The sequence below is a fragment of the Haliotis cracherodii genome, unplaced genomic scaffold (genome assembly GCF_022045235.1).
Source record: "Haliotis cracherodii isolate W230 unplaced genomic scaffold, xgHalCrac1.p SCAF_11, whole genome shotgun sequence".
Classification (NCBI taxonomy): Eukaryota; Metazoa; Mollusca; class Gastropoda; order Lepetellida; family Haliotidae; genus Haliotis; species Haliotis cracherodii.
Genome location: NW_027266266.1, coordinates 44370677 through 44514855, shown reverse-complemented (window position 1 = coordinate 44514855; position 144179 = coordinate 44370677). Strand labels below are relative to the sequence as shown.

General features: G+C 40.6%; 7 protein-coding genes and 2 pseudogenes across 7 annotated transcripts in view; 3 read left to right on the top strand and 6 right to left on the bottom strand.

Annotated features, from left to right (window-relative positions):
* The window catches only part of LOC139456536 (proprotein convertase subtilisin/kexin type 5-like), a 5635-nt gene extending 817 nt beyond the window's left edge, over nucleotides 1-4818 (top strand). The window contains exons 2-3 of the mRNA XM_071238305.1: nucleotides 368-2424; nucleotides 4149-4818. Coding sequence (XP_071094406.1) covers nucleotides 382-2424; nucleotides 4149-4487 — 2382 coding nt within the window. The 5' untranslated portion in view covers nucleotides 368-381 and the 3' untranslated portion in view covers nucleotides 4488-4818. The remainder of the gene's footprint in view (nucleotides 1-367; nucleotides 2425-4148) is intronic.
* Nucleotides 4819-12287: 7469 nt separating this feature from the next.
* On the bottom strand, nucleotides 12288-21175 carry LOC139455844 (sulfotransferase 1B1-like). Its single transcript, XM_071237390.1, has 6 exons — nucleotides 21129-21175; nucleotides 17018-17178; nucleotides 15551-15880; nucleotides 13979-14085; nucleotides 13696-13858; nucleotides 12288-12409 (listed from the first exon to the last, which is right to left on the bottom strand). The coding sequence occupies exons 2-6, from the start codon at nucleotides 17175-17177 to the stop codon at nucleotides 12288-12290; spliced, it is 882 nt and encodes a 293-aa protein (XP_071093491.1). The 5' UTR covers nucleotide 17178; nucleotides 21129-21175.
* Nucleotides 21176-47752: 26577 nt separating this feature from the next.
* On the bottom strand, nucleotides 47753-75622 carry LOC139455842 (uncharacterized). Its single transcript, XM_071237389.1, has 8 exons — nucleotides 75006-75622; nucleotides 73777-73825; nucleotides 53931-54063; nucleotides 53061-53315; nucleotides 49134-49232; nucleotides 48786-48821; nucleotides 48484-48549; nucleotides 47753-48196 (listed from the first exon to the last, which is right to left on the bottom strand). The coding sequence occupies exons 1-8, from the start codon at nucleotides 75544-75546 to the stop codon at nucleotides 48020-48022; spliced, it is 1356 nt and encodes a 451-aa protein (XP_071093490.1). The 5' UTR covers nucleotides 75547-75622; the 3' UTR covers nucleotides 47753-48019.
* A 905-nt stretch (nucleotides 75623-76527) lies between these two features.
* On the top strand, nucleotides 76528-85559 carry LOC139455841 (proprotein convertase subtilisin/kexin type 5-like). The gene is made up of 3 exons (XM_071237388.1): nucleotides 76528-78807; nucleotides 79794-80074; nucleotides 85305-85559. The coding sequence occupies exons 1-2, from the start codon at nucleotides 76528-76530 to the stop codon at nucleotides 80037-80039; spliced, it is 2526 nt and encodes an 841-aa protein (XP_071093489.1). The 3' UTR covers nucleotides 80040-80074; nucleotides 85305-85559.
* A 3698-nt stretch (nucleotides 85560-89257) lies between these two features.
* Nucleotides 89258-97397, bottom strand: LOC139455840 (uncharacterized). Its single transcript, XM_071237387.1, has 8 exons — nucleotides 96827-97397; nucleotides 94271-94324; nucleotides 93655-93785; nucleotides 92795-93055; nucleotides 92073-92174; nucleotides 91406-91441; nucleotides 90591-90659; nucleotides 89258-89453 (listed from the first exon to the last, which is right to left on the bottom strand). Exons 1-8 carry the CDS (start codon nucleotides 97395-97397, stop codon nucleotides 89265-89267), a joined length of 1413 nt encoding a protein of 470 aa, XP_071093488.1. The 3' UTR covers nucleotides 89258-89264.
* Nucleotides 97398-105127: 7730 nt separating this feature from the next.
* Nucleotides 105128-107941, top strand: LOC139455124 (proprotein convertase subtilisin/kexin type 5-like; annotated as a pseudogene).
* Nucleotides 107942-117792: 9851 nt separating this feature from the next.
* Nucleotides 117793-121236, bottom strand: LOC139455839 (toll-like receptor 3). Its single transcript, XM_071237386.1, has one exon. It carries the CDS (start codon nucleotides 120999-121001, stop codon nucleotides 118944-118946), a length of 2058 nt encoding a protein of 685 aa, XP_071093487.1. The 5' UTR covers nucleotides 121002-121236; the 3' UTR covers nucleotides 117793-118943.
* A 6801-nt stretch (nucleotides 121237-128037) lies between these two features.
* LOC139455838 (toll-like receptor 3) lies at nucleotides 128038-130191 on the bottom strand. Its single transcript, XM_071237385.1, has one exon. The coding sequence runs from the start codon at nucleotides 130123-130125 to the stop codon at nucleotides 128068-128070; it is 2058 nt and encodes a 685-aa protein (XP_071093486.1). The 5' UTR covers nucleotides 130126-130191; the 3' UTR covers nucleotides 128038-128067.
* A 10559-nt stretch (nucleotides 130192-140750) lies between these two features.
* LOC139455123 (toll-like receptor 3) lies at nucleotides 140751-142748 on the bottom strand (annotated as a pseudogene).
* Between the last annotated feature and the right edge of the window lie 1431 nt (nucleotides 142749-144179).

The window sequence follows — 144179 nt, the reverse complement described above, 5'->3', positions numbered from 1 at the left end:
GCTCGCTGATTTGGTTGATGCATGTCATCGATAAAAAAAAGGATCGATGCTCGTGATATTAACCACTGGATTGTCTGGTCCAGACTCGATTATTTAAAGACCGCAGTCATATAGCTGGAATATTGCTGAGTGCGGCGTTAAACAACAAACCAACCAACCACATCCACTTCCATCTATTCATTTTTATAATATAAGATAATGAAATAAAGGAAAATAAGTGATTGCATACACGATTTGCAATCGTAATGAGTTCAACAAGTTTAACAGATATGTAACATGTGATTTTAAATGATACAACTGTCATACGAAGAGACACAGGGTGTATGCTTGATCTGTCAAATTCAAAATCAATTATCGTTTTTTTCAGACAGCAGCACCTGGATGCAGCCTTGCCACTCCATTGAACCATTTGTAAAGATGATCTTTATTTTGAAATTGTGTATCCTGTTGTACGGTTGCGTTGTAGTGGGTGCATACTATTGTCCCCCAAACGCTCCTCTGGTCATTGGAACCGGTCCTTGGGAAAGGTGTATTAGTACACAGGATTGTCTACGTAGATCGTTTGTGATGTATGGGAAGACATGCGTGCATTCCTGTCCCCCCGGGACGCTTTACCAACAGGACACTTCCACATGCTACAACACGTGTCCGGCACATACGATCATGGTAGGATCGCGTTGCTTGAATGGGACATACTGTGTGTCCCATAACAACCAGGTCCTGTTTAATGGCACCTGTGTGCCGTCCTGTCCTTCCTCCATGCCTTCCAAGACAAATGGGACTTGTTGTAAGGCATGCCCAGTTGATACTGTTGTGAACGGGTCCGATTGTGTGTCTCAGTCAGACTGTATCGAGAGGGGATATTTCATAGACAACACGACATGCGTTAAAGTTTGTCCTCCTGACAAGCAGTCTATCCTACAAGGTGTCTGTCATTCTTCATGTCCACCTGACAAATCTGTCACGGTAAATGGAAACCAGTGTCTTTCAAAACAGGAGTGTACTGGCAAGCTGGGTCAATTCATATACAACAATACTTGTGTTCCTGTTTGTCCAGCTGCAGCTATGTTGAGTGACCAGGGTTGGTGCAAAACACTGTGTCCGACTGGGAAATGTGTTCTTGGGACTGAATGCATCTGGGTCAAGGAATGTGTCCGCCGAAATATGGTTAGTTTCCGAAATGAATGTATTGCCACCTGCCCTGCTGAAGCTCCGTATGCAGTAGATAGCATCTGTTACTCGACATGTCCTCCTAACACTGTGTTGAATGATGAAACATGCATAGGTTTGCAAAAATGCACAAATGTGTATCACCTTTATAAAGTCATCTTCAACAATACCTGTGTTGATGCCTGTCCACAAGCTGCACCTTTAAACCATCACGGAATGTGTGTAACAATTTGTCCAGATGAAACTGTAATCGCTGACATGCAGTGTGTTGACGCCTCTATGTGTTTAGACAACAGTAGGTTTATTTTCAACAGAACATGTGTATCTGATTGTCCTAATGCAGTGCCCTACATAGCCAATGGCCTCTGCCAGCCTTCCTGTCCAGAAGATTTTGTTGTAACTGCCCCAGAGAAATTCCAATGCATTGGCGAATCCGAATGTATAAAGATGAAGAAAATGGTGTCTGACGGAACGTGTGCAACAGCATGTCCAAAAGAATCCTCATACATCAGGTCCTTCCACTGCTACCAAACGTGCCCACAGGAAACTGTTGGTTTGCCTGATATGAACTGTGTAAGTTATCAAGAGTGCAAGGGGCAAGGGATGTTTGTTCATGAATCCAAATGTCTTCATGACTGTCCATCAACGTTTAAGTATAAATTACACAACACATGCATCTTGGAATGTCCTTCAAACACAAGCGTATTCCCAGACAACAAATGTGTTTCTATATCCGACTGCTCGACGATAACAGACGCAGTCAAATACAATGGATCATGTTTGCCACATTGTCCTCCTCATGTCCCATATAAACATTCCGGAAACTGTCAGTCGCAATGTCCGTCAGGGTTTTTCGCGAAAGGTTTTGACTGCCTAGACAATTACCAGTGCGAAAATGTCTTATACAACGGATCGTGCTTATCATCTTGCCCCCAAGAGGCACCAAACAGAAAGGACAGAAACTGTTACGCTATTTGTCCATCAGACACCTACATTTATCAGGAAAAATGCATTTATCAATATGATTGTCGGGAGAAGATGTTCTACATCGCCGGTGGTAGTTGTGTGTCAACGTGCCCACCTGGTAGTGCAGGTTTCATAGATTACGTATGTCACCCCTTGATATATGTGTATGGCGCAATTAAGGTTACGATATTTCTGATGTTGACGGTGCTGATGTGTCTGTTCTTCATGGTTTATAATCCTAAGAAATCAAGGGAAATGAATGCACCACAAAAGCCTCAAAGAGAACATGTAAGTACAAATAGCGTTTTCAAGTTCCTCTCAGATAGATTGACGTGTATATTGTATGTAAAGTAAGTGTGCTGTTTGTATAAGATATGAGATGTTGACTCCATATACGAACCAAGAGACCTAGAACTGACTAAATATAATATCCAGGTGCAAAGAGGTGAGGTGAAATGGGGTTTAACGTCGCGTCCAAGATTATTGCACTTATATAGCGACGTGCATGTACGTGTGTGTGTTTGTGTGGCTGCTTGTACTAGTCCGGACTGATGCCGATTTATAGTGCTAGCTCACTGAGATACCATGCCGCAGTTTAACATGAATACCCCACTCAGACACAGTATACTGACTCCCAGCCGACCAGTCCTTGTTTTAGCCCCTAATGCTGAGCGCCAGACAGGGTAACAACAAGTACCATCTTTTATCGTCTTTTGGTATGACGCGGCTGGGAGGTGCAAAGAAAAAGATCCAAGTGATACCTCGAACATCCAACCTCCGTTAGCAAGCGACCTGTGAAGATTCCGGGGTAGAATAGGTCTTCAGCAACCCATGCTTGCCGTAAAAGGTGACTATGCTTGTCGTAAAAGGCGACTAACGGGATCAGGTGGTCAGGCTCCCTGACTTGGTTGATGCATGTCATCGATCCCAATTGCGTGGATCGATGCTCATGATATTAATCACTGGATTGTCTGGTCCAGACTCGATTATTTACAGACCGCCGTCATAGAGCTGGAATATTGCTGAGTGCGGCGTTAGACAACAAACCAACCAACCAACCGTTAGCCAGCTCTTATTAACATGGGATTGTGGAGATTCCTCTGACAGATGTACATTTGTGAAACTCATTATAGTTTTCATACGATATATATATTGTCTTGCTGCTTGCACTTGTGCAAAATGAACGCATGTGTCTTATATGATATATGAGTTATACATCATGTGAATATATGTGTCAAACTTGGGTTTCATATGTGTGTACACACCACACATGTACGTTCATTGTACACTGGCCGTCACTCAATGTTGGTTCAGGGCGCCCTGGGGTAACCGTGTGGTTAAAGCGTTCGCTCGTCAGGCCGAAGACTCGGGTTTAAATTCCCCACATATGTACAATATATAAAGCCCATTTCTGGTGTCCTTCGCCGTGCTATTGCTGGAACACTGCTGAAAGTGGCGTAAAATCATACTCACTCAATCAGTCACTGTGAAGCTTCATATGAACTCATACAAAGTGAATCCCAATTGTGAAATATGCGTCATGCATGTTATGTACATACGAGGGGCGTTCAATAAGTTTTGCAACTTCAATATAAGACCAAGTCGCAGAATATCTTTTGCACTTTTATTTTTCAATATAATCTCCATTCACCTCAATACACTTATTCCATTTGTCCTTCAAGCTTTCAGTACCACTTTTATAGAAATCCGCAGATTGGCCCTCTAACCACGCATCTGTGGCAGCCTTTATGTCCTCGTCATCCTGGAATTGTCTTCCACGTGGGGCAGATTTCATTTGCCGGAACAGGAAATAGTCACTGGGGGGCTAAGTCTGGGTTCGAACAGTTAAATCACCCACCCTACAGCCCAGACTATAAAAGTGCAAAAGATATTCTACGACTTGGGCTCATATTGAAGTTGCAAAACTTATTGAACGCCCCTCGTATATGTTGTACATCTGATGTATAATTGTAAAATTTTGAAGTTGTGTCAATCTACATTTATCATTACAGCTTACTTGTGGAGAGTGTGAAATGCTGGAGTACGTGACATTTGACAATATCACTAGACAACAGCAGGACAACGCTGAACTACTGGAGGAAGAAAACATGGAGGTTAGTTCAGATGAAGAGCTGCTCCCATTGCAAGAACAGCGAAATGCTGCTACCCAGAATGCAACAGCCTTGAGTCACAATGGAGACATCCTTGGCTTTGCGAACTGTTTCAATAAAGTGATAATCCATCCACGAAGAGACCACGACGATGTGCCGTTGTTACAAGTAACATCAGAAGACGAACCTTTGATCCAGCACAATGATGATGATTTCTTATTTGGTGATGGATTAAATTGAATTGATGAGAAGGTTAAAAGTCGAACTAACCAGACGGGACATGACATCTATATGCCTTGAAAAACTTAATTACTGTTATTTATAAGATGCTTATCCTCATTGTTAATCCCCATTTTAGTGTTCATCGACCGTCTGCCATCCTGAACGAGATGTGCAAGTATGTCACTGATGAATTACTGTTTATATTTATATTTATTACTCAGTAAATGTCAGGTGACCTTGGCTATATAAGCCTTGGTCCAGAGAGATTGAAAAAAGAAGAAAGAAAGATCTTACCCTTAGCCTAGCTAGGGTTAGGCTGGGTGCTCCGGGGCACCTAGACAACAACCACTACCACTATGTGCTGACCTGGCAAATAGTGTTTTTTGTATGTATATATCTACATGTATAAAGTAAAACTGTATATACCGCAAGCCATCGTCTCAAAGTTGTCACTTCCTACTGAGAACCATACTCCCGCCCCTTGCATGTACGATTATGCAAATTATTCATTAATGAACGTCAGACCACACGCGTTGTTATTACTAAACATTTCCATGAACAGGTCATTTTCCAACTTTGGGTGCCGTCCCAATATTACAGTTTCGGGGTAATCTCCCTTGGAACTGATTCCCATTACAGGATAAACTTCTAATTTGCTCGACAGCATGGATCTTAACATTCTGAATATAACATATTTCTTATCAACCAAATGAAAATATGTTGTGACAGATCTGAATAATCCCAATATGGATTTTATTATTGAAGAAATGACTTCAGTAATGTTTGCATTTATGCATTTACGAAAAGAATGCACACCGGTTTTTACGTGTATTACTCCCAAAACATTTTGAATTAAAAACTTATAAACTAATATGTCAACAGTAGAAACTTCATAGTCTGCATATATAATTATTGACACAAAAATAACTGTAGACGGTCAACAAATAATAAATCAACAGTAATAACCACACTCCTTTTTAGTCATTTTCACAAAACGCTGTAGACATCCGTATGAAAAGAGTAACATGTCACTAGACAAATAAACTGACGTCCAAAAGAAACTTTAGTAGAGTTTGAAATCACTCTTGCTCAAAAACAACAAAACATGCATGCATGAAGTCACGTGTATTGAGAAGATCAATATATCAACATAATCAACACTGAAAATGACAATCATACCGCGACCGAGAATGACGTCAGAGCCCCCCAAAGTTGGGTGTGGTACAAAACTCGAGCTTTCAGAATCATGGACAATAAACAATCGCTCACATAAACAATCGCTCACGTTCAATAACAAGTCATTAGTAGCGTGTGTGACCACCAAATGCCTCAATACACGCAAAAACTCTTCGACACACAGAAAAAGTCAGTCGTCTGATGAGGTCACAGGGGATTTGACGCCATTCTTCTTGGGAGGGCCAAGATCAGTTCTTGCCGGTTGGCTGGAGAGTGTGGTCGTTGCCGAACACAACGATCCATCAAGTCCCAGAGGTGTTCTATGGGGGACATGTCGGGTGAGCGTGCAGGCCACGGCAGGACGTTGACGTTATTGGCTGCGAGGAAGTTAGTGACAATTCTGGCTGTATGGGCTCTAGCGTTGTCATGCTGATAAATGACACCACGTGGCTGCTGTTCGAGAAATGGTAGGACAACTGGACGAAGAATGTTATCCATGTAACGCTGAGCTGTCAAGTTTCCGTCAACGATGACCAGCGGTGTCCTCTCCTGCCTACAGATCCCTCTCCACACCATGACACTCCCTCCACCATATGGTACGACCTCCTGCACGCAACACGCCGCCGTTCGTTCACCCCTTCGGCGGTAAACACGTTGTCTTCCATCAGCCCTAAACATACAGAATCGACTTTCGGCAGTGAAGACAACCCTCTGCCAGTCACGTCGTTGCCAACGTCATACAGTCCGGGCCTATCTCAATCGCAGACGACGATGTTGCGCTGTCAATAGCTGTCCTCTGTATGGTCTAAAAGCCCTGATTTGTCGACTAACCCTGTGACCTAAGGCATTTGTCGCCGATGACGTCACTGTCAGGAAGCGATTTCGGAGGTGCAAGGTACGCAAGTACCGGTCATCATGGGGCGTGGTCACCCTGGGTCTGCCTGTTCTTGGCCTGTCAGCGGTCCGCCCTGTCTGTCTGTAACGTTGCATCAAGTTGGTAACGGCAACACGAGAGCAACCGAAGGTTCGTGCAATATGGGCATGGGTGGCTCCCATCTGTACCATACCCAAGGCTCGTTCACGTTGTTCGACTGTGAGTCGTGGCATTTCTTTTGTGTTTTTTTATCACTGTGGATGTCTGACTTGCCGTTGCAATCGTTTTATACCTTTACCCGCACGTGCATTTGCAGTTGTTCGTGGTGCACGTGTTTTTCCCTTTTTCGCGTGTTATCTCGCAAACATGTAACAGACGATTAACATTTTCTGCATACACTATTGTTGTATTTAGGTTATGTGTTTTAGATAGACTTCATCGAAAACAAAATTATACTTTGTCTGAAATTTATATTTTTAGTTGGTAAAGTTTCTTTTGGACGTCAGTTTATCAATCAGTTCAATGTCATGTTCAACCGCCCTATTATCAGCCAGTCAGGAAACAATACATTAGAGCGAGGTCAAGACTATGGCGTTTGAATTTCACTGATTTCACCAGATCCGAAGTTTAATGCACAGTTGTGAAACCTGAAATTTAAGAGAGATCCTGTGTTTTCTCGACAAGGATTATTCCAAAAACGCGAAATAAGGCCTTGTTAACAGATTGTTCAGCTTGAGACGGAGGCTGAACCGAGGTGGCAGAAACCACGCAGGACAGAGCAAAAAGAGTGTATGTGTTGTCGATCAATAGCGATTGTAACTTCTTTACGAACTTTTATTTTGGTGTCCACTCACGAGCATCGTGTGCCTCAGCTCAATATTATCGATATACCTGAGGTTTAAGTTAATTGTCTTTTGCCCAAAGTATCTGCCTTTACTTACACAAGGAGAAGTATGCACTAACACAAGGATAGGCCTGCACTAACACAAGGAATTGCCCTGTACTTACACAAGGAGATGTCTGTACTAACACATGGTGATGCATATCCTAACACAAGGCGATGCCTGTACTAACACAAGGGGATGATTGTACTAACACAAGGAGACGTCTGTACTAACACATGGTGATGCATATCCTAACACAAAAGGATGCCTGTACTAACACAAGGGGATGCCTGTACTAACACAAGGAGATGCCTGTACTAACACAAGGAGATGCATATCCTAACACAAGGTGGTGCCTGTACTAACACAAGGGGATGCCTGTACTAACACAAGGAGACGCCTGTACTAACACAAGGAGAGGCCTGTACAAACACATGGAGATGCTTGTACTAGCACAAGGGGATGACTGTACTAACACAAGGGGATGCCTGTACTAACACAAGGAGATGCCTGTACTAACACAAGGAGAGGCCTGTAAAAACACAAGGAGAGGCCTGTACTAACACAAAGGGATGACTGTACTAACACAAGGAGATGCCTGTACTAACATAAGGAGATGCCTGTACTAACACAAGGGGATGTATGTACTAACACAAGGGGATGCCTGTGCTAACACAAGGAGACGCCTGTACTAACATCAGGGGATGCTTGTACTAACACAAGGAGATGCCTGTACTAACACAAGGGAATGCCTGTACTAACACAAGGAGACGCCTGTACTAACATCAGGGGATGCTTGTACTAACACAAGGAGAGGCCTGTACAAACACATGGAGATGCTTGTACTAATACAAGGAGATGACTGTACTAACACAAGGGGATGCCTGTACTAGCACAAGGGGATGACTGTACTAACACAAGGAGATACCTGTACTAACACAAGGAGATGCCTGTACTAACACAAGGAGATGTGTGTACTAACACAAGGAGATGCCTGTACAAACACAAGGAGATACCTGTACTAGCACAAGGGGATGACTGTACTAACACAAGGGGATGCCTGTACTAACACAAGGAGATGCCTGTACTAACACAAGGAGATGTGTGTACTAACACAAGGAGATGCCTGTACAAACACAAGGAGATGCCTGTACTAACACAAGGGGATGCCTGTACTAACACAAGGGGATACCTGTACTAACACAAGGGATCGCCTGTACTAACACAAGGAGAGGCCTGTACAAACACATGGAGATGCTTGTACAAACACAAGGAGATGCCTGTACTAACACAAGGGGATGCCTGTACTTACACAAGGAGATACCTGTACTAACACAAGGAGATGCCTGTACTAACACAAGGAGATGCCTGTACTAACACAAGGAGAGGCCTGTAAAAACACAAGGATAGGCCTGTACTAACACAAAGGGATGACTGTACTAACACAAGGAGATGCCTGTACTAACACAAGGAGAGGCCTGTAAAAACACAAGGAGAGGCCTGTACTAACACAAAGGGATGCCTGTACTAACACAAGGGGATGCCTGTACTAACACAAGGAGATGTCTGTACTAACAGAAGGGGATGTATGTACTAACAGAAGGAGATGCATATCCTAACACAAGGTGGTGCCTGTACTAACACAAGGAGAGGCCTGTAAAAACACAAGGAGAGGCCTGTACTAACACAAAGGGATGCCTGTACTAGCACAAAGAGATGTGTGTACTAACACAAGGAGATGCCTGTACTAACACAAGGAGATGCATATCCTAACACAAGGTGGTGCCTGTACTAACACAAGGAGATGCCTGTACTAACACAAGGATATGTCTTTACTAACACAAGGGGATGCCTGTACTAACACAAGGGGATGCCTGTACTAACACAAGGGGATACCTGTACTAACACAAGATGTCTGTACTTACACAAGGGGATGCCTGTACTAACACAAGGAGATGTGTGTACTAACACAAGGGGATGCCTGTACTAACACAAGGAGATGTGTGTACTAACACAAGGAGATGTGTGTACTAACACAAGGAGATGCCTGTACAAACACAAGGAGATGTCTGTACTAACACAAGGAGATGCCTGTACTAACACAAGGATATGCCTTTACTAGCACAAGGGGATGACTGTACTAACACAAGGGGATGCCTGTACTAACACAAGGAGATGCCTGTACTAACACAAGGAGAGGCCTGTAAAAACACAAGGAGAGGCCTGTACTAACACAAAGGGATGACTGTACTAACACAAGGAGATGCCTGTACTAACATAAGGAGATGCCTGTACTAACACAAGGGGATGTATGTACTAACACAAGGGGATGCCTGTGCTAACACAAGGAGACGCCTGTACTAACACAAGGGGATGCCTGTACTAACACAAGGGGATACCTGTACTAACACAAGATGTCTGTACTTACACAAGGGGATGCCTGTACTAACACAAGGAGATGCCTGTACTAACACAAGGAGATACCTGTACTAACACAAGGGGATGCCTGTACTAACACAAGGGGATGCCTGTACTAACACAAGGGGATGCCTGTACTAACACAAGGGGATACCTGTACTAACACAAGATGTCTGTACTTACACAAGGGGATGCCTGTACTAACACAAGGAGATCCCCGTATTATTACAAGAGTGGGGTTGGGATGGGGTGGGGAGTCAATATATATATTACATAGATACAATTCACCAAAGATCCCTCTGACATTTACACCACCTATTCTTGAAGACTCTCCTGAGGTATGGGACAACTGTTCTGGCTATATTTATACAGCTTAACTCTGCTAGAATTGTTACAGGCCTGACCACATTTTGCATCAAGGGAAGGCTTTTATTTCGAAATGGGATTTCTACCTTTAAAAGAGAGAAGAAGCATTATAAAAAACACAAAATACAACTAAAAACACAAAATAATAAAGATCAGCTGTTTCAAATTATAATCTGCGAAAAAAGTGTTCCTTTTGCCAGAACAATTACGTTTCAAAAGTGATTTAGTATAGTATCTTAAAGTTAGGTTGCAAATGGCCCCCGCATTTGAAGAGACTATCTGTGACCATCATGTCACTCATTCGTATTTCGTGGTCTACTGAACAAGCCATGGAATTGGAATACAAGAAACATCCAATCTCATGTTATCTATTCTCAGAACTGGACATGATTAAATAACTATATATGTTTAGGTTTCATACTCGTTATATTTTCCTTGAAAACACTCCCCTTTTTGGATTGGAAACCGAAGTGTTATCGCATACAGAGTGCTGTAGCCACGGTTGAAATGGAGATGTACCACAGACGGGTGTCTAAATGCTTCGGTGTTCCACATATGACTATATGTGACGATATAAAAGGGGAGTTGCCTTCATGTACCATCTTCCCGGGTGTTAACTGACTATAAAAGTCCAGTTTCCACAATTGCCGAGGCTGACATTTCTGGGCTCGATCGTAGTGCCACCAGTGTTTTTTACGGTTTATGTCCCTTCTATATCCCTCTTATTATCCAATCAGATTCCGCCTCGCATATCACTTGGATTTGCTTCAAGCAAAAACCGCCGCGCCCAGTCAAGACGATATGATCGATAATCGAAATCTATAGTGTATTAAAACGGGTAGAAATGCAATGCAAATCCTGCAATCGACCGAAACCTGTACGGCAGTTTACGAACCGTTTCGCAATTTTTATTTGACTATGCATAGATCCGTTGGTCCAGCCAAACTATTACTCTATATAATTAAAGTCTAGTTCGGCAAGGGTGGAAACTGCACTTTTAAAGTCAGTTAACTCCCTTGCCTCGGGAAGATGTCAGTTAACACTTTAGGTCTTCCGGAAAACTACATGTTGATTTGGAGTATCGAGAAAAACAAGCGTCCCATAACAAACAAACCATCCATCGGATCGCGTTGGTAACAAACAATTATGGCCAGTTTGTATGTTTGGCCAGTATAAATGATCTCAGGTTTGCCACCCACCCATAATCATTGTGGTTGTTGAGGACATGACACCCAAAGTTTGTTTGTTGTTTGACGCCATACTTAGCAATATTCGAGCTTTATGTCTGTAACCAGACCGGGCCAAACAATCAAGTGATTGACATCATGAGCTTTGATCTCCCATTTGGGACAAGATGGCATGCATCAACCAAGTTAGAGAGCAAGTCACCACCCAAAGACATCGATTTAGTCAGTATTCCTTATAATATGCAAAACAGGGTGGCCAGTGCAGTTTACGCATGTAAAAAATGACAAATGATTATCACAATGCACAATCAGCTTTTTTTAAAAAGGTTTATTTTAAGATTGTGTAGAAACATCCTTTACTTACACAGTTATAACAAAAAGTATGCGGCGTATTTAATTTGTAAATTTGATAGGACTTAAGATCTTGATACTGAATCAAGTCAAGATGCATAACCATATCAACCAGTCGCACTCCCCAACATCAAGTCAAATAAAAGAAGGACAACCCAGCAGTAAATACCTCAGATAACCGGTTTTGTTTAACATTATCCTCTAAACCTCCAAGCATTAAATAATATTAATGCGGGTGACGATTACAATGCACTCTCAACAATCTGATCCTATAGCTGACAAGTCTACATTGACTTAAACAATGCATGATGCGACGTCCAGTTTCTCCAAGTTCCAGCCATATGACAAGGTGAGACTGGATTTTCCAATCTCAGTTTGTTTTACATAAAGTTACAAAGCGCCATACAGTCAACTATACTCGAATCGAAGCAACGTCTTGAATACATTCACGTGTTTTTACATTGGATATGGACACGTAGTTCAATGCCATCGTAGTTCTGATTTCTGAGGATTGGAGTCCGTGGTTGTATTCTGATATTACGCGCATTTGTGTCCCTTCTGTTCAGGGCAGTGTGAACCTGATGTTGTCCTTGAACTTGCTGTCCTTCATCTTCTCCTGGTACAGCTTGTCAAACATCTCGTTCTGATCTGGTGTCAACCAGTTCTGCCAGTCGCCAACCTGACCTGGAATGAGGAACATAATGATGGTAGAGTGAGTGAGTTGGGTTTAACAGTGTTCCAGTTGTCCAGCCATGTGACTTAATGTGGGATGAAAGCCCTAGGTTATATAGATCTCAGAGCACGAGCAGAGGTACGGTGCTGACAAACCTAGAAACACAATCGGAGCGAACTTGGATTCGAACCCATAACCATAGGTTTCAAGCGTGCCCAAACCTGCACAGGCCTTCAGTGGCCTTCAGTGACTGTCGAGTTTACTCTGGCAACAATGTAGTTAATGATTAAGCATCCCCCTGTGCTGCTTCATGTGTTGGCGTGACGTTTAGCAGCGCCGCCGACGCAGTGGTTTTCTTAACGTGCTCATGACAATGTTTAAGACTCCATACCTGATATACCTCCTTTACTGGGGAAATCTTCTGAAATATGACTGGATAAAATTGAAGGTCAAGAATGAACTTGGCAACATTAATGGTTGTGTACACTTGAGTATATAATAATGGAATTTGATGAAGCTTTGGGTGAACAGCTTTGAATGTTTTGTGTATGAAACATGATTCAAATTTCACGAGATTTCAGACTAAGTTACGTTTGTGTCAAATGTCAGAAATTGCACTGCAAATTCTGCTTCAAAGTCGTACTGTCCTGGGTGTGTGTTCACAAACCAGAGTTTATGCTGTTGAGCCGAAAGTGTTTGTAACTTTGTAGCATGTTGCTGGAGGCAAAGTTTTTTTCTGTTTCAAAGTCATCCAAAATCCCAAGAAGATAGAAAAGGTAGAGAGTTTTGGCAAGCGGGTACTAGTGGAAAGACGTGTCCTTCCACCTGACGTTACTGACGTTACTGATTTAAATACTACGATGACACAGACCTTAAACACGGACGACGGGACAGTTGATGTAATGTCCTGACTTGCAGCTACTCGGGAGATGTATTATTTAACATTTCGAGCATAATATTAAGTTTTCATAAATAGGTATTTAAAGTCATATTTAATTTCAAAACCAATTTTAATTTATTTAAATGCTTTTGAGACATTCCCTCATCAGCGGGCTAGATGTTAAGGTGACCTTTGGCACAGTCGGTCATAAAACACAACTAGAAATATAAATTTTGAAGAGAAACGTAAAGACATTTTGACAAAACCTGTAACAGGAGGTAGAGGTTTGGACACGACTGCACGCAGTCTCCTGAAATTAATGCTTCACTTTTTTTTAGACGAGAGCATCATTAAACAACAAGTGAAACAACAAAAACAATTATGTCGTTATTATAACCCATAACTCGTTTAGCTTACCTTTCCTGTAAACAAAAAGTTTGCCCTTAAACTTAGGATCATATGGTTCCTTGTCCTCCTTCATATTCTCAAAAGAACATTTGTCCGCCACGGCGTTGTACAGTGAGTCATCTCCAGATACTCCCAGGAACCCTGCCAACTTCCGTATCTCTTCCACGGGGTTCTGGAGACAATAGCAAGTCCATGCATAAGTTATTCATCAAAGTGTTCATATTCCCAATATAATACATATCTTCTGTGCTGTGACGCTATTTCAGTGAACATAAGCCATAGAAGCACTGACCTGCTTCATGTCTTCATAGTAAATAATGTGTATTGGATGTCTGTCCCGCTGAGCCTCGATGTCCTTCTCCCACTGGAGGACAGAATCGAACCAGGATCCGTAGTCCGCTACAAGAGAATGATTTGCTTCTACATATATGACATGAAAACATTTATGCATCAAAAAAGAGTTACTGGCTTAAACATATTTGGTCATCAGAATTTGTTATCGAAAGTTTCAAATGGTCGAGCCTTTAGCTGGGATCCGAAGTCCGCTACAACAACTACAATATAATATTACAATCGTTACTGACTTTATTTCAATGCCCCACCCCAATTTGAATCACATTATAAGCTGATCTTTTCCTCTGATGCGATGGCTCTCTCCATCAAGATATACATAGGAGGTCACGTCATGTGAACGTTCTAATATGCCAATCAATGTGGCAAAGTATTCGGATCGACATGGCACATTCTTACAAAATTTTTGTACACCACCCAAAGGGATTCCAGGTGAGAAAATATACTGCCCATACCCCCTTTAAAAATGAACTTGACCAAAAAATGACACTTTTTAAATTTATCAAAACCTTACTAGGCTGAAATCAATCACCGCAACACTGCAAGCGCGAGGTTCAAAACACAACTTTGATACCCGTATCAAATAGATCACCATCAAATAACTTTTCTTCTTGTTTTATTTATAGCTACCATCAAACATGGCTGTATAATTAATTCCCTTTGCCAGGTAGTTTAGGTCCCTAGCAGCCTATACTTGTTTTAATATTATGCAACCAGATTCGGTTGGTTGATCGCATGCCACCGATTGTGTGACATACTAGTATTGCCTGACATATTGCGTGGAAAGATGCTAATGATATAAATCACTGAGTTGTTGGGCCAGATTAGATTATTTACAGGCTGTTGTCATAAAGCTGGGATATTCCTGAGAGCGGCGTCAAACAGTAAACTATTATTTTATTGAGTTTAATTTGTTGAGATGGATGGATGGTTTGTTGTTTAACGCCGCACTCTCCAATATTCCAGCTATATGACGGCGGTCTGTAAATAATCGACTCTGGACCAGACAATCCGGTGATTAATATCATGAGCATCGATCCACGCAATTTGGATCGATAACATGCATTAACCAAGTCAGCGAGCCTGACCTGCCGATCCCGTTAGTCGCCTTTTACGAAAAGCATAGTCGCCTTTTACGGCAAGCATGGGTTGCTGAATACCGAGATTTCCAAATCTAAAGGTTCAATCTCGTTTTAGAAAACTGACATCAGATTATCTCGCCAGCCCACGCATAATCTATTTACATGTGGTGGTGAGAGTTTTTTCAAGGTTCACCTGACGTGACAGCTCTCTGGAAGGTTTGCCCCCAAAAATAGGTAGATGTCGAAACAGAGTAATTGGTCTGATTTCAAGAAGATTGCAATGGCAAATGTAGATGAGGTGGTCAGGCTCGGTGACATGGTTGATGGCGATAGTTGGATGGTTGCTCACAATATTAATCACTGGAGTGTATAATCCAAATTTGATTGCGGCGTTAAATAACAAAGAAACAAACAAATGACAAATGTCTTACTTTTCCCAGCCAGAAAGAAAGGGAGATAATCGTTTAACGATCCATTGTAATTCTTGTACAGATTCTCGAAAGATTTATGGTGGTTATAGAAGGACACGGCAACGTCCTTAGGATTTCTAAGGACATAGATCATCCGACACTTCTTCTCTCTGGCTTGTAACGGAAGTTGGTTGTACCGGACATGCGTGTTGAGGACACGGGGGGATGCTGGGAAGGCGTCTATGACTTCCTGTGGCTGCAGCTCCACCATGACTTTGCTCTTCCAATGAGGGATGGTCTCCGCCTTACCCTGGAGCAGCATGGACGTGATCTCCCAGGTCCAATGTGTACCTGGGGACATCAGGCAGCTAATTCTAGTAGTGTACTGGCATTTGGTAGTACGTCATAAATAATAATTTGCTGAGTGGGACAACATTCATATGACGTTTGATGTAAAGGTTAAATCGTCAGCATAATTTATGTCACCCCCCTAATCAAGTGTCATGTAACAAACGACTAGCCAAAGACTAGCACATGAACAATTGTTTCTTTAATTGGTTGGCAGATGACCAGTAGTTGCTCAGCGTGTAGTTTCGTCAAGAATTTGTCGAGAATCAATCATAAGTCTTCCATGACTATGATATTGTTTTCTTAATTTCAAGTGGTGACGGAGCGATAGTTAATATCCAACAAAACTAGTCATTATTAACGCTGAAGTGGGAAGATGGAGTTGCGAGCTTATAACAGAAGACAAAACAGACAAATAAAAGGTAGCTTTCGAGCCTGTGTTTCAAGCATTATTATGAGACCATTGGGTGGCTCTGAAAAGGGTCGTTGGCAAGGTAGTAGTTGTCTGCTCACATAGGCGGGTAGCCTTTGGTCTGACACCCTGAAGTTGATTGGATACCTTGGTTATCTTGTCATTCAACAGTACCATGGGGAGATCATCTGCACCCTGTGGTTTAGATACTTTCATGGGAGGCTAGTCTTTGTGGTTGACTACAGTTGTAGCTACAGGGGCTGGACGTCTCAGGGTCTTGTTTGAATCTACACACCAATATCTTCCTTAGTCACTTACCTATGTGTATTTTAGTTTTATTTATTTCATCGAAAGTGGACTTTGAATTGGGGTTCCAGATCGAAAGAGAAAACTCTTACAGGTTTTGGAAAAGTTGATGGCGGCCACCTCGAAACGACCTCCGTTTTTTTGTTTGCGATCTGGAATTCCTACATGTGTGCAGTGTTTACTTTCGATTAAAACAGTTACACGGACTTGAAGGTGAGCGACTAAGTTTAGATAAGTATATAGAATTTTAAAATATTTGAGCGATTTGTAGCCGGTCGGGGTCTAGATGTTGGATTTACAGCGCACATTGGTAGGCGTTTCTAACGGGACGAATTGTAGCCCCCAGTAGCGTCATATAGATAAACTTCTGTCAGACGATGAACGGATGAGGGGATACCGTACGCAGATACCGATGAAACTACCTGATTTTGGATACGCCAGTAGTAAGATATCGTCATCCTCGACCTTCAGCTGCGACATGTCCTTGACTATTTCTGGGTCAACGATAGGATACCGAAAGCCATCGACCTCCAGGAAGCTGATGGGGCTACCTCCCATGTCATAGTCCTCGACAATAGACATGCTGCTTAAAGGGAAGAAATGTACATTGATTACATAAGAAAAGAAAATGAAATGATCAAATGTTGTTATTTGCTTCATATTTCTGTTCACGTCACAGTGGGGGTACGGTGGCCCAGTCGTCTAAGGCGGTGCGATTCGCTGTGCAGAGTTGTGTCCCTTAGGCACGCCAGAAACCTATGATTGTGGGTTCGAATCCCGGTTCGCCCCGATTATGTTTCTAGGTTTGTCAGCACACTATCCGTGCTCGTGGGTTTCGCCGAATTGGTAAACGTCTGAGACCTGCATCACTTCGGGCTTTCCTCCCACATTAAGCTGACACGCTGTGATATAACTGTAATACTATTAAAAGCGGCGTTGAACCAAACTCACTCACTCACTCATGTCACAGTGTTGAAATTCAACAGTCGTTTTCAAAATAGACAATGTATAGAAGATCTACGGAAACCTTTTAGGGCCATTCGTTTTTTATATTTTTTGCGATACTACCTTGAATTTTCAAGATACTAAGTTGAAATTTCAAGATACTTAGTTGAAATTTCAAGATACTAAGTTGAAATTTCAAGATACAAAGTTGAATTTTCAAGATACTAAGTTGAATTTTCAAGATACTAAGTTAAAAAAAATTCGAAATAAGTTGAAATTTCAAAATACTTTATTGAAATTTCAAGATACTTAGTTGAATTTTCAAGATACTAAGTTGAAATTTCAAGATACTAAGTTGAAATTTCAAGATACTAAGTTGAAATTTCAAGATACTAAGTTGAAATTTCAAAATACTTTCTTGAAATTTTAAGATTCTAAGTTGAAATTTCAAGACAATAAGATTTTAACATCCTAAGATGCAAAAATATGTTTGAAGTGAATAATCTTGAAATATCAACTTAGTATCTTAGAAATTTCAACTTCTCTATCTTGAAATTTCAACTTCTCTATCTTGAAATTTCAACTTCTCTATCTTGAAATTTCAAGATAGTATCGAAAAAATTTAAAAAACCAAATGGCCCTAAAAGGCTTCCGAAAAGATCGGCATATATATAATATATATTATACAATGTAAATCAAAAGCGAAAGTTTTGATTGTTTCCATGTATACATAGTGTGCTAATGTGCGACGTTGCCCAATATCAGTGATGTCATAATCAATGTCCAATGACATCACAATCAGTGTTACACCAATCTCCCTAATAATAGCGGTTGGGTAGCCAAGTGGTTAAAGCGTTCGCTTAAAGTGCAGGGTTTTTCATTGCCGGGCATCGAATAGTAACAGTTCAACAACATGCCAAGATTAACAGAAGTGCAAAGAAACACAGTCATAGGCCGCTTGCAAGGCAGGGGAATCCCGATCAGCTGTAGCAAGGGTATTCATTGTAGCGCCCAGCACCATCACAAGGCTATGGGATCGGTTTCAACAGCATGGGTCAACAAGTGATCGGCCAAGGTCGGGACGACCAAGAGTAATCACCCACGCCCAAGATCGCTACATTCGACTGCGCCCCATATGTGAAAGGACGACCACAGTCACCTCCGTCACATCCCAAATACCCGGAGTGAACAGAATCTCCGACCAGACCTACGAAAACATTCAAGAGCAGCAGGTCTACGAGCAGGACGTCCTGTTCGACGCGTCATATTGAGTCGACAACATCGTCAACAACGACTGCGTTGGAGTCGTCAACACAGGGTATGGCCTTAACTGCGATGGAGAGATGTCTGGTTCAGCGACGAATCAAGATTTCTCCTCCATCGAGGGGATGGAAGAGCACGAGTCTACAGAATGATGTCGGGGAGAACGTTACGCCGGAAATTGCGTTCAGGAAGTGGACAGGTTTGGTAGGGGTAGCGTTATGATGTGGGCGGTTATCTCTCACATGTCTCATGTCAGCCAGCGGCATAGGTGTATTCCAACAGGGCCGCATACAGCACGGATCACACGATCTGTGTACACAACAACAACGTTGATGTTCTCCCCTGGCCCACCAGATCCCCGGATTTGAACCCGATGGAGCACCTGTGGGATGAATTGGATAGACGGCTACGCCGACGTCCACTACAACCCAAGACGTTGCAGCAGTTGGATTTTGCGTTACAGGCGGAGTAGGCTTCAATTCGCCAGAATGCATACTCGTCTCTTCCATGGGCGGACGTCAGGCCGCTATCGATTCCAACTGGGGACATACGCGTTATTGATGGTAGCTGACCTTCACCTTGGACCTTTCCTAGGTACCGATAACTGAGATGACTACAATTACCAAATGTTCTCTCCTCAACATTTTGGCTCAATATCTTGTACGATTCCTCGTATAAGTGTATTTTCCTACCTCACACAAATCTGGCTTTTCGCTTCTTTTTTAAGGAGTATATATCCGTGTACAAATCGTGTCCCATTATACCAAGTGACCTGTGTACAACATGCATAGACAAACATGGACCCAGTGTACAACTGGACCTCAATGAATTGGCAACCGTAGTTAGGTTTCCGTGCAACATTATGTGCAATAACTGTGACCACCACATGTAACAATTCGTTGAACGTGTCATACAACACGTTCTTCAAAATCTCTTATAGTAATATTCACATCCATAGTATTTGTTACATATATCATACCCTCACTACTATCTCAAGGGTTACTTAGGGACCGTCCATATGATATTCTGGGGTAACACTGCATTGTGATCCCCTTTTGGATTTCGGGGATAGATTCTTATAGGTTCGAATAGGTTCTTACAGGTGAGAATAGGTTCTTGCAGGTTCAAATAGGTTCGAATAGGTTCTTACAGGTTCAAATAGGTTCGAATAAGTTCTTGCAGGTTCAAATAGGTTCGAATAGGTTCTTACAGGTTCAAATAGGTTCGAATAGGTTCTTGCAGGTTCAAATAGGTTCTAATAGGTTCTTACAGGATCAAATAGGTTCAAATAGGTTCTTACAGGTTCAAATAGGTTCTAATAGGTTCTTTTGGTTCGAATAGGTTAGAATAGGTTCGAATATGGTCGTAAAAGGCGGCAAAGGTATCGGGTTGTGAGGTCTCGGTGACTTGGTTGATTGCGTCCTATTATCTTATATATTATTATGTTATATTCTGTGGTAAACAATTATCAAGTGAATACATGACACGTTATGGATAACAACTTCTTTCAGAGCAAGTTCTTGTCCCTTCATCGGGTGAAAAAAGTGTCATATATCATGTTCTTCTAAATGCCTATATAGGGGAGGTCGGGTAGCCTAGTGGTTAAAGCGTTCGCCCGTCACGCCGAAGACCCGGGTTCGATTCCCGATATGGGTACAAAGAGTGAAGCCCATTTCTGGTGTCCCCCGCCGTGATATTGCTGGAATATTGCTAAAAGCGGCGCAAAATCAAACTCACTCACTCACTAAATGCCTATGTAAGATTAATACAGAGTAGCCGCAACAGGCTTGTGTCATGTGTAATCTTGCACAGCTGAGCATCATAGGTCTTTCAACACTGAAGCCACGCCAATAAACTTATGCGTCAATATAATAACTTACATATTCATGAGACCAGTGAAGATTCCGGGGTAGAATACGTCTTAAGCAACCCATGCTTGCCGTAAAAGGCGCCTATGCTAGTCGTAAAAGGCAACTAACGGGATCGGGTGGTCAGGCTCGCTGACTTGGTTGATGCATGCCATCGATCCCATTTGCCTGGATCGATGATCATGATATTAATCACTGGATTGTCTGGTCCAGACTCGATTATTTACAGACCGCCGTCATATAGCTGGAATATTGCTGAGTGCGGCGTTAAACAACAAACTAACCAACCAACTAACCAACTAACATATTCATGATCAATGCAGTAAAAGTTGGTCCTGTTTCATGTGTAGACAGTTCTAAATTGCAGAAGTAATGACCAGAAGCTCGCCCTGCATCCACCAGAACAATTAATCCTGTAAATAGGTTTGTGTTGTAGTTATTTGTCCATCTTTCTTACCTCGATGGGTGTGAGGAGTGCGCTGTAACTTGATTGAAGACTCGAATGAGGACGGAGTTTCATCTAGGCTACCATCCACTATGTGTTGGTATGTTTGTGTTTAACGCCGCACTCAGCAATGTTCAAGCTCTATGACGGCGGTCTGCAAAATATTATAGATCAGATAGTATCCACAGACACAAAGTCACAAAGGTCGACTGAGATAAGAGTGAATGTTTAGGCATGTTGTGTGTGTGTGTGTGTGTGTGTGTGAGAGAGAGAGAGAGAGACAGACAGACAGAGAGACAGACAGACAGAGAGACAGACAGACAGACAGAGAATGGGTGGGTGGGTGTTAAGAAAGGTGGATGTATTTGTATAGATGTGTGTGTTAACGAGGGCTTTGACAGCAAACAGATGTTGGTGTTTCGGCAAAGTTGCGCGTGTTATTGAGGGCTTTGACAGGAAACAGAGGTTGGGGTGTCGGGAAAGATGCGCGTGTTATTGAGGGTTTTGACTAGTGGCAGATTTTGGTGTGTCGGGAAAGATGCGCGTGTTATTGAGGGCTTTGACTGGTAACAGATGTTGGTGTGTCGGGAAAGATGCACGTGTTATTGAGGGTTTTGACTAGTGGCAGATTTTGGTGTGTCGGGAAAGATGCGCGTGTTATTGAGGGCTTTGACTGGTAACAGATGTTGGTGTGTCGGCAAAGATGCGTGTTTTATTGAGGGTTTTGACTAGTGGCAGATTTTGGTGTGTCGGGAAAGATACGCGTGTTATTGAGGGTTTTGACTGGTAACTGAGGTAGGGGTGTCGGGAAAGATGCGTGTTTTATTTAGGGCTTTGATTGGTAGTAGAGGTTGATGTGTCGGCAAAGATGTGTGTGTTATTGAGGGTTTTGACTGGTAACTGAGGTTGGGGTGTCGGGAAAGATGCGTGTTTTATTTAGGGCTTTGATTGGTAGTAGAGGTTGATGTGTCGGCAAAGATGTGTGTGTTATTGAGGGTTTTGACTGGTAACTGAGGTTGGGGTGTCGGGAAAGATGCGTGTTTTATTTAGGGCTTTGATTGGTAGTAGAGGTTGATGTGTCGGCAAAGATGTGTGTATTATTGATGGTTTTGACTGATGATACTGGGCTCCCGTCTCACTCGTTGCCGAGGTGGTTGCCGAGCTCTCCCAAGCCTAACTCAGTTAGGACTCGGGAAGAGACTACATATATACGAGTATCATACGAGTACGCTACGAGTGTGTTACGAGACTCATATGAGTTCAATAGGAGTCCAATAGGTGTCCAATAGGAGTCCAATAGGTGTCTAATAGGTGTCCAATAGGAGTCTATTAAGAGTTGCACACGAGCACAACGATCTCGATACGAGCTGTACGAGTTTGGTACGACTTTGGTACGACTTTGGTACGAGGTGGCTACGAGCTGATAAATAATTCGGCGGGAATTACACTCGTATAGCTCGTATTAGTCTCGGTCAACTCGGCAATATTTTTTGCAGACCATCTTCAGACGAGTTCTGTACGAGCACCACGAGGTCGCCACGAGGGTACTACGAGTAGGACGAGTGTGTTACGTGTTTGTTACGAGTTTCCTAAGAGTTGGCAGCCGCCCGACCTTTTTGAGCAGTTCCAAAACTCTCGTAGATCAGTACGAGGTTAGTACGACCTCGCTACGAGCTCCATGCGAGAACCCCCTGAGTCAGCTCGGGTCCATACTCGTGACGCAACTCGGCGTGCGAGAGCCCTTAAAGGCGCAGCAATTCTCTGGGTAGAGTTGCGCGCATGGACACGCCACCTATGATTGTGGCTTCGACTGATTCGTCAACATTTTGGTGCATTCAAGTTATGCAGTTGCTTCCATGTTTTTTTTATGATGGATCCAAGTTTATTGATGCCAACACATGATCTGCTCAATGTTGTAAGTTGCCCTTGAATTCAACTTCAATCACTTTTGTTTGGATTTCAATACCTCCCGCAATGTGGTAAAATGAATATAAACGGACAATGTTATTTGTCATATCGTTTTAGATAGCCTAGTATTTTAGCTCTTATTCCTTTGAGCGTCGAGGTTTCATATCTGATTTCATTTCATACCCATCTGATTTTCTTGCCGAAATGAAACATTTGCAAGGAACTTCTTCAATTCTATTCATATTATGTAATGTTTGCTAAAACAAATTGTGTACAAAACTCATCGGATTTGTTGTGTTTTTTTAATTTTCATAGCTTCAGAGAAAGTCATCTTCAACCAGTACAAACGAGTCAGAATAATAGTTTGGTTTGATGGATCAAAACAGTCTTTGACCAAATCACCAATTACCATGTGGCAAATTTAGCCATGCATCTGACCTCGGAGCACACGTTGAAACTTACTCCGGTAGTACCCCTGATTGGTAATATTGTACTTCAATGTTACAACACTCACAACATAATGTGAAATGAGATCATGGATTATACGAACTAACCATTTTGGTTATGCTACCGTCCACTTTAACGAAGTTGTTGGCTTTGTTGGGTGCCATGTGTTTGTTAACATATCACGCAGATGTCGACGAAGCTTTCGATAAACATGTAGTCTTTATTTGTCAGTTTGAAACTGCAAGGGCCTAAGGCACTGCAATTCGCTGTGAGCAGTCGCGTCCCTTTGGCACGCCAGAAACCTACGATTGTGTTCCAACCCCTGATCGCCCCTATTATGTGTCCAGGTTTGTCAGCAGCATAACCGTGCTCTTGGGTTTCACCAGCATTGTAAACGCCTGAGACCTGCATCACTTCGGACTTTCCTCTTAAATCAAGCAGGGGGCACGGGTGTCCCAGTCGTCTAAGGCGGCGCGATTTGCTGTGCAGAGTTACGTCCCTTGGGCACGCCAGAAACCTATGATTGTTGGTTCGAATCCTGGTTCGGCCCGATTTAACTTCAAGGTATGTCAGCACCATACCCCACCAACCCAATTACATCAAGCTGACACGCCGTGATATAATTGGAATACTGTTCAAAGTGGCGTTAAACCCAACTTACTCATTCACTCACTCTAACCGTATGGGTAATAACGTCATCTTTAAAGAGTGAGTGAGTTGGGTTTAACGCCGCTTTTAACAGTATTCCAGTTATATCGCGGTCTGTCAGCTTAATGTGGGAAGATAGCCCGAAGTGATGCAGGTCTCAGACGTTTACCACTTCGGTGAAAGCCACGAGCACGGGTATGGTGCTGACAAACCTAGAAACATAATTGGGGCGAAACGGGATTCGAACCCACAATCATAGGTTTCTGGCATGCCCAAGGGACGCAACTCTGCACAGCGAATCGCGGCTCCTTAGACGACTGGGCCACCCGTGCCCCCGTCATCTTTAAGACACCCTTGAGACCGAACATACATACAGTAAACTACGGTTATAACGAACTCAAGGGGACTAATTTTAGTTCGTTATAACCGTAGTTCGTTATAAGTACATATACAGCATGACTACAGCAAGTATTCGGGACCAAAAGTAAGTTCGTTATATCTGTCGGTTAGTTATAAGCGTGTTCGTTAAAACCGTAGTTAACTGTGAGTATTGCAACCTAACGGACCACATTCCGTTATCTTAAACAGGTTAAGGGTCAAATTTATAGCACGATTCGGACATAGGTCAGGGCCGCGGTATCTTGTTGTCGTGGTCAGATAGAGCTGACAGGACAAACTTAACTCGTTAACATTCTTATCTGTATTCACCTCTATGCCTTTCATCTAAACTTATGGGGGTGGTCGGGTAACCTAGTGTTTAAAGCGTTCGCTCGCGATCGTCACGCCGAAGACCCGGGTTCGATTTCCGACATGGGTACAATGTGTGCAGCCCCTTTCTGGTGTCCCCCGCAGTGATATTGCTGGAATATTGCTAAAAGGGGCGTTAAACCATACTCACTCACTCACTCTAAACTTACGAAATCGCACGTACCCCGCATACATCGATGTCATTCAAATAACTGGTCGGCCATTCGTCTTCGTACTAAAATTCACTCGTAAACAGTATCATGTGCCTTGGTCAAATTAAAGTATATAATTCTGTCGAGATATTGTCAGAATAGATGAATCGCGATTGTTATCAGAAAATAAGATTATCTGTAGTGGCTAGAGTACGTGTAAATAGAGATCGTCAGCCAAACATTACTCTGTGTCCGAATGTACACATATTCTAATCTGGTGTCTTTTTACTCAGGTATTGTGTTACTGTGTGGGTTGGTCGTGTACAGTCGTGTCTCTGCTTATCGAGTTGATCAATGCAAGACAATAACCAGTCTTGATTATCAACCCAAACAGATTCCATGTGGCATAAAGGGTAAAAAAATCTGTGAAAAATATACGAATACCTCTGAAATTCAGTGATGACACCAGGTGTTCGAGGTGTTCGAACAGGGTAAGCAAGTCCTGCCCGACCGGTACCATTACCCAGCTTAACGTTGGACATGTTCTATGTTCGTAGGAGTTGAACAATCGACAGCTCGTTATATCAGCCTACTGTCAAGTTTGACACAATCCTTCACTTGTACGTGTATAACCTCGGTTGCCATGGTGATAGATACCTCCACGGCTACGGGCGAGCGATACGATAGAATCATATATGTAAATTGGTTTACATATTTTTTAACTGGATTGTCTTGTCAAGACTCGATTATTTACACAGGCCGACGTCATTAAAGCTTGAATATTGCTAAGTGCGGCGTTAAACAACAAACAAACATTTAGTTTGATAGTTCTAAAAGATAAATATGTTTAATCCGTATATAAAGAGCATATGTTACTAATTCAATTTGTCTGTATAAAATGAGAATCTACGTTTTGACAGTAGCCATTTTGATATCGTCATGTGAGATATTTTACCGACCAAAAATAGTTCCGTCTGCACGTGATGTTATTAAACAATTTGTGATACGGATGTATATGTAAATGAACAGTGGTGTCTTCAAAGATCGAGTAATAATATGATATTTGAAATGCATTGTATGATGTATCTGGAACAACATATGATTTTTTTCGGGTCCAGACGTTGCATATAAGTTCAACATACACCCGTAAATCCAGATTTAGTGGGGATATGCGAACGCGAATCACTTTCGCTACCTTTCTTTTTTAAAAATCGTCAGACGTCTTCCATAGTGTAGGGTTTGCTTAATTTTAGCTAATGCTCTGAAACACTGGAAATATACTGTGATATTTTGACTGTCTTTTCTTGCTTGAGGCCATGTGACTCTCTGACGAGACCACTGCATACGTTCACAGAGGTGATGCGGCGTCAGGATGTTACGCCGCAAGGGTCTCCTGGCTAGAATACCGGCTGCTCTCAGACGATTTCGAACAGTCTGATCCGATATTCGACGCAGTTGCGGTACTTGTGAGGCTGTTGACGTCGCCGTAATGAAACGGTCCCGCGGGTGTCGTACCCGGATGCAGCGATCTTGGCCAGGTGTTGTAACGCCAGGTCGTCCTAACCTTGACCTGTCACGAACGTTGCCGTAGGTGTTGTAACGTCTCCACAAGTTAGAGATGGTCAGTCTTGTCACACCCATCACCTGCGCAACATACTGTTGTGTTTCACCAGCTTGCAGTCAGCAGATGGCGTTGTGATTCTAAGAGACGTGGCATTTTAACGGCTCGTTTTCTGATTTTCTGATGTGTTCTGATGTCAGCAGTCATTGTCCTGGCCTTTTAGACCTTGCTGACAGAGGAATTGTCAGGACAGTTCTGACAATTGCATGCTGAACGTTAATGGCATTGCAGCTGCGTTTGGGTGAATGGCTCCGTCGCGACGTCACAACATTACCTTTCGGGCAATCTGCATGTTTACTCGAAAATTTAATAAAATTTAATGATTAAATTGCTACCATACAAAAACGATCGGGTCCGATGTCATCAAATGTATGCATGTATAGTTTTTTGTTGTTGTTGTTTTAAGAGTATATATGCATAAAGAAAGCAGATCAACAAGATTGGGGGCACAATTAGTGCCCAAGAGGTAGTCTAAGTGTCTTATCCCCAACTTTTACATGGATGTTATCAATGAGGAATAGCATTTTATATAATGTTTCCTCATGTTGCTTTCACTTCACATAAATAAAGCGACAAAACCCTTTCTATATCCAATAGAAATCTCTGCATAAAGCAGAGTCGATTGTACGATTCCGACTATATCATGAGCATGTGTTTACGAATCACTATTAAATAGTACTGATACCAGGAGTTCACCCGAAAAGGCAAGGCAATTGTTCACCTGAAAAACACGGGAACATTGCGACTGGTACAAGGCATTTTGTCACTGAGGCGTCAAATATGTAACTATTTGCCCCATTGATCAAGGAAAAGCTTCCCCTGTGTGGGGTAGTGGTGTACAAATTGAAAAATGAAATTGTTTGACATAATGAAATTTGGTTCTTTTCTTGGATTGCAAATCACTTGTCTGAATTACTTTCTGTGAATATAAAGAAAGTATTTCCCTAATAGTATTAATGATTATAGTTAATCTTTGTGACAGGGATATGCCTTTGATTGGCTCATCTGAGGGCCAGAGAATATGGACATATCTTCAGGATTTATAAAGTTGATAGTACTAATGAGTGGTTTTGGTAGATTTGCTCTCATAATGGCCTTGTTTGTGGCGTTATTTGATATGTTACTTTTACCAAGAGCCCATGGAGGGTAGTCATACTTTGGGTGGGACAGAATGAGTTTATTCCAGTTCTGTTTCTATTTTTCGGTTTGTACATTCTGCCAATGATAGCATCACGCACTGACGTAACTCATCCTGAAAGGCATGCAACAGGGTCATCTTCTCTTTCGGCCCAGTTTGTTCATATGTTTGGAGAGCATCCATATGGATTTTAAAGCTGTGAGCCCAATTAGGAGAAAGCAGCTCACGATATGTTGGTCCATACTTGAATAAATGTCGAAGTTTGTTAGTTTTACCAACAGATACGTCACCTGTCATAATATTGCCTACAGTATGAATTGACATTATGATGATGTTCGTACAGAAAAATCAAACTGTTGAAGGTTCCTAAAGTCTGAAATAATGTGGGCCATTAAAGGAAACTGATTTTTGTTTGCGAATGTTACATACGCTCAAGGCATTAGTTCTCTTGTTTGCAAACTGCACATTCAGGGACGTGTGGCCTTTTTCTGATTTAGTGGAAGTAATGTTATGCTATTCAGATGCATCACGGATTATCTTGCCAGGCAACCCAGCGGTTGATAGAATGAGAAACGATCCATATCGCCACAGATTGATATCCTCATTAACACAAACCTTGGGGTACTGGGGAGTTATTCTAATCCAGAATCTCGATAGGGGTTCAAAGCGACAAAACCATTCACATAATCATAAGAAATCTCTACTAAACGGAGAATCCATTACAAGATTCTCACTAAATCATAAGCATGTGCATATACAAATCACTATCATATGGTAATGAAACCAGATGTTCGCCAAAATGTGACTATCCCTATATCTCTTTGGGAACCATTCTTATATATATCTTTAATAAACCACATGTACCGGTGGCCCAACTGTCTGAAGCACCGTAATTCGCTGTGCAAAGAAAAGTGGTAAATGGCCTGCATCACATTAATGTTTCCTCTCACATTAGGCTGACATGCTGTGATATAGCTAACTGAATTACCCACATGGTACTAGGTACATATGTATCATAACAAGATGTTATCAAATTAAGAATGGAACTTGCAAACTTTGACCTTCTCGACATTGAATGATTCACCTATAGCGTTTCTGATAGAGAAAAATGCAAACTTTTTAATTTTAAGAAAATTGTGTACGTATATTCTTTTTAAATAATCAGGTTTTAGTCCCATATGCATGTTAATTAAAAAACGCCATGTATAATAGCCTCCTGACTTATAAACTTGAAAGAATGACCGTACAAAAGCTTTTAAAAATCCATGTATACAAAATTAAAATACACTAATGCTGCCCTCGTCTACTGGGAGGTCTCTAATGTAAAAATAACTTGACACCGCTCATTTTGTTCCCCTTGAAAGTCTGAATATTTGTAAAATAACTAAACGATAGAGGTAACTTACCACTGCTGACGAGATACTGATACCAACTGAAAATATGTCCATGGTGTATGAAATTGAATCAGAACTCCCAAACATTTTTAATCTCACACTTAGATTATTATGCAGATAAATGTGCAGGTCTACAGAGATGAAAATCGTCATGTGATACAAATGAGAACCGGCAGCAATAACCCACGATCATGATCATATCCTGTAAACGGCGACGTTTAACACACAAATCACTCACTCACTCATAAACTCTGCCTTGTGTTGCTTGTCCTCATTACATAATCATGTTTTTTTGTCTAATTTCAGGCTAGAGCACGAAACACTGGAAAAGACTACATACTCTCTTTCATTGAAAAGAATTATGACCATCTATTTAGGAACAAATTTGAAACGAGTGTTGTAAACAGGCATCCCACATTACATAAGAACAAGTGCATCTGCAAATCGCTTGAAAAACAGGTGCGGCAAATTTGTCATAATGAAATTTGAATCAAATTCATGTAAAATATATGTATATACTCACACGCAAAAGAAACGCAAGTCGAGTATGCAGTATGCATATTATTTATTTTCAACAGTCAAGACAAGAAATACTAAAAGGGCAAGATTGACAAAAATTTGACTGAATACAGTTTATTGGATTAAAAGGCAGATGACATAATTGTTTTTTTCAAATGTTAAGGTCTTACACAGTTTCGGGTCAATACCCATAATGTCAGTCAATACCTGGTGTGACCACCATTAGCATTGATCACTGCCACACATCTCCTGTACACTGAGTGGATCCTCCTGCACACATCCAGAGCAGCCGTGCGTAGTTCATCGGCAGTTGTAGGGACTGGGCGCACATTGTGCAGACGCTTTTGAACCTCATCCAACAAGTGTTCGATGGGGTTCAGATCAGGGCTGAGGGCTGGCCACGGTAGAACACGGATGGTGTGTTGATGCAGAAAGGCCATGGTAGCTCTGGCAACATGGGGACGAACGTTGTCCTGCTGGAAAATGTGTTGTTGATATTGTGAAAAAAATGGAACAACGTGGGGTCTGATGACTTGGTCGATATACCGCATGGGAGACACAAAAACGACTTTCATCAGAGAAGATGACACGCCTCCACTCACGATGACGCCCGTTGTGATGACCCTGTGCCCACTGAAGTCGTGCTTGTCGATGCCGTGGTTGGAGAACAGGACGACGTGCTGGTCGGCGACATCTGAGGTCGTTGGAACGGAGACGTCGGATCACTGTGTCCCGGCTAATGTGTCGATTATGTGTTCCTATGGTCTGTCGAGCACTTTCACTTGCAGTTAGGAACGGATGTCGCTGGTGTTGACGGGTAGTGACCCTAGGACGACCGCTCCGAGGAAGGTCATCCGTGGTCTGTGTAGCATTGTATCGATGCAGGAGACGGTAAATTGTGGTTATGTTAACGTTGAAATGACGGGCAACATCTTGGACAGACTCTTCAGCTTCCAAACGTCCGATAGCCGGGTTTCTCTGAATTTGAGTTAGGCGTGGCATTGTTCACCAAGGAGTGGTAGGTCCAAGAATCGACCACAGTTTTATACCCACCACTGTTCGTGACAGTTCGTGCATTTTCGATTTCGTGAGACTTAGTCGCATCATTCCCACATATTCATTGAAATGGTGCGTTTTGGCGATTCGTTTTTTATGTTGCGCTTTTACTCGGGGCTTCCAAAATGCAACCCAAAATTTTGATAACACCATCAGGCTTCACTACATGCTTAAACTCGTATCAATCGTATCCGTGTTTGTTACCTATTTGCTTAAAACCACTTGCGTTTCTTTTGCGTGTGAGTATATATACTCACCGTGGCAATTCCGGTGAAGACCAGCTCCTAAGTATTCCCTGCTTGGCAAGAGAACCTTAAGAGACATGAGAGAGATGACATACCTGATTGAGTGCCATTGTGGACTGTTGGCGCGGATCGTTGCCAATGTTTTAAGCCACTGGATTGACTGGTTTTATTTAGAAGTAGTTTAGTAATGATGACTGCAGTGCAATTACATTCAATATGATCAGATTCAGTGTGTTCCCAATATGTTATCCTATTGTACAATGTAACGCTGCGCATATCAATGCACCATGGAATCAACACATCAAAAAAAAAAAAAAGTTCGATTAATTAATATTTTTAAGAGAATAATAGACGACAAGATGCGATGTTTACTCCATTAATTACCATCTGTCATTATTCTGTATTGTAAATGTTGAACTTAGGTAAAAATGATGTCAATAGCTCGACACGTACAATAAAGGGAGACCATTTAACGCTGCGCATATCAATGCACCATGGAATCAACACATCAAAAAAAAATTAAAAGTTCGATTAATTAATATTTTTAAGAGAATAACAGACGACAAGATGCGATGTTTACTCCATTAATTACCATCTGTCATTATTCTGTATTGTAAATGTTGAACTTAGGTAAAAATGATGTCAATAGCTCGACACGTACAATAAAGGGAGACCATTTGTGGTAAGGTGTCTCTGGTATGACAATACCCGTTCCGTCTAAGTGTTATGTTCACTGCATTGAAATATCAAGTGTTATGTTGACTGCAAAGAAATATAAGTTGTTTTGTCCACTGCAATGAAAACATCACGTTTCCGAAACTCAGCCATACACACTGAAATATATGATAAAGCTTAATATTCAATAGGAAACATGACGTTTTGAAGCACCACACGAAGTATGAGCAGCTACGACCTCATATTGCAATAGTTGATGTATAAAGATAGTTTTCAAGTCTGTTGCACAACATGATTGTGTTATGTGTTGTTTTTTTAAAAATAGCATATTAATGCCAAAAACAATTGCCCATATATGTTGTTAGACGCCACTCTCAGCATTATTCCCGCTGTTTAAGACACACGTACGCCTCGCTGGAGTATTATGACACACGATCAACCAAGTCACTGAGCCTGACAACCCAATCCATTATGTCTCCTTTTGCGACCAGCATACGTTGCTGAATACATATACTAACCAGAAATACCCACGGGTACGACATGTATTCTTGGATGAAATAGTTAGTTCCATTGTTTAGTTATACAGTCACACATATCTACCATTGTCTGTTCTGAAATTTATTTTCTGTACATTGTTTATGTGACATTGCTTCACAAATACCGTATTCGACGTAATAAGCGCCCAGGGCACTCTTAGAAATAGGGGGCTCTTATTAGAATATATTTTGGGGAGATTAAAAACGAGGTTGAAAGATTGTAAATTTCGTGGTTTATGATGACAGCCTGAAATGATATAAAAGAAGAATCTGTGTGTATTATACACGATAGATATATTTTCGAGAATTTAGTTGCCCATAATATAGGGTGCATATAACAAACGAGTGCGTATTATACACGAATAAATAAGTCTTGCTAACTGGTGGTAACTGGCATTGTTCACTGGCCAATATATTAGCAAATAACGCCGTGGGCGTATACGTCGAACACGGTAAATAGTTTTACTGCTTGTAGATTTCACTGATGTCCAGATTAGTAGTCAACAGAAGTAAGGAAGAGAATATCTGGATGACATCCATATATTCTCTTCCTTATGTGAATCACTTCTAAATGCCTTTCAAAGACCTAACAGAAGTAAGGCCATGTCTAGCCATGTTTATGACTGCCGTGTCTCACGGTTTATATCATTTTTGCTCTCCCAAACGTATTTTCGCTATTCAATGTGGTCAGTGAGGCCCTCTTATCATCAGTCATTTCTTAGAGATAGATGCAAAGTTTAATTGATTAAGTCAAATCGCATTTTTTGCATTCGTAATTAACTCTGGCGTTACGATTTACAGTACTTACTAATCAAAAGAAGTTAAAGAACGTACACACGATTCATATGACAATGGTTAGTCGTGAGAGAAAGCGATAGAGTTAGAAAGCGATGGAGCGAGAAAGCGATATATCCCATAATGCCGTACATTAAAAGTTTTTTTCTGATGTTCAGTGATCCGTTTCTATAATTCTTATACCTAGAATATTTTGTAGTAGATAAATATGTCAGACATAAATACAGAATGCTATCTCGTTTAGTTTGCATACACGCATGTGTATATATTCTTGTAGTAAATTTGCAATATTTCCAGACTACAACAGATTGGTCGCTATTCATATTTTATTTTATTCCTAATAATACCCCAATCTTCCTTAAATCTTAAAACTGAAACTTTAAAGGATACATAGAACTGGAACAAATAATGATGTACATACAGATCATACATTGACAAATAACTGCCAGTATTATCAGCCACTGTTTGTACTATTTGCAAGAATTATTTTGTCGGTAAACTGATTTGGAGTTGAAGCCTAACATTTGCTCGTCTGATTTAGGGATGACAATTATATTGCTAAAGAAGCACATGTACATTATTGTTAACGTAAAACCATACTCACTATGGTTTCTCAAATCACTATATGCATGTACATATATGTATGACACACTGTAACATCATACACTACTCAAAACAAATTAAAGATCACCTACAATTATACGATTGTATTTTGCAATACAATCAGCCATGACTGGTTAACGATAGTCTTCTTAATTTCTTTTAAAAGTCTATATTTAGATCTTAACCTGATATATTTAGAGAGTATTGCCATGATCCGCCACGCTCTTTCGGCGTGATGGTCATATAAAACTAAATAGGGCCTTCAATCAATCAATTATATTTTACCAAGAAATCTGTGGATTGTTTTAAAATCACCCTACGTCTGCACAGTTAAATTATGTATAAGCAAATAGTGAGAAAAGTTCAACATTCCCTCCCAATTGAAGCAGATGACAAATACGACCACTATAGTGGTCAAGAGGGGATATTGCTAACAGAGCGAGAAAGCGATGTCTCCTCTTGGCCACCATACTAAACAGGTTATGTGGTTTATATTTGCTTGTTTGAAGCCACACACGGCAATATTCAGGCTATATGTCAACATCTAAACCATCGCGTCGGGACCAGACAATCCAGTCATTGATGTTATAGGCATGTGTGTTTTTTCTCATAAATGTCGCAATATTCCAGTTATTTGACAACGGCCTGTAAATAAGCGAGTCCAGACATTGTAGCACTCGCTAGTTTTTCTGAAAAGCAGGGGCCTATTCTAACACAAGGGGGATGCCTATACTAACAATTCTGGGTTACATTACCTACAGAATCGGGTCGCCGAAATGACCGCATAGGCTCCTTTGTACTGTCAAGAGGCAAGAAATAGTCGTGAAACGTCGTTAAAATACAACAAAGAAGTTGTTAGCCATAAAACATTTATGTCTTAACGTGTCCCTTTCTAAATGCCTGGCAACGGCCTAAACGAAAACAGTTCTATTTATTGGAAAATAATAAGTCTCGTGACTAAAGTGTCAGTACCTTTGTACCACATTTGGTCACTGATAACAACCAAGAACAGTGATGCATTTTCAGGATTGGGTACAGCTGAATCTCTCGACGAAAAGTTTACGTCAGTGTCCAATGTTGATAATGACGCCTCGCGACCACCATTTGCTAAGCTCTGTGATTATGTATACCGAAAATCTAGATATCATAAAACCCTTCCCGGTAAATATAGCATGAATCCCGACAGGACCTCTCCACTTGAAACTTGAGACAGTTGATCGACAGTATTACAAATTCAACACGACCATGATTTATTCCAAATAATAGCTCCATAAGCGGATGTTCTTATATCAAATGAATCTACATATGTTACGCATGTACATAATAATTGATCGCAAAGCAATGCTTGTGTTTAATGTGTTTTTTGTCCTTTTTTGACAATTTTTTTATTGTACAATCCGTTCTAAATCTGTAATATATTACAGTCTTTTACTTGTCTTGTTTTCTCAATGTGTGTGCCCTTTTGGGTCTAATTGTCGAAGACGCAATAATTCCCTGTGCCAGGACAAACTTGATACGCTGACAATGTGTTCGAATACCAGATTCACCAGCTGGTTTGTCAGCAACAGGTATGAACTCGTGTTTCAGAAAATTGATTAATGACTCCGACTTGCATCGTGCATCCTGTAAATGTTAGAGTGAGTTAGAGAACATACTTAGAACATGTTGTACATACAATGGCTTGAGTTATCGCTCCGATAAATCTGGTCTCCTGATCAGATAAATATGCAAATGAGATCGCCTAGCGGGAACTACTTTCAGGTTCCATACATCAATGCGATGCTTTCTTTCTCAACTAACTTTTGACTGACGTTCCCAATATGCTTAGATTGAAGTTTCCCAATGTGTAGTCGAAACACGGCTGCAAGTTATTTGGCGCTATCTATAATACTTGACTGTTTACTCAAAAGTTGTTTGGATACGCGGTTTCTAAATCTACTTCATTGAGTAAAATCACATCTAAACCATCAATATTTCACACTGCAAACACGAAAACGTCGTTTTTTCCCGTATATGGTCATTGGACGGAAAAACGACTAAAAATTCTTTAAAATTGATTACTTGGTCAGCGTCTAGAAAGTGTCCAGAAAAGGGTCGAGTTTTTCAAGCGTAAAATGGACGGAAAAACGATGCTTTTTGCTCCGCCTTGTACAACTGTTAACGGCCAATCAGATGGCGCTGGTCCCCCGACGCACGTGATGTCCAAGGCTTCCTTTCCGAAGCTTTAGGTTTCGTATTTCTGGCATGCCTTGCTCTAGTATCTGTCGCGCACAGTGCAGCGAGATTTGCTGATAAGCTAGTTTTAGGATATGTTACATGTTAATGGAATTCAAACACGCGCCAAGAAGTCAAACCAAACAATGTTACTAAGTTTATTGTGGTAACGGCTATGTACAGTTACCCCTATCGGATAATGGGTTGTGTTTCATTTGGTTATAACAATAACTAATTTTTTAATGTGAAGTTTACAAGATATACGACTTGGGCGCGAGGTCGGTCACATTACGTTCTTCACGTGACTGTATTCTTGAAAAGGCGTAAACACTGACTACTTCCACATTCCTGGGGAAAATCCTTGGAATTCCCTGGTACGAATTCAAACAGAAGCGTGGTTGCAAGCCCATTTAAGGATACCCTCGCTGCAACCCATCCCAGAGAATAAAAACACAAACATAAATCCAAACTGTCGCAGTGACAATTTACAGAAATCTATGAATTTACCTTAGTATCTATTTGACACATCTTCACAATCACCTTTCAATGATCGGCCAATTGATCAGTGATGCCAAAGGCTTGAAATAGCCACAGGTTAATTAACAACTTCGAAAATATCTCCCGTCCCGTTTATCGTGTCGGCCATTTTGACGTATTGTACTTGATGTAAATGTATTACGACGCTCTGTCATTGTAATTGACTTACAGAGGTAATTCTGCAAAAGATCTTCTCATCTAATGAGGATATTGTTTGGAATATATTTCTTGTAAACCTACTAAAACATATGTTCCTCGCTTTGGGGGGAACTATTTTATTCCAGGGTGGCCCATTAAATCTAGTAGTAAGTCAAGGCACCATGCGTGATCTGTTATTTTATGTGTTTAAATTACGATTTGGGGCGTTAATAAAATACACTGACGCAAGTATATTCTATTCAAATCAGTTGGATAATTGAATATGCTTTCTTTTACATATTACATAACATCACTGCACAAAATATGAACAGTTGCAGTAACCCTTCTTGAAGATCTATGAAATCAGAAGCTGCAACACTCTATCTTTTAACTGGCATGTCAGACTTCTATTTCATTACTCAATTTTATTTGCACGGATTACTATGGAAGGGACATTGTCTCGTTGTCGCATTGTCGCATTGACGCCTTTACAAAAACAAGCAAAACGTGTCAAAATTAACAAAAGCGCGACAATTGGCCATTTGTCGCATTGTCGCGTGTTCGCATTGTCGCTCTTTGATAATCCTTTTCTTTATTTTACAAAAGGGCGACGATGCCGTAACGCGACATTTTCAAGGTCAAAATATGTCTCGTTGTCGCATTGTCGCCCCATCACAAATGTGTATAAAAGGCGTAAAGTTCAGTTATTGTTACAGTTAGCACGGACCTATATAACAAGTTATACAAGTCCGTGCAGTTAGGAAGTTCAACCTGATAAATGTACGTCTTGAAATGAAAACACAAGTCCGTCCGCGAGTCCATAACGTTTTATTGTGAGCTCTAAAAGTGCTTAGTGTTCAACTCCCAGTTCCAAACACTTAGTACCTCCTCAATAATCCACATACCTCCAGTGCAGTGGTCTTCCGGAAGATCTTACTCTTGACCGTATTAGACAACTGACGAGTGCATGCCTGACCTGTGACCTCGTTGCAACCCTCGTGATGTGTTTGCCGAAGGGAGAGGTGTAGGAAATGTGTGCTGCAGCCCAGCGCAGAGCTCGCGACACACTGTATACTGATGTATACAGTATATTGCAGTTGATATACTGTATACTGCATGTGATACTTATTTGCGGACATGTTACAACTTTCAAGATTCAAGATTCAATTTGCATATATTTCATATACAACAGACCGCCGTCATATATCACTGGAATACTGCTGAGAGCGGCGTTAAAACAAATTGTTTACATAATGGAGCGCTGCAGTCATTTAAAATAGAACCGTATACATATGTACATGTAGTACCAACTCACTCTATTTGTTTCGAATATTCAGCAGAAAATATATTATTAACCAGGTCTTTGGGAAAAGATATCAATTTTTTATAAGCAGCCACATAGGGATGACAAAGGACCCCTCGCTGATTAGGTTCTTGTTTACTTAAGAGCAGAGTTTGCCATGTTAGATGATATAACCAAAATCCAGGCGCTCCGGCGGGGGGGGGCAAGCTGGCCTTGTTAGTGTATGGTATGAGCTGTGACGTTGACCCAAGAGAATAATGTAAAACATGAGACCAACTCAAGTCTATAATGATTGGGAAAGTCTAGATTTCCACAGCTCTAGCCTGAAATTAAGAATTATTCTATGCTCCATTTTAATTGTATTATTTTCATTTTGTAGACATGGATGGACCAACCAGGAAAGAAATTGATGGAATATTAATATCACATGTTACCACTGATCCAGTTAAATTCATCACACAATAATACATTAGTATTTGACATTACGGCATTTGATTATTAGGGCATGATCATGTACATGTTCACTGTAGTAATGTACACACCAGTCAACTTGATTATAATTTTTATCAAAGTGTAGCGCGGCATCAACGATTACTTTATGATATCCTCACTTGTCATCGATGTATTGACATCGAACAATGGACGGCAATTCGAAATTCTTATGGATAGCTTCAATAGGGACAGCGCCGGTGTCAGTACAATTTTCCTAGTTAAAATAAGTATCTACAAAATATAATCTGAAGCAGACAAGAACAAAAACAATTTTTTATTAATGCTTACTTTCATGGATAGAATTAAGGCAATCTAGGCTTGCCAAATCGTTCTAGACTTGAGCTGGATTCCTTTTAAATTTATTCTGTATGGTCTGGGAGACGAACGGGCGTCAGTATCGCATGGAGAACTGGGACAGCCTTAATCAGTGTAATCTGATATGTTGTGGAGTTTCGGTTTGGGGCTGTTTGCTGAATATATAGAATTGCGAGTTATGTATACTCTGTATTCTTTCGTCATGGTAGCATATATATTTTCTATGTTGCTTTTTGAATTATCCACAAATAATGAGAACTACAATGTAAACCTCTCTCTGGAGATATGCAATAATACTACTGAAGGGCATATCTGAAAAATGGGACTTATCGACAAATATTTCTTTCTTAAATACTACCCGTTACAGGTATTCTGATCATTATATCATACTTTGTACAGTTTAAAAGTCAAATAATGGCAAATTGTGTATCTTTCTACATTTTGAATTAATTATATTTTCTGAAATAAAACCTTAGCATCAGATAGTGATATACACGAATATGATCTATACTATTATAAATGAATTATCAATTTCGTATTATGAATTAGATAAACAGAAATATGATAGTAAAACAAATTATTTTAATCTATTCTTGTGAGTAGGTAACGAGAGATCTAGGCAACGCACTAACGTAGCCATTTATGAAAAATGAAATATTAAAAGTTTAGGGGTTTGAACATGCACATTGAATGACAGGGAAGAAAGCAACGCAATAATTTAATTATGAATCAAATTATGTTATAAAAATAACAGAATATTTAGAAAATATAAGTTTAATTTCTCATTGTTGGAAGGTGTTTAATAATTATATAGATTTTGTTTGATTGTTTGTTGTTTAACGCCGCACTCAGCAATATACCAGCTCTATTACGGTGGTTCGTAAATAATCCAGTCTGGACCAAACATTTAGTCATTATCATCAAGAGCACCGATCTACGCATTTCGGATACGATGACATGCATCAACCAAGTCAGCGAGCCAAGTCGCCTTCGTAGAAGCATGGGTTGTTGAATGCCTATTCTAACCCGGATCTTCACGGGTATTTTTTTAAATAATAAAGTACAATGAAATTCTTTTTTTTTATCCATAATAAGTGTGTATAAGTAGATGGATAATATGTCCATACACGCCAAGTAAATGGTATATGCATTAATTTAAATGCAAATGATTCAATGATGAGTTCTTTCACAAGTCCATATTTCAAGGCATGTATTTGATATTCATAATAACTCCACAAAAGCTACACAATGGCAACAAAACGGTACCAGCATCACAGATACCAATAATACACGAGATACATATAATTACTTTAAAGTTAAAACATGTATCTAAATAGAAAATTAGAAGGATACACTTCCGACATTTATCGTATTTTGTTTTCGTTTGGAGAGAGAAGTTGTGATTGGTATCTGATGGGTGCAAACAGGTGTTCCCTTCCGCCCAGGCCTTGCGCAATGCTATAGCCCAAAATGAAACAAGCTTTGTTCAACAGGTTCAGATTCAAAATTCTATCCCACTTGGGCTCCTTTTAAATTTAAATATAATTTCTCGTGTCGATATGTGTCAGAAGAAATGAAATATTACAGCACTGGTGAATAGGTTATATGCGCATGTCAGCGTCGATCCTATAATATCCTTTTTTGCAAAATACATATATACTGATGAATTAAGGTAGTAATACTACGCAAATATATGTCCAGATGCATACATCAGTATCATCTCGTGATCTTAATTCGTGCTTTGAGCCCTTTTTCTACCGGAGATTCTGGGGTGTTACATCACACCAGAAAGTCAGGTTCAAATTCAAGTCATAATTTCATGGTCCGTCTTGTATGTTGGAAACCAATATCGCAATATGGCTAAATATTGCTGAACGTGGTATTAACCCGATTACTCACATAATTATTCCATTTTCTACAGTCATCTACGAACACTATCTTTAAGGAGGTATATCTGTATCATCCAAATGTCCATACATATATGTCCACATTTATATGTATAAAGCAAGTCGTCCTGCACTCTTCCTTAAAAGATAAATGTTAAGCATTTCCTCTGTATGGATTTATATAATGTAATATCGTTTTAATGTAATGCTGATGCAGTAAACGTACCACAGACCTAATGATAACATCTAATTTCTGAAATGAACATATTTTACAGAAAAAAAACAGTTGTTTAAACAATACTTATAAAATATAAGAACAAGGAGCCAAGAGCCAAATATTGGGCTGTGTTGGACATATTTGTTTCGGGGTCTTATGACAGACAAACCTGATGCCTTTAAGTATAAAGATAAGTAAGTAAAGATGTTGTACATATTCAAATATGTTCGTGATTAACCCAAATTTGAAAAATATTGAAAGATGAGTGGTAACTATTTATGCCATTATTTCAAATTAGAATGAGAGCACATCAGGAAAGCATGGTACTTTAATATACGTATCTTGTTAACCCAATATTCTTTTTTAAGTAAGAGCAGCATGTATATCGAGAGTATAGGTTTGGTGCGTGACTTATCACACAGTACTTTCAGAAAGTGTGCATATTCTGTTTATCGGCAATAAATAACATAAGACGATGCATACGGGTAAATACGATTTACTTCAGAACTAGTATAGATTATTTAAGGTTAGGGGGAAATGTATGTAATTAACAGAACTTTGGCCGGGTTTGAAGGATTTGGGTCCTGGCTTGGGCTTTGTGTTGGACGTGTAGACGGCATTTCCAGGTTTGACGTATCAATGACAAAAATGATATCAGATGCAATTCTCTGCCTTTTCGGGTGAACGATTGGCTTGCCTTTGGATGTGTTTGTGGCGGGTGCAACTAGTGGATCGGAATGAGCTCGCGTTTTTGCGAGCATCCAATGTCATCATTTATTATGATGAATCATGAAACATGCTCCTGATGTTGTCGCAATGGTGCAGTTGGCGCTACTTTAATTTTGGCAAGGGTTTCTCATGATAATGGAAATGCTTATGTCGCTTTTGTTGACCGATAAACATGAAAAGATATAATGTTAGTGTATATGGTCATGTTATTAAGAAACAAACGACGAGTGGGAGTTGTTTATTGTACGATAAACAACGACCGAGACTCGTTTATTTCTATATGAGATATCAACATTACGTACAGCCTCTTTTAGGGTGTCAAATTAGGAAAAAATACACGCTTTACAATATTTATCCGTACTTAAATAATGATGATTCCTTGAATAGAATCCGACAGCGGCCATGCTAGATAAATCCATTTTAGGATTTGAGTTTGGTCCCGCATATTCTCACAATTTTCTCGTCAATCATCTGTACCTTTTCTCCCAATACCGATTGTCATATCACTCTCATTTTCGGATTCTCCAGTAAAATTTATTGGGAACAACTCACTAGACACATACCTCTCAAAAATAAGGTCAAATTTACAAATTTTACTTTTCAAGTTGCGAGTGCATGTTCGAATCTCAATAAATGACGTCATGATAGAACAATGTTTTATCGTGAAATAAATATCGCTTCTTCTTTGTTCTTTATGATTTATCGCGTAGCTATCTTATATCATCAAATGCCAATTTCTAATTGCTTTATCATGACGTATCCGTGTCATGTAGCAATAACATACACAAATATCGTTGACTTCGACGTTAAAAAATTGTGTCATGAAATATGATTATCCTCTTGTGTGCAATATTTCTGGTTGATAAATCTAACATATTCTTACTTTAAGAATAGCGACTATACATTATTATATATCCCTTATCAGGTCTCTGTAACATTTGCAAAATGATACAAATATAAAAATACAACTGAACCTAAATGTAATGTTTTAATATCCTTACGTTGCTGAGTGCAGCATTTAACAATAAACAAACAAAACATAATATCTTTAAGAATTATGTTAACAATTCCGATGCTAAAAATAATCTCACAATCTCCATACCTCTTTCTCTCTATGAAAACATAATAACTTTTTTTTAATAATCTGAAGGAATAATAATGGCAATACTATCATAATTATCATCATTATTTATGTTACTTATCCTCAAGTGAAGTAGTCCTCCACACTATACATTTAGTGAAGAAGCCCATGAACATATGAACTATGTAACATACATTCATGGAAATTAGATGAACAGTTGAAGTTAGCAAATTATATTATTCGGTCGAACGTCTATCAGCCATCTATTCTATTCATGAAGAACATTTCACGTGGGACCAACAGAGGGAATTATGACTATCGACTTGCTAATTATTTTTTATATTCATGCCAGCTCAAACGATCTATTGGCTTGATTTATTGTTATGGTATCCACAAAATAAGTAGGATCCGATTTTTTCCGTTTTTGTTGAAATAAAACTGAATAATATTTGCTGTTTACATATCAAAGTTTGCCAAATTGTTACAAAATGTTTGCCCACAGCAAGGCTACGTATCCCCAACATATTGTGCTAGGCACAGTATCACTGGACTGAGGGAGGGCGGTATTCCCCCTTGTGGGTCACCTGCTTGGCAATATGGGACGGGAAAACTGCAGGGGGTGAGGGCAGTTAAGTTGATGGTACAGACAGATAAGAGAGATCATTTTACAAATGTGAAACCTCAGTCCACAAAGGAAGAGGCGAAAGCTGAAACTTGGTGAGGTTTACAGAACAAAGGCAGTTATTTCTAGTTTCTTACTGACTCTCGAAGATACATTTAATAAAACAATTAATGTGTGTGTGTGTGTGTGTGTGTGTGTGTGTGTGTGTGTGTGTGAGAGAGGCAGAAGAAGAATTGTGTGTGTGTGTGTGTGTGTGTGTGTGTGTGTGTGTGTGTGTGTGTGTGTGTGTGTGTGTGTGTGTGTGTGTGTGTGTGTGTGAGGCAGAAGAAGAATTGTACACCATAAAAATGGCTACGTATGTAGTTGGGGTAGATATGTTGAATGCCCGGCCAGTATGACCTTTGAGTCACTACAGTTGCAGTCATTAAAATGCGTAAAACAGTATTTGAGTGAAAGAAAACACTATAAGTGAGTGAAACAAAAGACCTCAGTACAGGCACACCCAGTCCCCTAACCCCAAGTCTGCATGTATCAATACTCATACCTGCCACATCCTCAACCACTTAACTTACTCACACAATCATCTGACAACATGTTCGCCAACCCTCGTATCACAACGCATGCACGCATGCACGCACGCACACACACACACACACACACACACACACACACACACACACTCACACATCACATTCTTCTTTCCCCACCATTATGTCTACGTCAGCCATCATGGATCCATGCGCATGCTTTCATACATAATCCATCCTCCCACCATTCCCCAACATCCATCGAACTATAACTATATCCACCCTCATGTATCGGTATTCGTGATTTCATACATACATACACACCCCTACCATTCCCCTACATCCATCGCAGTATAACTATGACTATAACCGCCTTCGTGCATCCGCACTTATCTTCACATTGCATTGCATATGCATCGAATTACACGTTTAAAATATCGTAAATATTTTACATGTACATATTATATATCAGCAAACAGAGATTATTATAACGCAATAGATTTCATCCGTCAAAACATCACAGAAAGAGGGGCAGCCTGGAATTTTACAATGGCATCTGAATGCACTAAGACGTTCAACTGGTCAGGAGGTGAGAGTTGCAGAAGATTACGGTAAACTTCAGTTACAGATCTCCATTACGAATATCTAAAGTATGAATAAAGATCACAGCTTGCTATGACGTACTTCATGCCTGCAGAATTAGTAATGTCCTTAGCTCTAAATTGTATGTCTAAATGCTTATGTAGACAAAGACCCAAATGTATATAGGCATGACCATATTAAATTCTACGCAAATATCACGACATTTAAAAACAAAGCTAGATTGAGTCTTTGAAGGGCATTAAGAACTGATACACACAAGGAAAAATATTTATGGATGTCAACGGAGGAACACTGCGTTTCGGAATATATACTTTCTCCTTCATCAGGTGCATATTATTAAATGCTATGAGGCAGAGAACATATATTTGTACCTGTAAGAACAACAAAAGTAAAAAGATAGCAAAGAAGGGAACGCAACAAGGGAAGCCAACAGATAACTGGCATGGCGCTGATTACCCCGCCTCCCGTTTGCCCATTGTCCATTTCCCATTACCAATCATTCATAAGTTAAGTTTTGGCTTTAATTTGTCCATTGATAATCAACCATCAACGTCTATTATCTCCACCCTATAAATATGTAGTTTACTGAGAAGGTGGTATCCAAATATAATGTGTGTTACTGTTGACCACTTTCTTAAAGGCATTGTTGGTTCAAAGCTTTCGGTCATAGAAGCCGTGCCATTTTTCTCTTGTCAGAGGAGTAGAGAAAGTATACGTCATCTGGACTAACATTTTTGGTTCGGTGGCTGGGTTAGATCGCCAACTTTGTGTTCTGGCGATTGGGTGCCTCACTCACAGTGTGGGTTCAAATCCCGGACAGGGCTCAACCCAAGAAAGTACGAGAATCTGTACTTTACTCAGAAAGTGTTATCCCAATTATAACATTTGTTGTCAAGAAAACACAATAAATGTATATTCGGCTTTGGATGGGTAATGATATCACAGACATATACGGATATTGATGATGACTTGGAGGAGCTTCGTAACGCACGTCTTCTCAATTCAGGGATTGGTAAATCCAAATATGTGTGTGCGCGTGCGTGCGTGCGTGCGTGCGTAAATGTGGGCCTGTTGGATGTTACATAAAACATTCATCTTGAGCGGGATGGTAGTTCGAGTTGGATTAGCATGTTAACTATATGATCTTCTTTAGGCAGAGAATGCCGCGCATGAATGTATTGATGAAATTCCTAGGTACATGGGGCCTTTTCGTCCCCAGGAATACCCACAGTGGAGACTTCAATGGGGATAGGGTGTACACAATGTGCTACCTGGTAGATTGTGTGTCATCAGACCGGACAACGTTGGTCTTTGACTGATTGTGGCGTAAAACACACTTATTCATTTACTTATATCGGAAATTGAATGTTCATCTTAATTGTTATTGTTGAACATGTAATATATTTTTAAAGAAATAAAAGAGTGACATAATAACTACAACTTTATGTGAGCGCGAGTAGCTTTTTTGGAATAAGATGAATAAGTCTTATAAAGTTGTAAGCTTCTTCACAACCGTGTAACTATGAATTGACTTTATTGGGTAATCAAAAAAGAGATAGGACCTAAAATAGCCAAATTTCATACGATTTCACTTGTCCACCATCTTGGATGCAAGGCGAAAACATTTCAGCGCGTTTGAAGCCACTGAGAATGCCCCCTGCAGAGTTGGACGAACATTCTGCGGTGGTGCGGCTGAGTTGACCAGAGGCTATCAGCAGTATTTCCTGTCCAGGTTATTTAGGTCAGTTGTTTGTGTGTGTGTGTGTGTGTGTGTGTGTGTGTGTGTGTGTGTGTGTGTGTGTGTGTGTGTGTGTGTGTGTGTGTGTGTGTGCGCGTGTGTGTGCGCGTGTGTGTGTGCGTGTGTGCGTGCGTGCGTGTGGGAGGTGGGGGCGGGTGAGATTAGGGGGATAGATGACAGATTTAGCAACAAGTAAGGTCATCTTGAGTGGGAGGGTATTCGCAGATGGATTAGCATATGAACTATGATTCTCTTTAGGCAGAAAATGAGGATCCACGATGTTCGACCTGGTAGAAGTGTGTTATCAAACCTCACAGCATTGGTTTTTTGACTGACTGTAGCGTCAAAACAAACTCATTCATTTACTTGAACTGAATGTTCATCTTAATTGCTATGGATAGTCACGGAGCCATGATCCAGAGAACAGGGTGTCATTAGATAGAAATAAACTAAGTAATAATAGGATTACCAGAAAAACGGGGTTTTACACACAAGCCAATAAACTTCGCTCATTAACACCAGGGTAAGTCAGTAAAAGATTGAAAACTGCCCCATAATTATGTATGACATGCTTGTCGGGTATTGCTACATATATATGTGAAAACAAAGTTATTAAAATGAAGAGCAAAACTGATGAAAGTTAACAATAAACGTGTATACGTGTTATATCGTCACTGCAAAAATAATGATTGTTTGTCTAACATTCAAATACGTTATATCTGTATTAGCGATATTGTCTTTGTTCCACCGGTGAGTCAGCGTTAGCCGTAGTATCTCGTAGTATTATTGAATTTCTGAAGACATCACGATACAGTTTTTACGATGCATCACGTCTGCACTAGCGCTTGATAACAGCCTTGTGTTTGGGCGTTTCAGTGGTTTAAATCGCTACTCTTGATATTGTAGATTAAACTTTGATACTATGAACAATATAATGTTATGTGAGAGGTTGACTTTAGAACGGTAACATACTAATAGTATATAGGATGACATAAACAGAGCAATGAGAAGTTCGTCCAGATTAGTGTATAGGCAACATTTAATAATTAAAATAATTACATTCAACAACTCCCCTTTTAAGTCCATTTTCCTGACTTATAAGTAAATGCAAGAACAATCGGCCGGAATACAATGTATAGTTCTTGTCCACTTCCATATGACTATATAGCATACAATAAGCTATCGGGTCCCGTTTAGATCGGTTTGGGTGGCAGCCTAGACAGCCAAAGAATAGTTTCATCTTGGAATCTCCCATATCACTGGGAATCCTCTTCAATTTAAATGGAGTTACTCGTTACGATTCCGAACCTTCACGTGACTGTGTTTATGAACCATTGTCAAATAGTGGTGACATTAAATCTAGGAAACAATACGCGAAATCGCGCATGCACAGAACGGAAAATTTGGTCAAGACATTAAGTAATCCGCATGCGCAGAACGATTGATTTCAGTACTTCCGCTTAGCGCTTCGAGTGCAGCGTCAAACGCGGGCCTGTAATCTAACACGCGGGGACTGACCAATGAAATCTGAGAAGTAGAAATACCGGTAGACGCTGTTGCTTGATTGACAATGTCAATCAAGAAAGGGAGGAGCTTAACGCTATCGTTCTCTCCCAGTAAATTCCGATGTCAAATAACGACGTTATTTGGACGGAAAAACGATGGTTTGAAAACGTCCAAATAACGTCGTTTTTCCGTCCAATGACCATATACGGAAAAAAACGACGTTTTCGTGTTTGCAGTGTCAAGAAGGACATTATATGAGAAAACTTCATGCCCTCGTGTGTTTCCGTACCGTAATACACGTACATATGGAATACAAAATAGGTATTATGATCGCCAAAGGCTCGCATGATATAATTGCTTTTTTCTAATGTATAACATTTACGATACGGAAACACACTCAGCTAATACTCTCTGTATATACAGAATTGAAATTATGTCAAAGAACAAAGTAAAGAAATTAGAAAAAAACAATATGTCGCAGATAGAAGTCAAAACAATCCATTTCACAATCTTATTTTTCTCTGTTCCGCAACATATTCTTTTCCAGTTCTTCGCAAATGCATCTATTTCTGAAACAGGTAGGGTGTCTGTTTACAATAGTTGTCCAAGTATTGGATTCATAAATGTGGTCAAAATTGTTTTCAATGAAGGAAAACATCATGCGCCTTCCGGTGATTCGAGCCATTTCCTGAAGAAACAATAAGCATATTATTAGAATATGTAAAATAAACGATTTCTTTAAATAAGTTGAATAGAATCAATTAACTATTCCAATTGAAAGATATTATAAGTGCGTTTGGTTTAACGCCGCTTTTAGCATTATCCAAGGCATTTTGCGGTGGTGGTATCAAAAACATGCTTTACACCTTTCGTGGGGGGACCCAGGTTCTTCAAAGCGTCGAGTAAGGAGTTTGACCATTACTTTTAGATCGCACCCTTAGAGTACTACGCCCACACAATGTTACCATATATTACCTTTTTGTCCACGCGATTGTCAGTTTCTTCTTCGAGTTTTCTGTACACAATACCACAGATGTAATCCTGTTGACAATTAATGGCGTTATATTAAGGCACATGATGAATTCCTTGTTTTCTAAAAAGACCATTATAACTGTTATTTTTGTTAAATACTCCCAAAACAAAATATTCAATATTAATGCCTAAAATTGTGATGTAATCCTCGACCTTATCAATTTCCTAGCAACGTCTCTGTAAAAGCCAGGTCACAGAGCCTGACAATCCCATCTAATTAGATCGTGGTATGTGGAAAAACTCACCAGACAAGGCTTGATGTTGTAGTACATTATTCGTATCTGAAGCTGTTGTCAGGAAAACATTGTTCTTTACCATTTCCAAGTATTGAAATATGACTAAGTTAATATGTACAAAATCAACTTTCAGGCCATATCACGAGGGATTCAGAATATATCTTTTCACTGCCCAAACACCCAACACATAATACATATTTGATACCTCAGTTCAACCAACCAGACCCCGTTTCACAGAGCGATTTTCAGTACATGTTAATGGACAAGAATAATGACAGTCGCAGGCCTTAGGCCGCTTTACAGTCGTGAAACTTTCGGTTTTAAGTTTCTGGAATTAACAATCGAAGCAAAGGATACACTTGGCGAGTTGGTCAATTGAAAGTTCACAAAGATGTTCGTTTCCAAAATATGCTCAAGGCTATATCTTCGAACCCATTTCACTACTTTCCTGACTTTCTGTAACAAAACATAATACTTTTAGGCTTTGATGATTAAATGTATGGAAAAATTACAGTTTCTAACTGTTTATATTATGAATTCCCACGAACTGATAAAGTGTAACTGTCACTTAAATCAATAATGATATGGTCAACATGGTCACATGGTCAACACGAGATTAGTTTCCCGAAAATAACTCCCAAATGTGTGAAAGGTTTTCATCACATCTAAATAGTAGATCAAATGCGCAGAAACATTGCAGGAAATACGGAAGAGAAATTATGGATGTCAACTTCTATATTATAAGGAAAACAATGTTTCGGAGTATATGCTTACTTCTCCATCAGGTGAATGAATGCTAAGAGGCAGACAGTATACATATGAACATGTAAGAACAACAAAAGTTATAAGATAACAAAAAGTGGAACCTTAATAAGGGAAGCAAAAGATAATTGGCGCTGATAGGTGATAAGCAATAGACAATGGAAGCCAACACTTTACAGTAGTTAGCGCTGGTAGTATGGATAACTGGAAGCCAGGGCTTAAATTATCACTGAATGGTAATTGGCAATGGACATTGGGCAAACCGGAGGCCGGGGGTAATTAGCACTGATTGGAAATATACTGAACTGCAAAAGAAACGTCAACATGCATAGATATATGAGAAACCATATTTGTCAAAACACTGTAAACATACTTTGAGATCTAGACATATTAAAAAGATGAAACTTGGCAAAACTGTTCATCAGGGTTGAAATTAAAGTGTCAAATGTTCTTAAAGTGATATTACAACACCAGTCTCTGAGAAAATGGCATCACAAGTCAGTATCTCCTGTGTCCGACATGTGCATTGATGACTGCCGTGCAACGATGGAATGGATTAGGCGGTTGATGAAGGCCATAGGCACTTGAGCGCACACTCTGAGGAACGCCTGACGCAGTTCAGCTGCAGTTGTCGGCCTTGGTCGGACGTCATTCAGCCGACTTTGAATCTCGCTCCACATGTGCTCAATGGGATTTAAATAGGGATAAGCAACTGCATGGTTCGTCACAAGTTACACGTTAACAGGTTACAGATTGTTCATTCATAGTCCTTGTTGGGGTAAGGATCGCAAATATGCAGCGGATAACTATATAGAGCATATAGAGTTCACAGAGTATATCTATCTCACTTTTTCCTCTACTGGGATCTCGAACAAACCAAATCCAGTGGGATCGGACACTTACCAAGCCGGCAGCCGGCAGCCATCTTGTCGATCGCCTCACCCCCTAGAGCCACCCCACGGACAATACGGGTCTCATCTCACGAGTCGCTAAGTCTCCTTTTCTATCTCCCCTCCCCTCTAATTTACTTATAGTCTCACATTAAATCCTTATTGATTATATTGATTTAAAGCTTAACTTCTCACTAACTATTCTATTTTATCTATTGTTTTTTCACCCCCCAGTGTCATATCATCCATTCATTGTTGTCATCTAGCCCAAATGACATCCACAACCCCTACACCCACGTCCCCTCATACAGACTCCATTTTCACAACACCCATACATTCAGATACCCATTTCCCAGGACTTACGCCCACACACAGCCAAAACCCTGTCCCCTTCGCCTTTGGGCTCGATTTCCAAAAATTCTCTTTCGATCACCCCCATAGTAACATCACCTCCCCAAGCACTCAACCCCCCCTACCCCCCACCCCCCTCAACCACCCACCAACAAAACAAAACCAGCCCCCAAACCCCCAGCCCCAAAACCCACCAAGCGCCCACACCACTCCCCTTCAGACTCACCCCAAACAACCCAAAATATTATGCGCCAAACAAACACCACCCTCCACTTCAACTACCGCCCAGGCAACAGCACCCACCCAAATAAAATTTATATTACTAGCCTTCTCAACCACATCCACACCACTAAACGACACTTTCTCAAATAACAAGTTTGCCCTCTGCCTCCAAAAACCCCAAATGACATACAAATACGTCAACAGATGCGGCAGAGGGTTCAAGGTCACATTCCCATCGCAAGATACACTAAATCAAGCTCGCAGACATCCAATTATAGACGGTCTAAACATCATCACATGGCAAACTCCAAAATGGCTTACATCAATACAAGGGGTCATATACATAGATCACAGGGACACACAGGAAGATATATTGGAATACATACACACAGCAAATCAACTCCAAACACAACCTGAAATTACAAACTACAAAAGCATTAACAACAGAACACCCATACCAGACAGAAGAACACTATTCCTCACGTTTAAAGCCACTACACTACCTACACACATAGTCTTTGGAGCCCTCAAATACAAAATTAACCCATTAAGGACCCTTAAATCCAAAAATCCCCTATTACCTACCCCCCAACCCCTCCTCTATGTGCCCCCCCCCCCCCCCCCCCCCCCCCCCTCTCCTGTCCCCTCACCCTCCCCTTCCATTCCCCTACCAACCCAGGCCCCTCTACAAACACTTTTCAGAATAATATATATATAAGGAATGAATGTTATCCCATCTCGGGGCCAAGAAATGTAGGCCAAGAAATAGGGGAACGCATGTGCATTTTAATTTGCACGGAACTCAAACGTGCATCGGGTTACCATGGCCGTTGCCGTGATGCTTTTGGGGGATCGGTTTTATTGTCATCTGTTTTGGGTTTTTTTATCATCAAATTTAATTTTTCCGGACAAGGTAATGTTAAATTTTAGATACTTTGACAAAAATACCAGGTATTTATATGACAACTTTTCATGCAATGTTACTTGGGGTGGAATGGAATTAGCAATCGACAACTGGAAGCCAGGGCTTAAATTATGACTGCTTCGTAATGAGCAATATACATTGGGCAAACGGGAGGCCGGGGTTATTAGCACTGATAGGAAATATAAGGGAAATAGCAATCGACAACTGGAAGCCAGGGCTTAAATTATCACTGCTTCGTTATGGGCAATGGGCATTGGGCAAAAGGGAGGCCGGGGGTAATTAGCGCTGATAGGTGAAAGAATGGATAAAGCAATGGGCAAATGGAAGCCAGCCAGATAATTAGCACCGACAAAGATCAAAGCAATAAGTCCCAAGAAGTTGACATCAATAAATTCTCTTCCTTGTGTATCACTTTTAAATGCCTTTCAAAGACTTGATTTCAGTGATAAACACTGACTTTATAAGATGAAATAAGCAGGCCTCTTTCAAGAAAGCGATAAACCCTTTCCGTATTCATAAGAAATCTCTGTCATAACATGATTGCGGCTCCATAATAATAACATAGAAGGTGGCATGTAACTTCAGTAGCTAGTTTACACAGTACGGAACACAATATTAAACGATAGATTTCCACCGATCAGTGAAAATAACTATTTTGAACAATACCGTTTATACCATTCAATTGAGTAAATGAGTGAGTTGTGTTTAAAACGCTACTTTTAACAGTATTTTCCAGTTATATAACGGCGTGTTAGCTTAATGTGGGAGGAAAACCTGAAGTGATGCAGGTTTCAGACGTTTACCACTTCGGTGAAACGAGCACGGATACCGTTCAAGGAATCGTGTTCAATTTGTAGATATGTAAACGTGAATTAAGTTAGAAAACTATTCTAACTAACTGGTTAATACAAACACAAGCATCATTCATGTGACTTTCTGTGAGACGAATGATATCGAGGGGCCAACAGAAAGGTCATTTACATGATAAGGAAACACATATAAACACTGATCAAGTTCTAGTCGCCAAATGTCAAAGTCACCACATAAACCCACAGTTCAAATCAAAGGCACATTGCAAATTAATTGTGGTTTTAATTTAATTATCAATTTGTTGTTTATTGATAATGTACTCACCCAGCGGTACAGAACGACCCAGCTTATCATGTGTGTTATCGTCAGTCCTGGTACGAGCCCAAACCACATAAATGTGGCATCAAATAAAGGATTCACTTCCGTGTGAACTATTGCGACAATGAATGTTATGAATAAAAACCACAACACTAAACCAATGCCGCACAGACTCCAAAACCGACTTCTGAGTGAGAAGTACTTCATACTCGCTGATTTGTTGATGACATTCTTCGCTTCATAATATGCTCTTTCCGCAAACTGAAATGAAAGGGATCTATCAACAACGTTAGTGTATTGTAAGTATTAGACTTTGGTTTCACGTTTGTTTGAAAGTATTCCAGTTAAACCCCAAAGAGTCAGATTAATGTCTGAAAGTCAACAGTGATGCAGATCGTAGACGTATTAGCTGTAGTTATAGTGTATAGGTTAGTGTGAAGTGTAGTGTATAGCATTAGTGTTTGGTTTTAGTTTTGTTTGTTTGTTGTTTAACGCCGCACACTGCAATATTTCAGTTATATGACGGCGGACTGTAAATAATGGAGTCTGGACCAGACAATCCAGTGATTGACAGCATGCGCATCGATCCACGCAATTGGGATACAATGACATGCATCAACCAAGTCAGCGAGGTTGCCCAGCCGGTCCCGTTAGTCGTCTCTTACGACAAGTATTAGACGTGTAGTAGAAATAGTAGTATTAGTTGAGTATGGCATTGATATTAGTAAGAGTAGTAATACCGTTAGGTAATTACAAGTTAGTGAAACTAAGTTTTAAAACTTTATTTTGAGAGTTTGTCATTTCTACTTCCACTGGTGCATGTCGTGTGAAATATGGGCGACTGTTAATATGTTGAATGTTTCATTTAATAATCACCTTGCTACCAAGTTGGCGAAGCTTCAACCTTTGATGTAGGTCAAGGTCTCGAAATGACCACGCAGGCCCTCTGCATACAGACTTCATATTTTTTTCACCACTGATTCTGACAATCAGTCCGTTCAACGTTCCATCAAAAGATAATAAATGTGATTCGGGACACTTGTCTAGCGGAGTTGTTTATATTCATTGTTTCTTGCCAGTATGTATGTCCCCTCGCAATAAACGTGGGCACACATATGTCATACGGAAAATAGGTGCTTTAACCATCTTATGGTAAGTAGAGACGTTCATGACATTTAATCTCTATTTGTAGTGAGTTGGTTAGGTTAAACGCCAATTTGAACTGTATTTAAGTTATATCATGGGGTATCTGCTTGACGTGCGAGGAAATCAGATCTTTGACGTTTACCACTTTGGTGATGCCCACGAGCACATGTGTGGTGCCTTATTGTGTCTTGATCTTTTGCACGTAGCTGGTACTCGTGGGTTTCACCAAACTGAGGTTATCCTTTCACATTAACAGATTGTGTGTTTGCTATATACTTGTATGTAGACCTTTAGTAACTCCTACGATCGGGACAACACTGATACAATAACACAGATCAGACTCGTTGTGATTGGAGTGAGTGAGTATGGTTTTACGCCGATTTTAGCAATATTCCAGCAATATCACGGCGGCGTGGTGATTGGAGCATTGTCGTGTCCGGAAACCTGTTCGATGCAAGCACCACATCATTTACATAGTTTAAATTTTGCAGCGATTCATATACAGTTCACCCTTATTCACATACATGTCAACTATGTAAATGATTTGGTGCTTGCAATTATCATATATATTTCATATACAGTTCACCCTTATTCACATACATGTCAACTATGTAAATGATTTGGTGCTTGCATATATCATATATATTTCATATACAGTTCACCCTTATTCACATACATGTCAACTATGTAAATGATTTGGTGCTTGCATATATCATATATATTTCATATACAGTTCACCCTTATTCACATACATGTCAACTATGTAAATGATTTGGTGCTTGGATATATCATATATATTTCATATACAGTTCACCCTTATTCACATACATGTCAACTATGTAAATGATTTGGTGCTTGTATATATCATATTCATTTCATATACAGTTCACCCTTATTCACATACATGTCAACTATGTAAATGATTTGGTGCTTGCATATATCATATATATTTCATATACAGTTCACCCTTATTCACATACATGTCAACTATGTAAATGATTTGGTGCTTGGATATATCATATATATTTCATATACAGTTCACCCTTATTCACATACATGTCAACTATGTAAATGATTTGGTGCTTGTATATATCATATTCATTTCATATACAGTTCACCCTTATTCACATACATGTCAACTATGTAAATGATTTGGTGCTTGTATATATCATATTCATTTCATATACAGTTCACCCTTATTCACATACATGTCAACTATGTAAATGATTTGGTGCTTGCATATATCATATATATTTCATATACAGTTCACCCTTATTCACATACATGTCAACTATATAAATGATTTGGTGCTTGCATATATCATATATACTTCATATACAGTTCACCCTTATTCACATATATGTCAACTATGTAAATGATTTGGTGCTTGCATATATCATATATATTTCATATACAGTTCACCCTTATTCACATACATGTCAACTATGTAAATGATTTGGTGCTTCCATATATCATATATATTTCATATACAGTTCACCCTTATTCACATACATGTCAACTATGTAAATGATTTGGTGCTTGGATATATCATATATATTTCATATACAGTTCACCCTTATTCACATACATGTCAACTATGTAAATGATTTGGTGCTTGCATATATCATATATATTTCATATACAGTTCACCCTTATTCACATACATGTCAACTATGTAAATGATTTGGTGCTTGGATATATCATATATATTTCATATACAGTTCACCCTTATTCATATACATGTCAACTATGTAAATGATTTGGTGCTTGCAAATATCATATATATTTCATATACAGTTCACCCTTATTCACATACATGTCAACTATGTAAATGATTTGGTGCTTGCATATATCATATATATTTCATATACAGTTCACCCTTATTCACATACATGTCAACTATGTAAATGATTTGGTGCTTGGATATATCATATATATTTCATATACAGTTCACCCTTATTCATATACATGTCAACTATGTAAATGATTTGGTGCTTGCAAATATCATATATATTTCATATACAGTTCACCCTTATTCACATACATGTCAACTATGTAAATGATTTGGTGCTTGCATATATCATATATATTTCATATACAGTTCACCCTTATTCACATACATGTCAACTATATAAATGATTTGGTGCTTGCATATATCATATATACTTCATATACAGTTCACCCTTATTCACATACATGTCAACTATGTAAATGATTTGGTGCTTGCATATATCATATATATTTCATATACAGTTCACCCTTATTCACATACATGTCAACTATGTAAATGATTTGGTGCTTGCATATATCATATATATTTCATATACAGTTCACCCTTATTCACATACATGTCAACTATGTAAATGATTTGGTGCTTGGATATATCATATATATTTCATATACAGTTCACCCTTATTCACATACATGTCAACTATGTAAATGATTTGGTGCTTGCATATATCATATATATCTCATATACAGTTCATCCTTATTCACATACATGTCAACTATGTAAATGATTTGGTGCTTGCATATATCATATATATTTCATATACAGTTCACCCTTATTCATATACATGTCAACTATATAAATGATTTGGTGCTTGCATATATCATACTCATTTCATATACAGTTCATCCTTATTCACATACATGTCAACTATGTAAATGATTTGGTGCTTGCATATATCATATATATTTCATATACAGTTCACCCTTATTCACATACATGTCAACTATGTAAATGATTTGGTGCTTGTATATATCATATATATTTCATATACAGTTCAACCTTATTCACATACATGTCAACTATGTAAATTATTTGGTGCTTGCAATTATCATATATATTTCATATACAGTTCACCCTTATTCACATACATGTCAACAATGTAAATGATTTGGTGCTTGCATATATCATATATATTTCATATACAGTTCACCCTTATTCACATACATGTCAACTATTAAAATGATTTGGGGCTTGGATATATCATATATATTTCATATACAGTTCACCTTTATTCACATACATGTCAACTATGTAAATGATTTGGTGCTTCCATATATCATATATATTTCATATACAGTTCACCCTTATTCACATACATGTCAACTATTAAAATGATTTGGGGCTTGGATATATCATATATATTTCATATACAGTTCACCCTTATTCACATACATGTCAACTATGTAAATGATTTGGTGTTTGCATATATCATATATATTTCATATACAGTTCACCCTTATTCACATACATGTCAACTATGTAAATGATTTGGTGCTTGCATATATCATATATATTTCATATACAGTTCATCCTTATTCACATAGATGTCAACTATGTAAATGATTTGGTGCTTGGATATATCATATATATTTCATATACAGTTCATCCTTATTCACATACATGTCAACTATGTAAATGATTTGGTGCTTGCATATATCATATTTACATTTAGTACTAACTACTAAATGACTTTATCGCGCATATCCAAACCATGGGCTAATTACGTCTGTAACCCAATCACCCCTCGTAACTCAATCACCCCGGGCCACCACTCGGCACCGTGCCCGGGGAATAATCCCGCGCAAGCATCATTCCGCCCTTTGTTAGTCCGTCATGAGCGAGCAGCCCTTCCCCAAGTACACACGTGTGTCACTGTATCTAATCGCTTTCCCATTTTACGTTTCCTTTGTACCCAGTCGCGAACGTTTCGCCGATTACGCTTTGAATGAGTGCTTAAAATGACACATCATGTCAAATTGATCATGTTCAGTTCCTTCCTGATGAGTGTCTCTTCTTGTCATTCAGTTTGCACATTTATGATGGCTTGCCATTCTCTTAACTTTAGAACTTAAACTAAACTCAATTAAAGTCTCTGACAAAAACCTTGTCTACTGAAAATCAACTTCCGAAACATGAAACTTTAACAGTTCAGAATTCACACATCACTCGGTTTCGATCAGACGAGATGGCTTGTTGATGACTCGGCCAGATCGTGTTGTAGTACCTCTCTGCTGTGCTTCGGGAGTTGTCAAGCAAGTTGTAGTTGTTGCAGGCTGGTTAGTTGTAATGCGAGGTGTGTTGTCATGAGGAGTAAGGAGGAGATCACGGCGATTTCGTCTCAGTCTTCCACCTCCCTCTGTTTGCACAAGGTAGGATCTTGGTGCTACCTTTTGCACTATTTTACCTTTTGTTTTCCAGTCATTATTTGTGTCTCGATAAACTCTCACACTGCTACCTGGTTCTAACTGGGGTAGAGGTAGAGGAGATGCTTTCTGGTCGAAGTAGTACTTTTGTTCCTCTTTCGAAACCAGCTTGTGTTTGATGACTTGATCTGGATCAGGTGTACTTGACTGAAGGAGATCTTTCTTCAGTGGGAGATTGGACCTGATTGTCCGATTCATTAACAGCTGTGACGGAGAGAAACTACCAGCTAGAGGTGTGGTACGATAGGCGAGCAGTCCTAGATGAGGATCTTCCCCACTGTCAATGCACTTTTTCAAGATGTTTTTGACAGTCTGGACTGTGCGTTCTGCAAGACCGTTTGACTGGGGGTATTTAGGACTAGATGTAGAGTGTTTAAAGTCCCATTCAACAGCAAAATCTGCAAATTCTGCACTTGCATAACATGGTCCGTTATCACTGAACAGTTCAACTGGTGAACCATGTCTGGCAAATATGGATCGTAGTGCTTTGATGACGGCTTGGCTGGACTGATTTGGCAAAGCAATGACTTCTGGGAAGTTAGAGTATGCGTCCACAACTAAAAGATAGTCTTTTGAGTAGAGTTCAAAAAGATCAGTGGAGACATACTGCCATGGCTGAGTAGCTACTGGGTGAGGTGATAGTGGTTCAGGTTGATGACGATGACGATAGTTCAAGCACGTCTCACATCCACTTACCATGACATCTACGTCATGATTCATTCGAGGCCAGAATAGAACTTCTCTAGCTCTCTGCTTGCATTTTTCTTGACCCAGATGTCCTGCATGTATTTTCTGCAACATCAGTTTCCGCATACCTTTGGGAACGACGATGCGGTTGCCTTTGAAGACTACTCCGTCAATACATGAAAGTTCATCTCGATAATTCCAGAAATCATCCAGGTTTCTTGGGCACTGTGAATGTTCATTAGGCCAACCTGTCAAGATGATTGCTTTTAGAGCTGTCATTTCTTGATCTATGTTGCTTTCTGCTCTGATCTGTGCGAATCTGTCGGTTGACACCTGCACTGTTGACAAGATACTGTCAACATACATTTGTACATCTGCTTCAGTTGTACTGGTGGGTGATTGATCACTAGGAAAGTTCCTTGACAGGGTATCTGCTGCATACATCTCTCGACCAGGAGTGTACATTACCTCCATGTCATATTTCTGCTTTCGAAGACGGAAACGTTGAATACGTGGAGGACAGTCATTCAGAGCTTTCTTGAAGATGGGAATCAGTGGTTTATGGTCAGTTTCTGCGAGAAACTTTCTCCCATACACATATTGATGGAACCGTTCAGCTCCAAAACACATTGCTAGTGCTTCCTTCTCGATCTGTGCGTAGTGAGTCTCTGCAGTGGTCATCGCCCTTGACGCATATGCTACTGGCATCCATGCATCTTCATGTTGTTGCAGCAGTATGGCACCAAGTCCATGTTTTGATGCATCTGTAGACACTTTGATGGGTTTCTTGGTATCATAGAATTGAAGAACCGGTCTTTGTGAGATGAGGCTTCGAAGTTCTTCCCATGATTTGTCCTGTTCATGAGACCAAGACCAATGACTGTCTTTTTCCAACAGCTGCCTAAGTGGTGCTGATTTTGTTGAGAGGTCTTGAATGTACCTTCCTAGGTAATTAACCATCCCAAGGAACCGTTGCAGTTCCTTCTTTTCTGTGGGTTTCTGAAGATCCATGATGGCTTTCACCTGACAGCTCAAATTTTTCTAAGATTTTTTCAACTTTCTGTTTATCTTCCTCTTCAGCCCATTCAAAAGAATTAAATACTTCTCTGGCATTTTCTCCAATGCAATGCAGCAATAAAGATGACTTGTATACATCAGGTTTGTTTTTACCATCAACAGTAATGGTGTAGTAGCATTCCCATGCTTGCTTGAAACGGCGCCAGTTTTCACTCACATTTCCAGCAAGTTCCAAAGGTTTGGGAGGCTCCAAGTTATTCATTATTGTTGTCAGTAACTTCTTTGATGGGTAGACTTACTTCTGACACCATGTAGTGGTTTGTAACAATAACTGAAGAAAGGTACTTCGTGTTAAAAAGCCCTTTTATTCAGACCATGTGGTCAGCATGGTGGCCATCTTGTTACTACTCAAGGGGGAGCACTCTCGTTGGCTTAGCTGCTAGATACTGCTTGGGTATGACTACTTAATATAGATTAATGGACTTCTGTTGACATTAACACTTATCATTACAAATACCATCTATTCCAACACTCGCCGTATCGCATTTACACAATCGCGACCGTTTCGCCGATTACGCTTTGAATACCATCTATTTCAGCACTCGCCGTATCGCATTTATTCCGCTCTACTCCCGAACTTCACCCTCGGGACAATTTACGCTTGTGGAATACCAACTCACCACCCCGACTTTTCGTGATGCCTCCCCAGAGAAGAGCAACCGTCAACCACAAGCTTGTGAGGGGAGCCAAGCAGGCCAGGACAACCAGAAGACAAACCCCGGGAGTACACATTGTACAGGAGACAACAGCTGATGGTGAGTCTGCCAATTACGGAAATATCGAAGGTGGCAACAGAATTAACGTACAATCGGCGCAGCTTGTAAATGCCGCGCAGGTTGCCAACTCGGCTACCCTGGTAAACGAGCAACTGGGAAAAATACTCCAGTTGCTGGAACATTCAGCGCCCGGCCCGGTTAGCGCAAACCAACAGGTAAGGCTTGGTTTTAGTTCTCCCGCCATTTCGCCCAACATAGGGAGAATCCCCGATGCGCACAACGAGGCCGACGGTGACGCGGCCCCAGCCAATCACATCGCCGGATACGGGGATTTCCTTTCCTTCCGTGCGGACGGAATAGACGCACACGTCAAACAACAGGTGAGGGAAAAAATCTGGCGTGGCGAGTATGTCGACCTCGGCACAATACTACCAAACACCGAGGGAAGTCACGAGGACGGTACGATTACCATGGCGTATGACTCCTCAGGTAAGGTAATTTTTAAACCAATAAAACAGCAACCAAAGCGCCTGTCCCTGGCAAGCTGGACTTCAGCTTTCCACATTTTCATGTGTACTTACGTTAGTAAGCACTCCGAGGTCCGCACAACCCAGGGGTTGCTGTCCTACATGGAAACCATAAGAACGGCGGCACTTCGATTCGGGGGGGATGCCTGGTCAACCTACGACCAACAATTCCGACACAGAATGTCAAGGGACCCCTCACGACGCTGGGACAACATCGACGGGGAGTTGTGGCTGAAGTACATGGTAACACAGCCGGTACTACAACCAGAATCAGGCGGACGGGGCGCAATGACACGCGTACAGGGGGACATCGCCAGTCAGGTATGCTGGGATTTCAATAAATTTGGCTGTAGCAGGGTCAACTGTTAGTACACTCACAAATGCGGTAAGTGTGGCAAACATTCCCATAGCTCTAGGACCTGCTTTCGAGGGAATGGGGTCCAACCGACCCCATACAAGCCCAATCAGCCCTTTCCTAACAGAAAACCAGCCGGCAAGGCAGGTAAATTCAGTGGCCCCTTCCCCCGTGGATCTCAATGAAATGGCACCCTGGTTACGCCAATATGCTAGGGTCAATTACAGAGATGCAAATTATTTATGGGTAGGTTTTAGCTTTGGCTTTAAGCTCGAGTTCCAGGGAAGCCGCACGGGTCGCCTGGCACGAAACTTGCGATCAGCCACACACCAAGATACGGCAGGCTACGTGAAACAAAAACTACAAAAGGAAGTCGACCTTGGCAGGATGGCGGGCCCCTTCAAGGACACCCCTCTAGACAACCTCCAAGTATCTCTAATAGGCCTGGTGCCCAAGAAGCAGCCAGGATATGGTCAGCACCTGGGTAAGCATGCGGAGGAATTCCGTCTAATTCACCATCTATCCTATCCCAGGGGTAAATCTATAAATGACTTCATAGACACAGAGGCCTGCTCCGTTGTGTACGCCAGATTTGATGAAGCTACCCAGATGGTGCAACAACTGGGAAAGGGAGCATTACTAGCAAAATTCGACATTCAGTCGGCAACAAGGGAAATCCAAGACATCCTGTCAACAGGTAACATCAAGGTCACAAAAAGGGCCCTTCAGTCCCTCATAGGCAAGCTTAACTTTATGTGCAGGGCTATACCAATGGCAAGGGCATTCAGCCGCAGGCTAATCGATCTGCTTAGCAAAGGTAAGCAACCATTTCACCACATTAGGATTACCAGCTGGGTCAAGGAAGACCTACAAATGTGGTTAACATTTCTTACGAGTTATAACGGCATTTCAGTGTTTCAGGACCAACTATGGGTGGACAGCGATTTCCTCCAGCTGTTTTCAGACGCAGCGGGTGGCGCCGGCTTTGGGGCCTACATGCAGGGCAAATGGTTTAACGGCGCATGGCCACCCCAGTGGGTGACGGATGGAACTACACGGGACTTGACGCTCCTGGAGCTGTTCCCCATCACACTGGCCATCCAAATCTGGGGCAAGCAACTCGCAAACAAAAAGGTCCTCTTTTACTGCGACAACCAAGCCGTTGTAACAATAATCAACAAGCAGTCAACCAAGGCCCCCAGAGTGATGAGCCTACTCCGTCGCCTAATCCTGCAGTGTCTCCGATATAATATTATGTTTAAGGCAAAGTATGTATGTTCCACTGCTAACACTATTGCCGATGCTCTCTCGAGGTTTCAGCTCAAACGCTTCCGAGAGGCAGCACCAGCCGCGGACCAGAACCCCACACCTATCCCGTGCAACATATGGCTGATCTGAGGCAGGAAGCCGGCAGACTCCTACAACAATCTCTGTCTACTAATACATGGGCCACTTACCAAACAGGCATCAATGCCTTGCACCAGTTCCGGTCCGCACACCAGCTACAAGAGGTGTGGCCAGTCCCGCTGGATCAGGTCGTAAACTTTATTGCTTATCTGTCAGTCACTCACCACTCCCCTAACACAGTCAAGACTTACATTGCAGCGCTGTCTTCACACCACAAATTCCACGGGCTCACCGACTGTACAAACCATTTCCTGGTAGGCAAGATTGTAACCGGCTTACACAAATCAGCGGGCCGACCAGACACCAGAAAACCGATCACTGCAGATCTGCTGCAGGTAGTAACCAACAATCTGCCTCACGTATGCTCATCAGCATATGAAGCCAGGCTGTTCAAGGCAGTCTACTGCACAGCATTCTTCGGTTTCTTTAGGGTTAGCGAACTCGTCCAAACTGGACCCTCAAAAACAGGTTGCGCCATCCAGAATTTAAGCTTCTCGGGCAACCCCCAGCAGCTTTCAATCCATTTACCACACTCAAAGTCTGATCAGTACAGGATGGGGACAACAGTTACAATGTCACCTATACCAGGTAATCCGCTATGTCCGATAGTCGCCATCAAGCACTACCTGGAGGCGCGCCCCTCCGGCCCACAACATGCATTCGTCCACTTTGACCATTCCCCCGTTACAAGGTACCAATTCCAGGCACTCCTAAAAAAGGCCTTAGCACACAGCAACATAAACACGGCCTGCTATTCTTCGCACTCCTTCCGCATTGAGGCAGCCACATCAGCATCCATGAACGGGGTGCCTGAACACCTCATACAACAATACGGCAGGTGGAAATCAGATTGCTACAATGCTTACATACGCTTACCAACAAATTCAATGTTGCACAATTAAATCAAATAGTCTTTCATGGTACTTACTACACTTCTTATTGTTTACAGTTTGGATGGTGGGATCCAGCTACATGGCCAGGGCACGGCAGTACTTGCTCCTGAAGGGCACCAGCCCGAACCAACCGAGGATGCTATGGCTGGCATGAGGGGGGATGAGGTGGAAGGAGCTGGACACCATTCTGGATGCACAGGTCAAGGCGACACGGCGCAGCCCCAGAGCCCTCATCATTCACCTGGGCTCCTGACCGCCTCCGTGGTCTTGTGGTAGAGCGTCCGCCCGGAGAGCGGAAGGTCCAGGGTTCGATCCCGGGCCGCGTCATACAAAAAGACGTTAAAAGATTGTACTTGTTGTTACCCTGTCTGGCGCTCGGCATTAAGGGGCTAAAACAAGGACTGGTCGGCTCGGAGTCAGTATACTGTGTCTGAGTGGGGTATTCGTGTTAAACTGCGGCATGGTATCTCAGTGAGCTAGCACTATAAATCGGCATCAGTCCGGACTAGTACAAGCAGCCACACACACACTTACACGTGCATGCACGTCGCTATATAAGTGCAATAATCTTGGATGCGACGTTAAACCCAATTTCACCTCACCTCACCTGGGCTCCAACGACCTGTGCTCGGTCAAAGGCAGCCAACTCTACCTTGACATGGTGGCATCAATTCTTCGGATACAACTCCAGCTTCCTGACACCAAGATCATCGTATCCTCAATGCTGCCCAGGCGCTACTGGCACGATGCCAGGGATCCACGAAAGATCGAGGGGATGCGGAAGAATATCAACCGCCGACTGACCAACCGAGTCAAAGAGCTCGGCGGTACAACAGTGCCACATCCCCAGATCCTGGCATCTGACAAGACATGGTACGCCTGGGAGGGCGTCCACCTCAGTGACAAAGGACTGTGTGTGTTTACGGACAATTTATTGCATGCCCTGGCGCTCGTTTTGCGCCAGTAAGGATATTATCTCCACAGGTTAGTGTTTCCTTTCAGTACATAAGCAAGCCGGGCAACAATGCTATCTCCGCGTATCGCGTGGCCGTGGGTGTGGGGTAGCACTCTGGTGCTTTGTGGCGGGGTTCTTGTGGGCTACACTGCTAGTAACAAATTAACTTGCTTCCAAATTAATACTCGTGCTTAAGGCTACCTGCTTTTCAGCGGGAACCTTTCCGGGGTTACCTGCTTCTCAGTGGGAACCTTGTCTTTCCCGACTTTTCAGCCGGGGAATCGTAGAATAACATACGTTGGGGCAAACAGTTGCCACGTATATGGGCCCGGCGGCGGAAGTCGTCTTGTCAAGCGGTAGCTGACAGTTGGGTCCGCGGCGGGAGCCGCACAATGGTTTTGCAAATGGGGCCGGGCAGTGGGATCTGCTTTGGCCGGCTACCTGGGGCCGGGCAGCGGCAGTCTGACTTAGGCCAGCAGCGTGGAGCTGCTTTTGGCAACGTGGGAGTTGCCAAGCAATGGTAGCGTTTAAATATGCTACCGTGGGGGCCGGACAGCTGTAGCAGTCTCAGGCCAGCAGCGCTAGCTGCAATCGCCGTCGGCCACGCGCGTGGCCATGGCAACGGTAGCATTTTTGGTATATACAATTAGCAGCTAAGTAGCCCACTAGTACCTGCACACCCTCGGCCATTTAACCCAATCTCATCTTCTGTTTTATTACAGGCACGGGCACCAACGGCTCGGTGGCCCGTGCCTCTCCTTGGCATATCGCGGGATAATTACATTTAGTACTAACTACTAAATGACTTTATCGCGCATATCCAAACCATGGGCTAATTACGTCTGTAACCCAATCACCCCTCGTAACTCAATCACCCCGGGCCACCACTCGGCACCGTGCCCGGGGAATAATCCCGCGCAAGCATCATCCCGCCCTTTGTTAGTCCGTCATTCGCGAGCAGCCCTTCCCCAAGTACACACGTGTGTCACTGTATCTAATCGCTTTCCCACCCACCCACCCACCCAGCTTGCCACTCCTTTTTCTTTCCTTTTCAGCCTGACGTGTCCTCTTCACCTGGAATGCTAATCACTTCTTTTCTTCAGCGTTTATTCTATTACAGGTACCAGCAGAGCGGATTGTATATATGTAAATAAACCTGTACATATGTAAAATAGGTTTTCAGAGCGCTTGTATATATGTACATACTTCTAAACGATTCTGATATATGTAAATAAACATGACTTCTTAATAGCTGTATATCTGAATATTATATGCAATACCTGTCTCAACAATAAACTATGTCGAGGTGTGCGGGGTTCTTGTGGGCTACACTGCTAGTAACAAATTAACTTGCTTCCAAATTAATACTCGTGCTTAAGGCTACCTAACAGTTGCCACGTATATGGGCCCGGCGGCGGAAGTCGTCTTGTCAAGCGGTAGCTGACAGTTGGGTTGCTAGCTGCTATCGCCGTCGGCCACGCGCGTGGCCATGGCAACGGTAGCATTTTTGGTATATACAATTAGCAGCTAAGTAGCCCACTAGTACCTGCACACCCTCGGCCATTTAACCCAATCTCATCTTCTGTTTTATTACAGGCACGGGCACCAACGGCTCGGTGGCCCGTGCCTCTCCTTGGCATCTCGCGGGATAAATATTTCATATACAGTTCACCCTTATTCACATACATGTCAACTATGTAAATGATTTGGTGCTTGCATATATCATATATATTTCATATACAGTTCACCCTTATTCACATACATGTCAACTATTAAAATGATTTGGTGCTTGGATATATCATATATATTTCATATACAGTTCACCCTTATTCACATACATGTCAACTATGTAAATGATTTGGTGCTTGCAAATATCATATATATTTCATATACAGTTCACCCTTATTCACATACATGTCAACTATGTAAATGATTTGGTGTTTGCATATATCATATATATTTCATATACAGTTCACCCTTATTCACATACATGTCAACTATGTAAATGATTTGGTGCTTGCATATATCATATATATTTCATATACAGTTCACCCTTATTCACATACATGTCAACTATGTAAATGATTTGGTGCTTGCATATATCATATATATTTCATATATACTTCACCCTTATTCACATACATGTCAACTATGTAAATGATTTGGTGCTTCCATATATCATATATATTTCATATACAGTTCACCCTTATTCACATACATGTCAACTATGTAAATGATTTGGTGCTTCCATATATCATATATATTTCATATACAGTTCACCCTTATTCACATACATGTCAACTATGTAAATGATTTGGTGTTTGCATGTATCATATATATTTCATATACAGTTCACCCATATTCACATTCATGTCAACAATGTAAATGATTTGGTGCTTGGATATATCATATATATTTCATATACAGTTCACCCTTATTCAAATACATGTCAACCATGTAAATGATTTGGTGCTTCCATATATCATATATATTTCATATACAGTTCACCCTTATTCACATACATCTCAACCATGTAAATGATTTGGTGCTTGCATATATCATATATATTTCATATACAGTTCACCCTTATTCACATACATGTCAACTATGTAAATGATTTGGTGCTTGCAATTATCATATATATTTCATATGCAGTTCACCCTTATTCACATACATGTCAACCATGTAAATGATTTGGTGCTTCCATATATCATATATATTTCATATACAGTTCACCCTTATTCACATACATGTCAACTATATAAATGATTTGGTGCTTCCATATATCATACTCATTTCATATACAGTTCACCCTTATTCACATACATGTCAACTATGTAAATGATTTGGTGCTTGCATATATCATATATATTTCATATATAGTTCACCCTTATTCACATACATGTCAACTATGTAAATGACTTGGTGCTTCCATATATCATATATATTTCATATACAGTTCACCCTTATTCACATACATGTCAACTATGTAAATGATTTGGTGCTTGCATATATCATATATATTTCATATACAGTTCACCCTTATTCACATACATGTCAACTATGTAAATGATTTGGTGCTTGGATATATCATAAATATTTCATATACAGTTCACCCTTATTCACATACATGTCAACTATGTAAATGATTTGGTGCTTGCATATATCATATATATTTCATATACAGTTCACCCTTATTCACATACATGTCAAACATGTGAATGATTTGGGGCTTCCATATATCATATATATTTCATATACAGTTCACCTTTATTCATATACATGTCAACTATATAAATGATTTGGTGCTTGCATATATCATACTCATTTCATATACAGTTCACCCTTATTCACATACATGTCAACTATGTAAATGATTTGATGCTTGCATATATCATATATATTTCATATACAGTTCACCCTTATTCACATACATGTCAACTATGTAAATGATTTGGTGCTTGCATATATCATATATATTTCATATACAGTTCACCCTTATTCACATACATGTCAACTATGTAAATGATTTGGTGCTTTCATATATCATATATATTTCATATACAGTTCACCCTTATTCACATACATGTCAACTATGTAAATGATTTGGTGCTTGCATATATCATATATATTTCATATACAGTTCACCCTTATTCACATACATGTCAACTATGTAAATGATTTGGTGCTTGCAAATATCATATATATTTCATATACAGTTCACCCTTATTCACATACATGTCAACTATGTAAATGATTTGGTGCTTGCATATATCATATATATTTCATATACAGTTCACCCTTATTCACATACATGTCAACTATGTAAATGATTTGGTGCTTCCATATATCATATATATTTCATATACAGTTCACCCTTATTCACATACATGTCAACTATGTAAATGATTTGGGGCTTGCAAATATCATATATATTTCATATACAGTTCACCTTTATTCACATACATGTCAACTATGTAAATGATTTGGTGCTTCCATATATCATATATATTTCATATACAGTTCACCCTTATTCACATACATGTCAACTATATAAATGATTTGGTGCTTGCATATATCATATATATTTCATATACAGTTCACCCTTATTCACATACATGTCAACTATGTAAATAATTTGGTGCTTGCATATATCATATATATTTCATATACAGTTCACCCTTATTCACATACATGTCAACTATGTAAATGATTTGGTGCTTGCAAATATCATATATATTTCATATACAGTTCACCCTTATTCACATACATGTCAACTATGTAAATGATTTGGTGCTTGCATATATCATATATATTTTATATACAGTTCATCATTATTGACATACATGTCAACTATGTAAATGATTTGGTGCTTGCATATATCATATATATTTCATATACAGTTCACCCTTATTCACATACATGTCAACCATGTAAATAATTTGGTGCTTCCATATATCATATATATTTCATATACAGTTCACCCTTATTCATATACATGTCAACTATATAAATGATTTGGTGCTTACATATATCATATATATTTCATATACAGTTCACCCTTATTCAAATACATGTCAACTATGTAAATGATTTGGTGCTTCCATATATCATATATATTTCATATACAGTTCACCCTTATTCACATACATGTCAACTATATAAATGATTTGGTGCTTGCATATATCATACTCATTTCATATACAGTTCACCGTTATTCACATACATGTCAACTATGTAAATGATTTGGTGCTTGGATATATCATATATATTTCATATACAGTTCACCCTTATTCACATACATGTCAACTATGTAAATGATTTGGTGCTTGCATATATCATATATATTTCATATACAGTTCACCCTTATTCACATACATGTCAACTATGTAAATGATTTGGTGCTTGGATATATCATATATATTTCATATACAGTTCACCCTTATTCACATACATGTCAACCATGTAAATGATTTGGTGCTTGCATATATCATATATATTTCATATACAGTTCACCCTTATTCACATACATGTCAACTATGTAAATGATTTGGTGCTTGCATATATCATATATATTTCATATACAGTTCACCCTTATTCACATACATGTCAACTATGTAAATGATTTGGTGCTTGCATATATCATATATATTTCATATACAGTTCACCCTTATTTACATAAATGTCAACTATGTAAATGATTTGGTGCTTCCATATATCATATATATTTTATATTCAGTTCACCCTTATTCACATACATGTCAACTATGTAAATGATTTGGTGCTTGCATATATCATATATATTTCATATACAGCTCACCCTTATTCACATACATGTCAACTATGTAAATGATTTGGTGCTTGGATATATCATATATATTTCATATACAGTTCATCCTTATTCACATACATGTCAACTATGTAAATGATTTGGTGCTTGCATATATCATATATATTTCATATACAGTTTACCCTTATTCACATACATGTCAACTATGTAAATTATTTGGTGCTTGCATATATCATATGTATTTCATATACAGTTCACCCTTATTCACATACATGTCAACTATGTAAATGATTTGGTGCTTGCATATATCATATATATTTCATATACAGTTCACCCTTATTCACATACATGTCAACTATGTAAATGATTTGGTGCTTGCATATATCATATATATTTCATATACAGTTCACCCTTATTCACATACATGTCAACTATGTAAATGATTTGGTGCTTCCATATATCATATATATTTCATATACAGTTCACCCTTATTCACATACATGTCAACTATGTAAATGATTTGGTGCTTGCAATTATCATATATATTTCATATACAGTTCACCCTTATTCACATACATGTCAACTATGTAAATGATTTGGGGCTTGGATATATCATATATATTTCATATACAGTTCACCCTTATTCACATACATGTCAACTATGTAAATGATTTGGTGCTTGCATATATCATATATATTTCATATACAGTTCACCCTTATTCACATACATGTCAACTATATAAATGATTTGGTGCTTGCATGTATCATACTCATTTCATATACAGTTCACGCTTATTCACATACATGTCAACTATGTAAATGATTTGGTGCTTGCATATATCATATATATTTTATATACAGTTCATCATTATTGACATACATGTCAACTATGTAAATGATTTGGTGCTTGCATATATCATACTCATTTCAAATATAGTTCACCCTTATTCACATACATGTCAACTATGTAAATGATTTGGTGCTTGGATATATCATATATATTTCATATACAGCTCACCCTTATTCACATACATGTCAACTATGTAAATGATTTGGTGCTTGGATATATCATATATATTTCATATACAGTTCATCCTTATTCACATACATGTCAACTATGTAAATGATTTGGTGCTTGCATATATCATATATATTTCATATACAGTTTACCCTTATTCACATACATGTCAACTATGTAAATTATTTGGTGCTTGCATATATCATATTTATTTCATATACAGTTCACCCTTATTCACATACATGTCAACTATGTAAATGATTTGGTGCTTGCATATATCATATATATTTCATATACAGTTCACCCTTATTCACATACATGTCAACTATGTAAATGATTTGGTGCTTGCATATATCATATATATTTCATATACAGTTCACCCTTATTCACATACATGTCAACTATGTAAATGATTTGGTGCTTCCATATATCATATATATTTCATATACAGTTCACCCTTATTCACATACATGTCAACTATGTAAATGATTTGGTGCTTGCAATTATCATATATATTTCATATACAGTTCACCCTTATTCACATACATGTCAACTATGTAAATGATTTGGTGCTTGGATATATCATATATATTTCATATACAGTTCACCCTTATTCACATACATGTCAACTATGTAAATGATTTGGTGCTTGCATATATCATATATATTTCATATACAGTTCACCCTTATTCACATACATGTCAACTATATAAATGATTTGGTGCTTGCATGTATCATACTCATTTCATATACAGTTCACGCTTATTCACATACATGTCAACTATGTAAATGATTTGGTGCTTGCATATATCATATATATTTTATATACAGTTCATCATTATTGACATACATGTCAACTATGTAAATGATTTGGTGCTTGCATATATCATACTCATTTCAAATATAGTTCACCCTTATTCACATACATGTCAACTATGTAAATGATTTGGTGCTTGGATATATCATATATATTTCATATACAGCTCACCCTTATTCACATACATGTCAACTATGTAAATGATTTGGTGCTTGAATATATCATACTCATTTCATATACAGTTCACCCTTATTCACATACATGTCAACTATGTAAATGATTTGGTGCTTGCAATTATCATATATATATTTCATATACAGTTCACCCTTATTCACATACATGTCAACTATGTAAATGATTTGGTGCTTGCATATATCATATATATTTCATACACAGTTCCTCCTTATTCACATACATGTCAACTATGTAAATGATTTGGTGCTTGCATATATCATATATATTTCATATACAGTTCACCCTTATTCACATACATGTCAACTATGTAAATGATTTGGTGCTTGAATATATCATATATATTTCATATACAGTTCACCCTTATTCACATACATGTCAACTATGTAAATGATTTGGTGCTTGCATATATCATATATATTTCATATACAGTTCACCCTTATTCACATACATGTCAACTATGTAAATGATTTGGTGCTTGGATATATCATGTATATTTCATATACAGTTCACCCTTATTCACATACATGTCAATTATGTAAATGATTTGGTGCTTGCATATATCATATATATTTCATATACAGTTCACCCTTATTCACATACATGTCAACTATGTAAATGATTTGGTGCTTGCATATATCATATATATTTCATATACAGTTCATCCTTATTCACATACATGTCAACTATGTAAATGATTTGGTGCTTGGATATATCATATATATTTCATATACAGTTCACCCTTATTCATATACATGTCAACTATGTAAATGATTTGGTGCTTGCATATATCATATATATTTCATATACAGTTCACCCTTATTCATATACATGTCAACTATGTAAATGATTTGGTGCTTGCATATATCATATATATTTCATATACAGATCATCCTTATTCACATACATGTCAACTATGTAAATGATTTGGTGCTTGCATATATCATACTCATTTCATATACAGTTCACCCTTATTCACATACATGTCAACTATGTAAATGATTTGGTGCTTGCATATATCATATATATTTCATATACAGATCATCCTTATTCACATACATGTCAACTATGTAAATGATTTGGTGCTTGCATATATCATACTCATTTCATATACAGTTCACCCTTATTCACATACATGTCAACTATGTAAATGATTTGGTGCATGCATATATCATATATACTTCACATACAGTTCACCCTTATTCACATACATGTCAACTATGTAAATGATTTGGTGCTTGCATATATCATATATACTTCACATACAGTTCACCCTTATTCACATACATGTACTTATATCAAGTGTAAGGATTTATACAGTTCACCCTTATTCACATACATGTACTTATATCAAGAGTAAGGATTTATTAATCAATTACATGAAATACCATTTGAGGTCTACCGAAGTATTCGTGAATACAGTACCTGTTCTGTTTTCTTTAGCTTCGATTTCAGGAACTAGATACTTCATTACGCCTGAAATAGTGAGAGCAAGGTTAAAAGGAAAGTAGACTGCTCAACTAATCTACCCTGAAGTAGTTAAGAATGGATGATATCACAACAAGAATGGATTGTTTATTCCATTGAACATTGAATCCAACTCTCTTAAGAGAGTTATGACCTTATATAGGCAAGGCATTCTACTGTTAGCTGATAACTGAGCCGAAGAAACGAAACTAGGAATGAAGGTTCAATTCAGGTAGATTTCGTGTCACATGCCTCAAGCATCATAATTGCTAATAATGACTTTTTCACACTGTTACTTATATGTGGAACATACAGGTTTTAAGCAAACTGCAATATTGATAAAGCACTGGTAATAATGATTTCACGATTTTTTGTCATAACAATTGTTCATATAGATGTGCCATTATTACCAGTGCTATACCATTATGCTTTGCTTGTATGTTTGTTTGTTTGTTGTTCAACGCCGCAGTCAGCGATATTCCAGCTATGTGACGGCGATCTGTAAATATTCGAATCTGTAACAGACAATCGAAACCTCGATATTGTGAGCAACGATGCACGCCCTGAGAGTACGATGAGAGGCAATCAACGAAGTCACCGAGCCTGACCACACGAGCCTGGCCACACGAGCCTGGCCATCCGAGCCTGTCCATTCGAGCCTGACCATCCGAGCCTGACTACCCGAGCCTGACCACACGGGCCTGACCACACGGGCCTGACCACCCGAGCCTGACCACCCGAGCCTGACCACACGAGCCTAACCACACGGGCCTGACCACCCGAGCCTGACCACCCGAGCCTGGCCATCCGAGCCTGACCATTGGAGCCTGACCATCCGAGCCTGACCACACGAGCCTGACCACCCGAGCCTGACCATCCGAGCCTGACCACCCGAGCCTGACCACACGAGCCTGACCACACGAGTCTGACCATCCGAACTCGCCTCGTACGACCAGAGTAGGTTGCCGGGACCTATTCTAACCCGGAGTCAACACGGGGCCATTTATACAATGTAAAACATAATTCATCGGGAGCATATCTGAAATTACATGATTGATCCATATTGTTTTCAGTACATTCCCTGAACTATGACTTGATTTAAACAACACACATATAGTGTATCATTCATTCAGGCAAAAGGCATTATAATAGCATTAACTGTGTTTCAAAAGTAAAATCATGTACATACGAGTATCTTCATCAAAACAGCGTCGGATTCTGAAGACAAAGTCTTCACCGGAAGGAACATCAATGTAATTCAGCGTCTTTAAAATTCCTGGAACATCACATTCACTCAACATGACTGGAATTATCTGGTTTTCTCTGTTTTCAACTGAAACTCCAAAAGCTAAGTTGCGTTCAAATTCGCACCACTGACTCTCGATGGCAGCAGGAGAGAGAATGAACACGACCTTCATGGACTTCAAAATTCCTCTTTGTATTTCAGCTCCAATCGCATGACCAGGAATGAAATCTCGTTTTGGCCAACAGCATGTCAGCCCACAATGCTTTTCCATTGCAGTGACCAGTTGCTCAACCCACTCCACTTCATCTGGCTGATCAGTACAATAGGATATAAATAAATGGTAGTCTTTGTCCTCAGGAAGTGGAGGTATGTCAAAATGGAGGGGGTTTCTCTCTAAGTCTTCTTTTCTCCTTGCTGCTCTCTCTGCCAAAATACCTTCTTGTAAGATTTTAAAGTCCTCCTCACATGTTGGCTTATTCTCCATACCTGAAAATCTAAAACGTGTTCATATATGAAAACGGATGCATGCACTATCTGAACATTAACTTGGAGTCCTGCATTTTGTTTGTCCATGGACCACCAAAACAATTCATTGCCCTTGTGTCGATTCTAAAGATACCTTACAGTCTATCTCACTACCGTGAGTCAAGTTATTCACTACACTGACAAAATTCATTCAGTAAATAGACAAAGCCGTTTTGTTCCCCATGGCTCACTGGCTATTCACAAACTCACGTCTGGATCGCGTGTTTGCTATCGATAGCCTTTCAGCGTTACTCGAGCGGGAATACCTGTGGTTATTATGTCACTTCATAGCACCCAGGTACACAAATGTTATGGTTGTGTACTGAGTATTTTCGTCGTTCGTTTGAACTAACCGGTAAGATGTTTTCATATTTGTAATTTCAAATCTAATACATAAAGTGTGTTTGTTATCAGTTATACTTAAAGTACAAATGTACCAGGTTAAAAAGAGATAGATGAGTTCTAGCAGGGTAATTTAGTGAAACAGACAAACACAACTTGTTTATTTAGTGTATGAATAGTGGTTCCGTACGTCGTATACATTCATTTGTAATAACATATGTTTATAATATGATTTTAACTAGACAATGATGCAATATATTTGACATACCTGGATCATGTGGTAGAGTAGCGAAAGTTGCCAATGGCACAAACAGAGTAGAGTTAAAACATCCGGTAGTAATGTCAAGGACGAAATAAATGTAATGTCACTTTTAGGTTACCCGGTTAGCTGAGAACTATTCTAATAAGGAAAACCTTTAACATTCTATGTACAGTAACACTGTGAAGAATGTTGTTTTATACCGTGTGCCTTGTATACTACACAATCTCCATATTGATGACTGCTGACTCTACACCACAAACAATAATATCCTTTCTTTTCAGACAATGGAAGTTAGGTTCCGCCATTCTGAATAAGGCTGCTGTAGAATAAGAAGATATGGAGGTGGTTTTGCCATGTGCTATTCTGATAGTACTCATTGTGAATGTAAATACATGCCCTACTGGCACCGTGATGTTTGGCTACCAAAGGTGGAACTGCATCAGTGTTGACAACTGTAGGAGTAGAAATTTTGTGATTTTTGGTAGAACGTGTATGCGTACCTGTCCCCTTGGGACATACCTTCTGCAAGCCAACAGTTTCTGTTATAACCATTGTCCACGACACACAGTCTTAAACGGAACGGAATGTTTAAATGGAACATACTGTATGTCCCAAAACAACCAGGTGCTCTTCAACGGAACATGTCAAGCAGCATGCCCTTCTTCCATGCTGTTCAGGAAATATGGAATTTGTTACAGAACTTGCCCAAATGATACAGTTGTTAATGGATCAGAATGCCTGTTTCAAGCAGATTGTAAGAAAAATGGGTTCGTTAATGGCACTGCATGCGTTGATCAGTGCCCTCCAGAATCCAAGTTTATTGCGAATGGTACCTGTCGTCCTGAATGTCCCCCTAGGATACCTGTGACAGCCAATGGAACCCTCTGTCTATCTGTTGAAGAGTGCACTGTGAAAGGATTTGTTTTCAACAACACATGTGTCTCAGGTTGTCCTCATGACCATCCATACAACAACCAGGGCACATGCTACAGAGAATGTCCCATAGGAAAAGTTGCTCTTGAAAATCAATGCATTCCGATTGGTGAGTGTGCACAGAGGAAAATGGTTATGTCAGGAAACTTGTGTATTGCTACGTGCCCGGATGATTTACCTCTTGAGGTTGACAACATATGCCTTTCCAACTGTCCTCAACACACAGTTTTATATAGCAATACATGTATTAGTGAAAGCCAATGTGTTGATAGTTTCTCTCTTTATAGAGTAGTGTATAATGGAACGTGTGTTGATACATGTCCATTAGAAGCGCGCTTTAACCACCAAGGAACATGTGTCAATACATGTCCACGGGGAACAGTTGTCAGTGACTTGCGATGTATTGATTCCCGTCACTGTGTAAACAGTGGGAGGTATATTTCAAATTGGACATGTGTTCCAGATTGTCCTCAGACCGCACCATATGTATCAAATGGTGTTTGTTACGATACATGTCCAAATGGCTATGTTATAAGTGCACCAGGACAGAACCGGTGTATAACAGAAGTAAACTGTATCGATCTGAAGGAACACATTCACAATAATACATGTGTAACATTCTGTCCAAGAGAAAGTCCATATATCAATTCAAGCTACTGCTACCAAATGTGCCCAAATGGAACTTTAAGTTTGCCTAATAAGCGATGCATTAGTCCCATGATATGCAATAATCAAGGATTCTTTGAACACGGATCAAAGTGCCTTAATGCTTGTCCACCAACGGTTCCATATACACTGGACAACACGTGTATGTCTACATGTCCAGCAAATAGTACGCTGTTCCCAACAAACCGATGTTTGACCCAACTCAGCTGTTCTTCGGAAACGGATGCAGTCATCTACAATGGTTCGTGCTTACCATCATGTCCTCATCATGTCCCATATAAACACGATGGGAAATGCTTCTCCTCTTGTCCACCGGGAATGTTAAGAAAGGAATTTGACTGTGTAATAAATTGTAATGGCGGTGTCATCTACAATGGTTCCTGTTTACCATCATGTCCTCATCATGTCCCATATAAACACGATGGGAAATGCTTCTCCTCTTGTCCACCGGGAATGTTAAGAAAGGAATTTGACTGTGTCATAAATTGTAATGGCGGTGTCACCTATAATGGTTCATGCTTACCATCATGCCCTCAGAATGCTCCATATAAACATAATCGCCAGTGCCTCTATAAATGCCCAACAGATTTGATCAGAAAAGGGTCTGAATGTGTCAACGAACTCTTGTGTTTGACCGGTGTTGTGTACAAGGGAGTATGCCTGTCAGTCTGTCCTGATGAGGCACCATACATGTACAAGTTGATATTCCAAGGTACATGCCATTCCGTTTGCCCAAGAGGCACAGTTTTGAATGGCTCTGTGTGTATACCTGAACTTTTTTGCTATGCAAAGGAGAATGTATTTATCTACAATGGCAGCTGTGTCACAGAATGCCCACCTGGAAGTGCAATGTTCGTCAATCATGTTTGCTACAATCTCGTAATCGACCACTATGCCATGAAAGTGATACCTCCTTTGTTCTTGGTGGTGCTGGCTTTACTCGTCCTCATGGTCTATAATCCTTCAAAGTCGAGGCAAATGAATGAACCACAGATGCCCCTACTTGACGCCGATAAAGTAAGTCTAAATAAGTGTGATTGAATATCATCTTCATACAGCGATCACAATGTATTTTCACAATTGTATGCCGACACTGTCTGTGTTAGTTCAGATCCTTGTTTGAGTTAAAAGAGGGCAAAAGTGTCATGTGTGGCATGTATAATTAATTATCTCTATGTAGCAATGTAGGTGGGCAAATCTGAAAACAGTTACTATAACGGAACACTTTCTTTCGCATCTGACCCCAATACCTTTAGCTCAAGGATATCACTGGTATATGGATGCGTGAGTGAGTGAACTGTGTGTAGCGCCGCTTTCAACAATTATGTCACTTTTATCACTACGTGTCACATTCATGTGTGGGGAAAGCCTTAGGTGTTGCAGATCTGAGGCTTTCTGTTGAGACCCACGAGTACGGGTAAAGTGATGACAAACGCTTGATTAAAGCATGGTCCCAAATTAGGAAGAGAGGCTCTGTATATACTTCATATACCTTCTAATTAGTAGGTATATGGAACAATCGAATAAAGTAAGCAATATATCTCTCCCGCCAAACTGAATAATTTGATTTGACTTACTAGGAGTAATCGTGACCCTTGGATCCCAAAGTCTTAGGAAATCTGACATGAGACTTTGGTTGATTAGGTAAGGAGTACATTAGATCGAGTTATTTTGGCATATCGTTGGTTGTTTGTTGTCTTTCATCACACTTAGCAAATGGTCCATCATAATGACGGCGTCTTTTAAGTAACTGACCAGACAATCCAGTTACTTTGAACAACGTCCCTTGCCGTCGGGTACGATGCCACACAATGAACCATGTAACAGGGGCACACCATTTGTTGCCTCGTACAAGCATAGGTTGCTTGGGACCATTTCTAAGCGCATCAGAGTATATGGTACCCACAGATATTTTTGACAATTCTCGAAATGTGTTCAGCTTTCATTTCAAAGGATAGTGTGTATTTAAACCAATTGGTAATTCATTTTTCATAACGTTGCAGGAGTTGGATATCGAAGAGAAAAAGGACGACGTGTTCTGCGTCAATATACCAGCACAAGAACCAGACACAACACATATATATCACGACCAAGGAGCAGCAGCAGGTGTCGAAGACGCACTGGCAATGGTGGAAATACACAACGTCTCACTGAACAAGTTTGTTCAAGACAGAAGTTACATGGACCACTCTGGCATGGCAGATACTGTGTCAATGTCGTCCGCAACTACATCGACAACGACACTCTGATTCAACACATAGGACTTGCCCAGAGCCGGGCGAAGGTTAGCTGATTGAAGAAATAACATCTTGAAAGTGCACAAAGAATAGGTTGAGACATTGGACAACAAGTACACATAGGATAGCCGTGAATACTGTGGTAGTCAAATTGTGGTAGTCAGAGTAGTAGTAGTAGTAGTAGTAGTAGTAGTAGTAGTAGTAGTAGTAGTAGTAGTAGTAGTAGTTCGGGGGGAACACCGGGGGAGTACCGTTCTGTTTGACGTCGCATGAGCGGGCATTTTAGATGGGGTCCATGCGGGTAATGGAAACCGGTTCTTCAGTGTGACCAGCGAACGTTTCAACCAACAGCTATTCCACGTCTTCGTTCGCCGTATACCAATAGAGTTACCTCCCTTCGACCACAGCAGGTCTCCATTGAGAAGTGTCATATGTGCCAAGTTGTTCTTGTCTGTTTGCGATATTTAAATACCTTTGGCCACTGTCCATGCTATTACGCTGTACGTTATCAACCAATGAAACCTTGCTGTTCTTAGAAAGGGTGATATTCTATCTTCAAGGAGTAGTTGCTACACAAACTTATGAGTTTTAAGTAGAAATAGGTGTAATATTCCAGCGTGTATGAAATTAGAAACTGCGTTCATGACCTGCCACACCTAGGCAACTATGGAAATGTGTATACATTTAAACAAAACTGGAATGGTTGACCTTCTGTTCAGATATTCGATACACAGGTTTTATTTTGCTCCTATGTATTGAGTTATAGCGATATAAAAGACTTCATTTTCTTGAGTGTACTAAGAAGCATATACTGTCATTTCAACGACCCGTCTCGTGGGGACCAATTGTAACTCGGAATCGCAATGGGGTTATGGCAACTTGACATTTCTTTGCACCCCCCCACCCCCCCCACCCCCCCCGCCCTTTCCCAACCCCCAACCCCCCTCCCTTGTGTTAGTACAAAGACCCCCTTGTGTTAGTACAGGCATCTCCTTGTGTTTGTATATACAAGCATCTCCTTATGTCAGTATAAGAATCTCCATATGTTAGTATAGGAATCTCCATATGTTAGTATAGGAATCTCCTTATGTTAGTATAGGAATCTCCTTGTGTAAGTATAGGAATCTCCTTATGTTAGTATAGGAATCTCCTTGTGTCAGTATAGGAATCTCCTTGTGTCAGTATAGGAATCTCCTTATGTTAGTACAGGAATCTCCTTGTGTTAGTACAGGACTATCCTTGTGTTAGAACAGGAATCGCCTATGTTAGTACAGGAATCTCCTTATGTTAGTATAGGAATCTCCTTGTGTCAGTATAGGAATCTCCTTGTGTCGGTATAGGAATCCACTTGTGTTAGTACAGGAATCTCCTTATGTTAGTATAAGCATCCCCTTGAGTTAGTATAGGAACCTCCTTGTGTTAGTACAGACATCCCCTTGTGTGAGTATAGGAATCCCCCTGTGTTAGTATAGGAATCTCCTTATGTAAGTATAGGAATCTCCTTGTGTCAGTATAGGAATCTCCCTGTGTCAGTATAGGAATCACCTAGTGTTAGTATAGGAATCTCCTTGTGTAAGTAAAGGAATCTCCTTATGTTAGTACAGGAATCTCCTTGTGTTAGTACAGGACTATCCTTGTGTTAGAACAGGAATCGCCTATGTTAGTACAGGAATCTCCTTATGTTAGTATAGGAATCTCCTTGTGTCAGTATAGGAATCTCCTTGTGTCAGTATAGGAATCCACTTGTGTTAGTACAGGAATCTTCTTATGTTAGTATAAGCATCCCCTTGAGTTAGTATAGGAACCTCCTTGTGTTAGTACAGACTCTCCTTGTGTGAGTATAGGAATCTCCCTGTGTTAGTATAGGAATCTCCTTATGTTAGTATAAGCATCCCCTTGAGTTAGTAAAGGAATCTCCCTGTGTTAGTACAGGCATCTCATTTTGTTAGTATAAGCATCCCCTTGAGTTAGTATAGGAATCTCCTTGTGTTAGTACAGACATCCCCTTGTGTGAGTATAGGAATCTCCCTGTGTTAGTATAGGAAACTCCTTATGTTAGTATAAGCATCCCCTTGAGTTAGTAAAGGAATCTCCCTGTGTTAGTACTGGCATCTCATTTTGTTAGTATAAGCATCCCCTTGTGTGAGTATAGGAATCTCCTTGTGTTAGTATAGGAAACTCCTTATGTTAGTATAGGAATCTCCTTGTGTTAGTACAGGCATATCCTTGTGTTAGTACAGGCATCTCCCTGTGTAAGTATAGGAATATCCTTATGTTAGTACAGGCATCCCCTTGTGTTAGTACAGGCATCTCCTTGTGTCAGTATAGGATTCTCCTTGTGTTAGTATGGGAATCTCCTTGTGTTAGTAGAGGCATCCCCTTATGTCAGTATCATCTCCTTGTGTAAGTACAGGAATCTCCTTATTGTTAGTACAGGAATCTCCTTAAGTTAGGATAGGAATCTCCTTATGTCAGTATAGGCATCTCACTTTGTTAGTATAGGAATATCTTTTTTATAGTATAGGAATATCCTTATGTAAGTACAGGAATCTCCTTGTGTCAGTATAGGATTCACCTTGTGTCAGTAAAGGATTCTCCTTATGTTAGTGTGGGAATCTCCTTGTGTTAGTAAAGGAATCTCCTTATCTTATTGATGAAATCTCCTTGTGTTAGTACAGGCATCTCTTACGTAAGTATAGGAATCTCCTTATGTTAGTACAGGCATCTCCTTGTGTAAGTATAGGAATATCCTTATGTTAGTACAGGCATCCACCTGTGTTAGTACAGGCATCTCCTTGTGTTAGTACAGGCACCTCCTTGTGTTAGTACAGGCACCTCCTTGTGTTAGTACAGGCATCTCCTTGTGTAAGTATAGGAATATCCTTATGTTAGTACAGGCATCCCCCTATGTTAGTACAGGCATCTCCTTGTGTTAGTACAGGTACCTCCTTGTGTTAGTACAGGCATCTCCTTGGTTTAGTACAGGCATCCCCTTGTGTTAGTACAGGCATCCCCTTGTGTTAGTATAAGCATCCCTTTGAGTTAGTAAAGGCATCTCCTTGTTTAAGTATAGGAATCTCCTTGTGTTGATAGAGATATCTCCTTGTGTTAGTACAAGCATTTCCTTGTGCGAGTACAGGCATCTCCTTGTGTTAGTACAGATACCTCCTTGTGTTAGTACAGGCATCTCCTTGTGTTAGTACAGGTACCTCCTTGTGTTAGTACAGGCACCTCCTTGTGTTAGTACAGGCATCTCCTTGTGTAAATATAGGAATATCCTTATGTTAGTACAGGCATCTCCCTGTGTTAGTACAGGCATCTCCTTGTGTTAGTACAGGTACCTCCTTGTGTTAGTACAGGCACCTCCTTGTGTTAGTACAGGCACCTCCTTGTGTTAGTACAGGCACCTCCTTGTGTTAGTACAGGCATCTCCTTGTGTAAGTATAGGAATATCCTTATGTTAGTACAGGCATCCCCCTGTGTTAGTACAGGCATCTCCTTGTGTTAGTACAGGTACCTCCTTGTGTTAGTACAGGCACCTCCTTGTGTTAGTACAGGCATCTCCTTGTGTAAGTATAGGAATATCCTTATGTTAGTACAGGCATCCCCCTGTGTTAGTACAGGCATCTCCTTGTGTTAGTACAGGTACCTCCTTGTGTTAGTACAGGCATCCCCTTGTGTTAGTATAAGCATCCCTTTGAGTTAGTAAAGGCATCTCCTTGTTTAAGTATAGGAATCTCCTTGTGTTGATAGAGACATCTCCTTGTGTTAGTACAAGCATTTCCTTGTGTGAGTACAGGAATCTCCTTATGTTAGTAAAGGAATCTCCAGATGTAAGTATAGGAATCTCCTTCTGGTAGTAAAGGAATCTCCTTATGTTAGTACATGAATATTCTTGTGTTTTACAGGAATCACCTTATGTTCGTACAGGCATCCCCTTGTGTTAGTACAAGCATCACCTTGTGTTAGTTCAGGCATCCCCTTGTGTTACTACAGGCATCTCCTTACGTAAGTATAGGAATACCCTTATGTAAATATAGGAATCTCCTTGTGTTAGTACAAGCATCTCCTTGTGTTAGTACAGGCATCCCCTTGTGTAAGTATAGGAATATCCTTATGTTAGTACAGGCACCTCCTTGTGTTAGTACAGGCATCTCCTTGTGTAAGTATAGGAATATCCTTATGTTAGTACAGGCATCCCCTTGTGTTAGTACAGGCATCTCCTTGTGTTAGTACAGGTACCTCCTTGTGTTAGTTTAAGCATCGCCTTGTGTTAGTACAGGCACACACACACACACACACACACACACACACACACACAAACAAACACACACACACACACACACCCCTTGTGTTAGTACAGGCAACCCCCCTTTGGATTCCGGATTAGAAGCTGCCCCCTCTCCCTTTAGAAACCAGTGATAGCTATGAAGTTCAGACGAGCTTATTTACAGGCCACTTTCGAACAGCTGGAATATTGCCAAATGCGGCATAAAACAGGAAACAGACACACATATTGTACCACGACGGAGTTGCGTACATTATCTATCACTGGATTATCTGGTCCATATTCGGTTATTTACAATCGGTTGTCATACAGCTGGAATATAACTTAGTGTGGCTTCAAACAAGCAAACAAAAAACATACTTCGCGTATTTAGCAGAAATTTATAATATGATGAGGCCAAAGGCAAAATCAAATTGCATAATGGCTCTGAGAGTTTAGACTTTTGAGTTCAGCTGATGCTTTCAAATAGCTTCAAGCCTCCATGCGTTCACTTCCCACTTGCGGATCTGTCTTGACTCTGACACTATAGCTAGACCCATCCTCAGGAACGTATAGGCGCTGTTTAGTATTTTGATAGGAGGGCACACTAGGAGAGTTTACTGTTTTTCAAAACCACATTTGCCCGGGAAACATTGGCGCTATCACTGTAGCATAGTCTTTCCGTTTCATTTTGTCGATTTTATTTGTGACCAAGTATGATATAACCGTGAGACATATAAACATGATTAGACATTAGACGTCAGTTTATATTTCCTTCTGATAATACATGAAAATCTTGGAGCATCACAACAGCTCTATCTCTCATATCTTGATCATACATTTCCGTGTCTTTTTATCAGTTTTGCTGAGCAAGGATGCTGATGCTGATGCTGATAATAAAAATGCGTGTACATATATTGCGCTAGCCTCAATACCGTCGATGCATGCTCAAAGCGCTGACATTATTACCCCGGTCAAAGGATCAATGTCCACTCGATTTTCATTTGCAGCTCTCTGGGGATTATGCAACCTAAGCTGCTATCTCAGGCGCGAGAAGGTTGGGAGTCATCTTAAGCATCTCATCCTACCGGGTACCCGTAGGACACGGCAGTCATAAACATGGCTAGACATGGACTTGTCTCTGCTGACTACTGATCTGGACAACATCAATTAACTCAACAATCAATTGGACATGATGATTTATACACTGATGTAGACAATGCCCCTGTTGAACAGCGTGTATCTCACGATAATACTATCAATAAATTCGGACGCTTTTTGTTGAATCTATACTTTGTTCTTCGTATGTTTATACGAAATGAGAAAATTTACAGTGATAGAGCAGGCGAGTTTACGTTTCTAGGAGAAACTGGTTCTTGTGTTGTTGATTTTTTATTGCATTTGTTGATTTTTTTCCAGTATGTAGATATGTTAAATATTGGTGATCGATCAGACACAGGCCATTTCCCTCTTGAGTTATCCTGCAGGTTTCTTTCTAGCAATCGTGCCATACATAGTTTAGAGTGAGTGAGTGAGTTTGATTTTACGCCGCTTTTAGCAATATTCCAGCAATATCACGGCGGGGGACACCAGAAATGGGCTTCACACATTGTACCCATGTCGGGAATCCAACCCGTGTCTTCGGCGTGACGAGCGAACGCTTTAACCATTAGGCCACCCGACCGCCCCCTACATAGTTTAGACCGTGAGAATTATGTCTCTATGAACAGTACATATTCATGGAACGAAACGAAGGAAGTTAACCACACTGAGAGGGTCCTTTCATATTCATTAAAATTCTTTAATAGATAAATTGAAGCTAATGTAGAGGAGGGGATGACATATTGGGTACAGTATGTTCTGGACACGGCGTCCAGTATGAAGAAACAGACTAAACATGGTGAAACAAAACACGATTAACCAAAGTGGAATCTAGCATGTAGGTCGGCAAGATCTGAATCCGTGAAGGCTCTTTCAATAGGTATAGGTCTTGATAAAACAAATATTGTTATATTTTGTAGAGGTGGTCGAGTGGCTGCAAGAGAGAAATGTTGTTGTTTTTTAAGGTAAATGTATTAATGTTGTAAATGAATACAAATGCCTTGGCATATTCTTTACCCATACACTGAATTTGCTTGTGTCTGTAATTAATCTCACTAACAGAGCAAAGAAAGCTCTGTTACATGTCCACTCTGTTATCTTCAAGCTTGGAGTTATTTCACCGAAAACGTATTTCAAATTATTTGATTTTCAAAAATAACCTATTTTACGATATGAGATATGGAGTTGTACAGAGTTCTATGCAATTGAAAAGATCCATCTTCTCGCTTGTAAAAAGGTTTTGAATGTTGGTATGTCAACACAAAATAATATGGTCTATGGAGAATGCGGGAGATTTCCATTGTACATTGTATCTTACACTCGTTGTTTGAAGTATTGGTGTACCTAAGAAAGCCTACAACATGCTTGTCTTGGAAAGAACTCATGGGCTTCTTGTATACGTAAATTGTCTTTTACATATGGCTTTGGTTTCATTTGGCTGTTCCAGACAATTAGTAATGCAAATGTTTTCATTAACCACTTTCGCATGCCTGCCATTGATATGTTTCATCAGAAATGGCATTCAGATATTTTAGTTCAAGATGTGATACTTATCGTCAGTTCAAGTCATTGCTTGAACAAGAATTTTAATTATCAAACATAAGGTACAGGAATGTAATATCTAGAAATTAACACAGGGAGATTTTCATCTATTGAGAAATCCCTAAGGTTATACCCATTCTGGAACATTGTTGTCGAAGATGAATACCATTTTATGTTCATTTGTCCTATATACGAAAATCTAATAAACAGGTACTTACCGTAGTGGTCTTTATTTCATTTTAATGCTATAAGATTGTCTTCATTACTGTCCCGCAAGGATCTTCTAACACAAAATCAACTGGCTTTGTACATACATCATGCGTTTTTGTTACGAAGTGAATTGTTACCTTGACTTAGTATTTTATAAATATGTAATGTAACTCCGTTGTATATGGGCCTGTGGCCTTTCATACAATAAAGAATTGAATTCAGTTCAATGAAACTATTTATTTGAGAAGCAATATCACATAAACAATGTAAAGAAAAATAAATTCCATGGCAGATAATGAAACATATTTGAGTTATAAATAAACAGTACAGATAACTTTTACATCTAAAAATACAACTCATTGTCCTCGTGGAGATTTCGGGATAAAATATGTCTTCGGAAACCTATACTGGTCGTAACAGGCGACTTAATGGATCGTGTTTTAAGCCCGATAACGCTGTTAATCGTGTATCATAATACCCACATGGCGTGCGACGAGACGTTAGTTCGATTTAAATAACTGGGATATTGCTGAACGCGGCGTTAAACAAGGCACTCGCCAAGAAATTTGTTAACATGACTAAAAACAACTTTTAAAATCTTATATCACAATTATGCTGTACAACAGAGTTGGAAACTAAGAGAGCGTGAAGTCGGAGCTGCTAATACTGGGTGTTGTACGTTACAAATACTCCCAGGCTCCTATTGAATATAAAGCTAATCCACTATTAATGGTGTCCCCCCGATCTGCTTAAAACGTTTGTTTTATAAGAAAGGTATTTCTAAAGTCTTAATATATTAGTATTACTGTTCAAATAGAAAAGGGGGTTTTAACTTTGGATCTCAGTGCGCAATACGCAACTTCATATTTTAAGACAGGAGACATATTGGGTAATCACTCAGCATTTTGAACTTCGATTAAAACATGGGAAACGATCTTCGCTATCAGGCAAAATAACACGCGATCAAGCCGTCACCTTGCCACCAGATTCTCTTGCTTGGCTCTCATGGTAAGCAAGGTATAAGGTAAAATATACAAGAATAGTTCGAGTTTTTTTTTAATAAACTTGAAATAACGAGAATACCTTAGAAATAACAAGAAAATAATCGAAGTAACGAGAAAAATCTCAAAGAAAATAATTGGAATAAGTAGAAAATATAATATTTAAATCAACGAGAAAATAATCGAAATTACGAGAAAATAGTCGAAGTAACGTAAAGAAAGTCAGAGCAACTAAAAAAGAATTGAAATGACGAGAAAATATTTGAAGTAATGACAAAATAATTTTTCTAAAAAAAATCAAATAACGTGCAAATACTCGAAATAACGAAGAGAGAAATATCGCAGCAACAAAAAAATAATTGAGTTTTTTAAATAAACTTGAAATAAGGAGAGATCATTCGAAATTACGAGTAATGAGAAAAACTCGAAATTTCCCGTTTTGGAAATAAGCTTGAAATAACAAGAAAAATATCGCAATTACAAGAAATAATTGAAATAATGAGAAAATAATTGAAGCAAAGAAAAAAACTCGAAATTTCGAGAAAAAGTACAAATTCTTGAAATAACGAGAAATTTCAATTTAAAAAACTGTACATGCTACAAAAGTGGCACCATCAGGCTTTAGTATTCTGGAGCAGTCTGCAGAAATCTTTGTATGATGATGATTCCCGGAACTCATTCGGCACAAATGCCAGATCCGAGGAGCCTGATATGACCATGACTTTAACCCGAACTTTGATGATTTAACCCAGGGGATCTCCGTCGTTTTAATACTGCCTGCCTGCCCGAGGGGAAAAGGTGGTTTGTTTTAAGGTTATTAAGTTTTGAATGTAGCTTGGGCAAATGTTGATGAATTACTTCCCGAGCCATGTCCTTTAACAATTTATATGAAGAAAAGTTGTACCAGATATAGGTAATGAACTGGGAAGTGAGCTGTTACAATCACCATCACACATTCAAATCTAAGGGCTCTCTTGTGGATTTCTTGCCAATTGTATTGTGCCAGCTTTGTTGCAGAACTGTCACATAAGGTGACGGTAATAAAATAATTTTGATGACGTGACGATTTGTGTATACTTGACACAAGTGTTCGCCAGAATCATACATAAATTTGGTTCATATTTGGTTTTGACACATTTGCAACACCTCTTTTTCTAGCATTTCGCAGATGCATTTCTTCTTGTGTAATGTGGGATGCCTGTTTACGACACTTGTTTCAAATCGGTTCCTAAATAGATCGTCATAATTCCTTTCAATGCAAGAGAGTATTTGGTGTTTTCCAGTGTTTCGTGCTCTATCCTGAAACTAAAATAAACACATAATTATTTCATGATGACGTCATCACAAGGCAGAGTTTATGAGTGAGTGAGGGATTTGGGTTTTACATGGCATTTTACAGAATATCTGTAGGATAATAAACGAGCTTAATGCTTTGGACAGGAAAAACTTATTCCACTCGGGACATATACTTGAGTTTATGAGCGAGTTGGGTTTAAACGCCGTTTTTAACAACATATCAAACGAGCTTAAAACTCGGGGTGGGCAAAACACATTCGTTTCGGGACATGAACTTGATATCAAATGGGAACGATTTATTTATTACCAACGATGCGATTTAATTAATTATCAACAAAATAACGCAATGTCCACGTGTCAATATAAAGAGAGCAAAGGTGCGTATGGATACAAGTATGCGAAATGTTCACATAAGGCCGCATCACTTCCGGCATGCCATGACACGTTATTTGAAATTGATGAAACAACATGTTTTATGTTGAAATGACTGACATAGTTTGGTTTGCCATTGCGATTGCACATAGGTCGGCAATTGCAATTTGTTACTGCCGTTCAGCTGATTCAGGCTCACGTCAAGATTGTGTTTTCCTACGTCGTGGAGCTCACATATATGTTGATATTACAAGCAAATGCAACATAAACCAAGAACGTTGATGATTGCCACCGGTATAAGTCTTTATCACTTAACGAACGTAATCGCTGTGGTCAGCCAGCGGATTCGCTTGACAAGCACGCTTTTTAAAAATTATAATGATAGTGGAAATAAAACCATGTGGATTCTCGAAACTTCCAAGGATCTGCTTGAATTTTTCAATCCCAGAACAGAACCAAGTTCAATTATGTGAAAACATTTGATTTTTCAGATTTGTACACCACTATCCCACACGACGAACGTGAGGGAAACATGATGACCTTAGATAAAGTTGCATCTCTATCGTCAAAGATTCACTGCAATTTGTCAAAAATGGAAGGAAATGACATCTGAAGTTTACTGAGAAAACAAAATGTGCATTAAGCTTATGATGTGGTCGGAATCGTACAGTGAACTCTACCTTTAGTAGAGATTTCTTATAAACATGGAAATGGTTTTTGTCGCTTATATTTCCTCTTTTTCACTTTTAAAAGTATTTTCATCAATATAGATACCTCTCTGTCTCTGTCCGGGACAGCTTCACCAGCGTCACGTGACTCGTAAATGACGTCACATAGGTATTTCTGAGGACAGATAACACGTGGGTTAGCACGGGATGTGTGTTGTACAGTTACAACCAGTGTCACACACTACATCTGGCATCACACAATAGATAGGGTGTCACGCACTACATAGGGAGTCACACACTACATAGGGTGTCTCACACTACATAGGGTGTCACGCACTACATAGGGTGTCACGCACTACATAGGGTGTCACGCACTACATAGGGAGTCACACACTACATAGGGTGTCTCACACTACATAGGGTGTCACGCACTACATAGGGTGTCACGCACTACATAGGGTGTCACGCACTACATAGGGAGTCACACACTACATAGGGAGTCACACACTACATAGGGAGTCACACACTACATATGGTGTCTCACACTACATAGGGTGTCACATACTACATAGGGTGTCACACATTATATTGGTGTCATACATTATATAGGGTGTCTCACATTACAGCCAGTGTCACACATTATTTAGGGTGTCACATATTACAATCAGTGTCACACATTACACAGGGTGTCACATACTACATAGGGTGTCACATAGTATATAGGTGTCATACATTACAACCAATGTCACAAACTACATAGGGTGTCACATATTGCGACAGATGTCACACACTACAAAGGGGGTCACAAATTATATGGAGTGTCACACATTATATAGGGTGTCACACACTACTTTAGGTGTCACACATTACAACCGGTGTCACACATCACCAATCTTTATATCATAGCAATTTGATACTTACCATACATGGTTGTAAGTCATAAAACATGACCTCCAACTGAAGACAATGTTAAGGAAAGCTGCAAGGTCAACCATATGAAACCATGATTTTAAAGAGAAAAGTTGCTTTCGTCGGATAGTATCTTTGAATCCATCATTCGAGCTAGTAAAACTAACATACCAAACAGGTGGCTGCCAAAATATGACAAGCACAATTTTGAGACAAGACTTTTATTATGATTAAAAAACCGTTATGAGATTCTAAGAAATCACGCTTCCGAAAATGAATCATATTGGAAATATGTTCTTTTCACAACTAAACAGTCTGGTTATGATAAAAAAAATCCAAGATATCCACTTCTTAAATGCAAGGTTTGTTTGTTGTTTAACGCCGCACTCAGCAATATTCCAACTGTATGACGGCAGTCTGTAAATAATCGAGTCTGCACTAGACAATCCAGTGATTTATATCATGAGCATCGATCCACGCAATTGGGATCGATGACGTGCATCAACCAAGTCAGCGAGCCTGACCACCCGGAAAGATAGCATCGAATACATGAATGACACATATTCATGGTTCGGATTAATGTGGCTATAGTGATGATGATAAAACATGTAATAATAATAATGTTTTTATGATGATTATGATGATGCTGATAGTTTAATAGAATTTTTCCAAAGGATACGGTCGGTCTCCAGCGGCTTGATTCATAGTTGATGAGGATATTGGTTCTTAAAACATGCATCAGAGAATATGCTTGTATTCGAGCTTTCAATCTCTTTAACATCTGACAAAACAAACAAGCATGCCATAAGATGAAAATTCAGATGCAAATCTAAATAGCTAACCTATCACATGGGGCATCACATGGCAGCGGTTCATTACGACCAACATCTGAACAGCAATGTCGGCACTTGCACAGGTAGGGCTCCTCAGAGGTCCAAAGTACGTAAGACATGTCACTGGTTTGTCAGCACCATCTATGTGTTCGTACATTTCTCCCAATTTGACCACGACACTTGCGAAACCTTCCCAACCACGATCATTCGACCAATTCACCAGGTCTTACCCCCCGAAACATTTAGTCGCTTCTTACGACGAACACTATAGTGCTAATGACCTATACCAACACAGAATCCACACGGAGTGCTTGTAGGGATGGACCGCCACCATGGTCTAGTGGATACCCCTGGCCATACCAGAAGCCGTTAACGGGGGTAATTGTTATAACCTTGCCTAACGCTCGGCATTAATGGAATAAAAGAAAAAGTGGTCGTCTCGAAGTCTGTATACTGTGTCTGGGTGGGTTATCTATGTCAAACTGCGACATTATATCTCAGTGGGCTAGCATTATAAAACCAACAGAACCCCATTTCACCATAGTATAACAAAGTAATACGCACTTACCTGCACATGTGCGACATAGACCAAACCTGCTCCGAGGAGAGGTATGACTAGAACAAGGGCTGGAAGAAAGTCACTATTCAACATTTTCCTATCTGATGCTACCATTATGCAGATAATGAGCAGCATCAGCAAAATGCAGAATGTTGTGCCGCAACAGCAAATGCCGCAACAATGACGAAAGGAGTGGATGGTGGAATAGTACTTCATACAGGCAGAGGTGTTGGCAATATCCTTTGCTTCATAATATACTCTTTCAGCGAACTGAAATAAACACAAAGGTGTGCAAGTTCCAGGCCCGTCAGAGTGACTACTTCAAAACTTTTCATCTCTGATAGGAGGAAGCAAACAACTTATGTTTTTCAGTGATCATTCTTTTCCCTTTTTGGAGAAACAATTTCTTTTTTAAGTAGTTTCTGGAACAAGCTAATAGTCTCTGTAATATTTTTATATAATAGGCTACCCTCATTGCTAAAGTGACAAGGGTAGGTACGTCATTACTGAATAGCAGCAGTCACTCTTGACATTTGAGCCTGAAACAGTTTATATTACCCATAAGGGTAGAATGATTCTGTGCAATATCTTTCCGATATTTCCACATATGCCTTTCGGCGATTCTCTGTGATAATTGGTCAACTGAAGCCATATGACGTCACAGTGTTTCATCATTGAGAAAAATATGATATGACGTCATACACTGTTTATGACGTCACACATTGATTACATTACTTCATCTTACCAATAGGCTACTTCCAGTTAAGCTTCTCTGTGAGGTTGACATTTCATACGTCTTGTCTTAAGTTTCCCTAACGCTGCATTCTAGAGATATCTATAACATTGTCAAGTCATATACTTCATGTCACCTTGCTTCCAAGTTGGCGAAGCTCGTACCGTTGGTGTTGGTCAAGATCTCGAAAAGACCACGCAGGCCCTCTGAGTGTGGATTTTAAATTTTTCTCCCCGGTGATCTTAGTAACAGTTCCATTTGCTGGCCCTTGAAAATTATAAAAAAAGACATATATCATGGAGTGAGTTTGGTTTAACGCCGCTTTTAACAGTATTCCAGTTATATCACCGCGTGTCAGCTTAATGTGGGAGGAAAGCCCGAAGTGATGCAGATCTCAGACGTTTACCACTTCGGTGAAACCCACGAGCACGGTTAAGGTGCTGATAAACCTAGAAACATAATTGAGGAGAACCAGGATTCGAACCCACAATCATAGGTTTTTTGGCGTGCCCAAGGGACGCAACTCTGCACAGCAAATCGCGGAGCCTTAGCCGTTTTCGTGGTCGAATTTATTTATGAGGATGGACTGTAGATATTTTTCACCTATAAAATCTACAGTCATTCCTTAATAACATTTTAATGTAGCCGATGGGACCTATTATTTCAGTTCTATAATACAACGTATCATCTTACGGTTTCTGTTGAAAATCTTTCGAAATAAACAACATATAGTGCAAAGACTATGCCCTTACCTTTTTCGTTTTTCCAGTATTTCATCATTTCCGGAACAAGATGTTCAAAATCCCCTGAAAAGAATAAAATTTAATGTACAAGAAAACAAACGGTGACTTAGACACACATTGTCAAATGGGATCGAAGCCTGGTAAAAATCGAACTTTTCCTGGAATGTACATGCCTATTGGCAATCTGTTAAAAAATCAGTTAGATGTACTTAGACTATTATATCCTGTAGCAAATTGCTCGCTGTCGTAGACACATGTGATGTCTTTGCGACATCGACATGGACCATTGATAAATCCAGAATGCCAAGGGCCATAGCTCCCCCAGATTATTTTTCACACAAAAATATATTTAGTGTATGTACATTGTGATATTCCAAAAGGAACCAATGCCTGGTTTCAGAATAAGGGCAATAATACACAGTTGAAACCAAAATGAACTTTTACTCATAAAATCACAAAGATTCAATTTCCCCTGCTCCATCCTGTAAATAGACCACAATTCTTAAACATGAACTTTTAACATTAAACATTGTGGAACCATACCAAAAAGTCCCCCGCAATGTGTTTAAACATAGTTCCAGACCGCCTCCGTGGTCTAGTGGTAGAGCGTCCGCCCGGAGAGCGGAAGGTCCGGGTTTAGATCCCCGGCTGCGTCTTACCAAAAGACCTTAAAAGATGGAACTTGTTATTACCCTGTCTGGCGCTCGGCATTAAGGGGTTGAAACAAGGACTGGTCGGCTGGGAGTCAGTATACTGTGTCTGAGTGGGATATTCATGTTAAACTGCGGCATGGCATCTCAGTGAGCTAGCACTATAAATCGGCATCAGTCCGGACTAGTACAAGCAGCCACACAAACACACACATATACATGCACGTCGCTATAGAAGTGCAATAATCTGGGACGCGACGTTAAACCGAATTTTACCCCGCACTATAAATTGGCAAGCAGCCACACACAGAGATACACGTGCATTCACGTGGTTTTTCAGCTGCAGTAGTATTGGACCCCATTTCACCTCACCTCACCTATTAATAACTAGTTTGCCTGACTTGTTCGAAATAGACTAGGCCTGCTTCTGCTTGGGTATTGGGTATTACTTTTAAACCACAATTATTTGAATAATTCGCCCGTGACAACACGACTGCTACCATTTACAGTTACAGCGTTTGTGCCATTCTCTGCCGTCCTCGGCTCTATGATTAAGGAACTAATCGGATGGCTACAATGTGTGCTACAATGTGTGCTACGCGGGATCGCGTGGTCAGGCTCGATGATTTGGTTGATGCATGTCATCGATCCCAATTGCGCCGATCGATGATATTGATGTCAATCACTGGACTATCTGGTCCAGACTCGATTATTTACAGACCGCCGTCATATAGCTGGAATTTGGCTGAGTGTGGAGTAAAAGAACAAACCAATAAACCAACCATCTATCTGAGGAAAGTGTTATGTGACAGCACGTGATTGAAGAGTTAGTAAAATATCAGAGGTTTCGTTGCCAGATGTTAAGCGGTACACGGCGACACAAGGCGTTATTCATAGTTATCCGCCTTTGTGTAAACAACAAACATGCCACGCTTGATCTGTCGGGAAGTTTCTGGATGGCCTGGCTGGGCTTACAAGCGACACGTTGGCAACATGAGGCTTTTCATGACCTGACTTTCGTATTATCTGCGTGGGTTGGATACAAACATCAAACTGTAACAGCTTCCAACACTATTCCGGATTGAAGAACAGAGGCCTTTATATTTTATAACGCATGTTACTTTGTGCCGTTGCCGGTATTTGACCCATTGTGTCGCCTTTTGTGAATGTAAACCTAAGACTGTGTTTCAATATGTTTTTACTTATTCATTCATCTGCTGCGGTCATTTACTGAAATCAGTTCGTCACGAACCGCTTTTTATGACATTTTGGAACTCAACGCACAACAAAAATTATTATTATCGTACCTAACAGGGAAGACACAGTCAGTTCAGATAAACAAGACTTTGTCGAACAGCGAAAGTCTCACATGTGGTGTGTCTCAAGGGTCTGTACTGGGACCAACCTTGTTCACCTTGTACACAAGACCATTAGAGCATTTGATATCCGAAGAGCATGTGGCTCATCACTTTTATGCAGATGATTAACAATTGGTTCATAGTTTCAGTCCCCTCCTCGACAATCAGATTTCACCTTTGAACAAGATAGAAAGCTGACAAAACAATTCTGGATGACGTCCGACGTGCTTAACCTAAATGTTGATAAAGCAGAGGCCTTCACTAAAATATGTCATGAAGGAATTTTGCACAGATAGCATACTCATCTGAGGCATCAATTTGTTTGCAGAGTTATGTCCCCTGGATGTGCCAGGGTCTGCTTATCTCGTATTCTAAGCCCATGAGCGTAGATTACACCGACCTGATAAACATCTACATAAATATGCGTATCTTTCCTTCACATTCAGTTGCGATTTCGATTATGACTTAAATACTTTTTAAACAGGCTTTTAGGCCATCTTATCCATCCATAATTGAAAAACACTGAAGGTATAATTAAGCAAGCAAATACAACGTACGTGTGTCTTCGTCAAAGCATCGACGAATTTTGAATGCATAGTCCTCTCCGGCAGGTACATCAATATAATTCAGGGTCTTCAGAATGCCTGGAAAGTCGCATTGGGTTAACATTACAGGAATTATCTGATTTTCCTTATTCTCAACAGAAATACCAAACGCAAAATTCCGTTCATATTCGCACCATCGGCTTTCCATGGAAGCAGGAGACAGAATGAAGACAACCTTCACAGAAGACACGATTCCACTCTGTATCAAGGATCCAACATCATGGCCGGGGGTAAAGTCTCGTTTTGGCCAAAGGCATTTCAAGCCAAAGTCTCGCTCCATGGTGTTGACCAGTTGCTCTGCCCATTCCGCTTCTTCCGGAGGATCATTACTATGGGAAATGAAAAGATGGTGTGTTTTTCCATTTGGAAGTTGTGGAATGTCCAGATTCAGGGTGTTCCTTTGGAACGCTTCTTCCTCCCTAGCAGCTCTCTCAGCCTCCATGCGGCGTTGTGCCAGCTCAAAGTCATATTCCTCATCTTCTTCAAACAGGACATGGATATCGCGATCACTCGAGGTGGCCATTGTTTATTTCTCCAATGTCTGCAAGAGTCAAAAAGAGATTTTTCAACAAAATGTATTTACGCAAAGAGATCTAATTACAATTGCATATAGCAATACAACAGAGCCATCATAATTTTCAATATTTGAAATGAGCTATCGTCTCAGCCTAAACACCATCTAAACACAACATCCCCACGTTGTGTATTATCCTAATGATTTAAGACCGCCTCCGTGGTCTAGTGGTAGAGCGTCCGCCCGGAGAGGGGAAGGTCCAGGGTTTGATCCTCCGCCGCGTCATGCCAGAAGACGTTATAAAATGGTACTTGTTGTTACCCTGGCTCTCGGCATTAAGGGGCTAAAACAAGGACTGGTCGGCTCGGAGTCAGTAGACTGTGCCTGAGTGGGGTATTCATGGTAAACTGCGACATGGTAACTCAGTGAGCTAGTACTACTAATGGGCATCAGACCGGAGTACTACAAGCAGCCACACACACACACACACACACGTGCATGCACGTCGTGTTATATGTGCAATAATCTTGGACCTGACGTTAAACCGCATTTCACCTTACCTCACCAATGATTCAAACATGTTTATGCAAAAAAGCATATCATTGGACATTCAGTCAAATATCGATGAGATAATATATACTCTTGAAAAAAGTAGGGGATCGTGAAATAAAAATGTTAATACCAAGTTTTATACCAAAGATAAATGTTGACAACAAACATCCCATACATGAACGTTTATGTCTGTAAAACAGAACACAAAAAACATCCGATAGTTTGCACGTAACACACACATTAGCTTGGGTGTAGGGTGTCATTCCTATTTTTCACACTTTCAAGGAAGGTCGATTACTATCTGTGGACCATTATTTTTGTCAATCTTATTTATTCTGCTTATCATACAGTTGCCATTTAGTTGGTTTCATTCATTGTTTGCGTATGAACTTGCGATGCAATGGGCTGTTGACATGCTGGAAACTGACTGAAGTCCTTGCTTAACAGAACATGGAAAAGATACCAACAAAACCAAACTGTTGACGATCGACCTCGTTCAGGGCGTCCCAGGTCAACGACAAGAGTGTGGCATCGATTCATCCGAAAACGGCAAATCAAATTGCTCAACTTTCATCAGGCTATTGGAGTTTCGTGTCAGACCGGCCACGGTACAATGTGTGAAGCCCATTTCTGGTGGTACCCCGCCGCGATATTGCTGGACTATTGCTAAAAGGGGCGTAAAACCATGCTCACTCACTCTCAGACTCTCAGTTACTAGTGTTGAGGGAGTGTCTAGGGTATTGTCCCATACGTTTGTTTAGCAGCCAGATTCATGTGCCATTCAGCCCAAGTCAGCGCGCGACCGAGAACAATGGGGAGTCGGACAACTTGGTACGTGACATTTCGAATGCGAGGGTCCCCGTGGTCCCTTGCATGGTGGCTAACTTTGGTTGCTTGTGATCTCTAGCCAATTTGATTTGTTCTGAATAGTCAAAATTTTATGGTTACTTACTAGTTTTATAGCTATAGCTGTAAGACTCTAGTTCTTTTACCGTCCTTTGTTGACAGGTTTTATAGCCTTTATTTATGCATTATTCCTGTATAAGTGGATTTAGTCACGACATGGCTGTAATATTGCCGGTGTGACTATAAATCCTAACTCACGCACTCACTCACTCACTCACTCAGATTAGGTTTGTTGGCCTGGATACGTCTGAGGCTGTATACGGGCCTATTCCAAACTATTTTCCATTTATCATTTACCATGTGGCTTCTACATATTCTTTGTCATACCATGGATGGACCTCTGTGCCAAAACCACAAGCATGGGGAAGACAGTCAAACAATGAACGAGCCACATCAACATATCATTTAAGATACTGTGTTTGTGCCAAAGCTAGGCGACCACTGACAATGTGTTGGACAGTCTCATTAAATGCATTGTATAATCTACATATTTTCATTTTGATGCAAAATCACACATTGATGGTTTCGAGTGGCTATTATTATTATTATTATTATTATTATTATTATTATTATTATTATCAAGGATAGCAATAAACTCTTTTTAGACTCTCATGGGGGGTCAGGTAGCCTATTGGTTAAAACGTTCGCTCGTCACGCCGAAGACCCGGGTTTGATTCCCGAAATAGGTACAATGTGTGAAGCCCTTTATTGGTGGTCCCCCACCACGATATTGCTGGACTATTGCTAAAAGCGGCGTAAAACCATGCTCACTCACTCTAAGACTCTCAGATACTAGTGTTGAGGGAGTGTCTATGGTATTGTCCCATGCGTTTGTTTAGCAGCCAGATTCATGTGCCATTCAGCCCAAGTCAGCGCGCGACAGCTGTCTATGGCCAAATTTTGTTCAATGTTATTTTCCTTCCGTATTGGAGTAAGTACTTCCTTATATTGAATGCATTACAATCCCTTGTTCTGCTCTCATCAAGGTCCAACGACTAATTGCTTCATTGCATAAACACAAGGAACCCTTCCATTACCTGACAGACCTATCGCCTACTACTAATTTACTAAATAAAGCCACAAAACCCTTTCCATATCCAGAAGAATTCTCTGCATAAAGCAGAGTCGATGGAGCGACTCTGACTATATCATGAGCATGTATTTATGAACCACTATCAAAAGGTAATGATAGGTGTTCGCGAACAGGTTACCATCGAATCTATTCATCATGGTCCGTCCTCTTTGTCACGCCTTGCATGTACGTAAATTTAGCCGAATGAGCCAAGGGGCCGAAGCCTTCATTTTTTTATCTACTGTTGTCTACTTAACTAAAGTGATTACCTGGTGATTGTGTTCCATTAAGCACTAGTTGTCAGGGGCGGGTCTTTGCATTCCGGACAACCACGGGATCGATGTTGTGTGCTGCAGGACGTCGGGCCTCGTATCGCAGTCTGTGTTATCGTAGGGCTATGACTGCATGCCATTGTAATAAAGGCGCAATTCACATATCTGGTCATAGTGTGGTAATACCCATAACCTGCCTGGTCCACGTCACGTGGTATGAGCCAGCTCGCCCCAACGTACACATACCCATCCCGACCTGTATCCGGATTCAACTTCCTTACAGCAAGGACGGGTCTACTTTCTTTTGTTTCGTCATACACATTTGAATCAAAGTGTTTCCATGATCTCAGATGCTAATGCTACATAAGGTAGGTGTTGCATGGACTAATACTCGTCTACTACACATTATAGTGAGTGATCGAGTTTAAATTAAATGTCGCATCGGCATTATTTCAGCCATAACCAGCTTAGGTTACTGGTGGCCTCTAGCCCGTGATTTAAAAATGTATGCATGATATTGTGATGCTAAAATATGTTTCATGGATTGTTTTACATATAAATTTTCATAAATGACTCAATCGTAAACATATCAACTTGGTCTCGTCGCTATATGGCTGAAATAATGCCGATGCAACGTTCAATTTTACCATTTACCACATTATAGCTTACCTGCTTAAGCCAGATAGTGAAGCCAATTACATGAATATACAACTCATGCTTGTCGAAGGTGTGTGTGTGTGTGTGGGGGGGGGGGGGGGGGGGGGGGGGGGAAATATTGTAAGAGATGCCCACATAGGACATATTTGAGACACACAATCCTTATTTCCTTGTTGCTCGTGAGTTATTCTCTAAACATTTGTGCTGGATCTGCTCTTCCAAATTATGAAGCATATAAGGTGACATGTATGTCACATTTACAATGGTTGGTTAATCCGATTACACTGGGTTACGAGGAAAACGATTTTGTAAATCCGATTACAGTTGGTTATGAGGAAAACGATTTTGTAAATCCGATTACAGTTGGTTATGAGGAAAACGATTTTGTAAATCCGATTACAGTTGGTTATGAGGAAAACGATTTTGTAAAATTGCCTTATCTATCGTCATTGTCATGTGATTTTGCAAATTTTTATGCGTTTAATGTGCGTTGTTTGTTCTCCACACAATGGGTCTTAACTCATGAGGTAACGCTCTTGTGGTATGGGCGAACACTTGACATGCCCTTGAATGTATTTGTGACGGATGCAACCGGTGGGGTACGATACGCTAACTTTTTCACCTGGTATTATCACTAATTGTTTGGGATTCATAAACGCATACTGAGGATATATAATAAAGGGAAAATTTAACTTTGCTTCATACATAAAGTTCAATGAAAATAAACTTAACTTATTCTTAAATAATATAATGCATCAATACATACAGATGAAGACATCTGACCCGTGAAGATTCGGGTGAGAATAGGTCTTCAGCAACCCATGCTTACCGTAAGAGGCGACTATGCTTGTCGTAAGAGGCGACTAACGGGATCGGGTGATCGGGCTCGCTGACTTGGTTGATGCATGTCATCGATCCCAATTGCGTGCGGCGTAAAACAACAAACCAATAAACCAACCATCCTTCTGAGGAAAGTGTTATGTGACAGCGCGTGATTGAAGAGACGAAGTCCATTTTGTGTTTGTCTGCCCGTGTTACGCATCATTAAGACAAAAGTATATTCCTGTAAGATTCTATAACAACCCATGTATTAATACTTTTAGCAATCTCTTAAATAGCCAAAATGACTGTATACTCAGAAATTTAACTAAGTACATGTATGTGGAGGAAGCTCTATTATTACGTACAAAGTCTTAATATTGTACCCTTAGTAATATTGTTTTTAATGTAAATTGCCTCAATTGTGTTTTACTATATATAACTGAAATGAACATGGGCCTGTCGTAACTGCTTTCGGGCGTCAAGTGCGACCCTACTATAGTTTCTAAATGTATTGCCGTTCCTGGTCCTCGTGGTCAATTACGCCATGACTGTGCAACTCGCCTGGTGAGCATCGGCTCCGTCATAATAAAGAAACGCAACACCAGCTTTATACTCACATAGTTTTACTTACTCTCATCCCATCTATCAATACAGGACAGGATCAGACCGGCCAGACTCGTGACTAACTGGTGAAAACTTAGAACGATCGGGATTCGACTCGATCGATTGCAAACCGCGCTCTCTTCTCCTAATGTGTAAAGTATCATTTTATAGTGTTCGGGCCTGGCCTGTCTTTGTCACATGTCACAATACCTCATTTTGATTCGTTAAAAGTTAGCTCTGACCATGAACTCATGTGTGTCGTAATCGGAAAAATACAGAAGCCTACGTGCCAGATTGTTCAACTCTCTATTGATCTTGTGACTTGCCCCGGATGCTCCAAATGAAATAAATCTTGAAAATCTGTGCTTGTTTCATTAACTAACCAGTCCAATGATAAATATGAAATGTCAAGAATACACTTGTGATAAATATGAAATGTCTTTTATCTATTGATTCCTATCGAACTAACAGTTCTCTGTCACAAACTATATGTAATGCAACTCCTCATTGCAGCTATAATGGTTTTACTTGTTACCATTTTCTAATGTTTTTGAGATGCATTTTTAACCTTGAAACAGGCCTATCGCCTCCCATACATGAATAAACATATATATAGATATATATATTCAATGCGATGGGTTGCTGAAGACCAATTCCACCCCGGATCTTCACGGTTCGCCAGATGGCACTACGGGAGCGGGTGCCTGTTGGCCTCCAATGGTTGTGACGTGATTTTTGTTTAATCAAAGTACACTGAAAACCTAAGTTCCTGCGTTGACCTCATAGTCAGGTTGGAATACTTTTCTCCACAGTTTGTATATTTGAACCCCATTTCCATTTTGTCTGTTTGTTTGTTGTTTAACGCCGCACTCATCAATATTCTAGCTATATGACGGCGGTCTGTAAATAATCAAGAAAATCTAGTGCTTGACATCATGAGCGTCGATCAGCCCAATTGGGATACGATGACATGCATCAACCAAGTCAGCGACCCCGACCACCCGATCCCGTTCGTTGCCTTGTACGACAAGCAAAGTTATGTCTTGGTGGGTCGCTATTCTTCTGTAACGATGTAAGACGATTCACGGCAACGCCTCGTCCCTAAACCGCATCGCCTGCGTGGCCAACGTCACGTGGTATAATTCAGCTGACACACGCCAAGGACGGATACTCTCTGTTTCGTTTTCATTTCACAAAACTAAGTCAGCATTCATTTCCTCAATGTCCTCAATTCTACACAAGGAAATAAAGTTGTTAGAAACAGCATATGTTTTAAGGTCAATTTTCAAAACATAACTATTCCTCATAAAGGTGACGCTGAATGGGTTTTTTTCAAATTAAGCATGTTCTGAGAAAAGTTTGCTTTTTTTAGCAGAAATTATTTGTGTTAATTTGTTTCGGGAAAAAAATATATTTCAAACACAAATCCACAAACTATCACATAATATGTGTCCCTAACACGCAAATAGTCTGAGTAGCCAATGGTTACAATGTGATTAAGTGATATACCTATCAGACTATGCAATTCTTACATTTTTGTTATATGTATTTCTGGTATTTCCTTTGCTTTATTGGTAGAGCGTCCGCCCGGAGAGCGGAAGGTCCAGGGTTCGTTCCCGGGTCGCGTCATACAAAAAGACGTTAAAAGATTGTACTTGTTGTTACCCTGTCTGGCGCTCGGCATTAAGGGGCTAAAACAAGGACTGGTCGGCTCGGAGTCAGTATACTGTGTCTGAGTGGGGTATTCATGTTAAACTGCGGCATGGTATCTCAGTGAGCTAGCACTATAAATCGGCATCAGTCCGGACTAGTACAAGCAGCCACACACCCACATACACGTGCATGCACGTCGCTATATAAGTGCAATAATCTTGGACGCGACGTTAAACCCAATTTCACCTCACCCCACCTTTGCTTTATTGAACAATCATCTCGTGCCATATAACGTTTGGAAGCAATCAAATCAACTGTTTAATATCAGTATACTACATAATGAAAAGACCCGTGAAGATTCGGGGTAGAATACATGTAGGTCTTCAGCTACCCATGCTTGCCGTATAAGGCGATTATGCTTATCGTAAGAGGCGACTAAGGGATCGGGTGGTCAGACTCGCTGACTTGGTTAAAGCATGTCACCGATCCCAATTGCGTGGATCGATGCTCATCATATCAATCACTGGATTGTTTGGTCCAGATTCGATTATTTACAGACTCCCGTCATATAGCTGGAATATTGCTGAGTGCGGCGTAAAGTAACAACCAACATAATGCAAACTGTATTTTTGCATACATGATTTGCTATGTTAGTGAAGTGAAATGGCCCGTGGGTGTATGGCTGATATATTAAAGGTTAGACGTTTTAATGTCAATCATATACCAAAAGATACATCATGTATACATTCCTTGTCAAATTTAAAATAATTTATCCTTTTTTATCCTTTTTTTTCAGAGAGCAACACCTGGATGTTTGAATCACAAGAAGACCTGTGTGTCTTAGTTGCTCCTCCATTAAAACAGATGTAAAGATGTTGTCCATTTTGATATTGTGTGTGCTGTTGTCCGGTTGTGGGGTAGGTGCAAAACCTTGCCCCCCAACAGAACCTCTGTCGCTTGGTACGCATTGGTGTACTACTGTACATAGATGTCGAATGCACTCGCGTTTGGTGTATGGAAACACATGCATTGATCCTTGCCTCCCAACATTGCTACAGACGTGGTCAGATTCTAAGGTCATATGTCTTAGTGCACAGGATTGTAGAGCAAACTCGCGTGTGGTGTATGGGAAAACATGCTTGCATTCCTGTCCCCCCGGGACGCTTTACCAACAGGACACTTCCACATGCTACAACACGTGTCCGGCACATACAATCATGGTTGGATCGCGTTGCTTGAATGGGACATACTGTGTGTCCCATAACAACCAGGTCCTGTTTAATGGCACATGTGTGCCGTACTGTCCTTCTTCTATGCCTTTCAAGACAAATGGGACTTGTTGTAAGGCATGCCCAGTTGATACTGTTATGAACGGGTCCGAATGTGTGTCTCCGTCAGACTGTATGGACAGGGGATATTTCATAGGCAACACGACATGTGTTAAAGTTTGTCCTCCTGACAAGCAGTCTATCCTACAAGGTGTCTGTCTTTCCTCATGTCCACCTGACAAATCTGTGACGGTAAATGGAAACCAGTGTCTTTCAAAACAGGAGTGTACTGGCAAGCTGGGTCAATTCATATACAACAATACTTGTGTTCCTGTTTGTCCACATGCAGCTATGTTCAGTGACCAGGGATCATGCACAACACTGTGTCCGACTGGGAAATGTGTTCTTGGGACTGAATGCATTTCTGACTTTGCTGGCCGAAATATGGTCAGTTTCCGAAATGAATGTTTTACCACCTGCCCTCCTGAAGCTCCTTATGCAGTAGATAACATCTGTTACTCGACATGCCCTCCTAACACTGTGTTGAATGATGAAACATGCATAGGTTTGCAAAAATGCACACACGTGTATGACCTATTTAAAGTCATCTTCAACAATACCTGTGTTGATGCCTGTCCACAAGCTGCACCTTTAAACCATCACGGAACGTGTGTAACAATTTGTCCAGATGAAACTGTAATCGCTGACATGCAGTGTGTTGATCCTTATGCTTGTATAATGACCCATAGGTTTATAGCCAACAGAACATGTGTGTCCGAGTGTAATGGCCTAGCACCCTACGTAGCCAATGGCCTCTGCCAGCCTGCCTGCCCAGATGACTTTATTGTTACAGCCCCAGGGAAATTCGAGTGCATTGGCGAATCCGAATGTATAGAGATGAAGAAAATGGTATCTAACAGAACATGTGCAACAGCATGTCCAGAAGAAGCTCCATACAACAGGTCAAGCCACTGCTACCAAACGTGCCCACAGGAAACGGTTGGTTTGCCTGATATGAACTGTGTAAGTTATCAAGAGTGCAAGGAGCAAGGGATGTTTGTTCATGAATCCAAGTCTTCATGATTGTCCATCAACGTTTAAGTATACATTACACAACACATGTATCTTGGAATGTCCTTCAAACACAAGCGTATTTCCAGACAACAAATGTGTTTCTATATCCGACTGCTCAACGATAACAGACGCAGTCAAATACAATGGATCATGTTTGCCACATTGTCCTCCTCATGTCCCATATAAACATTCCGGAAACTGTCTGTCGCAATGTCCGTCAGGGTTTTTCGCAAAAAGTTTTCACTGCCTAGAAAATAACAAGTGCTCAAATATCTTATACAACGGATCGTGCTTATCATCTTGCCCCAAAGAGGCACCAAACAGAAAGGACAGCAACTGTTACGCCATTTGTCCACCAGACACCTACGTTTATCAGGAAAAATGCATTGATCAATATGATTGTCAGGAGAAGAAGTTCTACATCGCCGGCGGTAGTTGTGTGTCAACGTGCCCACCTGGTAGTGCAGGTTTCACAGATTACGTATGTCACCCCTTGATATATGTGTATAGCGCAATTCAAGTTACGCCATTTCTGATGTTGACGGTGCTGATGTGTCTGTTCTTCATGGTTTATAATCCTAAGAAATCAAGGGAAATGAATGCACCGCAAAAAGTTCAAAGAGAACAGGTAAGTATAAATGTTAGCTCCATTTCGATCGATAAACCTGTATATTGAATGTAAAGCAAGTGTAGTGTTTATGTAAGATATAAGGATAAGGGAGTAACAGATAAACTCTGGTCAGCCTTAAAATATACCTGGATATATGTATGTGCATTATGTGCCATTGCTCTTTGCTCATGATATTAACCACCGGGTTGGCCTTACCACGAACTGATTGAGAATAATAACATAATCTGATGTATGTATATAGATATAGATGTCGATAAATATGGATATATAGATAAATATACATATGCGTCAGTCTTGTTTTGTTTGTTTTGTGTTTCTTTGTTTGTTCTGTGTGTGTGTGCGTGCATGCGTGCGTGCGTGCGTGCGTGTGTGTGTGTGCGTGCGTGTGTGTGTGTGATATATACATTGGTTAATACATTGTGAAACTCAATTCTGAAATTTACGTCCTCCCTATGATGTACATTAATGTTGTACATCTGATGTTTTCGTGTCGTATATTTTATGTTTCTGTGTCAGACCTTTTGTAGTTGTGTAAACGTGTTGCACAATTTATCATTGCAGCTCACAGAGTGTGATATGCTGGAGTTAGTGACGTTTGACAATCTCCCCGAACAACAGCAAGGCCGCGCTGAACTTCCGGATGAAGAAAACATGGAAGTCGTTTAGGATAGAAGAAGAGCTGCTGTCATTGCAAGAAAACATGGAAGTCAGTTAAGACAGATGAAGAGCTGCTGTCATTGCAAGAACAGCGAAATTCTTCTCAGAAAGCAACTGCTTTGAGTCACAATGGAGACATCCATGAAGTTCCGAACTGTTTCAATAACGTGATAACCCATCCACGAAGAGACCACGACGATGTACCGTTGTTACAAGTAACATCAGAAGACGAATCTTTGATCCAGCTCAGAGATGATGCTTTTGTGTTTGGTGATGGAACGAACTGTATTGACCATAATGATGAAAGTGAAAATGATGGGTTGGTGGCTATCTCCATTGGCTTTTCAGCCAATGGTTATCAGTTTACATTAATCTGCTCTGAATAGGTGTATTTTCTGTATTTGGGTTGCTGTCCTGAATTTGTAATTGGGTGCTATTATCTTACTTTCTTACTAAGAATTAACTTTTTGTAACAACGCCTGTTTGTTTATTTCCTTGCTTGTTTCTTTGTTCTATATGGTTATTGTCTTCAGTTGGCTTGTTGTTATCATATTTCTTTTAATTGCACATAAGTTGCTTTCTTGGACATGATTTGACCCATGTATTTATAGTTGTATATATCTAAAGTATATATGGTATGGCTAAAGCTTTTGCTTCAATTAACATGCAGCTTTGAACATACACGATGTAAGATCAGATAACAAAGAACTATTTTAAAATTAATTTCATCTCAGGATAAGGGACTGTCATTAGCTGTCACAATTTTCAGTTATTCACAATTGTCCATTTTTGGATGTATATCCAGTTATATTTTTTTTTATAGAATTTACGTGGTTTATATTTGCATCTCAAATAAACCCGTGAAGATCCGGGGAAGAATAGGTCTTCAGCAACCCATGCTTGCCGTAACAGGCAACTATGCTTGTCGTAAGAGGCGACTAACGGGATCGGGTGGTCAGGCTCGCTCACTTGGTTGATGCATGTCATCGTATCCCAATTGCGTGGAACGATGCTCAGGATGTTAATCACTGGATTGTCTGGTCCACACTCGATTATTTACAGACATATAGCTGGAATATTGCTGAGTTCGGCGTTAAACAACAAACAAACAAACAAACAGCATCTCAAATTGTGGTACCGGTTACAAATTATTACAAAAGGATACTCATCTTCTACATGGGCCTGATTACCTTTGATGTTTCAGCTCTTTTCTGTATCTCCCAGTCTTAATTATTCTTAAAAATTCTTCTGTTGAAGATTAATTTCACATTCTATTATAATCCCGTCCATTATAACCAAATGAGTCCCCGGGCTCAAATATGACTCCACTTGCTTTTTCAAATGTCTATGTTTCATCGTATTTTCTGGTATGTTTGTGTGTAAATTAATACATTTATTTGAGGCGCGTTTGGTTGGTGACGTGGGGTGTGCATGTTGCCAACGCCTCATGTTGTTGCGCCGCTTTCTCAGACATTATGTAACCTGAAACGCCCTGGCTATGTGGATCCGCGTGAATACATATTTATTTGTTCATTCTTTACAAACTTACGAAAAAGCGAATATTTTAACACCAGACCTGTCTCACTTGGGACTGATGAAATCTATGTGCTGGCAATTCAAAGAAACGTACTTATGTCTGAAATGAACTGTTGAGTAAGAATTTGTATACAAAACTTGAACCAGTTATGTTTTTGTATGTACTTTTAATGTTTATGAATTATTTAATATATATTTTACTCCTACATGGAAATGATGTAATTATACATGGTACCTTTCTTAGCGCGTCTGTACATGTTGGATCGATACTATGCGGTAAAAGTGCATGTTCCCTTCAAACAATTACATGCAGACAAATATTTTGTACATAACAATTGTATAGACGCATCTTATTATTTTCATGCGTCGAAAAACTAAAGTGGAAACAAAGTTATCCTAACTATTTGAGAGATATGACACTTATTTTTATTGAGTGGTTCGGGCCTAGCAGAGGGGCGTGATCTGAGCCGTGAGTGCTTTGATTGGTTGGTTTGTTGTTTTACGCCGCACTCAGCAATATCCGAGCTATATGACGGCGGTCTGTAAATAATCGAGTCTGGACCAGATGTGTGTGCGTACATCGATATATCACAATAAACAATGCTTTTTATGGAGTGGGTCACATAAGTGAACCACTGTTTTCTCATCCTTTTTTGTACTTTTTACACAATAAAATATGTTTAAACTTCTGTTTCAGGAATTCGTTTTTACCCATTTTACCCAAGTTTTGTCTAAATGGCGATCAATAAAATAACACCGGTTATGTAGAGTGCGACTGAGGACATAACTAGTGGGGATCGGGGTCACACACGGGTATATTCTTTCTTGTAACATTACAACAGCTCTCGTCTATATCAACCGATTTCCATCTTGAACATCATAAGTTTGATTGATAACTCGAAAATGATGGTACAGTAGATATCTCAATATTTTATTTCCATCCCTGACGATGTTGATACTTCAACACCCGCCATCACATATTAGCGTAGCACATACATAAATACACTGCACATTGGTGTATAGCTGCAGATGTTCTGCCATGTCAACCGCTTAGACGGTCTAATTGCAGAGGTTCCCTGCATGCTCTCTCCGTCTTTCGAAGCTCTCCTTTATGTAACAATATGTTATTAGTTGTAGCATTATCACGAGGGGTATATGGGGTTTTATGTGTCAAGCTTTAGATTTTATGACAACAGTCGGAGGCTGCATAAAACCACTTATACCCAGAGCGATACAACGACAACGAATTGATCTTGCCCACGTGTGTCAATCTGCCATTGTGAAATAATTAAAACAAATTGAAAATTGATAGAAAATATCTGTTGAGCTGAGGTTAACTTGTGTCATTGACTCGTATGAAACGTGCAGCGTTTTGCTTCGTAGCGGGGTATGACTGTTTTATTCTCTCGCTCAGTAATCCACGTGCAGCCTGTTTTCTTAGTGGCGGGGTATTAATGATTTATTCTCCCGCGCAGAAATCCACAGGCAGGCTGTTGTCTTCGTGGCTGGGTATAAGGGAGGTATCTCCCGCTCAGAAATGTGTTTCCCTCCCAATTTTGTATCAAGATGACGTGAACTAGTCAGATCTGAACATTCTGAATGGAGGTAAGAAAAACGCGGTTGATCCATTCCAAAGCGTTCATGGGCCACACAAAATAGTTCATGTCACTAGTAACTGGTAGAGATACATGAACAGACACAACAACCACATGTGCATTACGTGAGGTGACGTGAAATAGGGTTTAGCGTCGCGTACATTCACGTATCATTCTTCTTGTGAGTGAGTGTGAGTGGTTATACGCCGCTTTTAGCAATATTCCAGCAATATTCGAGCGGGGAATGGAACTCACCTTTCTTGGTATGACGCGGCCGGGAATCGAACTCCCGACCTTCTACCAGGCTCTACCAGTAGACCACGGAGGCGTTCGAAATGTATCACGGATTTTTTTAATGAACATAGACAATTTTCAGAGCCTTAGTTTTTCTGGACAGATCTGATATGATGTCTTTTTCATGATATTATTACATTGATACTTAAGTTCACTTAATTATCGTACGAGGAGACCTAATACATCGGACTCGGTGACCGGTTGATTGTGTTTCATCATAACCTGATGGCGTGGATCGTTGCTCATAATCACTGGTTTGTCTGGTCCACACTCAATGTATGAAAATCTACAAAGTTGCTATGTAGACTTTACTTTCCCTTTAGGAAATATATACGAAAAGCAGAGTTCCTTGTACGATTCCGACTATTCATGAGCACTCGTTTATAAATCACTATACAATCCGTCACAAGCACATGCAAAGGCAAGTCAAATGTTCATGTGAACAAACACATTTCAAGTTGGAATACGGCATCGCGTCAGACATCCTTTTATCCTATGACGTCATTCTAAATCTGCGGGGGCACGGTTGGCCCAGTCGTCCTAAGGCGCCGTTGCGTTCCTTGGGCACACCAGAAACCTATGATTGCAGGTTCTAGGTTTGTCAGCACCATACTCGTGCTCGTGGGTTTCACCGAAGTGGTAAACGTCTGAGACCTGCATCACTTCGGGCTTTCCTCCAACATTAAGCGGACAAGCGATGATATAACTGGAATACTGTTAAAAGCGGCGTTAAACACAACTCACTCACTCAGTAACCGCTAGAATGATATACATTTATAAAATAATACTACACATTCAAACCAATTAAAGTTGAGTGACTTGAATCAAACTTCCATGGACTGCCAATTAGCTATTTGATACGGACTAGGGTGACGGCTACTTGATTAAGCATGTCAGTAATAATAATAATATAATAATAATAATAATGCGTCCATTTGTATGGCGCCAAACTCCATACCAGTTCGTATGCTCATGGCGCTTACATTATTACCCCAGCCAATGAATCAGTGAGCATTCGATTTTCATTCTCAGCTCCCTGGGGAGTATACAAGCCAAGCTGCCTGTGATTGAAAACGCAGTGATTCAAACTAGTGTGAACGAGTTAAACTAAGTTGTAGCAAGTGCTATGCATTGTTATTATATTTTAACTATTGCTTATAGAAATGTGATACATAAAATAACGCAAGAAATATCAAGACCTATCTTCCTAAATTTCAACTAGTTCGCCAAACATCTTCAATGACGCCATACTGCTTCACGAAACATCATGCAGCAAATTGATGAATTTGAACCCAAATTGGACTCCTCAGAGCCAGAAATTTTGTTTGTTTGTTTGTTTCTTTGTTTGTTTGGTGTTTAACGCCGCATAAGGCAATATTCCAGCGATCCGTAAATGGATCACTTTGATTGATTCACAGAATGATCATCGATCCACGCAATTGGGATACGATGACATGCATCAACCAAGTCAGCGAGTCTGGACACCCGATCCCGTTAGTCGCCTCTTCTGGCAAGCATCGGTTGCTGAAGACCTGTAGTAACCCGAATCTTCACGGGGGGCGGAGAGTGTGACATAACGTGGTCAGCGTGCAGCATGGGAACGTAGGTCTAGGCTTCACACATATCCTGCAAAGAAACAAACAAGAGACATTAAAATCTACCTTTAGCGAATTCAGTCACGTGCTGTCTCCGTACAAGATACAAAGTATATGCCAGAGTGGACTATTAAGGTTGTCCATATGAACGTGGAATAAATTGATATTATTATTAATTATTACATATTTCAAACAGGACGGATGAACGGATTACATAGTCTACATCAGAGCGTGTCCCAGTGTCAAAATTATTACAAATGTCAAAACGTCTACAACGCTCGCCTCCTGCGTGCCAATAACGGTGTAAACCCCAGACTTCGAATCTGTACCGCATCTTCCATTCATGAGGGGCGGTCGAAGACCTGGGTTCGTCATGCCGAAAACCTTGGTTAGATTCCCGACATGGGTACAATGTGTGAAGCCCATTTCTGGTGTCCCCCGCCGTGATATTGCTGGAATATTGCTAAAAGTGGCGTAAAACAATACTCACTCACTCACTCCATTCATGATATGATACATAAAACACTGCACAATTCCAACAAGCGTTTACCAAGCCTGTTTACTATCTGTTTGTTATCAAGACATATCTTAATCGAACAGAAAGAAAACGCCGGGTTCACATATCTCTATCCATTTTATATAACTAGAAAGGGGTTTACAAACAGAACAATAACAAAAGCTGACGCTCTTCCGAACTTTGTTCACCATATTTCAAGAATACATGGAATAAACTGAAAATAGTTTATAAATCGGTTTGGGGTAACCAATGATATCAAACGAGGTAACAACATTCATAAAGCTAAAATCATCGAGTCTGACGCTCAGACCAGACACATTCCAGAAACTAAATCTAATGTTGTCAGTGAGGAAAGTTTCCTTAAGCTTAGTAACAGAGTCAGTTATATTTCTTACACTTGGATAAGGAGAAATGTCATTTGTAATTCTACCATGAATTTGGAATTTACTTGATTCTGATTGGTCAATCAGAGGCTATTAAATCACAATAAACCCCCTCTGATTGAAACAGCTGGTTTGACGGCCGCATCACCGCGGAAGCTCATATTCATAGAATAGTACTATTTTCAGTCATTGTCGGTAGGCATATTTAAATAATTATATCTACAATTACAGGTTACAAAATGGACAGATGCGGTTACTACAATATTCAAAGGATGTTCGGCAATACATTTCGTGCAGAAAAACACGACAGAAATCAAAAAAGGGAATGTATTTACGTTTTGGAGACAACAGAGCGCTTGGAATTTTAGCGCTTTTCTATATACGACTGTGACGTCATATCTTTTGCGTCACAATGAGCGATATAACGTCATAATGGTGACGCGCAATGTAGAGCGAAAGCCTTGCAAGGCTTGCTTTGTTTTCTTTCGGGATGCCCACCTCATGTTAGCTTACCAAGTTGCCGTGCTTATATTCTTTCAATGTCTGCCATATGTTCGAGTGAAGTATTACCTTATAAACATACTGCTTGAGTATAAACAGCACCATATTTTGTTCGGTGATTCCGTAATTCAGATCGATAACCCACTCAAAACACTGAACTCAACCCATGCCGCTTCACTCAGTATATTTGCTAACACCAAAGAGTTCGAGTTTTATTTAGTCATGGTAGAATTGAGATAAACATTCATGCGCGTTCGGTTCCAAATTCAATTTAGCGGGGTTAAATCTACAGGTAACCTAGCTCTACATTGAAAACACAGTATGTTTATCTCTAGTCTGTCTTACAGACCCTGATGCATTTATATCAACTACAGCCCATGCAAGTCTATAATATTTGGCAAGTCTAGATTACTGCAGTTAAATGAAGAGAATCACTGGGCTCCCTTTTTATTAGATTTTTATTAAGATAACTGAACAACTGTTTTTTTCTGTATGATATGTTCATTTCAGAGACTATATGTTAGTCTAGTTTATCTCCTAATTTCCCCTGAGTGAAGTTTCTTATAATCACAAATGCCATGGCCACTACCCTGTTTACTGCCTGTTATTTCTCTAGTGTGAGCGCTTGAGCCAAATTTGGCACCATGATGGGCCCTTGCTGATCCTGCCCCCGTGGATGACTGTCTACAGTGTCACGACCCTGCTGGTCGGAAGTCAAATCACCGCCCGCAGGTTGTGTCAGGATATCGACTGCCATCACTTCTCACACACTCTGCAATTTGTCCACCTTTATAATAAAAGTGGGGGCGGTCGGGTAGCCTAGTGGTTAAAGCGTTCGCTCGTCACGCCGAAGACCCGGGTTCGATTCCCGACATGGGTACAATGTGTGAAGCCCATTTCTGGTGTCCCCCGCCGTGATATTGTTGGAATATTGCTAAAAGCGGCGTAAAACCATAACACTCACTCACTATAATAAAAGTGTATATCAGGGTTCACTGTTCTCACCATAGTTTTATCCCTGGCAGCTCCAATCTCCATATCCTTTAGTGTGGCTCTCATACCAACACTATGTAGCTTGTCCATCCAGTAGGTCAGTCTCACTGTGAGTGGGCGTGGTGTCCTGCCTCCTCGTGAGGGGAGCCTGTGAGTACCGTCTATATCTTTAATAGATAGACGGGGAGACCTCGGGGCCTGGATCTTTATCTCTAGCTCTGTTGATAATGTCTAGTGCTTTGTCACTGCACACATCGTAGCAACCCTACCAGATTCAGGGACTCCATGGAGAATGAGTTTGTTTTGTCGACTCAAACGTCCATGGTGTTCAACTCTCTCCTCATGACGGAGTATGTCACAGTAGATGTTCATGCCGTCAAGTTCTTAGCTAGAGCATCTATATCCAATCCCATTATATCTTGAGTTTCTGTAGTACTGTCTATAATCCTTTCTCAGATCACGTACCTCGTCCTTAATTAACTTAAGCTCTGTTTTAATTGAGTCGATGTTGTTATTTACTCTCTATTTTGATCCTCTAATTTCCTCAATTAATGTCCTCTTTACCCTTCCAGATCTGTTACAGGTCCAGGGTTAAACTCAATGTCACCAGACAATCATATAACAGTGTTGTCCAACATCAATCTTATTGTCCAGTTTTCGATATGTCAACAAAGTAGGGCAAGTTCTGCAGGTAAGGGTATTCTCACAACACTCACCTGACATACACGTCGCTGGTGGCGGAATAAGGTAACACGGAAGGTATAGTTGATGACCCTAGATACCACGCAGAGGCCAGAAGTGTTGTATAAAACAACAAACGATTGGCCACGTTGGTCTCGCCTGACCAGTCTGACAACGGAGTGAAGGAAAGAATTTGTTCTACTTACCTGTAACCTGAAGGCATCTTGACTCTGGGCCCTTCACACATTGATTGATAGTTTTCAATACAAACCACAAGAGAAGGAAATGGAAACTGCACTCCAATCGCGGATAAGTTAAGTTGTCGGTGCAGGGATTTTGATATTTAACACATCATCTGGGTACAGTTAGATAAACAACTTTCAAGTACTATAACTGGTGAACTAAGGATGAGCTCAAGAAAAAGTATTATGATTATTCATACAATGTACGATTGCTGTTTCAACAAAGTACAATCGTTTGATAAAGGAAGCACATTTGTTGGTAAGGCGAAGTACAAGCGAAGGTTAGACGAAGTACACTTGATGGTGAGACGAAGTACACTTGATTGTAAAACGAAGAACATTCGATGGTTAGACGAAGTACAATCGATGGTTAGACGAAGCACAATCGATGGTTAGACGAAGTACAATCGATGGTTAGACGAAGTACAATCGATGGTTAGACGAAGTACAATCGATGGTTAGACGAAGTACAATCGATGGTTAGACGAAGCACAATCGATGGTTAGACGAAGTACAATCGATGGTTAGACGAAGTACAATCAATGGTTAGACGAAGTAAAATTGATGATTAGACGAAGTAAAATTGATGATTAGACGAAGTACAATTGATGGTTAGACGAAGAACAATTGATGGTTAGACGAAGTACAATTGGTGGTTGGACGAAGTACAATTGATGGTTAGACGAAGTACAAGCAATGGTTAGACGAAGTACAATCGATGGTTAGACGAAATAAAATTGATGATTAGACGAAGTACAATTGATGGGTAGACGAAGAACAATTGATTGTTAGACGAAGTACAATTGGTGGTTGGACGAAGTACAATTGGTGGTTAGACGAAGTACAAGCAATGGTTAGACGAAGTACAAACGATGGTTAGGCGAAGTACAATCGATGGTTAGACGAAGTACAATCGATGTTTAGATCAAGTACAATCGGTGTTTAGACGAAGTACACATCATTAGTTAGACGAAGTAATCTCGATGGTAAGACGAACTGTAATCGTTATTTAGACGAAGTACAATTGTAGGTTAGATGAATTTGTTTTCGCAACTTCTCTATTGACCTGAGAGTAATCTCCCCTACGGTGTGGATAGAAGTTACTTCAATTTCTAGGTGTAGGTGTATGTCTTTCACTCCACAAATCAGCCTTTCCATAGTTAGGAGGTGGAGTGAAATGGGGTTTAACGTGGCGTTCAAGATTATTACACTTATATTGCGACTTACATGCACGTTTGTTTGTTTATTATTTAACGACGCACTCAGCAATATGTCAGCTGTATGGCAGAACTTTGTAAATAATCGAGTCTGAACCAGACAATCCAGTCGATGATACCATGAGCATCAATCCACGCAATTCTGATACGACGCCATGCATCAACCAGGTCAGCCAGCCTGACCACCCGATCACATTCGTCACGTCCTACGACAAGCATGGGTTGTTGTCCATTTCTAACCCGGATCATCACAGGTCTTCAAATACGAATACCCAACACAGACACAGTATGCTGATTCCAAGCTGACCAGTCTTTGAGTTATCCCCTGATGCCGAGCGCCAGGCAGGGAAACAAAAAGTACCATCTTTTAGCTTCTTTTGGTATGACGCGGCCGGGGATCGAACCACCGACCGTCCGCTGTCCAAGTGCTCTCCAGGCGGACGCTCTATCCACTAGACCAAGGAGTCGATCCAATCTTTTCTAATTTTTAGAAACTTTTAAGTGAGACAACCAGTGCAGGCGAGTGTGTTTACAAACAACATACATTCCTTTCAAGTTGGAGACATTCTTTTAATAGATCGCAAATAATACATATGTCTGGTGACAATAAAACCCATTCATAAATATTTACTGTCACAAGAAGCTTGATCAGCAAAACTAATTGTAAAATATGATTCCGGGAAATATCTCCATCCCACACAGTAAAATCGCAGCTATGCGTTTCTGAAAAAACCCGTCACGTTTTAATGTCTAATGTCCAACTTTGCCAGTAGACAACAGACAGAATTCTCAGATTAAAGTACTCCATCCGATTTATCATTTCGAAGACATTCTGATTTGGAACACGGTATTAAAATACCTGCAATTTCAGTTAATAAGAGAATTGGGTTTTACGCCCCTTTTTCTATTTACCTGTAATATCACAAAATGACAAATGGATTTCACACATTGTACATGAGCGGTTTCGAACTCAGGATTTTCGCGAGACGAGGGAATGTTTCAGCCACTAGGCTATCCCAGCAGTACTGGACCTAGTTACCTAGTTAGCATTGCTTTTATGAGATATAGTACATGTTGCTACAGTGTACCAGCCATGACCACGTTTTCACAACATCCGTCAGAAAGTAACTCTAACATATCCCTTACAATGTCAATGTGAATACCACGCTGTGACTTCAAACTTTCAATTGGACATCTTTCACGGCGCCAAGGAGACATAGGACGGTCCATTCGTCTAAGGCATCGGATGTCGCTGTACCTAATAACCCTCCTTAGCAATGTCATGATCCAATGATCATGGATTCGAATCTCATCTACAAGTTAATGTAGGAGGAATATTTATGAAATGCTGGGCTATATACTGATTTACAAAAGTATTTGCTTCCGTATAATGAATAATTCTTCAACAGAATACTAAACTACAAACTACGATCACCACAACTCCTATATGTAATTGGAAACGTATTTGTATGTGTGTAGAACATTTTAAACTAACACCACTAACATAACATGTGAAAACAAAGCATAATGTGGACAATAATTGAAAGCGGTCCAATGTTCATTTTCATTCTAAACTCAGTATAACGAAAACATAGACAATTGATGGATACAAAATTTAAGTATCGATGATCCATGACATGCATCACCCAGGTCAGCGAGCCTGACCAACCGCTCCCGTCAGTCGCCTCTTACGACAAGCATAGTCGCCTTTTACGGCAAGCATGGGTTGCTGAAGACCTATTCTACCCCGGGTCTTCACGGGTCGTATACTGAAAGGAAAATGTTACAAGATATTTAAAGATTTCCACCTTGTTTTGTCCAAATGAAATTGTAGTTACATTGTGTGTAATTCGTCTGACCTACTTAGCATCAACAGGACTTGATTCCAAAATTCATCTTCATTCCCACCACGCCCAGGCCAAGTCATGACCCTACAATCTTGTAGTAGACGGGATAGAAACTCGGACATATACCTGTCATCGATGTCCTCCAAAAGGACCACAACAAACGATTCGTGGGGGTCCTCTAAGCGTTTCTGTACCAAGGACAACTCGAACTGACACCCATTGTCCTTACAGAAGCTAGTGGACACGACCATGAGAACCTTCCGACAGCCATTAAGATTCTTCACAATGCTGTCCATCATGTGAATCTTAGGATCAAAATCCCGTGAACGGAAACAAATCCTCAAACGACCTTTCTCCTCCAAGTTGGGCAATGCTTGATGTCTGGCCCACACGAAGTCTTCATCCGAATACAGAAGGTAGACGTCACTCATCAGGAGAGGTATGGATTCAGATGAGGAGCTACGTGTCCTCCTTTTCCAAACTAGAAAGTAGCGGATATCCCACCTCCACTTGTATCCCAGAGCGAAACACAAAAGACTCATCAGCACAGCAACAACAGCGCCAACCACTAGAAACACATACTGGCTACCATAGAGGCATTCAGACTTGGTAACAGATTGAACATCCACCAGTCTCTGCCCTTTAGTTTCCGGAGGGCTAAAACAAGTATAAAAGGATAAACGACGGCTGAACAAACTTCGGGCTTCGACGAGCCAAGTTCTCAACCAGAGTAAGTCACACTCACAATTGAAGGGATTGCCTTCGATATTGGCATAGATGAGAAGACTCCGTATGGAGTTCGGTATAAACAAATAGCTGAGATTGTTGTGACATAATGACATATTCAGAAGATTGATGTTGTTGACAAACATGTTCTTACGTATGAAACTAATGTCATTATAACCTAGAAAAATGTCCTTCAGTCCAGCCAGGTCCGATATGACATCAGGCACTTTTTGTAAGCTGCAGTTGGTGCAGTTCAAATAGTTCAATGTTTTGTGTAATGGTCGCAAAAGGTGATCAAGTTTTTCTGCGGTGATGTTGTTATCGGAGAGGTCAAGTTGGTTGAGACTGTTGCATCCTATGAATGCCTCGTCATCAATATCAGTCTGAGGAGATGACAACTGTTTCATAATAAGCTTTTGAAGACTCTTAAATGAACTGAAGGTCTCACTACCTATCACTTGAATGGGGTTCCCCGATATTTCCAAATGAGTCAGACATACTCCTGTACACATTCTCAAACAACCGAAACTACTCTTATTCAGATACGAAATCTGATTGTAACCAATTCGCAGGGTGTACAGGTTAGGGAAGGCAGATTTACCATTGGAACAGAAATCAGGCATCGATGTAACATTATTATCAGCAATCCACAATGTGCACAGTGTCTTTGAAAATGCCCGATTGAAGTTATCTGGGTATATTCTAATCTTGTTGCTATCAAGATTCAAAGTTATCAGTTCAGGAAACCCAGAAAAGTGGCTAAAGTTAAATTTGGCCAACTTGTTTCCAGCAAGATGGATCCCTGTTATTGGGCTTTTCTGGAGACCCTTCAGTAGATTCTCTTCAAGATCCGAGTCGCTGATGCCAATGTGATTGAGATAGATGTAACTTAAAGTAGAAGCCAATGAATGAAAAGCTGTGGCCAGTTTTGTGAGATTGAGAGGGTTATGACTTAGTGTTAGGCTTTGTAACTTGGTCAATTTCCTGAAGGCCCGTTCAGAAACATGGGATATATTGCTGTGTCCAAGATTAAGATGCTGTAGGTTTAATGTAGTGAGGTTATCAAAAGTATTGTGTCCGATATATGGAAGGTAGTTATATTCAAAGAGAAAAATTGTAATAGAAGACTCACTTCTCAGTTTAGGAATATATGTTAAACGGTCGTGATTAGCACTACAATCAGCAGTGTTATTACGACACCAACAAAGGCTTTCATAACATGGCCTTGCATGAGGGTCAGGAATCTCCCCGCTACTGGTATAAATACAAACTAGACAACCCACCAACAGGAGGGCAAGCAGTGTCTCTGACGTCATCATCTACCGACTGTGATGTGTCTTATTTGGAACCTTCTCCTTTTCCTGGTACCTCCTCAAGGGCTAAAACGATTCCTTACCTATCTATTCACAAACAGCCAAACATTATTTAGTTGTACACAATCATATACATATATCTAGGATAAATAGTGACATGCGAAATAGTTGCCTCCAAAGTTACACGTGTGCCTTATTGAGTCACAGTTATACACACAGCATAACGATGAGACGCACTATGTCTGTCAATCTCCCAGATATCGCACTGTCACATTCACAGCTATGTTGATATCGCACTGTCAACTCCACAGCTATGGTGATGTCGCACTGTCACCTCCACAGTTACCCTGATATCGCACTGTCACCTTCACAGCTACCCTGATGTCGCACTCTCACCTCCACAGCTATGGTGATGCCGTTCTGGTTACCTCCACAATTACTCAGGTGCTGCGCTAGTTACCTCCTCAGATACGCCGGTGTCGCAATGGTTACTTCCTCAAATACGCAGATGTCGCACTGGTTACCTCCACAGATACGCAGGTCAAGCGTTGGTTCCCTCCACAGACACCCTGATGTCGCACTAGTTACCTCCACAGATATCATGATGCCGCACTGGGGATCACCAAGCCACACAGATTCAGGACTGGCTACCTCCAAGCTGAACCAGTACTGAACCAGTGGGGCTTGGTGGTAGCCAGTACTGATTCTGTGAGGCTTGGAGGTAACCAGTACTGAACCAGTGAGGCTTGGAGGTAGCCAGTACAGTACTTCCAAGCCACACAGATTCAGGACTGGCTACCACCAAGCCTCACTGGTTCAGTACTGGTTACCTCCAAGCCTCACAGAATCAGTACTGGCTACCACCAAGCCCCACTGGTTCAGTACTGGTTACCTCCAAGCCTCACAGATTCAGTACTGGCTACCTCCAAGCCCTACTGGTTCAGTACTGGTTACCTCCAAGCCTCACAGATTCAGTACTGGCTACCTCCAAGCCCCACTGGTTCAGTACTGGTTACCTCCAAGCTACACAGATTCAGTACTTCCTACCGCCAAGCCACAAAGATTCAGAACTGGCTACCTCCAAGCCTCACAGATTCAGTACTTGCTACCTCCAAGCCACACAGATTCAGTACTGACTACCACCAAGCCTCACAGATTCAGTACTGACTACCTCCAAGCCCCACTGGTTCAGTACTGGTTACCCCCAAACCACACAGATTCAGTACTGGCTACCTCAAAGCCCCACTGGTTCAGTACTGGTTACCTCCAAGCCTCACAGATTCAGTACTGGCTACCTCCAAGCCACACAGATTCAGTACTGGCTACCACCAAACCTCACTGGTTCAGTACTGGCTACCACCAAGTCACGCAGATTGAGTACTGGCTACCACCAAGCCACACTGGTTCAGTACTGGTTACCTCCAAGCCCCACAGATTCAGTACTAGCTACCTCCAAGCCACACAGATTCAGTACTGACTACCACCAAGCCTCACTGTTTCAGTACTGGCTACCACCAAGCCACGCAGATTCAGTACTGGTTACCCCCAAACCACACAGATTCAGTATTGGCTACCTCCAAGCCCCACTGGTTCAGTACTGGTTACCTCCAAGCCTCACAGATTCAGTACTGGCTACAACCAAGGCACGTAGATTCAGTCCTGGCTACCACCAAGCCACACAGATTCAGTACTGGCTACCCCAAAACCACACAGATTCAGTACTGGCTACCTCCAAGCCTCACAGATTCTCTATTGGTTACCCCCAAGCCACATAGACACTGTACTGGCTACCTCCAAGCCTCACTGGTTCAGTACTGGCTACAACCAAGGCACGTAGATTCAGTACTGGCTACCTCCAAGCCTCACTGGTTCAGTACTGGCTACAACCAAGGCACGTAGATTCAGTCCTGGCTACCACCAAGCCCGACTGGTTCAGTGCTGGTTACCTCCAAGCCTCACAGATTCAGTACTTGTTACCACCTAGCCTCACTGGTTCAGTACTGGCTACCACCAAGCCTCACAGATTCAGTACTGGCTACCACCAAGCCTCAAAGATTAAGTACTGGTTACCTCCAGGCCCCACTGGTTCAGTACTTGCTACCACCAAGCCTCAAAGATTAAGTACTGGTTAGGCTTGGAGGTAACCAGTACTGAACCAGTGGGGCTTGGTGGTAGCCAGTACTGATTCTGTGAGGCTTGGAGGTAACCAGTACTGAACCAGTGAGGCTTGGTGGTAGCCAGTCCTGAATCTGTGTGGCTTGGAAGTACTGTACTGGCTACCTCCAAGCCTCACTGGTTCAGTACTGGCTACAACCAAGGCACGTAGATTCAGTACTGGCTACCTCCAAGCCTCACTGGTTCAGTACTGGCTACAACCAAGGCACACAGATTCAGTACTGGCTACCACCAAGCCCCACGGGTTCAGTACTGGTTACCTCCAAGCCACACAGATTCAGTACTGGCTACCACCTAGCCTCACTGGTTCAGTACTGGCTACCACCAAGCCTCACAGATTCAGTACTGGCTACCACCAAGCCTCAAAGATTAAGTACTGGTTACCTCCAGGCCCCACTGGTTCAGTACTTGCTACCACCAAGCCTCAAAGATTAAGTACTGGTTACCTCCAAGCCACACAGATTCAGTACTTGCTACCACCAAGTCACACAGATTCAGTACTGGCTACCTCCAAGCCTCACTGGTTCAGTCCTGGCTACCACCAAGCCTCACAGATTCAGTCCTAGCTACCACCAAGCAACACAGATTCGGTAGTGATTACCCCAAAGCCACGCAGATGCAGTACTGGTTACCCCAAAGCCACACAGATGCAGTCCTGGTAACCACCAATTTCTCACACTAACGCAGATTCCTGACAGGTTACAGTCGCTTTCGATGTTTAAGTGACCGCCACAGTCATGCACATGTCGACCTGTATCTTCAGTGTCGCACTGTCCTCATACACACGACGAATTGTGACCTGGTCACAAGGAAAATAAAACGTGTCTTTATCGACTACATACACCGCAATCTAAACATGCACTGCTAGCGATAGTATCGTGCACAGAGGGAAGTAGAACTGGCTCAAAAGCAAAGGTCGTGTAATATTAGAAATACACAGGACCTGAAACTCATTTACGGGACATGTGACACACGCATGGCCATACATGTAATATTTAAGTTCAGGGGGAAATAGTTTCTATAAAAAAAATCCGAGAAGGAAATGGCAACTGCACTACAATCGCAGATAAGTTAAGTTGTCGATGCAGAGATGTTATAATTTCATACACGATCTGGGTACAGTTAGACCAACACCATGTCTCAAAAACTCTTACTGGTGAACTAAGGTTGAGCGCAAGAAAATGCATAATCAGTGTTCATACTAAGTACTATAGCTGGTTTACCAAAGTACAATCGTTAGATAAAGGAAGCACAATTTTTGGTAAGGCCAACTACAAGCGATGGTTAGACGAAGGTCAATCGATGGTTAGAGAAAGTACAAGCGATGGATAGACAAAGTACAAGCGATGGATAGACAAAGTACAAACGATGGTTGGACAAAGTACAAGCGATGGATAGACTAAGTACAAGCGATGGATAGACAAAGTACAAGCGATGTTTAGACAAAGTACAAGTGATGGATAGATTAAGTACAAGCGATGTTTAGACAAAGTACAAGTGATGGATAGATTAAGTACAAGCGATGGATAGACAAAGTACAAGCAATGAATAAACAAAGTACAAGCGATGGTTAGACAAAGTACAAGCGATGGATAGACAAACTACAAGCGATGGATAGACAAAGTACAAACGATGCTTAGACAAAGTACAAGCGATGGATAGACAAAGTACAAGCGATGAATAGACAAAGTACAAGCGATGGTCAGACAAAGTACAAGCGATGGATAGACAAGGTACAAGCGATGGATAGACAAAGTACAAGCGATGGTTAGAAAAAGTACAAACGATGGATAGACAAAGTACAAGCGATGGTCAGACAAAGTACAAGCGATGGATAGACAAAGTACAATCGATTGTTAGACAAAGTTACAAGCGATGGATAGACAAACTACAAGCGATGGATAGACAAAGTGCAAACGATGCTTAGACAAAGTACAAGCGATGGATAGACAAAGTACAAGCGATGTTTAGACAAAGTACAAGTGATGGATAGATTAAGTACAAGCGATGTTTAGACAAAGTACAAGTGATGGATAGATTAAGTACAAGCGATGGATAGACAAAGTACAAGCAATGAATAAACAAAGTACAAGCGATGGTTAGACAAAGTACAAGCGATGGATAGACAAACTACAAGCGATGGATAGACAAAGTACAAACGATGCTTAGACAAAGTACAAGCGATGGATAGACAAAGTACAAGCGATGAATAGACAAAGTACAAGCGATGGTCAGACAAAGTACAAGCGATGGATAGACAAGGTACAAGCGATGGATAGACAAAGTACAAGCGATGGATAGAAAAAGTACAAACGATGGATAGACAAAGTACAAGCGATGGTCAGACAAAGTACAAGCGATGGATAGACAAAGTACAATCGATTGTTAGACAAAGTTACAAGCGATGGATAGACAAACTACAAGCGATGGATAGACAAAGTGCAAACGATGCTTAGACAAAGTACAAGCGATGGATAGACAAAGTACAAGCGATGGTTAGAAAAAGTACAAACGATGGATAGACAAAGTACAAGCGATGGTTAGACAAAGTACAAACGATGGTTAGACAAAGTACAAGCGAGCGATGGTTAGACAAAGTACAAGCGATGGATAGACAAAGTACAAGCGATGGATAGACAAAGTTACAAGCGATGGTTAGACAAAGTACAAGCGATGGATAGACAAAGTACAAGCGATGGTCAGACAAAGTACAAGCGATGGATAGACAAAGTACAAGCGATGGTTAGACAAAGTACAAGCGATGGTTAGAAAAAGTACAAACGATGGATAGACAAAGTACAAGCGATGGTTAGACAAAGTACAAACGATGGATAGACAAAGTACAAGCGAGCGATGGTTAGACAAAGTACAAGCGATGGATAGACAAAGTACAAGCGATGGATAGACAAAGTTACAAGCGATGGTTAGACAAAGTACAAGCGATGGATAGACAAAGTACAAGCGATGGTTAGACAAAGTACAAGCGATGGATAGACAAAGTACAAGCGATGGATAGACAAGGTACAAGCGATGGTTAGATAAAGTACAAGCAAGGCTAGACAAAGTACAAGCGATGGTTAGACTAAGTACAAGCGATGGTTAGACAAGGTACAAGCGATGGTTAGACAAAGTACAAGCGATGGTTAGACAAAATACAAGCGATGGTTGACAAAGTACAAGCGATGGTTAGACAAGGTACAAGCGATGGTTAGACAAAGTACAAGCTATGGTTAGACAAAATACAAGCGATGGTTAGACAAAGTACAAGCGATTGTTAGACGACGTACAATCGATTGTTAGACGAAGTACAATCGATTGTTAGACGAAGTACAATCGATTGTTAGAGGAAGAACAATCGATGATTAGACGAAGTACAAGCAATAGTTAAACGGTATTTAAATACCTGTTATTCCAATTAATTAGAGAATTGGGTTTTACGCTCCTTCTTAAATTATTTACCTGTATTTTCACATCGGGGGCGGGACCAAAATGTGATTTACACTGTACATGTGAGGAATGGAATTCAGGATTTCGGCGAGACAAGAGAATGTTTCAGCCACTAGGCTATCCCAGCAGCACTGGTCCTAGTTAGCATAGCTTTCATGAGATATGGTACATGTTGCTACAGTGTACCAGCCATGACCGTTTTCACAACATCCGTCTGAAAGTAACACTAACATATCCCTTACAATTTCAGTGTGTATACCACGCTGTGACTTCTAATTTTCAATTGGGCATCTTTCACGGCGCCAAGGAGACATGGATGGTCAATTCGTGTAAGGCATCGGATGTCAATTTACCTTATTACCTCTCTCAGCAGAGTCAGGATCCAATGATCATGGGTTCGAATCTCAAGTTATACAAATACAATATACAGTCAAACACAGTTATGTCGAAGTTGACGGGACCTAAGTTAATACTTCGAGTTATCCGATGTACGACATAATAATGATTAAAGAAGCAATATTCAGGGGGCATGCTTTTTACTTCAAGACAACTGTACGTTCGACACATCAAAGTTTGATACATCGGTGTTTGATTGTATAACAAATAGAACAAAGACAAAAGATCTACAAATTAATGTACATGTAGGAGTAATATTAATGAAATGCTCGACTATATACTTATTTACGAAAGTATTTGATTCCGTAAAATGGAGTTTTATTCAAAATGTCAATTTATTACACAATGGATAGAAACAAAAAGATCAACTGTTCTAGCTGCCTTCCCATCGAACAAGGCTATTTTGGTAAAGAGACCTTCTTTCATCGTCCATATATTATATATGTCTCTCGTTCAACACTCAGCAACAACGACAAGATTGAATTAAAGTTCGACACACGAAGACAACATAACAAGACTAACCATCTACAAGTTAATATCGGAAGATTATTTATGAAATGCTGGACTATATACTGATTTACAAAAGTGTTTCCTTCCGTATAATTGATAATTCTTCAACAGAATACTAAACTACAAACTACTACCACCACAACTCCTATATGTAATTGGAAACGTATTTGTATGTGTGCAGAACATTTCACAACTAACACCACTAATATAACATGTGAAAAAACAAAGCATAATTTGGACAATAATTGAAAGCGGTCCAATGTTCGTTTTCACTCTCAACTCAGTATAACGAAAACATAGGCAATGATAAAGATTAGATACAAAATTAAAGTATCGATAATCGATGACATGCATCAACCAAGTCAGCGAGCCTGAAACCCGCTCCCGTCAGTCGCCTCTTACGACAAACATAGTCGCCTTTTACGGCAAGCACGGGTTGCTGAAGACCTGTTCTACCCCGGGTCTTCACGGGTCGTATACTGAAAGGAAACTGTTACAAGATATTTAAAGAATTCCACCTTGTTTTGTACAAAATGAATTGTAGTTACATTGTGTGTAATTCGTCTGACCTATTTAGCATCAACAGGACTTGATTCCAAAATTCATCTTCATTCCCACCACGCCCAGGCCAAGTCATGACCCTACAATCTTGTAGAAGACGGGATAGAAACTCGGGTATATACCTGTCATCGATGTCCTCCAAAAGGACCACAACAAAAGCCTCGTGGGGGTCCTCTAAGCGTTTCTGTACCAAGGACAACTCGAACTGACACCCAATGTCCTTACAGAAGCTAGTGGACACGACCATGAGAACCTTCCGACAGCCATTAAGATTCTTCACAATGCTGTCCATCATGTGAATCTTAGGATCAAAATCCCGTGAACGGAAACAAATCCTCAAACGACCTTTCTCCTCCAAGTTGGGCAATGCTTGATGTCTGGCCCACACGAAGTCTTCATCCGAATACAGAAGGTAGACGTCACTCATCAGGAGAGGTATGGATTCAGATGAGGAGCTACGTGTCCTCCTTTTCCAAACTAGAAAGTAGCGGATATCCCACCTCCACTTGTATCCCAGAGCGAAACACAAAAGACTCATCAGCACAGCAACAACAGCGCCAACCACTAGAAACACATACTGGCTATTATAGAGGCATTCAGGCTTGGTAACAGATTGAACATCCACCAGTCTCTGCCCTTTAGTTTCCGGAGGGCTAAAACAAGTATAAAAGGATAAACGACGGCTGAACAAACTTCGGGCTTCGACGAGCCAAGTTCTCAACCAGAGTAAGTCACACTCACAATTGAAGGGATTGCCTTCGATATTGGCATAGATGAGACGACTCCGTATGGAGTTCGGTATAAACAAATAGCTGAGATTGTTGTGACATAATGACATATTCAGAAGATTGATGTTGTTGACAAACATGTTCTTACGTATGAAACTAATGTCATTATAACCTAGAAAAATGTCCTTCAGTCCAGCCAGGTCCGATATGACATCAGGCACTTTTTGTAAGCTGCAGTTGGTGCAGTTCAAATAGTTCAATGTTTTGTGTAATGGTCGCAAAAGGTGATCAAGTTTTTCTGCGGTGATGTTGTTATCGGAGAGGTCAAGTTGGTTGAGACTGTTGCATCCTATGAATGCCTCGTCATCAATATCAATCTGAGGAGATGACAACTGTTTCATAATAAGCTTTTGAAGACTTTTAAATGAACTGAAGGTCTCACTACCTATCACTTGAATGGGGTTCCCCGATATACGCAAATGAGTCAGACATACTCCTGTACACATTCTCAAACAACCGAAACTACTCTTATTCAGATACGAAATCTGATTGTAACCAATTCGAAGGGTGTACAGGTTAGGGAAGGCAGATTTACCATTGGAACAGAAATCAGGCATCGAAGTAATATTATTATCAGCAATCCACAGTGTAGCCAGTGTCTTCGAGAATACCCGATTGAAGTTATTTGGGTATATTCTAATCTTGTTGCTATCAAGATTCAAAGTTGTCAGTTCAGGAAACCCAGAAAAGTGGCTAAAGTTAAATTTGGCCAACTTGTTTCCAGCAAGATGGATTCCTGTTATTGGGCTTTTCTGGAGACCCTTCAATAGATTCTCTTCAAGATCCGAGTCGCTGATGCCAATGTGATTGAGATAGATGTAACTTAAAGTAGAAGCCAATGAATGAAAAGCGGTGGCAAGTTTTGTGAGAATGAGAGGGTTATGACTTAGTGTTAGGCTTTGTAACTTGGTCAATTTCCTGAAGGCCCGTTCAGATACATGGGATATATTGCTGTGTCCAAGATTAAGATGCTGTAGGTTTAATGTAGTGAGGTTATCAAAAGTATTGTGTCCGATATATGGAAGGTAGTTATATTCAAAGAGAAAAATTGTAATAGAAGACTCACTTCTCAGTTTAGGAATATATGTTAAACGGTCGTGATTATCACTACAATTAGCAGTGTTATTACGACACCAACAAAGGTTTTCATAACATGGCCTTCCATAAGGGTCAGGAATCTCCCCGCTACTGGTATAAATACTAACTAGACAACCCACCAACAGGAGGGCAAGCAGTGTCTCTGACGTCATCATCTACCGACTGTGATGTGTCTTATTTGGAACCTTCTCCTTTTCCTGGGAACTCCTCAAGAACTAAAACGATTCCTTACCTATCATTTCACAAACAACCAAATATTATTTAGTTGTACACAATCATATACATATATCTAGGATAAAAAGTGACATGCGAAATGGTTGCCTCCAAAGTTACACGTGTGCCTTATTGAGTCACAGTTATACACACAGCATAACGATGAGACGCACTATGTCTGACAATCGTCGAGATGTCGTACTGGTCACCACACAGTTAAGCAGATGCCATACTAGTTGCTTTGGTTACACAGGTGCTGTGCTGCGTTTCTCCACAGCTGTGTTGATGCCGCACTGGTTACCTCCACAGATACACGGGTGCTGCGCTAGTTACCTCCACAGTACCCTGCTGTCGCACTGTCACCTTCACAGCTTCAAGTTGATATCGCACTGTAAACTCCACAGCTATGGTGATACGCAGGTGTCGCACTGGTTACCTCCTCAAATACGCAGATGCCGCACTGGTAACCTCCACAGATATCCTGATGCCGCACTGGTAACCTCCACAGATATCCAGAAACCACACAGATTCAGTACTGGCTACCACCAAACCACACAGATTCAGTACTGGCTACCACCAAACCACACAGATTCAGTACTGGTGATCACCAAACTACACAGATTCAGTACTGGCTACCACCAAACCACATAGATTCAGTACTGGCTACCACCAAACCGCACAGATTCAGTACTGGCTACCTCCAAGCCACACAGATTCAGTACTGGCTACCTCCAAGCCTCACTGGTTCAGTACTGGCTACCACCAAACCACATAGACACTGTACTGGCTACCACCAAGCCTCACTGGTTCAATACTGGCTACCACCAAGCCACACAGATTCAGTACTGGCTACCACCAAGCAACACAGATTCAATACTGGCTACCACCAAGCCACACAGATTCAGTACTGGTTACCTCCAAGCCTCACAGATTCAGTACTGGCTACAACCAAGCCATATAGATTCAGTACTGGCTACCACCAAACTACACAGATTCAGTACTGGCTACCACCAAGCCACACAGATTCAGTACTGGCTACCACCAAGCCACACAGATTCAGTACTGGCTACCACCAAGCAACACAGATTCAGTACTGGCTACCACCAAGCCTCACAGATTCAGTACTGGCTACCACCAAGCCTCACTGGTTCAATACTGGCTACCACCAAGCCACACAGATTCAGTACTGGCTACCACCAAGCCACACAGATTGAATACTGGTTACCTCCAAGCCTCACTGGTTCAGTACTGGCTACCACCAAGCCACATAGACACTGTACTGGTTACCTCCAAGCCTCACAGATTCAGGACTGTCTACCACCAAGCCACACAGATTCAGTACTGGCTATCACCAAGCCATACAGATTCAGTACTGGCTACCACCAAACCACACAGATTCAGTACTGGCTACCACCAAGCCACACAGATTCAGTACTGGTTACATCCAAGCCTCACTGGTTCAGTACTGTCTACTTCCAAGCCACGCAGATCCAGTACTGGCTACCACCAAGCCATACAGATTCAGTACTGGCTACCTCCAAGCCACACAGATTCAGTACTGGATACCCCCAAGCCTCACTGATTCAATACTGGTTACCCCCAAGCCACACAGATTCAGTACTGGCTACCACCAAGCCACACAGATTCAGTACTGGCTACCCCAAAACCACACAGATTCAGTACTGGCTACCTCCAAGCCTCACAGATTCTCTATTGGTTACCCCCAAGCCACATAGACACTGTACTGGCTACCTCCAAGCCTCACAGGTTCAGTACTGGCTACCTCCAAGCCCCGCAGATCCAGTACTGGCTATCACCAGGCAACACAGATTCAGTACTGGCTACCACCAAGCCACACAGATTCAGTACTGGCTACCACCAATTTCTCACACTAACGCAGATTCCTGACAGGTTACAGTCGCTTTCGATGTTTAAGTGAGCGCCACAGTCATGCACATGTGGACCTGTATCTTCAGTGCCACACAGTCCTGATACACACGACAAATTGTGTCCTGGTCATAAGGAAAATGAAACGTGTCTTTATCGACTACATACACCGGAATCCAAACACGCACTGCTAGCGATAATACCGTACACAGAGGGAAGTAGAACTGGCTCAAAAGCAAGGGTCGTGTAATATTAGAAATACACAGGAGAGAGAGAGAGAGAGATAGAGAGAGAGAGAGAGAGAGAGAGAGAGCGAGAGAGAGCGAGAGCGAGAGCGAGAGCGAGAGAGAGAGAGAGAGAGAGAGAGCGAGAGCGAGAGAGAGAGAGAGAGAGAATAATGTTTATTATAGTGTCACATGTTGTATACACTTCATAGTAAAACACGTACACGAGCAATAAAATACAACAGCCAACCAGGTATGGCCTACGAGACACTTAGACACACAGATTCAGTACTGGCTACCACCAAGCCACACAGATTCAGTACTGGCTACCACCAAGCAACACAGATTCAGTACTGGCTACCACCAAGCCTCAAAAGCAACGTTATAACGTCATGATCTGGATAAGGTAAAATAAGACATATACTAATTAACACAATGTTTAAAATTAAGGTTGGGTTATGAACACGCACGCTCGCACGCACACGAACACACACACGCCAAATTCCTTATAAAGTCACGCACGCAATCACACACAAACACGTAGATACCCACACAACCAACCCACACCATACCACGCACAAACACACGCACAAGTACACGCATATACAAACACACAAACACACGCACGCACACACACATACCATACGTACATTATACCACACACACGCAGACACACACACCATACGTACATTTTACCCCCAACCCCCCCCCCCCCCCCCCCCCCACACACACACACACAAACACAAACACACACGCACACGCACACACACACGTACACATACACCATACGTACAGCATACGCCCTACCCACCCACCCACCCACACACGCACCCACAAACACAGGATACGTACATTAAAAGCCCCCCACCCCACCCCAACCCCCAACCCGAACCCCACCGACCCTCAACATAAACATTACAAGTATAACATTGATCACGTGAAGAAATACCACAATTCGCAAGCATAATGACATACATGCAGAAAAGCGCACACAGAATCAAATGAGTGACAAGCGTCTTTGGAACATTTGATCAATTAGCTTACAAAGAGTATAACACCCGTGTTCACATCTGAGTAATGTTATAAATTTCTCGGTTGAAGATAAGTTTTTTTAAATCTGGCATACATTCAAACATAGCGTTCATTACATCATAACGTAAATCATCATATATGTTACAATCATTTAAGAAGTGGACCTCAGTTTCTACTGAGTTAAAACAAAAAGGACAAGTTCTATCCTGAAGGGGGACAGGGGGACGACTGTACCTCATTTTGTCAATATTATTGGGGAGGCTGCCACTGCGTAAAAGTGCCAAATATTTTCTGGTGTTTCTATCGATATAACTTGATAAGACATAGGGCTCAGGCGCTAGATCCTTCTTAAGCAATCTATAGGTCCTCAGCTTATTAGGGTTATTAGCATCATTCCATAGCTCTGAAAACCAAGCAGTTTCATCCACTTGAAATAAGTTTTGCTTAATGAGAGTGAACTGGCCACGTGTCATCGAATGAACACCGATCAAGTCGACGACGTTTAAGTTTCTAGCTAGCTTGTAAGCCTCCTTTTCCCATGAGCGCCCTCTTTTACTTGACCAAGCATGAAAGACATGGGGCAATCTTGTAATTGCCATACTGTTAAGGCGGAAGAATAAACGAAATACTTCTATGCGTTGCTTAGTGACCCATGTCTCCCCTGGCGGCGACATTTGACGCATTACGTCTAAGGCCGAGGAAACATTTACATGCTTTGTTTTGCAGAGTGTTTAACTTTTTGTGTTCATACAACCCCAAGATGGAAGCTCCATATTGCATAATAGGCTGAACCAATGATTCATACAATTTAGTGTAAACTGCATAAGTAAAACCAACAGCATCAAAATATTTTGTACATAAAACACCAAAAGCTCGACTTGCCGATTTAGCCAGTTCATTAATTGTGAACTTAAAGTCCATGTGTTCGTTGAGCCACAAGCATGATATTTATAATTGTTACTATACTTCAAAAGAGTTTCTCCAGTTGAAAAGTTGGTTGTGGAGCAATTTGTATTGGTAGGCCTAAAATGAACAATCTTAGATTTTGTAGGATTAACTGTAAGTCTCCACTTTTGACACCATTCATTGACCACGTTTAACATATTTTGCAGTTTGTCCTCCGTGGGCGCCAATAATAAAATATCATCAGCATATAACATAATACCAATATTTAAATCATTTACGTCAACACCACAGTTCATGCTTTTAATATTGGCCGCCAGGTCGTTAATGTAAATAGAGAATAATAATGGAGAGACAAGTCATCCTTGCTTTAGTCCCCGTGGGGCCTTAAACCAGGGTTAAAACAAACCATTTACTCTCACAGTGCACTTCATATTGCTGTATAAACCTTTAACAGCTTCAAACATTTTTCCGTTTATGCCAATTTTTTAATATTTTAAACCATAAACAATCTGTTAACATTATTGAAAGCCTTTTTCATGTCAATAAAACAGCAAAATGTTGATAATTTTGATTGTGTTTTCTATTTTTGATTATTGTACAAATGCTGTAGAGGTGATCCAAACAGCTCTTTTTTCTGAAGCCATTTTGCTCCTCAGCTAAAATATTATTTCGTTCGCACCACTCACTCAATCTGGCATTTAAAATGTCACAATAAATTTTACAGGGTACAGAAAAAAGAGAGTATGACAGAGGATTGTGAACATCGGTGATTTAGCAATATGATTAATGATACTCTGTTGCCATGCATCAGGTACTACACCATTATTAAAACAATGAGTCAATATTTTAAACAATATGTCAACGCAGACATGATTTTTCAGACACTCAGCAGGAAGATTATCCATACCCGTCGCCTTTCTGGATTTAGCGCGTTCTATTGCCTTCTCCACTTCCACCAACGTAATAGGGACGTTCAAGGGATCACAGTTTGTTTTATCTTCCTTTGTTATAACAAAATTGGATAATTCATGCACTATATTATCCAGGTGTTCATTATCAAAATTGCTATCAGGGTGTGGGTCGTAACCGTATAAATTCTCAAAGTCATCCTTCCATCTTTCAAGAACAGAGCTAGTATCACAAACAATATTTCCTTCGGTGTCTCTGACCTCATACATGTAAGATTTGAGTCCAGAGGAGAATAGTTTTTATCATCCAAAACTGGCTCCCACAGGAGATATCGCTTGGATAAGATATAGAGAATACTACACTCATTCTCGTTAGATACCATTTTTACGAAACGAGTGGACTTTCTATGGTATCTGACCGAGCGAAAGCGAGGTCAGATACCATAGAAAGTTCACGAGTTTCGTAAAAATGGTATCTAACGAGAATGAGTGTGGTATTTTATTTATTACCCACGTTAAATATATATTAAAGCGTAAATACATAACAACTTGCGTTCGTTGACAGACCAAACTGAAACCGGTTGCAAAATTTGGTTGCGCATGAATATTGGTATATGACCAAATATGGGCATTGTTGACATGTTTATGCATACGTATTAACAACATGCGCCTGCTGATCTGTTTGCAAACAAACCAGCACCGACGCTCAAGATCCTTTTGGAAGAAAGTCTTCAACTTATGGTAATTCAAGCGCCATGTTGTTAGTACGCAGGACACCGATAAGAAAATTTGAAATGTCACATTAGCGCCGCGCTTTGAATATCGGACCGACAGTCACACGCATCACACTGCCGGGGTCCCGTCTGTGCAATCAAAATGGTTCGGTTTCCTTGATCTATCAGCTGAATTTATATCATGTCCGTACCATTTTGGAAGAGGGAAATCAGACTGTTCGCCAAAGACATTCATGTTAACTGTACCACCCTTTACTGAAGACGTGGAAATCAACAAACTCAAATCTGCTTGCATGTCAGTGACAGCTTCGAACGATCGAAGGGCAAGGTCGCCACCGGAATAAGAAAAGACAACCGCGATCCACTCACAGCGTTTTACGCTAGAGATAGGGAATGTTACTATTCACATTTGGGATGTTTGGGGCCACAAAATCAGAAGTCAGGCACACTTCCACGGAGTTTTCGAATGATTTGTATCGGAACTGTGAACTTTAAGTGATCTGGTCGTGCTGTCGTGTTCGTTCATTCATGAACAACACTTCCCGAAACAGCGCCACAACATACGCTTCAAAGGGGACACCGATGGCACAACCGGATCATCCCAAGTAAGTCTATCTATCTGTCCAGATAGTTTAAACAGACTTCATTTCACCACGCTTATCCTTTTACGTTAAATCAAATTGAAAGTTGCGAAAATGGTCGGGTGCGTCACGCTCAAGGGACGCGCTCGATCGGCAGTCGTACATTGTAAATCGATTTATAGATCTAGCTCGATTATATGTCTGTAGGAGCTCTATGCATAACTTATATAGAATGCAAACCGAATTTGATGCGTGTGACTATCTTGTTTGGTTTAATAAAGTGTTTGTAAATATCTCTCGTTCTCATGAATTTCTTCAGTTCTGCCTTGTAATCGCAAAATGAATGACGTCTCGCGATTTTTTATGAATGAAAAAAGTAGTCCCGGTGTGACAGAGGTCACGGTTATCCAATCAAAACGAATAAAACAAGGTCAACCTTGTACGACACACGTGTGACGTACGGATTTAGTATCTTACCACCTGTATCTTCTCCACGTGGGTAATAACAAGCGATATCTACACTGTAGATATCGCTGCAATGAAATTACATCACAATGCTTTGCAGACCATTGTGACGTCACTGGTTACCATGACGTCACAATCAAATGACATCACTAATGGCTCTGCTACAGAAGCTGTTAGCTGTACTTTTTACACTGAAGACACTGCTAATTACTGTCTACAAATTGAAAAAGGGGGAAGAATGATGTTGAATGATAAATAAAATCTCACCCTCGTGTCTTTTGATATCAAATATATCAACACTCGTTGATAAAAGTGGCAAAAATCCTCGGCAAGCCTCGGAATTTTTCCACTTTTATCAACTCGTGTTGATATATTCGATATCAAAAGACACTCGGGTGAGATTCTCTATCTATACAAAACATCCGAGAAGGAAATTGAAACTGCACTACAATCGCGGATAAGTTAAGTTGTCGATGCAGAGATTTTATAATTTCATACACGATCTGGGTACAGTAAGATCAAAACCATGTCTCAAAAACTCTTACTGGTGAACTAAGGTTGACCGCGAGAAAATGCATAACCATTGTTCATACTAAGTACGATAGCTGGTTTACCAAAGTACAATCGTTAGATGAAGGAAGCACAATTTTTGGTCAGGCCAATTACAATCGATGGTTAGACGGAGGTCAATCGATGGTTAGAGAAAGTACAAGCGATTGTTAGACGAAGTACAATCGATTGATGGACGAAGTACAATCGATTGTTAGAGGAAGAACAATCGATGATTAGGCGAAGTACAAGCGATTGTTAGACGAAGTACATTCGATAGTTAAACGGTATTTAAATACCTGTTATTCCAATTAATTAGAGAATTGGGTTTTACGCCCCTTTTTTATATTATTCACCTGTAATATCACAGCGGGGGTGGGACCAAAATGTGATTTACACTGTGAATGTGAGGAATCGAATTTAGGATTTGGGCGAGACGAGAGAATGTTTCAGCCACTAGGCTATCCCAGCAGCACTGGTCCTAGTTAGCATTGCTTTTATGAGATATGGTACATGTTGCTACAGTGTACCAGCAATGACCACGTTTTCTCAAGTTATACAAATAGAATATACAGTCAAACACAGTTATGTCGAAGTTGACGGGACCTAAGTTAATACTTCGAGTTATCCGAGGTTCGACATAGTAATGATTAAAAGAAGCAATATTCAGGGGCCATGCTTTTTACTTCGAACTGTACGTTCGACACTTCAAAGTTCGATATAACGGTGTTTGATTGTATAACAAAGAGAACGAAGACAAAACGATCTACAAATTAATGTAGGAGTACTATCAATGAAATGCTGGACTATATATTACTTATTTACGAAAGTATTTGATTCCGTAAAATGGAGTTTTATTCAAAATGTCAATTTATTACACAATGGATAGAAACATTAAGATCAACTTTCTAGCTGCTTTCCCATCCAACAAGGCTATTTTGGTAAAGAGACCTTCTTTCATCGTCCATATATTTTATATGTCTCTCGTTTAACACGCAGCAACAACGACAAGATTGAATTTGACAGTAACGCTACAACGCTCTGAATAGATGGAGATCATTAATATGTGATAATATTAATATGCAAATACAATATACAGTCAAACACTGTTGTTTCAAAGTTGACGGGACCTACGTCATTATACTGAGTCAAATTAAAAACTTCACATTTTTAAAAGTATTCCCATATATGATATACAACGGACAAATGTACCAGAGAAGGTAATTTTTAATCATTAATGTCCAAAGAAGGATTTTAATTAACCGAGGTAACCATAATTTGTCCCAAGCACGAGAATCTGATGGCACACAAGTTCAGTAGCGTGTATGGCCACCATGTGCGTTGACAACTGCCAAACAACGCCTCCGCATGGACCTTGTGATGCTTGTGAACACATGATTGGGAAGACGACGCCATTGTTGCTGCAAAATTGTGCCAAGATCTTGCAAATTCTGTGGTTGGTTCTGGAGAGTGCGCAGACTTCTGCCAAGAGCATCCCAGACGTGTTCTATGGGATTAAGGTAGGGAGACCTTGACGGCCAGTCCATGACGTTCACTCCCGCATTCTGAAGGAAATTCCTTGTCAAAATTGCTGTGTGGGGTCTGGCATTGTCGTCTTGGAAGATGAAACCGGGTCCATGTGCTGCCATAAAAGGCAGAGGTTCTGGCGCCAGTACCTGGTCGCGGTAAGCAGCAGCGTTGAGGTTGCCACGGATGACAAGAAGCCTGGAACGTGCATTGCCACAGAAAGCACCCCACACCATGACACTTCCGCCTCGAAATCTGTCAACTTACTGTACCATACGCTGGGCGTAACATTCATGACGACGCCTCCACACCCTCGCCCTACCATCAGCAAATCGATGATTAAATCGGGATTCATCACTGAAGACGACTTGATTCCAATTCCTCTGAGTCCATCGTAAGTGTCGCTGTGCCCACAATCGACGTTGACGTCTGTGTAATTGAGTCAGAATCGGCCCGCAGTATGGCCGTCGTGCTTGAAGGTGAGCAGTTCTCAGACGGTTTCGAACAGTTTGCGCACTCAGTCTACCCCTAAACAGTTCATTTCTGGTTGATGTAGCCGTCAAAAATCGGTTTCGGAGGTGACGTAAGACAATCTGACGATCCTCTGCATGTGACGTCACACGTGGTCGACCTGGCCGAGGGCGATCAGCGGTGGTACCCGTTTCCTGTAGACGCGTCTGTAAATCATAAACAGTCCGTCGACTACAACCCATCGTCCTTGCGACTTCAGCTACGGACGTTCTCGTCTGCAACACGCCGATGGCACGTTCACGTTGCACATTTGAAAGGCGTGGCATGACAAATGTCCGTAAAGACTTTTGTTTTCTTGTGTTTTCCTTTTTTTGTTACTGGCGGAAAACACGTGCTGTATTATGGCCACATGACCAGTTGCACGTGAAAAAACACTTTTGCCACTATAGTGCCGTGCACATGATTTTGATCGATTCACCTGCACAAAAACGGGTGTTATCTGAAGACAATACGTGGCCATTACTGTTTAAACACACAATATGGGCCCACAATGATAACTGGTCAAAATGTTAAACTTTTAGGATCGTGAAGTTTTTAATTTGGTTCAGTATACTTCGAGTTATCCGAGATTCAACACAACAGAAAATAATGAATAAAGAAGGAATACTACAGGGCCTTGTTTTTACTTCGAGACAACTGTAAGTTCGACACATTAAAGTTCGACACACGAAGACAAAATAACAAGTTTAACAATCTACAAGATAATATAGGAGGAATATTTATGAAAGGCTTGACTATATACTGATTTACAAAAGTATTTGCTTCCGTATAACGGATAATTCTTCAACAGAATACTAAACTACAAACTACGATCACCACAACTCCTATATGTAATTGGAAACGTATTTGTATGTGTCCAGAACCTTTCACAACTAACACCACCAACATAACATGTGAAAACAAAGCATAATTTGGACAATAATTGAAAGCGGTCCGATGTTCTTTTTCACTCTAGACTCAGTATAATGAAAACATAGGCAATTGATAAAGATTGGATACAAAATTAAAGTATCGATGATCAATGACATGCATCAACCAAGTCAGCGAACCTGAACAACCGCTCCCGTCAGTCGCCTCTTACGACAAACATAGTCGCTTTTTACGGCAAGTATGGGTTGCTGATGACCTATTCTACCCCGGGTCTTCACGGGTCGAATACAGAAAGGAAACTGTTACAAGATATTTAAAGAATTTCACCTTGTTTTGTCCAAATGAAATTGTAGTTACATTGTGTGTAATTCGTCTGACCTATTTTAGCATCAACAGGACTTGATTCCAAAATTCATCTTCATTCCCACCACGCCCAGGCCAAGTCATGACCCTACAATCTTGTAGTAGACGGGATAGAAACTCGGACATATACCTATCATCGATGTCCTCCAAAAGGACCACAACAAAAGCCTCCTGGGGGTCCTCTAAGCGTTTCTGTACCAGGGACAACTCGAACTGACACCCAGTGTCCTTACAGAAGCTAGTTGACACGACCATTAGAACATTTCGACAGCCATTAAGATTCTTCACAATGCTGTCCATGATGTGAATCTTAGGATCAAAATCCCGTGAACGGAAACAAATCCTCAAACGACCTTTCTCCTCCAAGTTGGGCAATGCTTGATGTCTGGCCCACAAGAAATCTTCATCCGAGTACAGAAGGTAGACGTCACTCATCAGGAGAGGTATGGATTCAGATCCCACCTCCACTTGTATCCCAGAGCGAAACACAAAAGACTCATCAGCACAGCAACAACGGCGCCAACTACTAGAAAGACATACTGGCTATCATGGAGGCATTCAGAGTTGGTAACAGATGGAACATCCACCAGTCTCTGCCCTTTAGTTTCCGGAGGGCTAAAACAAGTATAAAAGGATAAACGACGGCTGAACAAACTTCGGGCTTTGACGAGCCAAGTTCTCAACCAGAGTAAGTCACACTCACAATTGAAGGGATTGCCTTCGATATTGGCATAGATGAGACGACTCCGTATGGAGTTCGGTATAAACAAATAGCTGAGATTGTTGTGACATAATGACATATTCAGAAGATTGATGTTGTTGACAAACATGTTCTTACGTATGAAACTAATGTCATTATAACCTAGAAAAATGTCCTTCAGTCCAGCCAGGTCCGATATGACATCAGGCACTTTTTGTAAGCTGCAGTTGGTGCAGTTCAAATAGTTCAATGTTTTGTGTAATGGTCGCAAAAGGTGATCAAGTTTTTCTGCGGTGATGTTGTTATCGGAGAGGTCAAGTTGGTTGAGACTGTTGCATCCTATGAATGCCTCGTCATCAATATCAGTCTGAGGAGATGACAACTGTTTCATAATAAGCTTTTGAAGACTCTTAAATGAACTGAAGGTCTCACTACCTATCACTTGAATGGGATTCCCCGATATACGCAAATGAGTCAGACATACTCCTGTACACATTCTCAAACAACCGAAACTACTCTTATTCAGATACGAAATCTGATTGTAACCAATTCGAAGGGTGTACAGGTTAGGGAAGGCAGATTTACCATTGGAACAGAAATCAGGCATCGATGTAATATTATTATGACCTATCCACAGTGTAGTCAGTGTATTTGAAAATACCTGATTGAAAGAGTCTGGATAAAGATTTATCCTGTTGCTTTTAAGATTCAAAGTTGTCAGTTCAGGAAACCCAGAAAAGTGGCTAAAGTTAAATTTGGTCAAATTGTTTCCAGCAAGATGGATCCCTGTGATAGAACAACTCATGAGACCTTCCAGTAGACTTTCTTCAAGATCCGAATCGCTGATACCAGCGTGATTTAGATATATATAACCAAGGTACCGCGACAAGAAGTGAAATGCTTTGGTCAGCTCTGTCAGTATAAAGGGGTTGTTACTTAGGTCAAGACTTGTCAGCCAATGTAAACCAGCAAATGAATAGGAACTCGTTGATGTAATATTATTTGCGAAAAGATTCAAATGTTGGATTTTCAAAGAAGTAATGTTGTCAAAAGTTTGGTTTGAAATATATGGAAGGTAGTCATAGGAAAAAATGAAAACGGAAATGTTCTCAGCTTCTAAGCTCAGGCGAGGGATGTATGTCAGACTTGTGGGATTATAGCTGCAGTTGGCAACACTCCTGGTACACCAACAGAGCTTCTCAAAACATGGCCTCGGTTCGTAGCTGTACACAAGTAACCGGGCAATAAACCCCACCACAAAACACACATGCATTGCCTTAGGCGACATAATTGGATCTGAATGCGATGGTGTTGTTGTTTTTTTGCCACACAAATTCCTCAGGTGCCGAAAGACTTGATATAGGCTACCAAACAATATTATTACAGTCGAAGTCAAGATCTCAAAATCCCTTGATGATGAACTGATGAGTTCAGTTGTTTACATCATTTTGTGCCTTAACATTCAAGCTGAAACAGTCAATACGTATTTGTTCTTACCTTTCCATGGATAAGTGAACATTAGTAAGTATTTGTAGTTACCTTTCCGTGGATAATTAAACGTCAATAAGCACTTTAGTAACACAGACGAATGCGCAACTCCAATACACACATTGACATGAAATGTTGTTAGTCATTCGGGAGCACGAAGTTGAGACGGTTTTGATTGTGGATTGGGATACTAACTGTAACACTGGTGTTGTACTGGACACTGACACTGTCACAGTGGTGTTGTACTGGACACTGTCACTGTTACACTGGTGTTGTACTGGACACTGACACTGTCACACTGGTGTTGTACTGGACACTGTCACTGTTACACTGGTGTTGTACTGGACACTGACACTTTCACACTGGTGTTGTACTGGACACTGTCACTGTTACACTGGTGCTGTACTGGACACTGGCACTGTCACACTGGTGTTGTACTGGACACTGACACTTTCACACTGGTGTTGTACTGGACACTGCCATTGTCACACTGGTGTTTTACTGGACACTGGCACTGTCACACTAGTGTTGTACTGGACACTGGCACTGTCACACTAGTGTTGTACTGGACACTGACACTGTCACACTGGTGCTGTATTGGACACTGACACTGTTACACTGGTGCTGTACAGGACACTGACACACTGGTGTTGTACTGGACACTGACACACTGGTGTTGTACTGGACACTGACACACTGGTGTTGTACTGGACACTGACACACTGGTATTGTACTGTACACTGGCACTGTTACACTGGTGCTGTACTGGACACTGACATTGTTACACTAGTGTTGTACTGGACACTGACACTGTAACACTGGTGCTGTACTAGACACTGACACTGTAACACTGGTGTTGTACAGGACACTTTCACACTGGTGTTGTACTGGACACTGCCATTGTCACACTGGTGTTTTACTGGACACTGGCACTGTCACACTAGTGTTGTACTGGACACTGGCACTGTCACACTAGTGTTGTACTGGACACTGACACTGTCACACTGGTGCTGTACTGGCCACTGACACTGTCACACTGGTGTTTTACTGGACACTGCCACTGTCACACTGGTGTTGTACTGGACACTGACACTGTCACACTGGTGTTGTAGTGGACACTGGTGCTGTCACACTGGTGTTGTACTGGACACTGACACTGTCACACTGGTGGTGCACTGAACACTGGCACTGTCACACTGGTGTTGTACTGGACACTGGCACTATCACACTG

Excerpts from the sequence above, each read along its gene's own strand:
- LOC139455844 (XM_071237390.1), bottom strand. The coding sequence starts at position 17,177 with ATGTCTATTGTCGAGGACTATGACATGGGAGGTAGCCCCATCAGCTTC. Across the intron at positions 15,881-17,017 it reads ACTGGCGTATCCAAAATCAG|GTACACATTGGACCTGGGAG; the intron begins GTAGTTTCATCG and ends TGATGTCCCCAG. Across the intron at positions 12,410-13,695 it reads ACTTTTTGTTTACAGGAAAG|GTCAGGTTGGCGACTGGCAG; the intron begins GTAAGCTAAACG and ends TCCTCATTCCAG.
- LOC139455838 (XM_071237385.1), bottom strand. The coding sequence starts at position 130,125 with ATGATGACGTCAGAGACACTGCTTGCCCTCCTGTTGGTGGGTTGTCTA.
- LOC139455842 (XM_071237389.1), bottom strand. The coding sequence starts at position 75,546 with ATGGAGAATAAGCCAACATGTGAGGAGGACTTTAAAATCTTACAAGAA. Across the intron at positions 54,064-73,776 it reads GAAGCTAAAGAAAACAGAAC|TGGAACGTTGAACGGACTGA; the intron begins AGGTACTGTATT and ends ATTATCTTTTGA. Across the intron at positions 48,197-48,483 it reads ACAATCGCGTGGACAAAAAG|GAAATGGCTCGAATCACCGG; the intron begins GTAATATATGGT and ends TTGTTTCTTCAG.
- LOC139455840 (XM_071237387.1), bottom strand. The coding sequence starts at position 97,397 with ATGGCCACCTCGAGTGATCGCGATATCCATGTCCTGTTTGAAGAAGAT. Across the intron at positions 94,325-96,826 it reads ATGCTTTGACGAAGACACAC|GGGATTTTGAACATCTTGTT; the intron begins GTACGTTGTATT and ends TATTCTTTTCAG. Across the intron at positions 93,786-94,270 it reads ATACTGGAAAAACGAAAAAG|GGCCAGCAAATGGAACTGTT; the intron begins GTAAGGGCATAG and ends ATAATTTTCAAG.
- LOC139455841 (XM_071237388.1), top strand. The coding sequence starts at position 76,528 with ATGGAGGTGGTTTTGCCATGTGCTATTCTGATAGTACTCATTGTGAAT. Across the intron at positions 78,808-79,793 it reads CCCTACTTGACGCCGATAAA|GAGTTGGATATCGAAGAGAA; the intron begins GTAAGTCTAAAT and ends ATAACGTTGCAG.
- LOC139455839 (XM_071237386.1), bottom strand. The coding sequence starts at position 121,001 with ATGATGACGTCAGAGACACTGCTTGCCCTCCTGTTGGTGGGTTGTCTA.